We start from the raw sequence: 116954 nt of genomic DNA, 5'->3' as shown, positions 1-116954 counted from the left end.
ATTCCCTTTTTGCAACATTCTTTTTTTTAAATCTGGTTCTTACTGCACATTACACGTAATATTTTAATTTGGCCGTCTGCACCGTGAAGCTCCTGTCCATTGGTCATTGTGGTAACACGTGGCTAACATTGCCAACTCACGGACTCGCAGGTTTTGTTATTCCCCTGTGTTAGTTAACTTGAAATTCTATTTTGGAAGACAAATCACTGTAGATAATAATGGCGGGTCAGTGTGCGTTCTGGAGTGCGTCACCTGCATTAATTCATTCGATTCTCTCCAGCCTCATTCCCCTCTGTCCCGATCCAACCTGGTCTTCAGTCCCGTGTGTTGGGTAGATGGTTTAAACCTCAGTATGCAATATGTAATAAGTGCTGTAATTCAGAACATCGCCCCGAGCTTGATTTCACTCTTGGGTCATGCTCAGGACACTCGCGTCACTCTTGTCACTTCCTGAGATAACTTGACGCTCATTGCTACTGTCCCTGTTTCGTCACCGTCAACGTCCTTCAACCGTCTTCACCTCCTGATGTCTTAAGTGTCCTAGTAGACCGCATGGCTATTTACTAAGTAAATTCCAGGCAAAACTATCAGACGGAACGTTGAAGGGATTCAGTCTTTTAGAAGCAACGCTAATACCCTTGAAAGGAGTCGGTCTTCCTCCTTTTTAAAACCGTGCCCACGCCCACTCCTGGAGTCGAGGAGTCACAGCTCATTTCCACTTTGTACCGGGCAAACAACAGGTATTTTTTCAAATTGCACAACACACCTCTCCTTATCAGACTCTCACATGGCCCATGTGGTTTGCAGCCTCATTTTCTGCCCCTTTCCCCTTACGACATCCCACACTTTCTAAGTGTGGCAAGCTTTTTTGCTTCATGTGTTTGCCTGGGATGTTCTTTCCTTCACTCTTTACCTGGAAAATTCCTATCCATTTTTCAGGTCTTACCCTAGATGTCCCCTCCTGAGGGAGATGTTCTCTGACTTTCCCCACCTACATTGTCCCTCAGACTGTCTTCCCAGTGGCCTCTTTGTTCTTTTTCTTTATGACACTGTATAACACAATTTGTTTTTACAGATTAATGTCATACTCCATTGTCAACATTTCCACGAGAACAAGAACCATGTGTTTTTGGTTTTTTGGTTTTTTGGTTTTTTTTTAAGAATTTATTTATTTGAGAGAGACAGAGATAGTAGGAGAGCAAGGGCAGGCGCTTCGCCGACGGAGCCCCACAGGCGCCCGGAACCATGTGTTGTGTTTGCCAGCGTAGGACCGGCAGGTAGCACAGAGCCTGACGGAGAACAGGCCCTTCCTGAGCCTGCGACTCCCTGTGAGGAGGGGTGGGGTGTGAGAGGGCTTCCTTCTTTCTGAATTGCCGCTGTTGGTAATCAGAACTCAGATGCAGAATCACGGGCTGAGTACTGCAGCCCTTTAGCTATCAAAAGGTATTTTTAGAGAGGAAAGCTCAACCCAATTAAAAAGAGATTCATGTGCGGGGTGGGTTGTGGGGCTGTGTTCTGCATGATGAAGCGAGGCATTTCGACTCGGAAAGAGCCTTTTTAAAGGCACCAACACAGGGATTAGAATCCTGATAGTAATAGTGATACTGAGCGGACCTTTCCGGAGCTTCGTGTACTGGGCATCTACACGACTTAGCTGAGAGGCACTGCAGTTTAAGGAAGGGTTCAAATCACCGCCGAGTCACCTTGAGTGACCTTGGGCTAATCACTGAGCATCTCTGTGCTTCTATGTGCATCTGTTGGAACGCCGATGATATAACAGCATCTCAAGGATCGTGCCGAGGGTTTAATGAGTTACTACACTCCCGTTGCTTGGAACGCTTGACAAGTGTTCTTAAGTAGATATTGCTCTTGTTTTTGTTTTTTAAGATTTATTTATTGATCAAGAAAGTGCAAGCGCCTGAGTAGGGGGAGGGGCAGAGGGAGAGAGAGAGAACCCCAAGCAGACTCCCTGCGGAGCACAGAGCTGGACGCAGGGCTCGATCTCCAGACCCTGAGATCAGGACCTGAGCCTAATCCAAGAGTTGGTGGCTCAACAGACTGAGCCCCCCAGGCGCCCCACTGCTCTTGTTTTGTAAAGACACAAAACCGAGCTTAAGAGAGGCTAAGTGTATGGCCTGAGGTCTCCTAGCTGGTGAGTGAGAGGCAGGAGGAGAACCTGGGAGACCTTAGGAACCTTCAGTGGTCATTCTGCCAGCAGGACATCAGAGTAGCGATCAACAGAGTTTGTCAGGCCAAAATCCAGTTCAAGGTAGCTTCAGCATATGACATCATAACATATTGTAATACGGTGCAATACATCACCATACTCTACTGTACCGTTTTCCAAATAAATGTAGTGTTAGAAAGGAAACCACACGGGGCGGGATATCTAACCAACATGCAGTTTCAGCCCCCCAGGAACTAGTCTTAACCGGTCAGTCAGGAACTTCCCCTCCAGCACCACTGAGTCAGCCGCCTGGGCCCTCTCCACCCCCCAAAGGAAGATGAGGTCATCAGCATAAGACCCCCAGCTTCCCCCCACCGGAACAATCCTTTCCTTTTGCTAATGAATTTCTCACCCCGTCCTCCTTCCTGTAAAACCATCCATTTTGTACAGCCCCTCGGAGCTCCCCTCCGTGTTCTGGAAGGGATGCTGCCCAATTCATGACCCTTTAATGAAACCAATTACATCTTCAGATTTACTTGGTTGAATTTTGTTTCTTAACAGTAGACACTCTTATACAAAAGAACCATACATGGAAAAGCATTGTTAAATGTATTCATAAGGACTTTTTCAGTGATTTATCAGCCAGTGGATATTAAAAGTGTCAAACTATAGGGGCACCTCGGTGACTCAGTCACTTCAGCATCTGACTCGATTTCGGCTCAGTTCTGGATCTCAGGGTCCTGGGATCGAGCCCCGTGTCGGGCTCTGCACTCAGCGTGGAGCCTGCTGGACATTCTCTCTCTCTCCTCTCCCTCTGTCCCTCCTCCCATGCTCTCTTTCTCTAAAATAAATAAATCTTTAAAAACTGTCAAACTATAATGTGGTTATCCTCTAAATATTTTGAGAGGTCTTCATACTTGAAAATAGCGCGAATTCTGGTGGAAAACAGATTTGTGTGGTCTGATAGGGTATTCCCCAGCCACGCTCCCGAGCACTTGAGATGCACCTTCCTCTGAATTGAGATGTATGGTAACTATTAAATATAGAATAAATGTCAAAGACCTAATACAGAAGAATAGTACATCTCAATAACTTATACTGATTGCACGTTGAAATAATATTTCAGATACGTTGGCTTGTTATCAGTATTAAAAATAATTTCACTTGTTTCTTTTTACCCAATATGGTTGCTAGAAATTTAAAATTACTTATGTAGATGACATTGCATTTCTATTGGGCAGCCCTGGTCTACATAAATATAATTGCTCTTAATCGTACTGCTTTGAGACATTAGAGACCCATGAGCATGCACACAAAGATAATATGCACGATAAAATATTATTTCTTTAGGAAGCTGCCCTGTTGCCAACCACACCCCCTCCTGCGTTAAATTTTTTCTCCTGTTCCCTTACTGTCCCCGTGCTTGACTTTATGATGACTTCTCGCCTTGCATAGGGTTTGCTTACTGGTCTCTTCTGCTAGCCTGTGAGCTCCTGGGCAAGGACAGTTTTAGCATTTATGTCCAGGGGATGATGTTGTGAAATTTAGGTGAGGTTCTGTGGGGTGGAGTCCGGAGCCGACGACCAAGAAGCAATTCTTGAGGCGTCTCTGGTGCAAAATGGTGGTTTATGAAAGCACGGGAACGGGAGCCATGGGCAGAGAGAGCTGCTGCTCTGGGGTCTGGAGGAGTGGTGAGTATAGACTGGGAGTCAGGGAGGTGGACAAAGGGGGTGTCCAGAAGGACTGCCCTATGTGCTAAAGACTCTCAGGAGGCTGGAGGCCTGGTTACTGTCCAGCCAAGGCTGTTCGTCCCTCTAATGGGGCACGAACGTGAAGACCGTTGGGAGTTTCCCGGAGGAACGTTACATTCCTCCTGTCACAAGTCCTTGTCAATGGGCTGTAGGTTCAAAAGAAATTCAACTTTATTTACATTTTCTTCTGCCTCAGCCTCTCTCAATTTTGTGGAGGGGAGGGTGATGTTAGGGCTTCAGGAAACTGAGTCATGGGTCTCTGGAAGTTAGGCTATTGATAAGAAAGCTTTTTTCTTGTAAATAGCGAGGACAGTTGCAAACTGAGGGACACTCCAGTCCTGCAGGACTGTGATCTCTCACAGTGAACCATTTGTTTTCCCTCAGGGCAGGCAGGAGTGCCTGAGGAATGTCACACGTATCACATGGGGGGGCGGCGCTAGCTTCTGCTTTGTCCTCAGCTAGCCTTCTGCTCCCTCATCAACGATAGATACTCCATAAATATTTCTTAAATGAATGAGTTAAATGATTTGCTCCAGGCCATATGGGTGTAGTTTTGGAATGTTGGTGGAGTCCGGAGCCGACAGCCAAGAAAGAATTCGTGAGGCATCTTTGGTGCAAAAAGGTAGTTTTATTAAAGCACAGGGACGGGACCCGTGGGCAGAAAGGGATCCTGTCCCGGATTGTGACGGGCAACTGATTATATACTTTGGGGTTGGGGGAAGTAAAGGTAAGGGAAGTTTCCAAAAGGATTTTCAAATGCTAAAGAAACCCCTCAGGATCCTGGAGGCCAGGCTGTTGTCAAGCTAAGGTAGTTTTTCCTCTAGAAAAGCATTAACGTTAAGTTTGGGAGCTCCCGGAAGAAGGTCACACCCTGCCTGCCTCCAGCATTCGTCAATGGGCTGCAGGTCTTAAGGGCATTTCATTCTGTCTACATTTCCTTCTGCCTTTGTTTCCCACAGCCGTAGAACTCAAAAGCAGCAGAGATTAAGCCCAAATCTAATGCATTGTGACACGCGGCATAGATTGCAAAGATCAGAGTGATTTTAAGCTGTCTTTTAAAACGTCCATGGTTTCAGTATTTACGTAATCTCGTTTACCTTGGGCATGGGGAGCATTGAACTAAGTCAGCTAAAGTTTTGTTTATTTATTGCACATGTTCAAGGCTTTCCAATCATTCTACGGACTCAGCTGTCGGGATCCCTCACGTGTTTGCTGTCTGGGAACCACAGGAACAGCCTTTCCTGCACCTGCATCAGCTTTCGGGATCCTAGAAACCTTTTATGTCTCCTTGTCAGGAAATGCAGAGAGAGCAAGGTCCCCTTTGCCTCGCACTCACCTGCAGGTGACGGACGGTCTTTCTCCACTCGTAAGGCTTTTCCTTAGGACTGTGGTTCCTTCTGGGATGAGTTCCGGGAGGATGTGGGGGCTGATCACCTGTGGCAGCCTCACTCCACCCGAACGTTATTTTAGTGGTGTTTGTCACTTCCACGCAAGGGTAAGACCCTCCCAGCAGGAGACCTTGCAGAAGGAGCTGTGGGACCACCGCTGGAGGGGGCGGGGTCCAGGGAACTCCCAGGCGAGAGAGGCAGAGCGGAAGCTCACACGTCTAGGTGATGTCGCACTGCCCCTGGATGGGGCGTCTGAGCCAGGGAGTGAGGACGGGCAGCAGCCGCAGCTTGGGGGCCTTTATGGCCTAGGGTTCGTCTTTAGCTAGCAAATGCTGTGTATGCAAAGCAGACGGGCTCTAAGCGGCGCAAAATGTGGTTATTGGGGATGTATTTAAAGCAATTAGAAGTGTGAAATTTTGAGTCTGGCACAGGCAAGCTTTTGAGCCAATGGTCCCAGCCTCCTGTGAAGAAGTAAATGGTATGCGGCCAATATACAGGGGCCCCCTTTAACCCACAAATAGAGCACCTTTATCATCCTTTTAACGCATTGATTTTTGAAATGGGAGCTGCTGAGATTTTAATTCATGTGAAAGGATTAAAGTTTACTTATTAAGTTTTTAAATGTTTCTGAAATTTAGAAAATCTGATTTTGATACAGACAACCCAATTTTAAAGGTGTCATGAACATTCAGTTTCTCCACGAGATAGCTCTAGAAGTCTCTTCTGCAGTCATTGTGGTCAAGTCCTCCTGTGTAAAATAGGCTCATTAAATCAAGTGGGTTTTCAGATTCCTGTAGTTCCAAAACCGTAATGAAAAGCTTTTATATATTAAAGTCTTAAGACAGAAATATAAAGTGATTTCTAAAAAAATGGATGGAGAGATAATGCTCAGAATGCTTCTAAGTAACTGAAAGTGGGAGGAAGGAGGCGTGGTGGGGCCCACACGTCCCAGGTCTTATGTGCTGGGTTCTGTTTATTCTTTTTAATGAAGCACTTCAAGAATTCGGGAAGTATGCATTTCGTCCGCGTACTTAGCGGCACCAGAATGTCCCCCCTCAAAAACGTGTCTCTTTGGTATGTGGATTATTCGGAGCTGAAGGCCCTGGAGAACCATCACAGGCAGGAAGAGCTGTAAAAACAGGGCGCAGGCTTTTCTTTCCCGAGAGGAAATTTGTATTTACAGAGTGAATTTCTATCTGTAGAGATGTCTGCCTCTGAAGTATCGGGAAGAGGAGGACCCGGCGCCTAGCACTGCCTAAGGCACGGGCTTCAGTCTGCAATACAGAACTCCTGCTTACCCTCCTTCCCCGGCCATTTTCCTCTGCCTTTCCTCTCTCACCCAGCAGCCCCAAACCTCGTTTCCTTTGTTGGGATTTAAACCCCAGTTCTACGGGCCTCTGTGGCTCCGTCAGCACCGAGGGCTGTCTTCTGTACGTGTGTGACGCACGTTTTAATAAGCTTCCGTTTCTCTCGTTACGCTATCTTTGTCCCGGCTAACATACAAGACCCAACTGCAGAACCTTCCCTACATACGTACTGACGTAGGCAAAAAAAAGTAATCTTCCCTCTACCCTCCTGAGTTCTTGACGGAGACACTAACAAGAGCAAGAGACAGGTTCAGCCTGTGTCGTTGACGCATACACGGGAGAGGTGAGGGAGAAGCGAGTTGCCTCCTGACGGGGCCTGAGCCACAGCTGAAGACAAAAGAAAAAGGTGCGGTGAGGCCAGTTCTGGGAAGGTTAGCGGGAGCAGCTCAGCAAACTTGGGGGAGGTTCGTTATACAGATTGACATCAGCACGCTCTCCATCCCACCTAGGCCCCCAGGCCCCATCTTCTGCCTGCCGTCCCCGTCTTAGCAAGAGTCCTGCTAAGGATGCTTACTGAGAATGTCCCCACTCTGGATCTCTGACCACATTCTGCATCCCCCACCGTTGACGAGTGAGCCCCTGGCCTGCTTCAGCAAGATCCCCCCTGCCCTCGACGACTCTGCTAAGTCATTTCATGCCCCCCGGACCCCTCATTCTGCTGGTTGGCTGTTAGTGCTCAGAAGCCTTTGCTGTATCCAGAGGCCAGCCTGCTGTCTCCCTGTTGCAATGCATTATTGCAACTGTCCCAAGTCAAGTCTGCCTTCACGGTCGACATTTCAACAAGTGTCAGAATAGTTTCTTCTTTAGCAATACCACAGAATCAGTCCTAACCTTCTTGTATACTTAATTTTAAAAAATAAAATGTTACATATACAGCTGATACATATGAAAAGATGTTCAACCTCATTCATAATAGAGCAATAACAGTAGACTTACACTGAAATAGTTTATCTAACGAGTGGCAAACATCTGAAAGTCTGCCAGCATACTCCCCTGGTGAAGCTGTGTTGAAAAAAGGAACCACTACAGCCCGGGCTGCAAAACGCTAACAGCCCTACAGATGGCGAGGGGTATTTGGCCATAGCTGGCAAAATTACATGTGCTTTTGCCATTTGACCAATAGTCCGACTTCTGGGAATAGGTCTAAAAATAAGATGTATGTCCCTGATTATTCATTACAGTGCTATGTGTAATAGCAAAAGACTGGAAACCACCCAGACGTTCATCAGTGAGGAGTATTTGAATACGTTATGATACTAGCCGAGTGTCTTATGGCACCTTCACACAACCGAGTACTGGGCAGAAATGAGGTCTCTCTCTCTATATGCCGGTATTGAGTGATCTCCAGAATTTATTACTAAGTGAAAAAAGGAGGGAAAAAAGCATGCTACTATTTCTCTAAAAAAAGGGAGATATGGATTAATATATGATAAACTGCAATTTAAAAATGAAAAAAATGAACCATAAAAAAATGTTTAAATCATTACCAGTGCGGCAAGAAGGGAGTAGAATGAAGATTTTTCAGTGTGACGGGAGGGAGGGATATATGATCAATGAGATTAAATAAAACCTTGAATTCCTGAATTGGAATTCAAGGTGAGATTCATGGTGCATTTTATTCAAATAAAAAAAAAAAACCCAAACAAGACCATATTACCCAGCTCTCTTCAGGAAACAGGTTATAAAAACATTACAACTCAAGAAGAATCAGCACCACAAACATTCAGATGTATGGTTTTTAAATACCATTTCCCACTAAATGGTTCGGGGCACTTTGAGCAAATACCTCTTACAGGTATGAGGTAAGCCCTATACAAAAGCAGCCTGGCCAGCAAAGGCTGCTAGGGCCGTGTCAAAAGGATGCAGGAGCCAATGTGAATACACTCCATTTGCCTAAGATAACCCCTAAGCACTGAAGAGTAGAATTTTGCCCACCCTAAATGTGCCTCTTTGACATTATAATTATGTTGAGCTGGTTATTATTTTTTAAAGATTTTATTTATTTATTTGAGAAAGAGCGAGAGCACAAGCAGGGTGAGGGGCAGAGGGAGAAGCAGACTCCCCGCTGAGCAGGGAGCCTGATACAGGACTCGATCCTGGGACTCTGGGATCATGACCTGAGCCGAAGGCAGACGCTTCACTGACTGAGCCACCCAGGTGCCCTTGACTTGGTTATTTTTAAGTCACAGAATAAACTCTGGAAACTGAGTAGAAGTTGCCTTTTTCTAAGAGATGTTTCTATAATAAGGGAAACCCCCATTTGTAAGGGTGTCTTGGCTGTACCAGGAAGAAGGGGATGGCCAAATCTCTAGAAATTCTTATCAATGGAGAAGACAAGGACTTAAATCTGTATGGCAGTTTTACCCTTGTTTACTGTGCTTTTCTGGTAACTTCCCATAACTGACTCTCCACCCCCAATATCTTCTGTCTTTAGCTGAAGATGGAGTTCAGGGTGATGGCCCAGGCCATTCCAAGGAGCTGTGCAGTATTCTGGTCTCTCCCGTGGTACGCACAAGCCATACATGTGATTAAACTTGTGCTTGTGTTTCTCTGGTTAAGCTTTGGACTTCAGTGGTGTCTCAGCCAAGAACCCGGAAGGGCAGAGGAAAAGCTGTTTTGAACCCTGCAGCACCAATAATGACGAGAACTGCAGTGGATTACAAGTCACAAAATATGTTTAATCCCCAGATTCATAATGATGGCTGTTCACTTTCAGGGCTTTTACCCACGGAATTTCTTTAAGTGGTTTTTTAATAGGTCACAGTCTGATTTTATTTTCCTTTGGAGTCACTCTTTGTTGAGCACTACTTACTGACCAGTTAATCCTTTTCTCACTAATATGTAACACCAAGATTCCATCAAGTTCATATCCGTGATATGTACAGAGGTTTTTTCCTGGGCTCTCAACCCTGTGGCTTGGGTCGTCCATCTGTGCGCTAATACTCTTAGTTACCGTGGCTTCATCATGTAAGTTGGTATCTGGTGCACAAGTCCCTTCAATCCTATTCTTCCTCAAAATTGTCTCGGATCCTGTATTTTCTACATAAATGTGAAAGTATTAGAATGGCAACCTCCGCGGAAATATACGTCCTATGTTTAAAAATCACCAGCAACTCCACGCTGGAAATACGAAGAAGACAAACTGAATAATTAACACCAAACCACGAGGTTACACAAGACTGAACGTGAAACAGCGGTGTTTCTTGTACCTGAACGTTACCGCATACTTTTTGGGAGAAGTCCTTAAGGCGTCGCGTTTCTGCAGTGTGAAATCTTCCCTATGCGGAAGTCCACTCGTGATCTGACTTCTCCGGTCAGGACAAGAACTGAAAAGGAGAACCAGCCCTGCCTTCAGAACGAACAACTCTCGCAGCGTGTTTCCCCACGTCTACACGGAAGGCGCCGCGGCTTTCCGAGAACGGCCCGGAGAGCGCATGCGTGCAGGTTCGGAAGTGTTGAGTCACGGGAGCCGCGGCCCTGCCCCCAGCCGCCGCGGACGCCGAGCCTCGGTGTCGGAGGCCGAGCCGCGCGGCTGTGCGGAGGGGACGCGACGGGAAACGGCTCGGGCTCCCGGAATTCCCCTGGCTGCCGCCCCAAGCGGCCTGCCGTCGGGACGTGATGGGAATGTGCCCCCGGAGTCCCCGAGAGGACACCGCGGCGCCGACAGCGAACCCGCGGCCGGCTCTGCGGCTCAACCGCGCGGCGCACAGCCCGCTCCGCGTCCGCAGGACGGAAGCCGGCAGGCTAAACACAGAACACACACTGAGCGATCACTCCCAAGACATTACAAAGTCCAGACTGTAATTAAACTTTAATTAGCGTCCGGCCGCCACCGGGCCGGCGCCATCCTCACGCGCAGGCGCCACGGTGCAGACGCCGACGCCGCGCCGCAGGGATTCCGCCGGCTGCCCGACGGTCCGACCCCGCGGCTCGGCGCGGGCCACGGCGCCTCAAGAGGGTGTGAGGCGCGAACGGAGAAACACGGCCGCAGGGCCGGCTACTGGCGGGCTACCGCCCGCCGAAGAAGGCGCGTCCGGCCGCTCTCTGACGCAAACTCTTGGCGCCTTGGCGCGGCGGTGACGTCAGCGTGCGTCAGCGCGTGCTCCGCCTGGGCGGGGCTGGGGACGCCGGAGCCGAGCCGGCCGGCCGCATCTCCGGAGGCAGCCGCCGTTCGGATTCACGGAGGCCGCCGGCCGTCGCGCCGTTTCCTCGTGTGCTGCCCCGGCCCCGCGGTGAGTGCGGCCCCGGTGCGGGCGCGGGTTGGGGGCGCCATCCGGGCGGGGAGGGACGGAGGGAGGCCGCGGCCCCTCGGCCGGGCGCAGGGGCAGGGGCGCGGCGGGCGGCGGGCTCTCCCCGCTCGCGGACGCTTCTCTGTCCGCGGGGAGCCCTGGCCCTGGGACTCGCGGGCTGCGGCAGGTTTCAGGGCCGAGCGGTGGGGGGGCCGGAACGAGCTTTGGCGGCGTCCCCGCGGGGCGTGCAGCCGGGTCCCGGGCGCGGGGAGGGGGTCGGGGGAGCCCTGTCCGCCAGGCTGCGGTGTCTCCGAGCCCGGGGCCGCTCGTGCTGTTGGGTGTGCGCGCCGGCCTCTCCGCACAGTCTAGGGGTTTATGTTAGTGACTTCGTGATGCATTTCTCTCCTGGTCACTTCCCTGGCCCTGGACAGACTTGACATTAAGACGCAGCGTTCCTGCTTGATGGCCGCCGTGCGTGCTGGTTGGAGCGCAGGCTCTCCGTTCCACCGCTCACGGCGGCCCAGGGGTTTTCCTTTAGCTGCTAGACCTTGTCGCCGGGAGAGGGGAGGCCAGGAGCGAAGTAGCTGCCTGTGTGGACGTGTCCGTCTGTCTTCGGAGTTGGACGTTTTTAAAAAACACACCTAGTGCTACTGGGCGTATGTTGCATTTATTTTAATTAAGAATTTTTCCATTTAGAAAATTTTGGTGACAAATTTCTGGACTTACGGTGTGTTATCTAAAGTGTAAATCATTTTTAGACTGTACTGAATACATTGAAAAGTCTGAATTCTCTTACCATGAAAATACACTTTTCTGAAATAGCTTTTTTTTTTCTTCTTCTTCTTTTCAGATTAACAGCCCTGACGAGTCTACTTTTTTCTCCCCTCATTTCTTTCCCCGGCAGTAATAAATCCCATTATGGAGAACCAGAAACCTTATAAAGGGATATAGCTTGAATTTTGTGGAGTGTAATTTTGTGTATGATTATAGTTTTAAAATAGCAAGGGTTTTCAGAAAGAAGGCTAGTAGGGTTAATTATTGATATTTTGTGCATAAACAGTTTTGTTTATATCATGCATATGTGATAACACTAGGAAGTTGCTGTATCGTGATAAGTTGATTTATGTTTACAAAATGAGTGATTTAGATACATGATTTTTAAAGATAGGCTATTTAATTTTTAAATGCAGTGTTAAGTTCCTGTTGTGGAAATTTTATGGTTAAATAGTTTATGGAGAAAATACCTTCAGTTGATCAAGTATAATTGGTATGCAGAGTGAGGAAGAAAGACAAACCATGATGCTGCAGAAAATGGAAACAAATACAGACAATATTTAACAAAGGTGGAAGAGTTTAGCTTTAAGCAAGATCTGTTTGACATCATACACACTAGAACAGGTGTGGGTTCAGCAAAGCTTGTGGGTGTTGATATCCCCAAAAGTTGTTACTGAAGCTAGTACCACCCACTTAAGTAAATACTGTAGTGATCACCTGTGTGAAACTAGCCTTTAGATAATATGACCATATAAAGACTTTAATTCTTGTTTGCTAGAACGAAACAAGATTTTTAAAAATACCATATTAAAGGGCTTGAAAGAAACCTGCATATAGTTTTTTCCATTTGTAGCATAATCAGTAATTGGCTTGATAAACAGGCTTTGTAGCTTGTAACTAAAAGCATATTGAAGGGATAATTTAGGTACCCTATAATTTAGAATTTGGGGAATATCAACCTCCTCGAAAAATGAAGCAGTTTTAACATATTTCAGTAAGTCTGCCAATTTCAGGTCTTTATGTTAGTATTACACCAAATAATGAGCAGTTAGCCCTTGAGTTACTTAAGGGTTAATCTGAAACAGTACTAGGTGATATCTTGGTAATTTAGGGCAGATACGCATCCCACCTGAGTGTAAACTCAGGCTGAAATCCCATGAAGAAGGTGTAGTGAATTTTACATAAGTAGGAGCCTGTTGTTTGATTCTTTTACATGGTAAAAAACTAATTTCATGTGAAGATAGAAATTTCATATGCAGGTTTTTAGCTATTAAAAAGTAAAATCACTCATGCACAAAACTACTTCCCAAAGACTTATCCCAGGTTCTTCATGTCAGAGAATTAAGAGTACCATGGAAGATAGCACGATCTTATCAAATCAGACAATTGGCAACAAACAAAAAATAAAATATGACTTCTCTTGTGAACTCTATAGAATGTCTACATACTCAACGTTCCCCACTGGCGTTCCCGTCTCAGAGCGGAGTCTGGCCCGGGCTGGTTTTTACTACACGGGTGTGAATGACAAGGTCAAATGCTTCTGTTGTGGCCTGATGCTGGACAACTGGAAACCTGGAGACAATCCTGTTGAAAAACACAAACAGCTCTATCCTAGCTGTAGTTTTATTCACAGTCTGGTTACTCTTACTAGCCGGGATTCCACCTTTAAGAATACTTCTCCAATGAGAAACAGTTTTACACATTCATTATCTCCCAGTTTGGAACATGGTGGCTCATTCAGTGGTTCTCATTCCAACCTTGCACCAAACCCTGTTAATCCTAGAGCAGTTGAAGACTTCTCCCCATTGAGGACTAACCCCTACAGTTATGCAATGAGTACTGAAGAAGCCAGATTTCTTACTTACCACATGTGGCCGTTAACCTTTTTGTCACCATCAGACCTGGCAAGAGCCGGCTTTTATTATATAGGACCTGGAGACAAGGTAGCCTGCTTTGCCTGCGGTGGGACCCTGAGTAACTGGGAACCAAAGGATGATGCGATGTCAGAACACCGCAGACATTTTCCCAACTGCCCATTTCTGGAAAATTCTCTGGAGACGCTGAGGTTTAGCATTTCCAACTTGAGCATGCAGACACATGCAGCTCGGCTGAGAACATTTATGTACTGGCCGTCTAGTGTACCAGTTCGGCCCGAGCAGCTTGCAAGTGCTGGTTTCTATTACGTGGGTAAGAAACTAATATGTGGTTGTATGTTTTATCAAGCTCACTTTGTTTTACGTATTAGGACGTGTGTTTAAGGTCAGTCTGTTTTCTTCAGGTCGCAATGATGATGTCAAATGCTTTTGTTGTGATGGTGGCTTAAGGTGTTGGGAGTCTGGAGACGACCCGTGGGTGGAGCACGCCAAGTGGTTTCCAAGGTAATTATTTTGAAAGGTATTTCTACAGAAAACTGCTTGCAAGAAGTAGGTGTGTTTGCAGGATTTATGTTTACATTTCAATATAGCAAAGCTGCTTTTTTGCTGTTGGGGAATTGGTCTTCTCAAACACGAGATCTGGGGCCTGTGGCTGGCTCAGTGGGAGGAGCCTCTGACTCCTAGTCTGGGGACCATCAAATCACACGGTGGATGTAGAGATTACTTAATTAAAATATACTGAATTTTAATAGTCATTTTGATAAAAATGTTTTAGAATGTTCTCTTTTCTTTTGTAAGCTATGTATTCAGGATATAATTTAACTTGCTATTTTTTTTTTTAAAGATTTATTTATTTGAGAGAGAGGGAGAGAGCGCGCTAGCAGGGTAAGGGGCGTTGTGGGGGGAGTGGGGGAGACAAGCCGACTTGATTCCGGGCTTGATCTTGGGCTTGATCCCAGGACCCTGAGATCATGACCTGATTGGGAGTCAGATGCCTAACAGACTGAGCCACCCAGGTGCCCCTAATTTAACTTATTCTTGAGGACTCATCTACAATTATGGCCATGCGTTTTATCTGTAGGGTTCCCATTTTTGCTTTTAAGAAATCTTAAGGATTACAAAGATGTGTAAAATAGCATGAAAGAACATATGTTGGAGAAAAAGTAAGAGAAAAGGATAATAAAATGATCCTGAAGAAGGCAAATACAAAAATGAATATAATGAAAGCTGATTAAGTCTGTAATTGTAAATTATTTTTTTCTGTTTTATTTTGTGATAAGATCTTGTGATATCTTAGTCACTCTGTCTCTAGCAGTATGTCCTTTTTTCTACTGTAGCCTACAAAGAATTGAGAGGCAGTATTGTTTATGGAAATAGAATTAGAAATTCTTCATTTTTGAGGAGCTATGTGAACTTGGACAAGTTATGTGACCCATTTGAAACTCTGTCCTTATCAGTATAATGGCGTTGGACTAGATAATTTTTTAAAAATTGTAAAAAATACATAACAAAATTTACCATTTTAACCATTTTTAAGTGTGTAGCTCTGTGACATTAAGTACGTTCCCATTGTTCCTCCATCATTACCACCAGACTCTCTCATCTTCCCAAGCTCGTACTCATCACACGAACTCTCCATCCCCGTCCCCCCAGCCCCTGCAGCCACAGTTCTCCTTTCTGTCTCTCCGAATCTGACTGGGCACCTCCCATCAGTGGGGTCGTACATACAGGACAGTGTTTTGACCTGTGAGTGCCTTTCATAATGATGAGGAATCTCTTGACCCCCTTCAGGAAATTAAAACATCCTTTTGTCATTTTTTTTATATAAAGATAAACTTGAAGTATTTTATTATGGATCAGTACATTGTCAAAAGTTGGGTTTTAAAATTTTGTCTTCAGTATTCATAATACAGCAAGGTAAGATTTGGCTTTCTAACTTTCAAAAGTGACATATTTTGTTTATATTATTTAGGGAAAAATGTACTTTGTCAGAATTTTCAGTGACTTAATTATGCTTGGCTCTATGGGACTGTGTACGTAAAATTTGAAATTTAATAACAGTATTAAAAAGACAAAAATAGCTTTCCAGTTCTGGTGTTTGAATTACTTACTGCATTTTGTCCTTTATAAAACAAAACAGAACAAAACCTTGGTTTATTTCCTGAATTTGTGTTTTGTTTTAGATGGTTAAATAAGGGGAAAAGACTTAGGGTGCTCTGTGTAAACATTTCAGGAACAGCAAATTTCAATTGTGGGTAACCTCTGATCTTAGTAGATGGAAGACCAGAACGGGTAATTGTTATCTGTGTCTCTAACAGTTCACTTGTCACATATTTGAGTGCCGGCTGGAGGACGTAGCAGTGATGAGGACAGTCTCTGTCCTTAACTGAACTTAGAGGAGGGGGATCTATAGGCCAGGGCTCGTTGTACTTGCTGCTTTAATCATAATGAATGTAAGTTAATCGGTCCCAGAGTAAAGATAATTTAAAACTGCATGTTTACTGAGAGCATCGTGAGAACTAGCTGGTTTATCTCCGCAACAAACTGTAGTTGTGAGCGTGCTTCCGTGAGCTCTGCGGATTCTAGCCCGTCAGCAGAAGGGCGCCTGGGTTGTTCCAGCTTGGAGCGATAAGCAACAAAGGCACTGTAAACATAGTAAACATTTGTGGCAGGTGTTTTCCTTTGGCTTGGGCGACTAGCTAGACTAGCTAGGCGTGGGATTGGTGGGTTGTGTGGCAAGCTTTCACTTCCTAAGAACTGCCATGTTGTTTTCTTAAGGGGCTGTGCAGTTGTAGATCAGCCGTCAGTCTGTGAGGTCTCCCGGTGACCCCGTCCCTAGCTGTCGTTGGGATTGTCAGTTTAGTGTAGCCATCCCAGGAGGTGTGGCAGGATACTTCTCTGCGCTTTTAATTAGTTTCCTTAATGATGAATGATGGTGAACTGCTCATTTGCTTTCTACATAGCTTCTTTGGTAAAGTGTCGAAATCTTTTGCCCATTTTAAAGTTTTTTTTTTTTTTTTTTAATTACTGAGTTTTGAGAGTTCCTAATACGTTCTGGGTACAAGTTCTTTAATAGGTGTGTTTTGCCCACTTTCAGATTGTGGCTTGTCTTTTCATTGTTTCAGCAGTGGCTTTTGAGGATGTCATTTTATCAGTTTTACTTTGTATGGGTTATGCTTTTGGTCTCTTAGCTAAGAAATCTTAACTGACCTAAGGACAAAACCATTTTCTGCTGTCTTCTAGAAGTTGCATTGTCTTAGGGTTAACATCTGGTGACGTTCTTCGTGAGTTTTTGCGCACAGCATGGTGCAGGTGGGGGCTCGTTGCTTTTGCGGGTCGGTGCTGAGCTGTTCAGCTTATTGAGACACTGAAGGGATAAAATGGAAGTACCTCGTAGGTGAGCTTACTGGTGCCTTTGAGCAGCTCTAGGGGTTTGTGAACAAGTGTTTGGGAAACACTGTCATATTGCATATAGACGAAAATATTTCTCTATGTTTTGGAAGGAGGATTTGTGCTTCAATGGTAGTGGAAGAGGGGACCCCCCCAAGAAAGATAAGCAGTTGTTATGTTGTGAAAGATCACGTTTTAGGAATATTAATTACAGCTGCTGAAACTATGTGAGTCCCCAAACGTCAGTTGTCCAGAACAGCATTTTTCAAGTCTTAGGTTGTGCTCTTTTGAGGTCTAAACCCTTTTATTGTTATTCGTTAATGTGATTAAATAGAAAATGCCAGAATGCATCAACACGTAGTAAGAGTTAGTAGTGTTTTACGAGGATTTTTTTCCTGCTCCATATGTATGTGCACAAGGTTGTGCCGTAAAATGTTTATACTGAGGACACAATCAGAGTTTGAAAGCTACTTTTCTAGAAGATCAGGTTATATTTTTTTTTTTGGTACAAAACACTTTCTAAAAGTAATTTTCATCTGCTATTGTAGGTGTGAGTTCTTGATACGCATGAAAGGGCAGGACTTTGTTGATGAGATTCAAGCTCGATACCCTCACCTTCTTGAGCAGGTGAGTAAGTTTTTATATTTGGCAACGCTGAATTCTCCTAAATGACAATGACAAAGAATATCAGGAAGAATATTTACATCTGTTTTCTTACTAAGTATGGTTAATTGCTTTATGTCCAATTAATGACACCTTTAATTTTTATTTTTGTAACCACCTTGCTTGTTCAAGGCTTTTAAAAAATCTTTAGGGGCACCGGGAGGCTCAGTCGTTTGAGCATCCGACTTGTGGTTTCGGCTCCGGTCCTGATCTCAGGGTCCTGGGGTCAAACCCCGTGTTGGGCTCCACGTTCAGTGGGAGTGTGCTTGAGATTCTCTCTCTCCCTCCACCCCTCCCCCTGCTTGTGCTCACTTGCTCTCTCTAAATAAATACATCTTTAAAAAAAAAAAAAGATTTTCTTCCTTTTAGGCTTCTGAAAAATCACTCAGTCTCCCCCTGGCAAATCTGTGGTGGGATTGGAGGAGGATATGTAATGTCTCTTCCATCTTTTCCAGAAAAACAAATAAAAGCAACTTGTTAGGAGTTAGGAGCCTCTGAGAGTGATCCAGCTGAAATAGCTTTTAAATGGAAGGAGGAACCATTAATATTTTTTCTCCTTCCCTGAAACTAAAGAAATATTTGAGCTCTAATTTCGAAGTAGGTAAAGTTTAAGGGGATTTTTATGATGATTACGGTAGAACAGAGCAAAGTAAGTATATACATTACCTAGTTTTCAGGAGAGTATGTATGTTACTTAAGGTAAACTTATCTTAGTGTTGCTCTGTTTAAGATTGAGATTTTTACCTTTTAATTTTTCTCCTGTTTCATAGCTTTTGTCAACATCAGATACTCCTGGAGATGAAAATGCTGATCCACCAAGTATGTATGAAAATATTTCAAATGTAGAATGGGAATTTTTATAAGAATGTTAAGCACAAAAGTATATAAACAGAGGATTTGATTCCTGAGGACATAGGAAAAAGTGCTGGGAAGTTAACTAATAACTATTATGTATCTACTAAGACTCATGACATTTTTATAGCATTCTAGCAAGTATACTAATCTTTGTTCTTCAAGTGCTCACCTTCCAACTGAGGAAACAGGACATATGCAGAAGAGAAATAACTATCACAGAGAGCGCAGAGAGTGCCACATGAGAAGTATGAACAGTAAGCCCTCCGAAGAGGACAGTTTGCTGTATGCCAGTATGTTTGGAAAGGGCCAGTTGACGGATGATTTAACAATTGGGCTAGGTATTAGTTATTCGTTAGGTGTGTAGTATTTTAATGCAAGGATAGGAAATAGATCTGGTTAGAACTTAGTTTTGGCCACATCTGGCATTTAGTTAATGTATGTCATTTAGATACTGAAGATAATGAAGATAACAGTGTACCCTTTCCTGGCATATACCATGACTCAGATGACTCAGGAGGGTTGTTGAGGATTTGGATTTGGTATTTGACATGGTAACTACTTCCTGTGTATAGAGGTGGAAAAGATAACAGGGCTGACAGCTGTTGCTTTAAATTTATAACCATAGTTTTCTGTGGGCCGCGCTGCCACCCTGTGCAGCTCCCTGATACAGTGACTGTCACTTTCTCTCTTTGGAAGTTTCTACGCTCTTTTCTCTAACTTACTTGCGGCTCATAATCTTGCGTCACTGAGGAAATAAACACAATCAAAAGAGAACTGCTCCCATTTCCTCCCAGCAAAGCCACCAGTCTGAGATGTATCCATACCACTCGCGTTTCCTGTTCTTTTCATGAAGGAACTAATGCCAGCTTTTCTTGTCCTTTGTCATCTGAGTCTCCAGCCTGCTGCCAGGGTAAGAACTTCGCCTTGGCAGTGCTCTTCCCCTTCTGTCTCCTGGCGTCAGTTTTCAATCTCCAGAATATATATTTCAGCATACGAACCTAAGGTACCGTAACCGGTCCTAAGAAGACCCTTCCTTGAGCCCGTGTCATCTTCTAGCTGCTGTTGTCTAGCTTGTCCGCTTCCCTTTACGACCAAATGTGTAGAAAGATTTATCTGTGCTTACTCTCTTTTTTCCATTCTTTCTTGAACTTACTCTGCTGAAAACTGCTCTTGTCAGGGTCACCAAGAACCACCATCTTAGTTAATCCACTGCTTGACCTGTTACCAGCATTCGAAACAGTTGAGTGCTTCATCCCTTTCGCCCCTAGCTGTATTGGGATAGAATTCACGTGTGACACTGTCAATTGAAGGTAAGAGGTGGCATGACGGACACACGCACATTGCTACACGGTCACCGCTTTAAGATGGACACCCCGGTCACCTCACATAATTTTAGGTTTTTGTGTGGTAAGAGTATTTAAGATTTGCTCTTTTAGTAACTTCCAAGTGTGTAATGCAATATTGTCATCTGTAGCCAGTACACTGTATTAGATTCTCAGAACTTACTCATCTGATAAAGTCCATCGTGTTATTGCAACAGGCAGGGTTTCCTTCTTTTTTATGGGTAAATAATATTCTGACATATTACCATGTTTTCTTTATTCGGATCTGCTGATGAACACCGAGAGGTTGTTCTCATGTATTGGCTGCTGTGAATCATGCTACAGGGAACATGGGAGTGCCGATAAATCTTTCAGAAAGTGATTTCGTTTCCTTCTGATAAATACACAGAAGTGGGATTGCTGGATCATAGGGAAGTTCTATTTTTTTCCTTTTTAAAAAAATTTAAAATTTATTTTAGAGAGCGTGCGTTCTCAAGTGGCAGGAGGTACAGAGGGAGAGGCAGAGACTCTCCAGGAGACTCCTGAGCACAGCCTGACACAACTCCATCTCACGACTCTGAGATCATGACCCGAGCCGCAGCTGAGAGTCAGACACTCAACTGACTGAGCAGCTCAGGTGCCCTGGGAGGTTCTATTTTTTAATGTTTTGAGGAATCTCCGTACTATTTTCCACAGTGGCTGCGTTACTTCACGTGTCCACCAAGAGTGTACGAGTTCCCCTTTCTCTCCGTCCTGGCCAACACTTGTTTCTTGTGTTGTCGATTCCGGCCATCCTGACAGGCATGAGGTGGTGTCTCATTGTGGTTCTGATTTGTATTTCCTTGACGATGAGGGATGTTGAACATCTTTTGATGTATCTGTTGGCCATCTGGATGTCTTTGGGAAAATGTTATTCATGTCTTCTGCCCATTGTTTAGTTGGGTTATTGATTTTTTGAGAGTTGAGTTTGATAAGTTCTTCATAGATTCTGGATCCTAGCCCTTTCTCACATAAGTCATTTGTAAATATCTTCTCCCATTTTGAAGGTTGCCTTTTAGTTTTGTTGACTGTTTCCTTCACTGTGCAGAAGCTTTTTATCTTGATGAAGTCCCAAAAGTTCATTTTTGCTTCTGTTTTCCTTGCTTCTGGAGACATGTCTAGCAAGAAGTTGCTATGGCTCCTGTCAGTGAGGTTGCTGCCTGTGTTCTCCTCTTTCTCCTCTAGGATTTTGATGGAGTCCTGTCTCATATTTAGGTCTTTCATCCATTTTGAGTCTATTTTTGTGTATGGTGTAAGGGAATGGTCCAGTTTTGTTCTTCATGTGGCTGTCCAATTTTCTCAACACCATTTGTTGAAGAGACCATCTTTTTTCCATTGTATATTCTTTCCTGCTTTGTCGAAGATTAGTTGACCATAGAGCCAAGGGTCTATTTCTGGGTTCTCTGTTCTGTTCCATTGGTCTGTGTGTCTGTTTTTGTGCCAGCACCATGCTGTCTTGGTGATCCCAGCTTTGTAGTACAGCTCGAAATCCGGCATTGTGATGCCCCCAGCTTTGTTTTTCTTTTACAACAATTCCCCTGGTGATTCGGGGTCTTTTCTGGTTCCACACAAAATTTAGGATTGTTTGTTTCAGCTCTGAGAAAAATGCTGGTGGCATTTTGATAGGGATTGCATTGAATGTATGAATTGCTCTGGGCAGCATAGCCATTTTAACAATGTCTGTTCTTCCAGTCCATGAGCGTGGAGTGTCTTTCCATCTCTTTGTGTCTTCCTCCATTTCTTTTTTTTTTTCTTTTTTAAGATTATTTATTTATTTATTTATTTGACAGAGAGAGCGAGAGGGGAACACAAGCAAGGGGAGTGTGAGAGGGAGAAGCAGGCTTCCCGCCGAGCAGGGAGCCCGATGGCGGGGCTCGATCCCAGGACCCTGGGATCATGACCTGAGCCAAAGGCAGATGCTTAAGCGACTGAGCCATCCAGGCTCCCCTCTTCCTCAATTTCTTTCATAAGTGCCCTGTAGTTTCTAGAGTACAGATCCTTTACCTCTTTGGTTAGGTTTATTCCTAGGTATCTTACAATTTTTGGTACAGTTGTAAATGGGATCAGTTCCTTGATTTCTCTTTCTGCTTCATTATGATGTATGAAAATGCAACAGATTTCTGTATATTGATTTTTATATCTGTTCTCGCAGGTTTTTGGCGGAGTCTTTCAGGTTTTCTACATAGAGCATCATGTCATCTGCAAGTAGTTAAAGTCTGACTTCTTCCTTGCTGGTTTGGATGCCTTTTATTTCCTTCTGTTGTCTCCTGCTGAGGCTAAGACTTCCAGTTCTGTGTTAAATAGTAGTGGTGAGAGTGGACATCCCTGTCTTGTTCTTGACCTTGGGGGAAAAGCTCTCAGTTTTTCCTCAATGAGGATGACACTAGCTGTGGGTTTTTCATACATGGCCTTTACGGTGTTGAGGTATGTCCCTCTAACCCTTTGCTGAGGGTTTTTATCATGAATGATGTACGTTGTCAGGTGCTTTTCTGCATCTGTTAGAGTGATCACATGGATCTTATCCTTTCTCTTCAGTATCACACTGATTGATTTGCGAATATTGAGCCACTCTTGCAGCCCAGGAGTAAACCCCACTTGATGGTGGTGAGTGAGTCAATGTACTGTTGGATTTGATGTGCTAGTATCTTGTTGAGAATGTTTGCATCCATGTTCATCAGGGATATTGGCCTGTAGTTTTCTTTTTTGGTGGGGTCTTTGTTTTTGGTATCAGGGTAATATTGGCCTCATAGAATGAATTTGGAAATTTTCCTTCCTTTTCTAGTTTTTTGGAGTAGTTGAGAAAAATAGGTACTCACTTTTCTTTAAATGTTTGGGAGAATTCCCCTGGGAAGCCATCCGGCCCTGGACTCTTGTTTGTTTAGGGGATTTTTGATTGCTGATTCAATTTCTTTGCTGGTTATGGGTCTGGTCAAATTTCTTATTTCTTCCTGTTTTAGTTTTGGTAATTTATGTGTTTCTAGGATATACCCATTTCTTCCAGGTTGTCCAGTTTGTTGGCATATAGTTTTTCGTGATATTTTCTTAGAATTGCTTGTATTTCTGTGGTGGTGTGATTTCTTTCATTGGTGATTTTATTTATTTGGGTCCTTCTCTTTTAAGTCTGGCTAGGGGTTTACCAATTTTATTAAATCTTTCAAAGAATCTGCTCTCGGTTTTATTGATCTGTTCTATTGTGTGTTTTTTGTTTTTTGTTTTTTTTGTTTTGTTTTTTTCCTTTATCCTCTATTTCTGCTCTAATCTTTATTTCCCTCCTGTTGGCTTTAGACTTCTTATTATTCTAGCCGCAGCTCCTTTAGGTGTAAGGTTAGGTTGTGTATTTGAGTCCTTTCTTGCTTCATGAGGTAGGCCTGTATTGTTACAGACTTCCCTCTTAGGACCGCCTTTGCTGCAGCCCAAAGGTTTTGGACCATTGTGTATTCATTTTCATTTGTTTCCATGTAGTCTTTTATTTCTTTGATTTCCTGGTTGACCCATTCATTCCTTAGTAGCATGTTGTCTAACGTCCATGTATTTGTGGTCTTTCCAAATTTTTTCTTGTGGTTGACTTCAAGTTTCATAGTGTTGTGGTATGATAATATGCATGGTATGATCTCAGTCTTTTTGTACTTTTTTTTTTTTTTTTTAAAGATTTTATTTATTTATTTGGCAGAGATAGAGACAGCCAGCGAGAGAGGGAACACAAGCAGGAGGAGTGGGAGAGGAAGAAGCAGGCTCATAGCGGAGGAGCCTGATGTGGGGCTCGATCCCAGAACGCCGGGATCACGCCCTGAGCCGAAGGCAGATGCTTAACCGCTATGCCACCCAGGCACCCCGTCTTTTTGTACTTGTTGAGGCCTGATTTGTGACCCTGTATGTGACCTGTTTTGGAGAATGTCCCATGTGTACTTGAGAAGAATGTGTATTCTGCTTTAGGATGAAATGCTCTGAGTATCTGTGAGTCCATCTGGTTCAGTGTATCATTCAAAGCCATTGTTTCCTTGTTGATTTTCTGCTTGATCTGTCCATTGATGTGAGTGGGATGTTAAAGCTCCTATTTTTACTATATTATTATCAGTGAGTTTTTTGGTTTTTAATTGTTTTATGTATTTGGGTGTTCCCAAGTTGGGGGTATAAATATTTACGATTGTTAGATCCTCTTGTTGGAGAGACCCCTTAATGATGATATAGTAGTGACCTTCTTCATCTCTCGTTACAGTCTTTGGTTTAGAATCTGGTTTGTCTGATACAAGTATTGCTTCTCCAGCTTTCTTCTGACGTCCATTTGTGTGGTCGATGGTTCTCCATCTCCGCATTTTCAGTTTGGTGGTGTCTAGGTCTAAAATGTGTCTTTGGTAGGCAACACATAGATGGGTCTTGTTTTTTTTTTTAATCCATCCCGACACCATATGTCTTTTGATCGGAGCATTTAGTCTGTTTACATGCAGAGTAATTATTGATAGATTTGAATTTGGTGCATTTTATTACTTGTTTTGTAATTGTTTCTGGAGATTTTCTCTGTTCTTTTCTTGTCTTTGTCATTTTAATCTTTCCTTTCCACTCATAGTCGCCTTTAGTAGTATTTCTTGCAGGGCTGGTTTATGATCATGACCTCCTTTAGTATTGTTTGGGAAACTCTTCTTCTCTCCTTCCGTTCTGAAAGACAGCCTTGCTGGGTGGGGTATTCTTGGCTGCACTTTCCCATTCAGTGTGTTGAATACATCATGCCCCTCCCTGCTGGCCTGCCAGGTGGCTGTGGGGAGAGCTGCAGCTGGTCTTACCGCTTCTTCCCTTGTAAGTTAAGGACTTCTTTTGTCTTGTTGATTTTAAGACTGTCTTTGTCAGTGTGGTCTGCAGCATTTCCTGCAGTGTATCTTGGTGTGGGCCTGCTTTTGATGGGAATTTTCTGTGCCTCCTGGATCTGGATGTCCGTTTCCTTCCGCAGATTAGGTACATTTTCTGCTATTATTTCCTCACATAAACCTTCTGCCCCCCTTTCTCTTCTTCTTGTGGGACTCCTGTCATACCCACATTATGATGTTCAGCAGAGTCACTGATGTCCCCACATGTGTTCTGGTGTTCCGTAATTCTTTCTTCCTCTTTTGTTCAGCATCATTATCTTCCATTACTCTGTCTTCTGGGTCACTAATTCATTCCTGACGTTGCAGCCTGCTGTTCTTTGCGTCAGGCCTGTTTCCATGATCAGTTATTGCATTTTTCATCTCTCACTGATTCTGTGTTATTCTCTTATCTCTGCAGTAAGGGCCTCCCTGAAGTCTTCCATTCACTTCTCAAACCCAGCCAGTAGTATCCTTACGATTGTTGCTTTAAATTCTCCATCAGGCATGTTACTTCTTTCTGTTTCACTTAGATCTCTGGCCATGGCTTGTCTTGTTCTCTGATTTGGGAGAAATTCCTTCATTTTGGCATTTTGTCTAAGTCTCTGCCTTCTTTTGTGTGTTACAAAAGCCTGTTATGTCTCCTGCTCCTGAAAATAATGGCCTTATGAAGAAGAGGTTCTGGAGTGCCCAGGATCTGGAGCTTCAGGGAGTGTCTCAGGTGTGTGTGGCATGCCCCCTGCTGCTGTGGTTTGGCTGCTCTGCCCTTTGGGCAGGTGGTCTGCAGAGGCTCTCCTTGCCTGCTGTGGACAGTGTTTGGTACCTGGCCTGAAAGTGGCGAGTTTTAACAAGGTGTGCTCTGCTCTGTTTGTGAAATGAGACCTGACACCAACTCCACCAGAACTGAGGCCTTGCAGGACTCCCTGATTGGGAGACATGTGGGCAGGGGTTTCTGTTTGTCTTCTGGGGAAGGGGCTTGCCTCTCTGGGACTGAGGCAAGCCTGCCTGAGAAGGGCCTTCCCGGCAGAGCACAGGGGTGTGGAACCTGGTGTAAGCAGGTTTGGCAGCCGGTGTGGGCACTGCTCTGTTTACTGCAGGTGGCTCCGTGTTTATGCTGAGGGGCGGGGAGGGAAATGGGGCCAGCGGGCTCCTTTGTACCCAGAGAGGCGTCTGTCTGAACGCTACCTCTCCAAGAAGAGCGAATACTCTACCCCCTGTGTGCCCCAGGTATATTTCAGGTTTTTCAGATCACTGTTTCCACGCTGGAGACGCTGTCCGTCTCCGGGTTATTTGCCTGTCTTCTCTCCAGCGGTAGGGCAGCGCCCTCCAGGCTGTAGCCCTGCCCAGCCCGCTGACCCTGAAAACTCCAGGCTTTAATCCTGGCTGGTTGCAAGAACTCAAGAAATTCAGCCCCTGTCGTTTTCCCAGACAGTGGCTTTGGGGAAACATTCTTGTGCGTTTTCTTGTGTGCTCCCCTCTCTCCCCCTTCTTTGTAACCAGGGCTCCCTCCCCTCCGCAGCCCCTGCGATCCATTTCTCCCCCAGACCACGTCTCCACACTTCCTACCTTCTTCAGTGTGGCTTCTTCTCTCTCTTTAGTTGTGGTGTATGTTCTCTCAGTCATCAGAGTGATTTCTGGGATATTTAGGATGATTTGATACGTATCTAGCTGAGTTCAAGGGACGAGGTGAGCCTGAGGTCCCCTGCTCCAGCACCGTTTTAGCTGTCCCTGCCCCCAATTTCATGTCTGTGTTCATCAAGGATATATATTGGCCTGAAGTTTGTTTCCAGGTAATGTCCTTGTCTGTCTTTAGTATCAGGGTGATGCTGGCTGCATGAAATGATTTTGGGATTGTTTCCTTCTCTGCAGTATTTGGAAAGAGTTTAAGAAGGGTTGGTGTTAATTCTTTTTAAAATCTTCGGTAGAATTCATCAGTGAAATCATTGGATTTTCTTGTGAGATTTTTGATTACTGCTTTTGTTATCATATATGTTATTGCTGTGTTCAGATATTTTATTTTTACCTGATTCAGTCTTGGTTAAGTTGTAGGTTTCTAGGAATTTATCTGTTTCATGTATATCGTCTAGTTTCTTTGTGTGTAATTGTTCAAGTAGTCTCTTAGGATCTTCTGCATATTTGGTGCATCATTTGTAATGTCTAATTTTTTTTTTAAGATTTTATTTATTTTTGACAGAGAGGGAGACAGCCAGTGAGAGAGGGAACACAAGCAGGGGGAGCGGGAGAGGAAGAAGCAGGCTCCCAGCGGAGCAGGGAGCCCGATGTGGGACTCGATCCCAGGACCTCGGGATCACGCCCTGAGCCGAAGGCAGATGCTTAACGGCTGAGCCACCCAGGCGCCCCTGATGTCTGTAATTTTGTAGGAGTCCTCTCTTCTAGGTTGGTCTAGCTAGGGGGTTGTCCGTTTTGTTTATCTTTTAAAAAAAACCAACTGTTAGTGCCATTGATTTTTCCTTTTGTTTTTACAATTTCTGTGGCATTTATTTCTGCTCTGATCTTTAATATTTTCTTGCTTCTGCTTACCATCGGCTTAGTTTGTTTTTTATTTTTAAACTAGTGAGTTTTCTTAAAAATCTAGGGTAGTTAATATATACTGTGTTATATTAATTTCAGGTATATGATATAATGATTCCATATATTACTCAGTTCTCATCGAGATAAGTGTACTCTTAATCCCCTTCACGTGTTTCCCCCATCTCCCCTCACCTTATTTTTTTGTATTGTGGACGTATAAAGTTAAGCTTTTTTGTTTGTTTTTTGTTTTTTTGTTTTTGAGAGCTGTCATTTCTTTCTTTTTCTCTTTTTTAAAGATTTACTTATTTTAGAGAGCGTGTGCGTGAGCTCATGGGGCGGGGGAGAGGGAGAGAGAATCTCAAGCAGTGTCTCTGCTGAGCAAGGAGCCTGATTGGGGCTTGATCCCAGGACCCTGAGGTCATGACCTGAGCCAAATCCAAGAGTTGGATGCTTACCCAGCTGTGCCACCCAGGCACCCCAGAGGGCATTCATTGTTCTTAATTTAGCTATTTATTGCTGAAAACTTCCCTCGCAGAACTGCTTTTGCTGCACCCCCTTAGCTTGGATATGTTGTGTTTTTGTCTGTCTCAAGTATTTGCTGGTTTCTTACTAATGTCCTTTCTGCTCCTTGGCTGTTCAGGAGTGTGTTGTTTAATTCCCCTGTGTTTGTGAGTTTGTTAGTTTCCTTCCTGTTACTGATCCCCAGTTTTATGCCACTGAGGTGGAAAAGGTACTAGGTGTGACTTCAGTGTTTCCGGTTTGTTAGGAAGCTGGGCTCTGTCCCGAGGACTGTCCCATGAGAGCTTGAGAAGCATGTGTGTTCTGTGCGGTTGCATGAGGCCCGCTTGGTGCCGTGGTTTTCAGCTCTGTGCTTGCCCTGTGAACCTTGTGTCTGGTGCTCTGGCTGGCGTTGAAAGTGGGCTGTTGAAGCCCTTGCTTGTATGTATTCGTCTCTTTTTCTTGCTTTAGTTTTGTTAATATTTGCTTTAAATATATATTTATTTAAAATTTTATTTATTTAAGAGAGAGAGAGAATCTCAAGCAGATTCTGTGCTGAGCGCAGAGCCTGACGTGGGGCTCGATCTCATGACCCTGAGACCACGACCTGAGCTGAAACCAAGAGTTGGCTTCACTGACGGGGTCCCCCAAGCGCCCCTTAAATATTCAGGTGCTGCAGTGTTGGGAGCACACATTATGCATCTGTTGTGTCCTCGCGATGAGCTGACCCTTCTGTCCCCACATACTGACCTTCTCTGTCTCTTCGCACTGATTTTTGACAAGTCTGACTTGTTAGGTAGCCACTCGTCATCTCCTTCGGCTGCCATCTGCGTGGAGTATCTTCTTCCGTCCCTTCACTTTTCAGCCTGCCAGAGAGTCTCTTGTAGGCATATTGTTTGGTTTCGTTTCTTTAAGTATATTTAGCCATTCTGTGTCTTTTGATTAGAGGACATAGTCTGTTTACGTTTTAAAGTAATTACTGGTCCTCTGAAGACTTACTACCATTTTTTTTTTTCCAGTTCCTTTGTTCATTTCCTCCTCTTACGCTGTAACCCTCTCTGACTGACTTTCTGAAGCAGCGCGCTTTAAGTCCTTTCCGTTACATCCGGTGCATCTCCTCGAGGTTTTGTCTTTGTGCTCACCGTGACGTTCACCTTAAACATCTGAAGTGATGGAGTCATGTGCTTCACGCTGGCGACAGCTTACCTCACCGCACACGTGGCACTGTTGATGTCCTGCCTCTGATATGGATCCATCGACAAGTTACTTCAGCTCTAGTTGTTCTCGTTACTGTGTTTTAGCTGGGACGCTAGAGGTGCAGGCATAGTAGAGGGTGTTCTGGATTCGACTCCGTATTTACCTTTACCAGGAAATTGTATGCTTGCGTGTGTTTCCGTGTTGCTGCAGGTGTCCATTTCCGCTTGCAGGTAACCTGTGAGCACTGCTTGTAGGGCTGCTTTAATGTTGAGTAACTCCTTCAGCTTCGGTTTTCTGGAATGTCTTTTTTTTTTTTTTTTTTTTTTTCCATTTCTGAAAGACGGCTTTGCCTTCATTGTCAGTGTGGTTTTGTTTTCTGTCAGCCGGCCTGCACGGTCTCTGCGGAGCAGTGTGTGGACAGCCAGAGGGTGTCCCTTGTACCGGAGCAGACGTTATTTCCTTGCTGTTTTCAAAGTTCTCTCTTTATCTCCGTCTTTTCACATTTTGACTGTTACACATTTGAGAATAATGTTAGGATTGGTCATGCTTGTGGTTCTTTGATTTTACTGTTGCTGGAGAATACAGTAACAGAACCGGAAAATCTTTCCCATGATTTGGGAAGTTTTCAGCTGTTATGTCTTTTTTTGGTTGTTTTTTTTAAAGATTTTATTTATTTGACAGAGAGAGACACACAGCCAGTGAGAGAGGGAACACAAGCAGGGGGAGTAGGAGAGGAAGAAGCAGGCTTCCAGAACTCCGGGATCACGCCCTGAGCTGAAGGCAGACGCTTAACGACTGAGCCACCCAGGCACCCCACAGCTGTTACATCTTTAAATAAGCTTTCTGCCCCTTTTCTCCTCTGGGACTCCTACGATGTGGCTGTTCATTTGTTTGGCGGTGTTTCATAACTCACATAGGCTTTCTTTACTCTTCCATTCTTTTTTCTGTTCCTATAACTGGCTGATTTCAGATAATCTCCCTTCGAGTTTTCTGATTCTTTGTTCTGCATGGTCAGGTCAGTTCTTGAAGCTCGCGACTCAGTTTTCCAGTTCTGTTACTGTATTCTTCGGCTCCAGGATTTCTTTTTGGTTCTTTTTTGTGGTTTCTGTTACTTTATTAAACTTCTGAAATGTATTACTATTTTTACTCTTCTACCTTTGTTCTCTTGAATTTTGTTGAGTATAAGATGCTGATATTTAGTGTGTTAGGCAGATTGTAGAGCTCCCATTTCTTTGGGGTAAATTACTGGGCCTTTCTTGGTTTCCTTTGGTGTTGTCCTAGTGCCTGTTTTGCGTGATATAAGTAGCCTTTCGTTGGTGTTTGTGCCTTTGAAAGAAACATCTCTCCTAGTCTTTACAGACTGGTTTTGGCAGATACCCTTTCCCTGTCAGCACCCTTGGCTGATACCTGGCTGGGCCCAGTTTTGAGGCTGTTGCTTGGTCTGTGGTGGGAGGCTTGTTACCAGCAGCTGAGGCTGGTGTGGACTTTGGTCCCTTGCTGGATGGTACTGTCTCCAGTACAGTGTTCTACAGGATGTTGGGGTATGAGTCTGCTGCAGGGTCCAGAGTTGGGGCCTCAAGACGGCAGGACTGTCACCAGATATGCAGATGGGTGTGGCTCCGTCTAGGTCCATGGAAGGGCTCCTTTCTGGTCATTGATGGGTCCCTTGGTTAGCAGCGTAGGCCGTGGGCCATGGCTGAGAGGGGCCAGCACTGAGCCCAAGGGCTGTGGTTGGTTCTACAGCCAAGACTGAGGCCTGCAGACCTGGCTCTGGAGGCGCACGTGGGCATGTCTCCTGCCAGGTGCTTTGGTGGGCAGGACTGCTTCCTGATGGTGTGTGGAGAGGCTTCGGCTGTTGCAGGAGGTGCAGACAGGAGTGTCCCTCCCTGGGTCCTGGTGCTGGTTGTGTTGCTGTGGCCTGAGGCTAAGTGCTTTCAGGAGCTCCAGATGTGCACTGAGCAGTGTCTCCTGCTGGGCCCCTGTGCTAGCAGGACTGTTTGTAGATTGAGGCTGGGATAGGTGGGTCCCTCCGATTCTACATTCTGATCGAGTGTGGTGGATTCACCTCCAGTGGCTCCTGGACTATGGCGGGATCCAGTTCACAGGCAATTTCTGTGTCTGCAGCTGGAACTGAGGTCTGTACGTCTGTGTGCCAAAGCACGAGTAGGCCTGGGTTGTCCTCGTTCTTTTGTGTAGGGTGCTGGTGACAGGATCAAGCTAAACGGGCCTGTAGCCAGGTCCTGAGGGTATGGAGCTGTTCATGGGTTTGTGCCAGGCCTGGGGTTTACGAGTCAGCCTCTGGGTGCAGGCCTGTCTTGTCACAACAGTTCTCCTTGGTATCGGACTTCACTCGGGTTTCATAATCTTCTGCCTGGATCTCAAAGCTTTCACAACAGCACCGTTGTTTGCAGGTGGATTCCAAATTACTGTTGAGTCACAGTGCAAGAGGGGGACGTCTTTTTTGGTAGTCTTGCTGACATGACTCTCCTGCATCCATCTTAAGACACCTTCACTTGGCTTCCTGGACACCACATTCTTGGTTTTCCTCTGTTTCTCTGGTTAATCATGAACAGTCTCCTTTGGTGGCTCCTTTTTGAAACCATAAATGATGGACTACTTCTCAACACTTGGACCAAATTTATTTCTTCATTTCCTGAGCTCCAGGCTGGCACGTGCAACTACATGTTTAAATCTCTACTTGATTATAATGGGTGTTTCAGAGGTGACACGCTCAGAGCAGGCCTTTTCTCCTGTCTTTGATCCCTTAGATTTACTTGCCTGGTCTTCCCCATCTCAGTTAATGGCACCTACCTGCTGAGGCCAGAAAGTTGACTCAAGTCAGGCGTCATCCCAGCTCCTGTCTTTACTTGGCGTATTTCATCCGTCGGATGTCCTTTTATCCCCGCCTTCCTGACATGCCCCGCATCTTTGTGCGTGTCTCTGTTTCCACAGGACACTGTCCGCCCAGTCCTCACTGCCATCACCATCTTCGTGATGACCTGGCCGGTCCCTTCGTTCCATCTCATGAACGTTTATCACAGAGCTGCCTGAATCATCTTCTGAAAACACAAACCAGGTTTTATCATTCTTCACTTCAAATGCCTGCAGAACATTCTAGCACCCCTAGAGTGAAAGATAAACTGGCGAGGCTCTGCACGATCTGGGGGTCACCCTCCTTTCTGCTGCTCACCACTTTCTAGTTGTTTTTTTTTTTTTTTTTAAGGCTTTTAAAAATATTTATTTGACAGAGCACGAGCAGGGGGAGCAGGAGAGGGAGAAACAGACTCCTCGCTGAGCAGGGAGCGCGATGTGGGACTCGGTCCCAGGACCCCTGAGATCATGACCTGAGCCAAAGGCAGACGCTTAACCCACTGAGCCCCCCAGGTGTCCCTGCTTTCTAGTTCTTGAACGTCAAGATTTTGTCTCGATTAGGGCTTTTATGCTTGCTGTTCTTCTTTCCTAGAAGATTTCTTTCAGGTATTCCCGTAACTCCTTAGCATTGACGGGTTTGGGGTAGTGTTGCCTCTCCCCACAGGCCTGCGTGTGTGTTTGAGCCGTGAGCAGAGTGCCAGTGGCTGTGCTGAAGTCATGTTTATTAGAACACTTCTCCAGCAGAGGGCAGTCCAGCGTCTTGAAGGATGACGTCTTTGTAATTTCCACCGAGAATTTCGGTATTGGTCAGCATGACCCTGTTCCCGGAAAACGTTTCCCTGATGACCCTGTGTCCGTGGTCCTCGTCCTGCCTCGTTCATTTAATCACCTCACACTGCTTTCTTTTCTTCAGAGCATCTGTTGTGATTGCGAATCACGTGACTACTTCTTCAGCCACGCTGTTTTACTGCATCGTTAGGTGTATTTTGTGTGAACTGATCGTCCGCTTCACTCTCCTTCCCGTCTGTGTTACTCCCTCTGACTCATCCATCTGCCTGTAGATCCTTCAAGTGCAAACTCTGATCCCAGCTTTCGTGAAGTCCTGGTTGATTTCCCCTGCTTTCCTGGGGCAAACCTACAGTCCTAGAGCGTATTGGTTCCCCAAAATGACTGTACATCAGAATCATTTCAGGAATTTAAACAAGACATGGGTTCCTAAGCCCTGTCCTTAAAGAGTCTCTCATTAAGTAGGTTCCAAGGTGTAGCGTGGAAAGTGATACTTAAAACAGTATCGCATGTTGTTGCACTGTCTTGATTCTCCGTGTTCACACTTTTGTTGGAATTGCAGGTAATTGGTGTGTAAAGCTCATGTGACTACCAGGGTGTGAGCAGCATGAGAGTAAAGTTGTGCCGTGGTCATGATTTTTCTCTGTGTTTTGACATTTGTGGAATTTAGCTTTGGTACATGTCTTTTCAAATAGTTGTCCATTTTGGACCTGGAGAAAGTTCTTCGGAAGACGCCGTCATGATGAACACCCCCGTGGTGACGGCCGCCCTGGAGATGGGCTTCAGTAGAAGCCTGGTGAGGCAGACGGTGCAGAGTAAGATCCTGACCACCGGGGAGAACTACAGAACCGTCAACGATATCGTGTTAGCGCTCCTTAATGCTGAAGATGAGACCCGAGAAGAAGAGAAGGAACGACAAGCTGAAGAGATGGCATCAGGTACTTGGGAATGTTGGTCGCCCGCCCTTCTCTGTGAGGCTCGGAGGACTGGGTGACCCGTCACAGAGCGCTGGTGTCTGTCTGCTACCTGCCGGCAGCAGCCACCGGTCGTCTCCGGTGGTGCCCCCTTCCGCGCGGTGGGCCGTGCTGAGAACAGTGTCCTTAGAAGAGCTTTCTGTTTCAGTAAGATCTGTGAGTGCTGCCAGTCAGAGGATTTTAGCATAAGATCTTGAAGTAGATGGCTTTCCTTCCTCATAAATAACAAATTTAAATTGTTTGAGGAAGGAAGCTTTTAAAGTTGAATGCAGGTCTTATTTCAATTTTTTGAAAAAATTTCCTTGAAATCCTATTCTTACCATGGTATTGGACTCCCCGATCCTTGCTCAGTGGTCCTTCTGCAAAATACACACCTGATGGGGAGGTGCTGGGGCTCCAGAAGCCCCTGTCCGGCCCAGAGACAGTGGGGAGCTGATCAGGGAGCTGACTGTGCTGCTCACGCAGGGGACGCTCTGCGTGTTGAGTAGTCACGCCTTTGACAAACACGCATGGAGCACGCATGCCCGTGTCGGATCCGTGCCCGTCACCCCCGTGGCGCTTGCTCCTGGGGCTCATGGGCGAGCTGCGGCGTCCCCACACAGAGCGGCCGCACAGGTGAAGGCTGCCCAGTGCTGAGTGGGGGTGTGGGTCGAAGACACTTTCTGGTGACGCTGCTGAGTGATGCTAGGAGTGGTTTAAGAGAGCCTCTTGCGTTCATGGAGAGGAGCGGGGAAGTCTGATTGCTAAGTTGAGACAGTTGCACTGAAACCCTGGCTCTGTCAGAAAGCAGGTTGTGATTCTGCGAAACAGACCATAGTAGGAATTGCATGGAGTTCTCTGGGAATTAAATGGGAAGTTGACACCAAGACACTTAGCGTAGTGCCAAGCACACGGAGACGTTGTTTGTGAAGTAGATGGGCGTGGGAGTGACAGGGCCCAGGGCACATAAGGAGTGGCGGGGCTGGCCTGGGGACCTGGGCGTGTCCTTGTGGGACAGGTGACACTTGAGCGCGCTGCGGCCGTGCTTCTGCAGCCCGGGGTGAGAGGAACATCCTCCAGGAGACTGGCTCTGACGTGGGGGAGGTCGCTTGCTCTTGGAGGTTTTTTCCTCCGTGGTTGCACATGAGAAGTAGTCGTACCTGCCGTCTTTAACTGACAGGATCTCCGGTATCAAATAGGGAGTTCGTACGAAAGTGATAGGATGCAAATAGAAATCAGTATTATTAATTCCATGGGAACAGCAGGGTTCGAAGACCTGTAAATACCTCCACTTGAAGAAATGACAAAGACAGGCCCTGTGCGTTGTGTGGACTGTACGATATGCCTTAGCTAAATCTTCCCGAAGTTCAAGCTCTGATTTATTTAGGGCCTAAATTGCTTGCCGGATAGGTTGTGAGGGACTATGTGTGTATACGCGGAGCCCTTTAAAATCTAATGGATTTTTTCTTTTTTCTTTTGTAAATGAAGATGATTTGTCTTTAATTCGGAGGAATAGAATGGCTCTCTTTCAACAGTTGACTTGTGTGCTTCCTATCCTGGATAACCTTTTAAAGGCCAATGTAATTAATAAACAGGAACACGATATCATTAAACAAAAAACACAGATACCTTTGCAAGCAAGAGAGCTGATCGATACCGTTTTAGTTAAAGGAAATGCTGCTGCCAACATCTTCAAAAGTTGTTTGAAAGAAATCGACTCTACATTATACAAAAACTTATTTGGTGAGTTTTTGGTAAAATTATTTCAGGAATCTGTGGGATTGTGTTCATGCATATGTTTGACAAACAAGATCGACCCAGTTAGCCAGCGCCGGTCTGTGCATTGAGCCGGTTCTAGACGGGTGCATCTCCTCAGTGCCCGCGTGGTGTGACTGCGTAGCCCTGATCTGTAGCTAGTCCGTGGTGTTCAAGAACACGAGTAGTGGGGGAAGCAGTCTTATGTTTGGTAGAGTAACGCCTCCTGTGGTTTTTCTTTCTTCAGTGGACAAGAACATGAAGTATATTCCAACAGAAGATGTTTCAGGTAAAACAAAATGAAGACTTAAGACCAACAGGACGTATTACCCCCTTTTTTTTTTAACGGGAGTTAAAGTAGAAACAATTTCACTGAAGTTTGTTGTTCTTCCCAGGCCTGTCGCTGGAGGAGCAGCTGCGAAGGCTGCAGGAGGAGAGGACGTGTAAAGTGTGCATGGACAGAGAAGTCTCCATCGTCTTCATTCCTTGTGGGCACCTGGTCGTGTGCCAGGAATGTGCCCCGTCTCTGAGAAAATGCCCCATCTGCAGGGGGATAATTAAGGGTACCGTTCGTACCTTTCTCTCATAAAAGTCTTTAGAATATTCTTGACATTTGAAGCCATCTGAAGTGGAAATGAATTACTGGTTCTTGAGGACATTTGTGTTGTATTCTGCTTTGCTACTAGTGATCTTGCTTCAGAACATTAGTATCCTGTGTCCTATTTAATCTTTGTTTAGATGAGGGGGGTTGTGTTGGACGAGCTGTGTTAGTGTGCACGTGCGAGTACGGGAGAGGTTACGGGGCAGCCTCGGGGCCCAAGGTGTCACGTCAGAAGTGCCTGGGATTGGTGTTCTTTCTGGAAGCTTTGAGTACAACCTGAGAGTGTGCAGTTGACAAGAGCTGGAACCGGGAATGCCGGAGTTTGCCACAGTTACCGCGCCAGATTCTCTTTGGTGTTTTTCCACTTGTGTTTTAAAATAAGGACTTTTTTCTTACTGGTAAATAAGCTTTTCCCTAATTTGTGAGAAACCTCTTAATAAAATTCTTTAAAAAGGCTGCATCAGACATTTTTTTCTCTGACTTAAAAAGTATTTACTCCATGGCTTAATAGGTTATCAGGGTTAAATGAGTTAACGTGCGGTAGTATCTGTCCCATTGTAAGCACTCAGATGTTAGCTGTTAAATAAAAGTGGAATTCATAAAACAAATTACTAGTGTTCTTTGGGGCGGGGTGCCTGGGGGGCTCAGTTGATGAAGCGTCTGCCTTCGGCTCAGGTTGTGATCTTGGGGTTCTGGGATGGAGCTCCGTGTCAGACTCTGCTCGGCGGTGAGTCTGCTTCTCCCTCTCCCTTTGATTCACCCCTCATTCTCTCTTAAGTAAACAAAATCTTAAAAAAAAAAAGTTCTTAATGTGATTTATGAAATTCTTTTAAGATGAGAATATCTGTCTAGTTGCTTTGTGCATTATAATTAAAATCCATGTTAAAAATTAAGTCAGGTAAATCTGCATTGACATTAAAAACAGTGTAATGGCTTTGTTGCATGGATGTTGGTGGGAAGAAGAGGTGGACACAGGCAGGGGTCCGTGTCTCCCCCTTGGGCCCAAGCATCCCCATCCTTTCTGAGATCTGGGTCCACGGCAGATTTCTGAGGCCCAGGGAAAGAGCAGATAGTAAACACTCCATGTGTCTTCTTATCCTATAACTTCTTTAGGTGCCTTTACATAGAGGATGCCCGGGGAGGAGGGAAAATCCTCCATCCTCCAGGCCCTCATCTCGCTGTTGTTTGCAGCGTGAGGTGGTGATGCACTGGTGGGTCCACGGCCTTGCGTCGGTGGGAGGGCTCTCCTTGCTGTTCGAGAAGGAGTTTAGAGAGGGTATGAAATCATTTTAGAAATGTTTCTTTTCCTTTTTGCTCGGTAGCTACTCTGTATTGAGAGTCCATTGTGGTTATGGGCTGAATTGTGCCCCTAAATCCGTATGTTGAAGTCCTGATCTCCCTGGTATGTCTGAGTGTGACTGCCTTTCTAGATAGGGCCTTTAGAGAGGTAAGTAAGGCAACATGAGGTCTTCTGAGCCCAAATGTAAAAGGACTAGTGTCTTCATAAGAGCTCAGATCACAGACACGCCTGGAGGAAGGAGCCTGTGAAGATGCCAGAGGAGGACGGCCATGAGGCCACCAGCAAGCCGCGGTGAGAAGCCTCTGAAGAAACCGTGTCTTCCAGCATCTGGATCTCTGCACGTGCGGCCACCAGAAACGGTGAGAAAAGAACTTTCCGTTGCTTGAGTCGGTCTGGTGTTTAGTTAGGCGGCCCTCACAAGCAGTGCCAGGGGCCGGCGGCTTCGAGCGCGGTAGCCTGCAGCCTTTCCGCAGGTACAGAGTACAATTTGAACATAGGTCGACCTGACTGCTTGGCTTGTGCTTTTTGGACCAACTGTTCTAGTAAGCTGTATTCATATTTTTAAAAATGGCACGGGCTGTCATCCAGCATATGATTTGACGTTTGTTTATTTGAAAGTTTACCTGATGTGGCTTTGTTCAGCTAGTCGGTTTTCATAATGTGTAAGAACTTCTGTGTTTTTTTGCATTCGGTGAAAGTACTGCGTGAAGTAGAAGTAAACGGTGACGCAATATTTTATCCCCGTGCTGACTCCTCTCTGCCTGGAGCAGAGAGGGGGGTTTTAGTCTCTCCGAGGCTCCTGACGATGAGAATCCGTCATTACACGTACTCGTGGTGTTGAGCCAGTGGGCGACTGTCAGACGCTCCGTTCGGTGTATTTATTGTATCGTTTAACCCTTAGAACCCTGGGGTGCGTGTTAGCTGTGTGTTGGGAATGTGCGGCCATAGGCTCAGGGGCCTGAGCTGGATTACTGGAGCGGTAGGTGCGGTCTGTGAATCGTGTGGTGGGACCTCGAACGGCACAGGTGTGAACTGTGTGGGGCCACGGTAAGCAGATTGTTCAAGCAAATATACTGGGCAATTTTTTTTGAGATTTGCAACAATTTGAAAAAACTCGCAAACTGTAGTCTAGAAATTCCAAAAAAATATGAAGAAAAAGGTGGTGTCGGGGCGCATGGGTGGCACAGCGGTTAAGCGTCTGCCTTCGGCTCAGGGCGTGATCCTGGCATTGTGGGATCGAACCCCACATCAGGCTCTTCCACTATGAGCCTGCTTCTTCCTCTCCCACTCCCCCTGCTTGTGTTCCCTCTCTCGCTGGCTGTCTCTATCTCTGTCGAATAAATAAATAAAATCTTTAAAAAAAAAAAAAGAAAAAGGTGGTGTTATACCGTGTATAATACGTAAGGTCCCGTGTTAACTGTCGCTGGTAAGGCTTCTGGTCAGTAGGAGGTTATTAGAGTTTTTTGGCGGGGGGGGTGCGAAGTTACACAGCGACTTGCGGCTGCACGAAGGGGAGTCCGCGATGGGTCAGCTGTGTGTGGTCCACATGGAAGGGAGTCCAAAATATTGACCTTAAAATCTTCATCTCTTGTTCAACTACACGTTTGGGTTTTTTAACTTATCTTTGAAAATAATTTATGGCTCTATTTCTTTATCTTCTTAATATAAACGGAATTGTGTAGTCATTTGTCAGACCTCTTGCTTCTGCTCTGGGATTTCCCCCCGCTCTCTCTCGAGAGCCAAGTACCGGAGCTGAGCAGAGCGCTCTCCTGTCCACACCTGGGCCAGCCGCCCAGGCCCTTTTACTTGCTGACCGCCGTCCTGTAAGTCAAAGGACGTCTGGCCGTCAGCTTTGAAGACAGATTGACGTTGTTTTCTAGAAGTGTTCTGTTATGTGAAATAAACCTACTGATGCATGGTAGCAGCTCTTAAACATCTTGGTCTCAGAATCCCTGTACAGCCCTAAATACGCCTGAGGACCCCAAAGAGCTCGTATGCACATGGGTTGTATCTACGGATACTTACCAAGTTAGAAATTACAGCAGATTTTTAAAACACTTAATAATTCTTTTAAAAACGAAATAAGTATTCCTTTTAAAAAATGCACAGTACGTGTTAATGTAGCACTTCTCAAGAAAAATAATCATGTAAAAAATTTAGAAGAATGGCATTAATTTGTTAGATTTTAGCAAAGATCTGATGTTTGGCTTAATAGCTGAATTCTTGTATCTGCTTCTGCATCTAATCTGTAATTAGATTGTAATGTGTTGGCTTGGATTTCAGTATATGAAGAAAAATCAGCTTCTCAGAATATGTATTTAGAAAAGGAAGGAGGATTTTTCAGATAATTGTGGATATTGTTTTTGATGTTACACCGAAACTTTTGAAAGGTATTTGAAGTATGGAGTCTAAAATCGTGTCAATGGACTTAAAAAATTTTAGTTTAAGTTTTTAGAATTTATTAATTTATACATTTTTTTAAAGTTCTATTTTAGGTTCATCGCAAAATTGAGCAGAAAGTACAGAGTTCCTGGGGCACCTGGGTGGCTAAGTGTCCAGCTCTTGATTTCGGCTCAGGTCATGGCCTCAGGGTTGTGAGACTGTAACATACAGGAGAGTTGCACTGCCCTAAAGCTCTGTCCGCCTGTTCATTCCTTCCACCCCCCAGCCCCCAGCAACATTGATCCTTTAACTGTTCAGTGATCTTTTTGTTTCTCTTACACAGTTGACTCTGTACAACACGAGGGTTAGGGGCACAAATCCCCCAACACAGGCGAAAATCTGTGTATAATTACTGACTGCCCCAAACTTAAGTACTAATAGTCTCCTGTCGACTGGAGCCTTAGTCCTGACAGTTGATCAGTACGTATTTTTATGTTATGTGTATCATGTGCTGCATTCTTAAAGCATACTAGAGCAAAGTAAGTGTTAAACCATCAGGAAAATACATTTACAGCACTGTATTGATACTGCACATTTATATAATCACTGAAAACATCCACATTCTAAGTAGACCAACGGTGATCACGGCCGTGTTAAGGGTCAAGTGCATTAAGTTTCCTTGGTGAATCTTGCACTTCGCATGGGTCTTTAACCCGCGTGTAGTCACGAACCATGATGCCTTTAGTCCTTTGGAAAATACTCACTCGCTGAATTGTGCGGCTTTCTCAGTGCTGACACACGTCATGGCTCGTTATCAACGGACCCCTCGGTGAGTCTCCCCATCAGGATCGTCAGGGCGAGTCTAGGGTTCGGGAAGCCTTCCAGCTCACAGGATACAAGTCCTGTAAGGTTTTCATGTTAGCTTAAAAATGCGGTCTTTATCCTCAGCGACACGCTCTGAGAGCACGACGGCCGGTTCCGTCCGCCAGGACTCCTGTGCCCTTCTCAGCACACGCGCTGCGCCGTTCAGCCGGCTGTCGGGTCACACAGGTGCCGCTCCGCAGTCGTTCGGTCTGGAGCGGAAGTACTTAGATGTGCTTCCCATTTCGTCCCATAGTATTAAAGCGACGAACGCTCGAGGTCAGGTTTGATGCAAGTTTGACCGTGTCTCTGTCTTCTGCGCAGGGGCAGTGTCTGTGTTACGGAGCGCGGGCAGGGACGGCTGTGGCCGCTGGCGCACGGGAGCCCCAGACGCGGACCCCGCCGGCCGTCGGCGGTGATGGCGCTGCTGCGTTCGCACGTCAGCGAGAGTGGCAGTCCCATGGCGAGTTGTCAGAGCCCCAGAGTGTCTCAGACCCTCGGAGTTCACGGATCCCATGAATGGTCCCGGTCAGTCCTGCTCTTTACACGTGAACCCAGGAGGAATTGGACTGGGGAGGACGTGCATTCTTGGTGTTTCTTCCATCACCGAAGTTCTCTTGGTCGGCTGTCCGCCGCAGTCTCCATGCTTTTGGAGGGAGACTTGGGTCGTTGAGCCGCGTCCTTCCCCTTCGGGCTCTGTGGGAGGCAGGGTGCCTGTGGTCTGCTCTGCTCCCCTGCGACGCTGGCCTCCTGGGCTCTCAGTGCTCTCAGTCCCTGGTGGTAAAGGCTTCCTCTGGGATTTGGTGTTGGAAGCTTCACCTGTTGTGTCCCAGAGTCTGTATCAGTAATGGAGTTGACATTTTCATCGCCGTGTGATGACTGCTTTCATCCCTTACTGGTCCTGAACTTGGGTAAAACAGGTGTTATTTATGGGGCCCCACAGACCCACAGTGGACTCTGCTGTCTAGTTGGTGTGTCGGGGTACGTGTGATTAGCTTAGCAGAAATGGGAAAACCGTGACAGTATATGCTAGACCCTGTGGTCTTTCTGGTGAGAATGGGGTCCAGACACGTCTCAGGCTGCGAGTCCTTGCAGCTGTTAACCCTCCGCAGTTCTGGCCACAGCTTATAAGCCACAGGTGCTTATATGTGCTGCTTACATGTGTAAGGTGAGAAGAGCCTGGATTTCCTGAGTAATAATGCTTTCGGCAAGCCCTTTATCCCTCTGTTCCTCGGCTTTTCTCTGAGCGTCAGTTTCTGCCCTTCCTGTGGGTCAGAAGGTTAAGTGGGATCACACGTGGGTGCCACATGGGAACTGTTCTCTCAGTGGGCTCTGCTCACGGCAGGGGCTGTGGTCCCGTCCCCAAGTAGCATAAACGGAGTCATAACTTGCATTCCTCACAGTGTTGTTGTCGCTGTTGTGTTTTAAAGGCCGGGTAGAATTTGAATAGACACCTGGGAAAGACTCCCTCAGGATGAGTATATAAAGCAAAATGTTAAATCCTCTGTGACTCCCCACCAGGACTTGGAATGTCCCCGGGGCAATCCCCGTGCATTCACCATGCATCGTGCGTGTGCACACGAATGTTCCAGCTACTTCGTCACTGGACAGCAGGCCTCGAAGGTCTGTACTTCCAAGTCCGTAGGCAAATACCCAATGAGTTTTCTATAAAGACAAATCATGATAGCAGTTTCAAAGTTACAAGGAAAAAGGAAACTAAAGATTTTTCTGTCCTCATCAGGTAAATTATCTCTACAGCACTCCCCATGATGACGGGCACAGTTGTGTTCCCAGCAGAATTCACTATCTCTTGAGGAAGCTTTTCCATTTTGAGGCGATTGTGATTGCTGGAGTAATTCATACTCTAGCATGATTTGGAGTCATTGGGGTACATTTTACAGACACTGACGTTGAAAAAGCATGAGGGCAGGTATGGAGATTAGTGATGGGTTTGGAGCCGAGCGGAACGGCGGTGCCAGAGAACAAGCGTTGTGAGAACAGGGAGGGGTCTTGTAGTTTGAAGCACGTCGCTGCAGTGGCGTGGATACGGGATACCGAGGCTCCGTCCGCGAGGTGCATTGCTGTCCACACGTAAGAGGAGTTCAGGTTAAGTGCTCTGGGGATTTCTTCAGATAATGTTAGTGAAAGTAGTAATCAGTTATTTTGTTTGTAATTCGTCAGTTAACATACAGTGTAGTATTAATCTCGGGTGTACAGTGTAGTGATTCAGCACGTCCGTACGTCACCCGTGCTCATCACGACAGGTGCACTAGCCCGTCCCCCTGTCCCCCCGCCGCCCGTCTCCCCTCTGGTCACCTTCAGTGTGTTCTCTGTAGTTCAGTCTGTTTCTTGGTTTGTCTCTTGGTTTCTTTTCTTTTCTTCCCTTTGCTCATTTGTTTTGTTTCCTAAATTCCACATATGAGTGCAGTCGTATGGTATCTGTCTTGTCTGACCGACTGCTTAGAATAGTACTCCCCAGCTCCATCCATGTCGTCGCCACTGACAAGATTTCATTCTTTTTTATGGCTGATATTCCACTGTATTTGCACACCACATCTTCACTTGTCTGTCGATGGACATTTGGCCTCTCTCCATAATGTAGCTGTTGGTGGTGATGCTGTAAGCATCAGGGAGCATGTGTCCCTTAGAATCAGTATTTTTGTGTCCTTTGGGTAAAAACCTACTAGTGCAATTGCTGGGTCGTAGGGTAGCTCTATTTTTAACTTTTTGAGAACCCTCATGCTGTTTTCCACAGTGGCTGCACCAGCTTGCGTTCCCACCAACAGGGTAAGACGGTTCCCCTTTCCCCGCATCTTCTCCAATATCTGTTGTTTCCTGAGTTGTTAACTTTAGCCATTCTGACAGGTGGGAGGTGGTATTTCCCTGGTGATGAGCAATGTGGAGCATTTTTTCATGTGTCTGTTGGCATCTGTGTGCCTTCTTTGGAGAAATGTCCATTCTGGTCCTCTACCCATTTTTAAATTGGATTATTCATTTTTTTGGGTGTTGAGTTTTGTAAGATCTTTATAGACGTCAGATACCAGCCCTTTATCTGTAATGTCATTTGCAAATATCTTCTCCCATTCTGTAGGTTGTCTGTTAGTTTTGTCAACTGTTTCCTTTCCTGTGCAAAAGCTTTTTGTCTTACTTTTCCAATGAAGACATACAAATGGCTAACAGACACATTCAAAATCATTAGCCATCAGGAAATTCAAATCCAAACCACACTAAGATACCACTTTACGCCAGTTAGAATGGCAAAAATTGACAAGGCAAGAAACAACAATTGTTGGAGAGGATGTGGAGAAAGGGGATCCCTCTTCCATTGTTGGTGGGAATGCAAGTTGGTACAGCCACTCTGGAAAACAGTGTGGAGGTCCCTTAAAAAGTTAAAAATTGAGCTACCCTATGACCCAGCCATTACACTACTGGGTATTTACCCCAAAGATACAGACGTAGTGAAGAGAAGGGCCATATGCACCCCAATGTTCATAGCAGCATTGTCCACAATAGCTATCATTTGTGGAACATAAGGAATAGCAGGAAGATGGGTAGGAGAAGGAAGGGAAGAAGGAAGGGGGTGGGTAAACAGAAGGGGGAATGAACCACGAGAGACTACGGACTCTGAGAAACAAACTGAGGGCTTCAGAGGGGAGGGGGGTGGGGGAATGGGATAGGCCAGTGATGGGTATTAAGGAGGGCACGTATTGCATGGTGCACTGGGTGTTATACACAATGAATCATGGAACTTTACATCAAAAACTAGGGATGTACTGTATGGTGACTAACATAATAAAAAATTATTATTAAAAAGAAAAGCTTTTTGTCTTGATGAAGTTCCAATAGTTCACTTTTGTCTTTGTTTCCCTTTAGAGACGTGTCTAGCAAGAAGTTGCTGCCTGTGTCCTCAAGGAGTTTGATGGATTCCTGTCTCACACTGAGGTCTTTCATCCATTTAGAGTCTATCTTTGTGTATGGTGTAAGGAAATGGTCCAGTTTCATTCTTCTACATGTGGCTGTCCAGTTTTCCCAGCACCATTTATTGAAGAGACTGTCTTTTTTCCTTTGGATATTTTTTCCTGCTTTGTCGAAGATTAGTTGACCATAGAGCTGAGGGTCTATTCTGGGCTCCCTACTCTATTGCGTTGATCTGTGTGTCTGCAATTGGCTATTGAGGATTAAATAGGATTAGAGTATGCTAAGTTGGACAACAGAGGTATTGGGTAGTATTTTCCAGGCAGAGGGAGAAATACAAAGAAAGACAAATGCATCAGGCATTTTTGGACAACGAAGGTGAATAATGGGAAACAAGGTTGGAAAGGTAGGATGGGCATCAGATTTCAGAGGACTACAAATTATGGGCTTCATTAGTATAAACTGTACCATTCCATGAACACGGGATGCTTTTTCTGTTATTTATATTTTCAGTGTCTTTCGCCAATATCTGGTTTTCAGGGTAGAGCTCTTTCAGTTCTTTGATTAAATTTAATCCTATTTTGTTTTTGACGCTGTTGTAAATGGGATGGTCCTTATTTTTCAGATACTTTGTCGTCAGTATATAGAAATGCCGCTGTTGTTGGAATGTGGATTTTGTATCCCGCAGCTTTACGGAGTATATCCATTAGCTCCAGCAGGTTTTGGTGGAGTCTTTAGGACTTTATGAAAACGTGTGCAAATGAGGACTGTTGTGGCTAGGACTCCTTGTGCTGTGTGCAGTAGTGGGCACCCCGCCTCCCTCCTGACCCTGGACCGCTGGAGGCCTGCGTGGACGTCACTACGTGGAAGGACGTTCCTTCGGTATCTACGGTTTTGTCATGAGCAGATGTTGAATGTTGTCGGTGCTTCTGTGTCTGCAAGCACCCAGACGGCGCAGTCTGTCAGCGCTGTGTGCTGCACGGGTTTACCTGCGTCCCAGGGATGAGTCCCAGATGGGCGTGGTGAGCGAGCCTGCCAGTGGGGTGGGTTCTGATAGTAGAAGAAATGCCTGCGTTTATACTCATGAGGGATTTACCTTCACGTTTTCTGGTTTGTCCTTCTCTGGCTTTGGTATTAGGGTGATGCTGGCTTTTTAAAATGTGTTTCGGGCGGGCGGGGCCCAGGCTGGCTCAGGTGGGGCCTGTGACTCGTGAGCTCAGGAGTCCACACCCCACGTTGGGCAGAGACAGCACTTTTAGAAAAGAATTTGGGCGTGTTCCCTCCTGTTTTGGGAAGGATTAGCATAAATTCTTTGGTAAACTTTACCAGTGAGGCCACCTGGTCCTGAGCTTTTCTTTAGAAGAATTTTGATGAGTGATTCGGTCTGCTTACCCCTAACTGGTCCGTTGAGGGTTTCTACTACTTGTGGATTCAGTCTGGCTAGAGCTCTTTTCAGCTGTGGCGGCCGGCCTGGGGCTCAGCCCCTTGCCTGGGCAGGGGCAGACCGGGCTCCAGGGCTGCTGGGGTTCTTCTGAGGACCGGGACGAGGCAGAGCTGCAGTGGGTCCCGTGGACACAGCACCCTGCCCCCCGCATCTGTGTCAGGTCCCAGGGGTTGAGGGCACACTGGGGGCTTGGGGGACACCCTCTGCATCTTGCTGTGCGGTCTGTACAGCTGATGCGTATTTAACATGACTATACCTGTTTTCTACCCAACAGAACAAAGAAGTGGCATGAACTGAGCAGCACCTGTCCAACGTTGCTGTTCTGGAAACTCTCCGGGTAGGACTGTTGGAACATGGATTCAGGAGGTCTGGGGTGGTCCTGACGACTTCCTGCTTCTACCAGGTTTGCAGGTGAGACTGCTGGTCCAGCCAACCACACTTAAATAGTGTCACTTTACCCTTAAAATATGCCTCTTTACTTGGGGCTTTTCATTTCTCTGGAGTTTGAGGAAATGAAGCAAAACCACACACACGAAACTCTTAGATGGAGAACAAAATTTTATTCTAAAAATAGATCTCAGTAACAGTGAAAATACCAAAAGCTGGTCATTATAATAAAAAGAGAAAAGGAATTTGCTTTAAGTTTTTCTCCTGAAAAATACAAAATTCTAATATGTTGCTAACTCTCATTTATCTGTATGGGAAATACTCAGGTTTTGGGTTATCTAAAGTCGTAGATTGGATTCTAATAGATCTTCAAGTAAATACATTCTCAATGCAAGCAGAATTAGGACATGTGCGCCCCGGGGAAGCCATGGTTCGTGCCCCCACTTCCCCCTTTGTGTGCGGGGACAGAAAATAATAACAGCTTCCAGATAGATAAGACAGTGTTTAGACCCAAAGCACAGGCAGCTGGCAAAGTATCTAGTGACCCTTCTTCCAAGTGCTGCAGAAACAATTTAAAAGGCTCGCGTTGTACTTAAGACAGAAGCATCTACTTGCAGCTTACGTCTGTTTTGCAAAGAAATGAAAGCAGCTGGACCCCAGGCAGGTGCCTGGTATGTTACTAACTAGCCCACCTCTCTCTGCAGACTGGGGCGGACCGGGCTTCCCGCCACAATGCGCGCCTTGCAGACCTGCCCTGTCACCCGATCCTTGCCTCAGCCCAGTGCACAGTGAGTAGAAATGATGCTTTTATAAAAATTCTTGGCATCCTCTGAAAACCAAAAACTGATCACAAGTTACATTTAAATCTTATTCAATATAGACGCAAGGTCACAAGGACAGCTCTTAGCTTATTTTTGGATTAGCAGAAACAGGCTGTACTTTAGTAAGATGGTATTTCTATCTTGGGTGGTCACGTAGTAGGACTAAATACTTTTTTTTTTTTTTTTTGCCAAACTTGACCCTGAGTTTTGGCTGCTGTAATATAAACTATAAAACCGAACCCTCAGAGAGACACTGAGGGACACCAGTGTTCCTCCAACACTGTGCTTTCTCTGTTACTGTAATACAGCCGAGTGTCCCTCCACGGGAGACGAGGCCTGGAGAGGACTAAAAATCCCAATACAAAGGTTTTTTTTTCAATATAAAAATGCAATTTCCCCAAATCTGAGTAAAATCAACAGTGCACAAAAATGCAGCACTGTCGTCCTGCAGGCGGAATGGGCTGAGGAACAGAGCCGTGGTTGGTGGTGCCCCCCAGACGGAGCCCTGCAGCTTGTTCGGGAGGCTTACATTGCGTTACATGGTCCTCGCTACGTGAAGTTCTGCATCTCTTACAAATATTCACCACACATAAAATTAGCTTGCATATGAAATAAAGCCATTGCCAGTAGTGACACTATTCTCACAGTAGCAAAAAACCTAACTCAACATCGCAATTTACTGAAATTACCCGGAGGCAACACTACTTAAGTGGTTGGAAGCAGCTGTCGTAGGAACACAGGCTCCAGCAGCGCCGAGCCCCACAGCTGGGTCTAGTTCTGAGTGGGGCAGGGGGCAGTGCGTGTTGCTTCTAGACCAAGTACTAAGCTGCAAAAGCTGGCTTATTCCTCGAGTTTCTGCCGTGTGGCATTTGTGTGAAAACCCTGCGGTCCGTACTTGTGGGCTCGGTGGCACTGTGCCCTTCAGTGAGGTGGTCGTCCAGTTACTGCCCAGTGGGACCAGTGCCACAGAAAGGGCAGACTTCTCTTACTATTTAACATGATAGGCTCCAAATACTCATTTAAAAAACCCAAACCAAACCCTTTTTACCTTTAGTAACAGTGAGGAATCTTTACATGTTTATATAGTATGTTGTACATTATATGCATGGCCTGTGTATTCTTTTCAAGAATGACTAAAATTAATCGAGAGGGCAGCTATCATCTTTCCATCGGCCCTCGGATTTCCTTAAATGATGGCATCGTGTTCGTCACTGTAATAGATCAGAAGTTAAAATTACTTTGTTTTCCATTTGCGTCAAAGTGGTCTGGTTCTCATTTTTAAATAACTTCAAGTTCTAGGATCAGCACAGTCATTTCTTTATGGCTACGGGTTCCAGCCGACTTACACCCACACCTCTGCTGTGCAACTTCTGACCCCCCCAAGCACCCACGACTCCTTGAACATGTGCCCCGTGTTAGGTGCGCTACGACAGACTCATGTCATTACCCTGTTTCACTCAGGACCGGAAGCTAAGGCAGTGTGGGACGGACCCCTGCCACGTCCCCGGTAGCGCCACACTGAGCACTAGGCCCCTGCGTGGGCGCTCACTCCTAGATATGCAAGGCCTCGGTTTCTTTCATGGGACCAGCATAAAATAATTTCGAAGCAACCACTGGCTTTGACATACACTAAGGGAAATGGCTGAATGAACCACAAGACTGTAGCGTGCACCCTAACTTCAGACGTACTCGCCGGCACCCTCCCGGGGCCCGAACAGGTGTTTTTTACGCTTACAGGCCCGACTGAAAAGAGACAACGTAAGTACAACATTTTCATAGGCACGTACATCCATCTGTGTTTGCAGGTAATGAACGATTTGCCGTGGGCACAGAGGATTAATGGAATGCGATTCCTAAACTTGGGGTTCTGTTCTAGCATTTTGTCGTGGTATTTAAGGAAATACAGAAATAAGTTCTGGTCAAAACTCACATGGTTCTATACCGAATGCCTCTTCTCGAATAATACGTTCTGCATCCAATGTAAAGAATCGACAGAACTCCCAGTGTTGACACAATACCGCCAAGAAAGCTGCCAATATCAAATTTTGATCCTGGATTTCCCTTAGAATTAATAGTGGGTGTGACTAGAAGAAAACGAAAAAAAGAGGCTTTAGTTGCTTTTACACAAACTTACTATAACGAGCTGCCACTCTGATTTTCTGAGAAAGCCTGCTTTGTGTTGGGTGACGGCTGGGCTCTGGGTCCCTGCAGCCGATCCAGCACTTCTCCCCCCGCACCTGCCGCCCCAGCATCTGAGGGTCTTTGTTCTGCTGGACCCCGACCTTCGACCACAGCCCCCGATGTGGGGAAATGTGTTTCCTTATTGGTCCTCGTAAGTGTTCACGCCTTAACCACAGGTCCGGGCATGCCAGTGGTGATCCTGCTGCTGGATCCTGTCCAAATGGTTCTAACTGAAATTTCTCCTTTGGAATAAATTGGGGGACTTAAACTGTTTTGGCTTTATCACATTGAAAGCCCTGGAGACATTATAGTTGATTTCGGAACATAAACTGTAGTAAGGCTGGAGTGGAAACCAGAAAGCCTTCTGCTTGTGCTCATCCATGTAGCCATGAGCTTCTACATGCAGCTGACCTCTGCACACGTGACAAGGTCAGTGCTGGCTGACAGCAGTGCTTGCCTGAGACCACGTGATGAGCTCAGTGGCAGAAATGAACCACCGTTAACCACGACTGGGGTTGAGAAACCCAGGGGCTGATGCTGCCTAGTTCTGCCCTGTAACGAGGGAGCCGGAGGTCCAGGCACTTTTTCAAACCACGGAAGGTACAGTTCCCTGCTAGGACACGGCCCTGCCGTCATCCTGTGGCTGATATATGCAACAGGACACCCCGTCCGCATTTCTGCTTTTGCAGAACGGCACGATGATGGCACGTGACCCCTACGTTCAGCACAGAAACAGGGTAGCTTTGATACCTACTTGTTACAGATGAAGAAACAGATGTGGCTGAACTGTTGTGGGCTGTGGTGGTGACTGTGGCTGGCGTCGTCTGGGTCGTGTTCTGTGAAACTGAGCTGGTGTTAGTACTGTCTCCAGAGCCTCTGGGTGCTGTGGTTGTAGCTGTTGTGGACATCAAGGCCGTGACGGGCTCTGTCTTGGAGACGGAAGACACTGGAGTCGTCGACTGCCTCACGGTGCTGGCGGGCTGGCTCGTGTGGTTGGAGGTCACAGCGGTGACATTCTCTGCAGGAGGATCGAGAAACGTTAGCACTGGGGCCGAGGCTCAGGTCATCGACCCGGTCGCGGTGGCCTCCACGGTCAGACACAACAGCACGAAGACGCTGAACCCGCCGATACCAGCGCTTTACAGCAACTCAGTATCTCAGATGGTGAACGACCCTGCGGGATCCCAGCCTGCGTTTCCACCAAGTTAGCAACTAGTGGAAGGTAGGAAATAACCCAGAGGACTGCATTCCTTCAGGACGAGGACCGTGTCTGAACCATCTCTGTCGGAACCTCTTACTGCCGCCCTGCCACAAGTATTGTGGATGGACGGGTGGACAGAGGAAGGAAGGGTCTGTCAAGAAGCGGTTTCTGTGTCACCTCCTTCCCAGGAGCATCAGGACCAGCGAGCACGAGCTGTTAACCCCCACGCGGGACAGGAACAGAGCGCGTCTCTGGGAAGGTCAAGGAGACTTCCCGAGTGCACTGGGACGTCACCTGCTGGCGCCCAGCGTGGCTGCTTGGAAATCATCTCCCTCAGCCTGTCTCTGGAGGCTTCATAACGGCCAGCACCTGGGCCAGCTCCTCGGGTCACACCTCACATGGAGGTTGTCATGAAAAGTCAGGTACTGATCCTGTCACTACTCCCCAAAACGCCTAAAGAGAAAATCCCTCGCTTCCCATTTGGAAAAAGACTTCCTCTTAGCTGCGTGTGTATCAGGTATGCCGTGACCAAAGCCTGCTTACTTGACACGGTACCGTCTTCGTAACGTCACCACCTCACCGCCTTTCCGGCCATGGGCGCCTTAGTCCCTGTAATTTAGTCCATGCTGTTGAGGGACTGAAAGGGCTCTTCTCTCTTTGCCCCTTTAATGTGAACGGACAGATTCCTGCATGGGTGTCGCGTCTCTGAGCATCCTGCAGGCTTACTGCTGCCTTCTGCCGCCTGTGTCGGCCTGTGTCGCTCTGGCCATCCGAGCACCAGCGGAGGGCGCCCGGGCTGCCGCCTCCGTCCCAGCAGCGCCGACCCGCGCCCACACAGATTGCTTCCTCCACCAACATCCCATCTTCCCCTTATTTGGATTTTTTCTTAAAAGACTTTAAATTTTTTGTTTCTCAGTTTAACTGTACAGGCTTATTTTAATAGTGCTGCTTATTTGCCTATAAGCTTTTACTATTCGATTCCTAGTACGTTTTCTCAACTCTGGGTCCCTACTGTGTGGTCTCACCCACAAAGTATTATTTAATTTTTTAAAAAGGCTAAAAGAATAATTTTGTACTACACAGACCAATAAATTAGTTATTCCAAGTAGAGGATACAAATAAGAACTTGAACTAATCCGAATGCTCCATATGGACATAACACACTCTAGAACCGAAATCTTCCTTTTTTTGAACTAGTGCATGAATGTGATTGTAGTGAAACAGCACAGAACCAGTGTTTGTATCACATCTTCACAACACAATGATCTTTGCAGAGTAAAACAATGAACACAGTGCTGCTTTTGGATACACCACACGTGCACACACACACACGTGCCCGCACCAGCCTGCTCCCCCCTCTGCCAGCAGAAACTCTTCAGAGCCACTGGACAGAGTCGGGTAAAAGTAGGGAGCTGCGATCATTTTATCCAAACCAGGAATACTTGGTCTGACAAAGTTGTCATTTGGAAATGAAGAGTTTTCCAGAAAAGCAAAAGCTCAAGTAGCTTATCACCACCGGACCGGCCTTACAAGAAACGTTAAAGGTGCTGATGAGTAACAGGAAAACATGAAGATAAGGTACAATGCAGACGAATCTAACGTAAAGGTGGTGGATTCCTGACTTACTAGCCATGTGAAGGTTAAAAGACAAAAGCTGTAAAAGTAGAACCATAGTAATTAGTTAAGGGATATACCGTATGAAAGATGTAATGTGACGAAGTCATAAAACACTGGGGGGAGGGAGCCGAGAAACGTAGAGCTTCAGAATGGACTCAAACGTCATCAGCTTGAGACAGACTGTCCTAAATGTAAGTTGTCAAATCCTCTCCCAGTCGCGTGGTAACCGCAGAGCAGTGACCTACAGGAGACGCACATGGGAAAGGACCCCAAGCTCACCACTGAAGACACCCCTTAGACCACAGAAGGAACACAGCAGTGGAAAAAAAACATACCTATCAATAATTACTTTAAATGCAAGTGGACTACATTCTACAAAAGAAAGCATGGCTGAGTGGCTGAAATAGACGGACCCAGCTATATGCTGCCTACAAGAGACTCCAGACCCAAAGGCACAGACTGAAAGTGAAAGGACGAAGGGTTACTCCATGCAAATGGAGAACAGGAGGAGGCTGGGACAGCTACACTTCTGTCAGACAAAGGGGTTTGATGTATTTTTTTTTTAAGTAGGCTCTATATCCAATGTGGGGCTTGAACTTATGACCCTGAGATTACGAGTCACATTCTCTACCAACTGAGCCAGCCAGGCACCCCCAAAATAGACTTTAAAACAGACAGTGAAATAAGACAAAAGAGGGCATTAAATAAAGAGATCAATCCCAGAAGAGCATAAAACATTTGTATATATTTATGCATCCAACATAAAGAACCAAAATGTATAAAGCAAATCTTAATAGATCAAAAGGGAGAAATAGAAACAATAATAGCAAGGGACTTTAAAACCCTATTTTCATTAAGTTAGGTCGCTGGATGGGCGCCTGGGGTTCAGTCGGTTGTGCATCAGACTCTTGGTTTCAGCTCAGGTGGATGATCTTGGGGTTATGGGACTGAGCCCCGCATCGGGCTCTGCATTCAATGGGGAAGTCTGCTTGAGAGTCCCCCCCCCCCTCCCAGCGAGAGACGGAACACAGGCAGGGGGAGTGGGAGAGGAAGAAGCAGGCTCATAGTGGAGGAGCCTGATGGGGGGCTCGATCCCATAACGCCGGGATCACACCCCGAAAAGGCAGACGCTTAATGACTGCGCCACCCAGGCGCCCCTCTCTCTAAAATAATCTTAAAAAAAAATTAGAAAAGTAAAAAACAATATTGGCCTTAAACAATACTTTAGACCAAATGGACTTCACAGACATACATAGAACATTCCATCCTAAAGCAACAGAATACACATTCTTCCCAAGTACACATGGGACATTCTCCAGAACAGATACGATTTTAGACCACAAAACTAGTCTTAATAAAATAGAAAAAATAATCATACTGAGCGTATTTTCCAACAATGGTATAAAACTAGAAATTAAGAGAAGAAAACTAGAAATTCACAAATACATGAAGTTTGAACAGTACACTACTTAACAACCAATGGTTCAAAGAAAGCAAAAAGGAAATCAAAGTATACCTTGAGACAGATGGAAGTAGAACATACCAAAACTTACGGGTTGCAGCAAAAGCAGCTCTACGAGAAAAGTTTATAGAGATAAATGTCTACCACAAGAGACAAGAAAGATCTCAAACAATCTAATTTTATACCTCGAGCAACTAGAGAACAAAGCCCAAAGTTGGTAGAAGAAAGGAAACAATAAAGACCACAGTATCAATAAAAACGGAAGACTAAAAAGATCAATGAAACAAAGAACTGGAACTGGTTCTTTGAAGGGATGATCAAAATTGACAAACCTTCAGCTAGAATCCCCAAGAGAAAAAGGACAAATAAAATCAGAAATCAAAGAGATGTTACAATGGATACTACAGAATTACAAAGAACCACAAGAGACCACTAGGAATAATTATATGCCAGCAAACTGGACAACCTGCAAGAAATGGGTACATTCCTAAAAACACAACTTTCTAAGACTGAATCATGAGGAAAAAGAACAATTTGAACACACAAGATCTATTACTACTAAGGAGATTGGATCAGTAAACAAAAACCTCCCAACAAACCGAAGTCCAGGACCAGATGGCCTCACTGGTGAGTTCTGCTCCACATTGAAAGAAACAACAACCTTTCTCAAACTCTTTCAGAAATAGAAGGGAACACTTCTAAACACATTTTACCAGGCCAGCGTTACCCTGATAAACAAAACCAGATCGGGATGTCACAAGCAAAGAAATGTAATGCCCGATATCCTTGATGAATAGAGATGCAAAAATTCCCAGCAAAGTATTAACAAACCATATTCATCAATCTATTAAAAGGGTCCTACATCATGATCAAGTGTTATTTATTCCAGGGATGCAAAGATGGTTGAGCAGAACTCACCAGTGAGGCCGCCTGGTCGTGGACTTTGGTTTGTTGGGAGGTTTTTGTTTATGATCCGATCTCCTTAGTGGTAATAGGTCTGGTCTGTTCATGTCTGTGCAATTCAGTGTTACCCATCACATGAACAAAATGAAGGCTAGAAATCTTATGATCATCTCAATAAATGCAGAAAACGCACATGATAAAATTTAACATGTTTACAATAAAAACTCAATAAAGTAGTTAATAGAGGGAATGTACCCCAACATAATAAAGGCCATATATGACAAATCCAGAGCAAACATCATATTCAATGTTGAAAAACTGAAAACTTTTCCTATAAGCTCAGGAACAAGACAAGGACACCCCCTCTTGTCACTTTTCTTCAACATATATTAGAAGCCCTAGCCAGAGCAATTAGTCAAGAAAAATAAAAGGCAAATTGGAAAGGAAAAAGTAGAACTGTCACTATGTGCAGATGACATGGTATTATATACAGAAAACCCTGAAGACACCACCAAAATAACTGTTAGAACTAATACATGAATTCAGTTAAGTTGCAGGATACAGACATCAGTATACAAAAATGTGTTTTATTTCTAAACACTCATAAGGAACCTGCAGGAAGCACAGTTAAGAAAACAATTGTGTTAAAACTGCATCAAAAAGAAGAAAATACCTAGGAATAAACTTAACCACGAAGGTGAATGACCTACATACTGAAAACTATAAAACACTGATGAAAGAAATTGAAGATGACACAATGGAAAATTATTCCGTGTTCGGGGACTGGAAAAATTAATATTGCTAAAAATCCATTCTAGCCAAAGCTTTCTGTAATTCAGTGCAATCCCAATCAAAATTCCAATGGCATGTCTCACAAAAATGGGAAATCCTGAAATGTGTATGGACCACAAAACACTCTAAATAGCCAAAGTAATCCGGACAAAAGAACAAAGGTGGAGACATTATGCTTCCTAATTTCAAGCTATATTAACAAATCTGCACCAATCCAGACGGTATGGCACTGGCATAGAAACAGACACACGGATCAACAGAACAGACCACCCAGAAGTAAACCCATGGACATACTGTCAATTAATTTATGCTCAAGGATTCAAGAGTATACTATGGGGAAAACAGTGTAAACCACGGTCCGACACCGTATATAAAAGTTAACCTCAGATGGACTAAGGACTTAAATGTTAAGACTTAAATCATAAAACTCCTACCACAAAACATAGGCAGTAAGCTCCCTGACGTTAGTCACAGCTATTGTTTTTTTGATTTGACCCCAAAAGCCAAGGCAACAAAAAAAAACCCAAAATAAGCAAATGGTACTGCATCAAACTAGAAAGCTTCTGCACAGCCAAGGAAGCCGCCAACAAATGAAAAGGCAGCCTGCAAATCATCTCATAAGGGGTTAATACCCAGAATACATAAAGAGGTCATTCAACTCAACAGCAAAAGAAAAACTATCCAACTAAAAACAACAGGTGGAGGATCTGAAGAGACATTTTTCCATAGACACACAGAGGGCCAACAGACACGTGAAAAAATGCTCCATGTCCCCAATCATCAGGGAAATGCCAATCAAAACCACAGTGGCTATCATCTCACACCTGTCAGAATGGCTAAAATCAGCAACCCAGGAAATAACAGGTGTTGGCGAGGATGTGGAGAAAGGGGGACCTTGTGCACTGCTGGCGGTAATGCAAGCTGGTGCAGCCACTCTGGAGAACAGTGTGGAGGCTCCTCAGAAAGTTAAAAGTAGAGCTGCGATGTGATCTAGAAGTTCCATTTCCAGTTATTTGTATCCTAAGGTAACAAAAACACTAACTTGAGAGCGCGTCCGCACTGCCACGTTCACGGCAGCATTACTGACAGTAGCTGGTTACGGAGACGATCCAGGTGTCCGCTGACGGACGCACGGATGAAGATGTGGTAAACGTACAGTGGAGTGTTACTCAGCCATCAGAAAGAACCTTGCCGTCTGTGACAATGTGGATGGGTCTCGAGGGAATTATGCTGAGAGAAGTCAGAGAAAGAAATACTGCATGATTTCACTTACATGTGAAATTAAAAAAATTAAGCTCACAGACATGATACACTGGTGGCTGCAAGGGGCAGGGGTGGGGCCGGGGGGCAGAATGAATGAAGGGGGTCAGAAGGCACAAACGTCCAGTTATAAAGTAAGCAGGTCAAGGGTGTGACACGCAGCACGGTGACTGTACTGTGTCTCTGAAAGGTGGTGGGAGAGTCCATCGCAACATTTTTTGTGATGAGGATTTTTACCTACGAATGCTGGCAAGTGGTGACGAGTCACTGTGACCATTTCACTGAGCAGAGATCAAATCCGCACCTGTACACCTGCAACATGTTTACCAGTCATGCTTCTAACCATGCTTATGAACTGTAATCACACGCAGTAGTCTTGAAGATCAAAGTCGTAATTGGAAATGTTGTAAGAAAGGACATTTCGTAAAAGGGTCAGGCGAGCGGGAAGCTCCATTTTATATATAACAGGAGAAACATACAAAGAAAAATGAAAGACCCAATAGGGAGAAACAATCTATGGAGCTGGAATTTTGGCAACTTGAGGGGAAAGAATGAGATTAAAAAAAAATCAAGAAGATTTTATAATATTAACAAATTTGACTTCATCAACAATATACATTTCTATCTAAAACTCAGTACTTTCCAAGAGCATATGGCACATTCAGCAAACAGGAGTCTCAACGTCATCACAAAACAAGAGCCAGTGAGTTTCAAGGATTGAAAGAACATGAATTTTGGCCATTGTGAATTTAAGCCAAAATCAACATTGAAAAGATAACTGCCCAGTTCCTAAAACATTAGAATATACTTCTCAGTTACCCATAGATTAAATTTTAAAAATCACAAGATCAATTTTAAAACCTTCTGACAGGGAACCTACGGCATACCACAGCTCGGGGGCCACACTCAAGCCGTGCTTCGGGCGGCACTCACCACTTGCACGCACGCACCAGAAGGGAACCTCGGTCCGCACACACTTCTGAGGTCAGACCAGCTAGGAAACACACACTCCTCGGGAGGAAACGGGCGAGCTGAAGGTTGCAGAGCTGAAGTGTACCTCCAGAGGCTTCCTGCGAGGTGCCGGCTCACCCGTAGCAGGAGAAGGAGCCTGCGGGACACCCCGCTTTGTCGCGGCTCTGCTGAGAAAAGCAGCTCAAGATGGTGCTTCCAGACACACGTTTAGTTATAAGTTTGTGCATTCAAAGCTACGGCTTTTCAGCTTTCCTGTTCATCGTCCTTAAAAATATAGATCATACTTTAACACTTTGATGACTCGTGCGTTCCCACACAGTTTCAATCACCACGTGATTCCACGAACATCAGTACCATGCTACGTGTCGGGCACTGAGGTACGGTAATTAGTACAGCTCCCAGACCGATCGGGTGGAAAGCTGGACCAGTGGCGACAAATCAGCCTTTCACGGTGAGCCCTGCAAATGAGGGAACAAAGTGCTGTCCCGTTAAAGCTGAATTCAGTTAAATTCAGCACTTGAGTCTACACATTTTGCCTGATGATACAGCAGACGTGTTTACTGGTTGCCTATGTATAAGACATGCTAAGTATTACGAGTGCTATGAAGAAAACCCAATCTAAGGGCATCTCTGCCTGGTACGGACTCAGGCGTGTACTTGTTACTCACAACAGCACGCATGACGGTGTGTGCCACAGAGAGCAGCCGCGGCGAGAGCAGAAACAGCACTGGCGCGAACGGAGGAAGAGCGCGGAGGAGCGGCTTCCACGCAGGTCTGGGTTGGGAAGGGCAGGAGGTGGCTGTCCTGCGGGAGGGAGCCGTGCACGAGGACACACGTGCACAGGGGTACAGCGGGAAGCGTGGGGCACGCACCGATTCGCTGAGCCTTTACTGAAAGGTAACACGTGCCAGGTGTGTACCAGACGCGGCAGAGAACACGATACCCTAACGTCCCCAGCTCTCACGGGTTCTGCTTGGAGCGGGAGTGAGGTGCCGAGACCATGAGCGGGACACCCGTGGATGGGAAAGGGGGACAGGACAGGCGGCTGGGGGCCAGACCTGCTCCCCTTGATGGAGGGTGGTTGTGCTAAGAGCGGCATTTAGGCTGAGCTGGGGCAGGCGGGGGCCCAGGGGCGCAATGGGGCCCATGTCACCATGTCAGGCGCTGGGGCAGTGGCCCAGAGGTGCTGACTCTTTGTGGGGGCCTGGCGCCCCCGCCACCCCATGAGTGCTCTTGTGATCTGCTACCCGCTGGGCAGAGACCACACACACGAGGATCTACAAACTCTGGCTTGCAGGCCAGTCGGCCACCACCTGTTCCAGAAGAGAAGTGTTCCTGGAACGCGGCCCCTGACCTGTTCACGACCCGTGTGAGGCTGCCGTCACGCGGGGACACAGCGGAGTGTAGCGCAGACCACGCGGCCTTGGACGCCCACAGTGGCTACTCCGGCCCCTCACGCCTTCACGAGAGAAGGGGTCTAGCTCCTCATACAGGTTGTCGGTCAGTTAAGTGTTAAACAGCGTGTAAGACTCACAGAGGAATTCATGGTTTCGCACCGTAAAGCATTACTGCGGTGATTTAGTTAGAAAACACTGGTCTTGGCCGTCGTGCTTGTTCTCAGGCAAGTACCAGCAGCGCGTGGCTTCAGGGCAGCACAGTATCCCTCCCCCCGGACGCTGCGTGCCAAGTGTACTGGTGGGGCTCCGGCGTGGGGACACCCTGCGTGGCCGTGGTCGTCTCCCTGATGTCTGTGGGTAAGCGCTCTGGGGGGAGCCGCGGCCGGCGCCGACAGCACACGGCACGGGACTGCTGCGACCAAGCCGCTCCCAAAGCAGGACGCACCGACCACACGGGGTCACTGGGCTTAAGACCGCTGACCTGTCGCCGTGCACTGGGGTGGGACCACAGTCAGACCATGTCCGACCCTGTCCAGCCCGCCCTCTGCCCTGACGGGACCCTCCGGAGCTGCGCTAGGCTCGCGTGCTCTGCGGCTTCTGGTTTGGTCAGAGGGAAAGAAAACCCTATTTGCTGATGCTCTGCAGTCTTCCTTTACTGTGTGGGGCCGGACCCGACTGGAAGGAGCCCTAGAGCTGTCTGCCCTGCTCGTACGTGTGGGGTCAACGCTCAGCCCGTATTGATTCTGAGCCGGACGCTGTTCTCAATATTCCACAAACACTAGCAACTGTCCTCATTCCCCTAGCAGGCAGACGCCCGGTCATCCTGTTTTACAGATGTAAACCAAGGCACGCGGGCTCAGAAATGTCAGCACGAAGCAGTACGAGGAGCCAGGACTGGAACTTGGCCAGTGTGACTTCAGCGTCTGCTGTCCCTGCGTTTGGCTGACAGCTGTGCAAGGAGAGTCGCCAAGTCGAAAAGCTTTGGTTGGGGCCAGTGACTGTCGCGGCCTCGCGGTGGCCTTCAGCAGTCGCTAAGAGAATGCTTACCCAGAACAGAGAGCGCTCTCAGAATCCCTCTGAGTTTCAGCAGACCTCAGGGGGGCACGTAGCAAACACTCCCGATGTTCTGTGCTCTACAAACCGACAGCGAGGACACCCCACCCGTGTCTCCATGGAAACACCAAGCAGAGCTGCTCACACCCCCACGGATCGGTTCCTTGTTGTGGCACGGCTAACACGTTTGGAAAGCGGCTCTGAAATGACGTCATTGGAGCAATTATTTGCAGCCCCAGAAGGCTGTGCCGTGGAGCTTCTGCTCAATTATAGGAGATTTATGCTCTAACCACAGAGCACGAGCTCGTGTGACCTGCAGCTGCCACGAGAAAGTGTGGTCACGAACGAGCTCAAAGTGCTGCCACAGAGACACGCAGCACAAAAGCCATCTGCTCGGGTCGGCACAAGGGAATCTGCAGAGACAGCCGTGCAGTCCGCGAGCCGTCAGGAAGTCATCTCCGTTCGCTGGATAAAGGGATCAGGAAATACTCAATACAAACACACTTTCTTGCGAGACTAAAGAGAAACGTCCACTTTGCAGTTACTAAAAACATGTAGCTCAAATGGCAGAAACGGCATTGGGACCCACAAAGTAGTTGGCGGCGGGAGCAGGGAGCAGGTGCTGAGGTTTGCTGCGTGCTGGTCACGGTACGCAGGTGCTTGCACGGTTTTAGTTTTTAGAAAATGTCACGGGGTCTGTATAAGAGCACCGAAAAGGGGGTTTGTTCCCTGCAGTTCACAGAGGAGAACGCGGACTCCAAGGTTTGGGGTCTGCCCCACGCGGCAGCAGGAGGTGCTGAGCAAACCGCCACGGGGCTGTGGACCTTTCTGCTGGGGAGGCTCTCCTGCATTCCCTTCAGCTGTCCCGCCACCGACCGCCGTCACCGCGCTAAAATTACTACCTGCAAACACACGTTTGTACCGAAGACCACAGGGACGGTAAAGTAAGCGCATTGCAGATTTCTAAAAACTTATATAATGAAAGCCTCTCTTTTTAAGCAAAAAAAAAAAAAAAAAAAATTGAAAAACTAAGTAACTAAAACTGAAGACCCACAAGAAGGTACAGAGAATCACATGACCATCCGTGTTCTCACTGTCCCGATTCGTAAAAACCTGATGAAGGACCTCCTGAAAGGAGCGCCATCCACGGTGCGGTCCGTGGAGAAACCACCATCCTGAGTTTATCCTGGGCTTGTGTTGTTCCTTCACACGATTTCTAAGCCACGTAATACAGTTTGCCACGTGCTGAAGTTTTATACAAGTGGCTTCACGCCAGAGGTACTGTGTTCTCACTTCTGCTGCTCCACGCTGTGTTGACTGCATTCACGTTGAGTCCACTCCACTGCTCGCGTGTTTAACTTCGGCTGCAGTTCGGTCTCACGATGCTGCTTGTGTGCGAGCTCCAGTCCGCACAGAGCAAGGCTCAAGGGCAAAGTGTGTTTGCACATGTGCCGGCTCTTGTGTGCTGAGGTCCATCCCGTGGGCCTTCCCATGCAACCAACCCCACGACGGACCCAACATCCCGCGTCCGCGAGTCTGGCCACCTGGCGCAAGCTGGTAAAGCTGTGTGTGTGTGTGTTCACTGCAGACTAGTTACAAGAAGATACGCGCCAATGGGGGTGGGGCTGAGAAGGTCGTGGGACGTCCATTCCACCGAACCTAACGAAGGTGGCTGTGAAGGACACGGGGCTGCACACACGGCAACGGGTTCACGTGCCCCCCAGCTCCTTTGATGGGCCTCCCCGCACGGTGATGCCTGACTGCGCTTCCCTTGTGTGGACACCTGACTTAGAGACCTCCTTCAAGCGCACATAGGGCAGCGCAGGTGACGCTATGCAACTGCCAGACTGGATGTCAAGGAGGAGAGCTTCTGCCTGGCTCTCCAGGATTTAGGGATCGCTGGGACCGCTCAGTTTGGGGGAAGCATGCCCCCAGGTCGTGAAGACGCTCAAGCAACACCAGGACGAACGGAACGGAGTCCTGCCAGCCGCTGGCCTGACGCACTGGAGTGAGTCACCTGAGAAGGGAGTCCCTGAGCCCCGCTCACGCCCTCCTGATTGCTGCCTCCAGTCCCGCCCCAGAGACGCACCGGGCCAAGCTCCTGCCCGGTGCCCAAACCAGGGGAACCTGGAGAGGACCCGGAGTTCCAGGCTCTGTCCGCACCCAACAACCAGGACTGCACAAAATAGCATTCTGCACTCGAGTCCCGAAAGCAAGTGCAGGACACCGTGCATACACCCTTCTGGGTTATTCGCACCGGCAATATTCCTGGGGCATTACCGGGAAGGGAGGGGAGGGACGAGATCCGTCTTTAGTTGTATGTGCTTCCAGGCTGCCCAAGACATAACGTGCACCCGTTACTAACTTGTACAGTTTTTTCAAAGCTTATAATGACAAAAGAAAAATTAAAAAGAATCAATTGAGATTTAAAAAGCCTCTCAGCCCCTATTAAGGAAGAAAATTGCTTTAATTTTAGAGACACTGCTAACAAGTTCTGTTATGTGCTTTTCTCGCTGACTGCTGATTCCGAGCAGGAAATGGGGAGAGGCGGGGCCCAGAGAGGGCGGCCGATGCCAACGCAAGACCCACAGTGGAGGCCGGCAGAACAAAGCTGAGGCGCCACGCGAGCGTCTGGATAAAGACGGCTGGCGCTCACAGCCCCTGAGGACGGAACCGTCTCCCAGGACTGGGGAGATGAATGCACTGCATATAAGCCAGTTAAGGTTTACTGAGTACTCCATACTGTGTCATTTTACCCCACAATAAGCCTTGGGGCCTATGCAGGGGTTTTTACTACAGATTTGGAAACAAACCCAGGGCACAGAAGACTCCTGTGCTCAGAGTTCAGACTCGGTCATGGGATCGCACCCTCCATGAGCGTGCTCGCGAGCTCGCGTCTCAGACACACAGGTCTCTGGGAAATGCCGGAGGAGGGAGAAACCGTGTTTGCTAACGTGCACAGTGGAATGAAGGCAGGCGTGTCTGCATCGGTTTGTCTTCTAGGAGGGAGCCTGTGTCTCGCGGGGTACGTGGTTGTCCCCGGAGCGTGTGGGGGCAGCTGGGGCAGGACAGGAACACAGGGTTCCCAGGGTGGCACAGCTCGGCCTCCTCCTCTCACATGGCTGCTGTGTGGCGTTCTGGAAAGGGGCGGGGGGCAGTGCCAGTCCCAGGCCCGGCCTAAGCACCTGCTCACCCATGGTCGCCGTGAGGGGGGCCCGTATGGCCCCTCCCCGCCATCTCACCAGGGGCCACGCACCCCCTCCCCAGCACAGTCCCCAAGGATGTGTGTGTCCTCCCTCACCCCGTCTGTGAGCACCGTGTCCAAGGGCGGCTTCCTTCGCGGTTCTCCCGCTCTGCGCGCCCCCACGGCCTCTGCACGCGGCACATTCATCGTCCATCAGAGCTGCCTTCTCAGTGGGATTCGGCATCCTACGAGCATCGTCTGGGCCCCATGATGCCCGCAGCTCCCACCGTGCGTGGCACCGAGCCCAGCACATATCGGGGTCCACATGGACGTGTGCAGAGAGGACAGAGTGAGGGGACAGCAGGTGCGGGGGCCGAACCACCGGGTGCTGTGTCGGAGCCCAGGTGGGTTCCTGCACGCTGGCGAGAGCTCGCACCCTCCGCTCCTGACCGCGGTGCCTGCGCCACCAGGGCCAACACTCACATGGCGCCTCCGACGTGCACACTCTCACGTCACCCGCACAACATCCCTGTCAGGTAGGTGCTCCAACGGGGAGACTGAGGCACGGAGAGGTGTCGGCTCACCTCGCATCCCTTTCCTTTGAAAGGCAGGGGACGGAACCACACACCCGCGACAGGAGCCAGCGGTTTCAAAATGCTGCCGGGGCCCAAGCGGACTTCCCGAGCAGCCTAAGACTCTACCTTCAGCCTCTAAAAATCTTCACAAAAGCCCTGCGGGTTAAGCTCAGCACAAGTTCTACTCCCCCCCACCCCCAGTATTCATGTTTTAAAGGCTATTAATACTTAGGTGCCCCCCGCCCGGCCCCCAGGGGAAAGCGGTTTCTACTGTGGACCATCTGCAAGGTACCCACTGAGCTCATCTAACGCTGGGTGACCTGCAGGACCGGGCTCGCATGGACTCCTGCCTCCCTCAGCCGCTGTGCACGTAACTAGTACGTTAACCAAGTGCATCTACTGAGGTTTTTCAAAAGCAAAACAAAACCTACCGGAGTCAAACCCCTTGATCTGGGTGCAAGATGACCCACGATCAGTTTCCTTACGGCAGCTTTTTCCCTAAAGAGGAAAACTTGAGAAGTTTTAGCTATCTCAAGGAAGTTCTAAAAACTGCCTTTAACTTCATAATAATGGAAGAAACCAGCCCGTTTACAGCCACTAAGGCATGCAAGGATTTTAGGATCGCCGGTCACGGCTGTTCCAGGGCAAAAGCAGATTTACTTACTAGAACACGGACATCAGGACTGAGTGGGCTCGCGGCCTCCTGCTGCCCGAGGCTTGCTGCTCGAGTCCTCGCCGCGCACGCGGTCACAGCTAGAGAACGTCTGCTGGACCGGCGACGCCCTGGCCACCGCAGAGCCTGAAGGAACTCCCGCACAGGCCCGGACGCGCACGTGCCCCGCTGGGCAGCCCGCTGTGGATGGAGGGCCGTGTGCCGGGCCCGAACATCGGTCACTCGATGGCGCAAGGAGTCAGGACGGCAGCAAATCACACCCGAGTCCCCCAGGGGGGACGCGCAGCCGTCTGCTGAGGGGCAGAGCGCCCAGTCCAGCCGCAGGGCTTTCCGTCGGGCTGTTTTACACATTCTCTGCTTACAACCCTTATCTGCGGTGGGAACGCACAAGTATCTTATCTCCCTCTGTATCTAGGTAACTCAGGGACAAACACTATTGTTCACAGCTGGCTTTTTACAATTTCCTAAAGAACATGCCTTTGCTTCCTCCCGTGGAGGCTTTATTCTGCAGGGAGAGGGAGGCTCGGTCCTTGTTGGGAGCTCCGTCCCCCGTGGCAGGCAGGACGCTGCTCGGCTCGGCCCTCTTCCTTCAGGCACGGATGTGCTCCACCCTTTCCTGGTGAACTCGAGGGGGCACTGGTCCCTGGAGACCCTGCCGGCTCTCGGGCATACTGACCTCCTCCCGGGGAGGCCCTCCAGCTCTGGGCTCAGCCCTGCGCACACTCGCTGAGCTGGGGGACGCGCCCTCCTTCTCTAGGTCACCCGCGGCTATGCAGTGGTCCAAGATGGCAGAGGTCTTCTGGTGTCAAAGGGAGCCATGCCATCCCCATACACGAAGGTCAGGTCCTGCTCCCTGGCCTTCGCTGATTTTGGGGGTTCATGGAAGGCGGCCCGGGTCCCTGTGCAGCAGCACCTGACCACAGGCGTGACCACAGGCATGACAGCTCTCAGGAAGTGCGAGGGAAATGCAGACCATGCCGGTGCGTTCAGGAATGCGAGGGCTGTGCTCTCCGCGCTGACATGTCAGCACACACACCTTCCGCGAGTCACCATTGTCTTCTAGCAACAACCTGCAGGTAAGAACTCACTGGGGGAAATGGGCTGCCGGTAAGCAAGGCCATTCTAAAGCACTTCCCCCTTGTGAGAAATTCCTGCTCGAGACGACACTTCACAAAACTAACTGAAAAAGACACTGTGGGGTTCACGGGACGTGACCCATCGGCAGCTCAAAGTGCCACAACATCTCCATCACGGCTCGCACACGAAGACAGGAACAGCAGCTCAGGCCGCAGACCCGCGTCAGGCCCCGCCATCCCTGCGTCCGCGGCGGGTGAGCACAACCCCGAGCATCCGGGGCTCTTCCCGCAGGGACGCCCCGCCTGCTCACCGCGGGCTTCGAAGGCACGGGGACGGCCGGCAAGGGCTGCAGACCAGGCCCGCGGGGCCCTCCCGCCAACGGTGTAAGTGAAAACAACGGTCGTACGGACAGCCGCCCCTTGGAGAGATTTTTGGTTCGTTCCTGGCCCTGAAGACGTCGTAACTCGGGGGATGTCCACTTTCTTGTTTTTTTTTTCCTGCTCTTCATCATCATGTCTGTGGTTTCTCTTCAGTTTTTAAAACAGTTTTCCTTCCGACAGAAGGCACGTTCACCCTGTGCCCGCAGGACAGATGTATGAAGTGATTTGAAAAAGACAAGTTCTGGAGCGTAAAGGGGAAGCTTCTAAAATTAGACCTCTCTCTTGGAAACGGTGTTCAACACTCGTCTGTGAACGTCTCACTCCAGCCTTGAGAAAACATTTCCTAAAACTAACCAACGTGAACACGTGAATGCCTGTGTCTGTCTGCGGCAACGTTACTACACGGAAGCCAACTGGACCACGTCTGGTTCCACGATGAACTGAAATCAAAGCCTTCTGCGAAGCAGAGGGTTCGCGTGTTACACGCAGCGCCTGTTTGGGGGGAACTAGCACAGACGCCCTGGAGTTATGGGGACGCAGCACCCGAAGCAGGTCGTCCACCAGGTGTCATGTGCAGCCGAGGGTGCGGGCAGCACGGCCGCCGTCCCACCGCGCACGGAGGAGCCGCGTGAACTACGTATGATGCCGCGTCTCAGCAACACGGTGTTCTGGCTGCAGTTACCGCAGACGGTTCGATCCCCAGGCTTCACCCGAAACAGACACTCTGGGAATAAAAAGGATGAGGTCACGACAAACTTGGATTACACAGCAACGCTTCCAGGAAAATGTAATACCTAGAACAGCAAGCCTCAACTGCAAAAAAGAAAAAGGCAACACCTTCTCCTTGTCCAGCCGGAGGGCTCACTGAAGAACCGTCCGTGTAACTCCGGAGCTCATAAAGCCACGGTCCCGTGCTTGAGCGTGGGGACCGTCCCCAACGCACACACGGAAGAGAAAGCCGAGTCTGCAGCGGAGGCCAAGCGAGGTTTCCCGCGGACGCCTTCTTCTTGATCTGTGGTCTCCGTACAGTAACGCCCTGAGGAGTCCCTTGGATTTTGCCGTTAGGACGTGATAAATACAATCTATTTATAAGCAGTCAGCGGTTAGACAGCACACTTTCTTGGGGGGGATTCAGGGGTTTTCGTTCTCCACCTCTGCCCGTGTCATCTGTGGAGGGGATGTTCCTGTCTGGCAGAGGTCGTGCCTTATTTTGGGGTCCCCCTGGTTCTGGAGAGCACGCGGCACGGGGGATTGGCCACTCCTGCCCGGGTCTCTCAAGGGCACGGGGCAGGGTTTTGAAAGGGTCAAGGGTTCCGTGGTCTGGCTGCTGGGCCGCGAGCCTCCGGTATTCCTCGGGCACCAGAGCCGCATATAATCTACTCAGTGTGAGAAAAGAGATTCTCCTCAACAAGAGGCAGGTCCGCAGGATCCACATTTTAAAGACTTTCGAAGTTCAGCCCTTTACTTATAAATACTTGTATTACTCCTTTCCCTACAGTTTCTGAAGGACGTGTCGATGCAGAGCGACTCTCACAGTACCTTCTGCGCGTCTGTGTGTCACAACATTGTGGACAGCGAGGGCGCCTGGGCGGCAGCTCCAGACGTTTCTGACTGTGCCCCCACCCCGACAACTATTCCACACCAGACACACTGACGGGGCCCCAGAGACCACGGCGGACCCCGTGCGACGGGGCAGAGAAGAGACCACAGGCCAAGTGCCTCCCCCCACCGGGGGCCAGCACAGGTTCCTGCAGGCGGGGAAGAACCCCGGCTGGAGATCCAGCTCCCCCATTTTGCAGGTGGCTTTTTGGGAGCCCCCACTCAGGTTCCGCCCAACAGGGATCTTGGCAAACTGATTTCCCACCCGCAGCGCCCAAGCAGCCGGGCCAGCCCGCTGCTCCACCCTTCTCCAGAACCAGGGAGGGTACCGACTCGTGAATGTGGGGGTGCGCAGCTCTGCCTTCCTCGGATGCTCAGACGAAGACCCTGGCTGGCCTGGCAGGGATGCAGACTCATACCCCAGGGAACTCTGGAGTGCTCCTGCCCGGAACACCTGCAGGCAGCCTGGGTCCCACCGAGGCAGGGAAGCTGAGTCAGCCTAGCCCCGCTGGACCAGAAAGGCTTGAGAACACCTGCAATCTGCATAGCAGCGGACGAGGGTGAGCATCTGCAAGACCGAGCCAGTGGCCCCATCAACCAGAGCGCTTGGGACGCACAGGCCACCTTGAATCAGAGCCTTATGGGCACTGAAGCTAGTTCTTGACGAGTCTGTCCACTACTTGTGGCCCCACCCAGGGCTGCTACAGCCCTCAGCCCACCCGACTGGCCGGGGACGCGGAGCAGAGCCCACCAGATGCTGCATAACCCTGCAATGGCCTTGCTTCCAGGGACGTGGCCCTCACCTGTCTGTAGAGAAGCACAGCAGCCTCTTGGGGTCAGGGGACCCCAAGCACAGGACCATCCTCCTGCCCCACCCAGGGCAGAGACACGAACTTCAAGCCCCACCCACTGCTGCTTCCAGCACCAATGCCGACGGTAAGTAGCTGGACCAGAATCCTGAGCATCCAGGCAGCCCCAGAGCCCATCCTGCGGCCTCGCGTGTGGTCCTGCCCATCTGTCCTCGGCCAGGGGCACACGCTTCTGCAGACCGCATGGCCTGGGCAGCGGCCGCACCTGCAGCAGACCCTGACAGCAAGCCCCACCTGCCCAAGCTCAGCAAGGTAGCAGCAGACGCAGCCACAAACCCGAACGGAGCCGAGTGGTCAAGAGCACTCTGTCCAGCCGTGAAGACCAGGAGAGGGGACTGCTCGCTTCAATGCACAGAACCAACGAAAAAAAATCTAGGCAGTGTGTCACCAAAGGAAACAGATAGCTTTCAGATGCTCCAAACCCGAGGAGACAAATGGATATCCAAGCTCATGAGGCCCCAGGGAGCCCAAAAAGGTCAAACTCTAATAGGGCTATGATGCCAAGACACACTTTAATCAAGTTGTGAAGAGTCTAAGATAAAGATTGCTTTAAAGCAATAGGGAAAAGGGAAATTAGAAGGGAACACCCACAGGGTTCCAGGCCAGGAGGGAAGGGGATGATATAGTCAGAATATTGGTTTAAGGGGCTCCTGGGTGGCACAGTCGTTAAGCGTCTGCCTTCGGCTCAGGGCGTGATCCCAGAGTCCTGGGATCGAGCCCCACGTCGGGCTCCTCCACGGGGAGCCTGCTTCTTCCTCTCCCACTCCCTCTGCTTGTGTTCCTTCTCTCATTGGCTGTCTCTCTGTCAAATAAATAAATAAAATCTTAAAAAAAAAAAAAAGGTTAAAAAAAAAAGCTGCCTCTGTCAAAATCTCTAATTAAAAAAAAAAAAAAAAAAGCTGTCAGGCAAGAATTGTACACTTGGCAGAGTGGTCCTTCAGAAATGAAGGAGAGATACAGATTTCCAGGGCAAACAAAAGCCCGGGGAGCTCATCACTACTAGACCTACCTTGTGAGGAACGCTAAAGGGAGTTCGAGTGGGATTTAAAAGATGCTAGTTACCACAAAAACATAAAAGGTGGCATTAAACCCGGTGACAATGGTATACGTTTATAGAATTTGACAATGTACATAGTCCATTGTGGACTATGATGGTCGATTTTGTATTGTGGTGACGGTGATGCACGTTTTAGAACTCTACTCCAAAAGTTCAGTAAAGATCTGTTATTTTCACTTTCATGTTACAGCATGAAAAAAACACGTAAACTAACATTAATAACCTCAAACGTAAGGGGGAGCAGAAGTAAAATTGTAAAGTTTAGGAATTCTATTGAAGTTGTTATCAGTTTAAAATAGGATTTCAGATTTAAAGATATTTTATGTAAACCTCATAATAACCACAAGATAAAGTCTATAATTACACAAAAGAATTTGATTAAGAAGTCAAAGCAAACTGACACCAAAAAGCAACACAACACAAAAGCAGGATATGAAAAAAGTAGCAAGGGCTTAACAGAACAGCCAGAAATCAACAATAAGGCAAAAATAAATTCTAACCTACCAATAATTAAACTTTTAATGTAAATGAATTAAATTCTCCAATCAGAAGACACAATGGCTGAGTGGATAAGAAAGCAAGATCTATGATGCGCTGCCTACAAGAGAGTCCCTTTACCATAAAGACACACACAGGCTGCAAGTGAGGGGATGGGAGAAGTTATTTCAAGCCGTATTTGAAGAATTAGCAGTAGCTACACTTCTGTGAGACAGAAACATACTTCAAACTGACAGCAGTAACATACACAAAGAAGGCCACTATGTAATGACAAAGGGATCAATCCATCAAAAAGATGTAACAATTGCAATTACTTACATACCAAACATCAGGGCACCTGAAAATATAAAGCAAAAACTAACAGGCAAAAGGAGAAACAGTACTACAGTAGCTGGGGACTCTAATTCCCCACCTCTCAACAAGGGGTAGATTAATAAGGGAGCAGCAGGTTTGAACATTATACACCAAGTGGACCCAACAGACGTAAACAGAACATTCTATGCAACAACAACACACACACTCTTCTCAAAAGCACGTGGAGCATTTTCTAGCACAGACCATGTGAGGCCACAGAACAAGTCACAGCACATTCAAGACAAATCCTACAGGCATCTACTCTTACCACAAAGCAATGAAACTACAAACAAGGAACAGGAGTAAAACCAGAAAATTCACAAATACATGAAATTAGACACTCTCCTGAACAACTAATAGATCAAAGAAGAAATCAAAGGGGAAGTTAATAAAGGATGAAACTACAATATACCAAAACTTACGGGATACAACAAAAGCAGTTCAAAGAGCAAGGTTTATAGCAATAAATGTCTACATTAAGAAACCAAGAAACAAAGATCTCAAATACGCAACCTAACTCTATGCCTTAACAAACGAGTAAAAGAACAAACCAAACCCAAAGTTGGCAGAATGAAGGAAATTAAGTTTAGAGCAAAAATAAATGAAATACAAAACATGAAGACAACGAGGTTAATAAAACTAAGAGCTGGTTCTTGGAAAAGACAGATTTGACAAACCTTTAGCTAGTCTAAACCAAGGAAATGAGCAGACCCGAGTCAGCATCACAAATGAATGAAAAAGACTGTAAAATGGCCTATACAGAAATGCAAAGGGTCCCCAGAGGCTACTGTGAACACTTACATGCTAACAAACGGGGAAACATACAAGACATGGAAAAATTCCAAGAACCATATGAACTTCCACCAAGACTGTCTCAGGAAGTAATAATAAATCTAGGCAGAACAATTCCTTCTAAGGAGACTCAATCAGAAATCGAAAATGTCCCAACGTTGAAAAGTCCATAACCAGATAGCTGCATTGGTGAATTTTACTGGTGAATTTTACATAACACTTAAAGAACTTAACACCGAATCCTTCTCAAACTACCCCCCCCCCTAAAAAAAAGCAAAGGGAACATTCCCAAACTCATTTTCTGAGGACAGCATTATGCTGATACCAAAGCCAGGAAGGACACGACCAGAAAGGAAAACTACAGCTCAATATCCCTGATGAATACAAATACAAAAATTCTCAGTATAATACTGGCAAACCAATTTCAGCAGCAATGATTAAAAAGATAATCCACCATGATCAAGTAGGAATTATTCCAATGATGCAAAGCGAGTTTAACACCCAACAAGTCGATGTGACATGCCACATGACCAAAATAAAAATATGATCTCAACAGCTGTAGAGAAATCATTTGACAAAAATGATAAACGGGCACCCATTTACAATACAAACTCAACAGAGGGCATATAAAGGGAACACATTCAATGTAAGACAAACACAGCTTACATCACATCCGACCATGAAAAGCTAGAAGCTCTTCCTCTAAGATCAGGAACGAGATGAGGGGCCCACTCTCCCCACTGCTACTCGACCTAATACTGAAAGTGCTTGTCAGAAATCAGGTAAGAAAAAGAAAAGGCATCAGATTTGGAAAAGAGTGAGTAAAACTATGTTTGCTGATGCCATAATTTTATACGTAGAAAATCTGAAGTGTTATGCACGAAATTTATAGATCTAATCAACACATTTGTAAAGTCGCAGAATAAAGTTAACGTTCAAAAAGCAGTAACATTTCTAGACACTGAGGAATTATCTAAAAAAGTAAAGAAAATTGTCCCATTTATAACAGCATCAAAAGTAATGTAATACATAGGAATAAATTTAATCAAAGAATTCAAGTATCTCTATGCTGATAACTCCAAGACACTGCAGAAATAAACGGAAGAAACAAATACTCAGAAGGTATCCTGTGTTTATGGATTGGGAGAGTATTTATAAGGTGTCAGCATGACCCAAGCCATCTACAGACTCAAATTCAGCCCTATCAAGAGTCCAGTGGCATTTTCTTAATGACACAGAAAAAACTATTGTGAAATTTATACGGAACCACAGAAGACTCCGATGAGCCAAAGCGATCCTGAGAAAGACTATGTGGGAGGCATCACGCTTCCTCATTTCGAGCCGTATTGTAAAGCTAGAGTATAAAACAGTAGGAACTGGCACAAAAATAGACACACACACCAACGGAACAGAACTGAGAGCCGGAAATAAATCGACGCACGTACCGTCTGCTACTATCTGACAAGGGAGCCAGGAACACTCGATAGAGACAAGACGGCCCTTCGATAAACGGCCCTGGGAAAACTGCACAGGCACACGTTAAAGACTGAAATTAGACCCCAACCTGGACACACTCACAAAATTAGTGTGGACTAAAGACTTAAACGGAAGACCAGAAACCTTAAGGCTCCTAGAAGGAAACGGGGAAAGCTCCTTGACGTGGGTCTGGGAAAGGATTCTTAGGACACTCCATGTGTGAACAAAGAAATAAAAACCAGAACTCATCAAACTACAAACCTGCACAACAAAGTGAACCATCAACAAAATGAAAAAACAACCTACGTAATGGGGAAAAATCTGCAAACCAAATATGTGGATAAGGGCTTCATATTAAAAAATAAATAATACGTAGGGATCAGAATCAAGATGGCGGAGCAGTGGGCTCCTGAGCTCGCCTCCTCCCACAGACAGACCACGCTGCAGCTAGATACGGAGTGACTCTCTGAGAACAACCCGAAGAGAAGCAGAACAGTTCTCCCACAGCCAAAGACAGAAAATAAAACTTCACAGGGTCAATGGGGCAGAGACACAGTCTGGCTGGACTCCACAAGCCTTGTGCGGCGACCGCCCAACAGCAGGGACGTCACAGACACAGGCGTTCTTTATGGGGAGCACTGGGCATCCCCAGCGCTGGGGTCCTGCACCAGGGACGGTGGCCCTGTCACGTCTGGCTCTGCAGGACAGGGGGCTAACCTGGGAGAGCAGAAGGGGTCTGCTCTGCAGGGGTCTGCACACAGTCGCACTGGCTTGGAGACCCAGCACAGAAGCAACAGCTTGAAAAGCGCCTGGGCCGTAAGTGAAGGAGGGCTGCTGACTAACTTGAGCGTGTGTAATGAAAGCGCAGGCCTCTTTATGGAAGTTTCTCTGGGAACGAAAGGGCTAACAGATGACACTTTCTTGCCCTCCTCCTGCCTGGCTGACCACACACTGGTGGGTGCCAGTTCTGACCCTCTCCGTCCACCCTGTGAGCACTGCTTCTGCAACCCTACTGCTCCCCCGTGGGACCACCTCACCCCAACTGTGCACCTGGCAGGAACCCCTGCACGTTGGCACCCACGCCACCACACCTGATGGACAACTGTGGCTGGGACTGGTGGCCCCTCCAAAGCAGCCCCAGCCCCGTCCTACCCAGTGAACAGCCTCAGACAGGACCAGCACCCCATCCGAGTGCCCCCCACCTGCCACACACAGCACGGCACCTCAGGACAAGCACCCCTCGAAAGCAGCTCCTGCCTGGGGTGGGGAGGAACCCGCCCACCAGTTCACCTGCAGCAGTCACTGCCCAGCCACAACGGGCAGCATGTGAAGCCCACACAGGGGGCGTCCCTGGAATGCCTGGTTCTGACAGCCTGGGACACTGTGCTTCTGGGCCCCAAAGGATGCCTTCTACATAAGGCTGCTCCCTCAAGTTAGGAGACGTACCTCATTACGCAAGACAAGCAATGAACACTGAGTCAGGCAAAATTAGGACACACGGGAGTATGAACAAGACAAAACCCCAGGAAAAATAACTAAATGAAACAGATAGGCAATCTACCTGAGAGAGTTCAAAGCGTCAAAAGATAATCACCAAAATTAGAAGAGTGGATGAACACATGGAGAACTTCAAAGAAATAGAAAATTTAAGAACCAAACAGAGTTAAAAACTGTAATAACTGAGATGAAAAATACACTAGAGAGGATCACCAGCAAAGCAGAAGATGCAGAAGAATGGATCAGAGGTCTGCAGGTTGGGGTGGAAATCACTCCAGCTCAACAGCAGAAAGGAATTTTAAAAATGAGGACAGTTTAAGTGACTTCTAGTGACTTCTGGGACATCAAGCACACTAACATTTACATTATAGGGGTCCCAGAAGGAGAAGAGGGAAAGGGCAGAAAACGTATCTGAAGAAATAATAAAGTTTTCTATCCTGGGGAAGGAAACAGACATCCAGGCCCAGGAAGCACAGAAAGTCCCAAACGAGATAAACACAAAGAGGTCCCCACCAAGGCACAAAATTAAAATGTCAAAAAATAAAGATAGAGAAATCTTTAAAGTAGCAAGAGTAAAGCAACTAGTCACATAAAAGGCAATACTCCAAAGACCATCTGCTGATTTTTCAGCACAAACTTTTCAGGTCAAAGGGAGAGGAATATATTCAAAGTGATTTAAGGAAAAAACCCCTACAACCAAGAATACACCACCCAGCAAGATCATCATTCGGAACTGAAGGAGAGATGCTGAGCTTCCCACGTGAAGAAAACCTTTTTTAAAAGAGATCACCCTCACTAAACCAACCTTACAAGAAATGCTAAAGGGACTTCTTGCAGAGGAAATGGAAAGACCATAACTAGGGAAAAATTAAGAACAAGAATCTCACTGGGAAAAGGACACATATAATAAAGGTAGGGAATCAACTGCTTATGAAGTTAGCATGAATGTTAATAGAGAAAAGTAGTAAAAAAAAAACTCTAATGGTTAGAAAGTATACAAAACAAAACATGTAATATGATGTCAAATACATAAAATGTGGAGGGGGAGTAAAAATGCAGTGCTTTTGAAATGTGTTCCAACTTCAGGGACCATCAACTCAAAGCCGACTGGTATCGTATGTGAACTTCCCAAACTGATAATGCAGGCAAACCTCCTTTTATCGTGCGTCACGTCATCGTGCTTTACAAGTACTGTTTTAAAATTTTTTTTAACAAATTGAAGGTTTAGGGCAATCCTGCATTGAACAAGTCTCTTAGTGCCATTGTTCCAACAGCATTTGCTCGCTTTGTGTGAAATTTGGTAACTCTAGCATGATGTCACACTTTCATATGATGATATTTGTTACAGTGAGGAGTTATCTCTGATGTTACTATTTTAATTCTTTCGGGGCACCACCCACCGCACCTATGTGTGTGTTCTGACTGCGGTACTGGCCAGCCTTGTCTCTCCCTCTCCTCAAGCCTCCCTCTTCCGAGACACAAGAGTATTGGAATTAGGCCAGTTCATAACCCCATATGGCCTTAGGGCCCCAGGGCCGGCCGCCCCAAGATGGGCCACTTTGGCATGAAGACTATTTTGAATTAAAAGCCATCAAGCCCCACATATCAAAAAAAGCTCTTGCCCCCCCCCCCGCAACTGCCTAGAAAAATCCACATGGAGGGCCCACTCTGGGAAGACAGCGGTCACCACAGCTGCGTGTTGGTATGAACAGGGGATGGTGGACAGAGAGGAACCCAGCAAGGCCTGTTCGTTCCAAATCCTCTCTGCGTCCCCTCGTTTGTGTGGCCCAGCCAACTCTTCCCTCTTCTGGAGGGTTGCACTCCTTCCCTCCGAAGACTCAGACCCCATCCCTTTCTCCTTAGTTCAGGATGGCAGATAGGCCTCACTGTGCCCGTCTTCGCAATGTCCCTGTCCGTGTGGAATCCTCACATATACGTTATTAAATGTGATTTCCTGTTCACCTGTCTCCTGTCCATCTGACTCTTAGTGCAGCTGGAACGACCGTGAGGCGACAGGATATTCTTGCTTCCCAACAGCTTTGAAGCGTCCAAGTTCAAGAAGGGTCTCCGCTTCCCCCTTTAAATCCAAAGCTAGAAGTGACTAGGCCTCGTGAGGAACCATGCTGAAAGCAAGAGTGGCCTGAGATGACTTTCAGCCTAACAGCGACGCTGTGCACGCAAAGGAGGAGTCCTACAGAGAGGACTGCTCCCCGACTGAGCGCGTGAGTGACAAGGTCAGCCGAGCCGCCTCAGGGAAGATTCTGGGGGTCTGACGGGAGGACCACACCAGCCACAAGGTTCCCTTAAGCCACAGTTTCATCTGGAGTCTGAGCTGAGGAAGCCGCAGAAACTGGGGGGCTCACGAGGTTTCGGGAAAGCAGCCATCTCCACAGCGTCCACGTGTGGGCAAAGCAGCGAGCGCCCGTGTCGAAGCTGCACAGGTTACTCGGGAAATCCACCCAAGAGAACTCACGGAGACGGCTACACTGTCCTCCATGGGGACAAAAGGGCCTTTACTGAGGACTCCATCCAGGACTTTCACAGCGGGAGAGGGGTCGGCAGATGCTGCCGTCAGGGGCTAAGGCAGCTGGAGACGCCGCACTACGCCAGGGCTCACGGAGGGCTCGGAAATCCCGGCCCTTGACAGTCATGCTCTGTCTACTCTGCCTGTGCCCCCGAAACTGAACGACAAAGCCTGGATGGCAGCACAACTATTTACATCCTTTTAAGTTTTTTATTTTTTAAGATTTTACTTGAGAGAGACAGCGCGAGCGAGGGGGAGCAGCAAAGGGAGAAGCAGAGTCCCCACTGAGCAGGGAGCCCGATGCGGGACTCGATCCCAGGGCCTGAGATCATAACCTGAGCCGAAGGCAGACGCTCAACCAACTGAGCCACCCAGGCGCCCCGTTAATTTTTGAGTTTTGAAACTTTTGAATACTCCACAAGTTTTTTTTTTAAACACCGATTTTGCCATGACTTAGGGAACGGGTTCCAGCAGCCCAGGCTCCTCTCCACTGGTTCCTGCAAAGTGTGCTTATCGGGGAGGAGCAGGCTGGTGCCTCTGTTAAACCCAAACACCTTGTTCTTTGGCCTCCTTTTTCCTGATCGTTTCCCTTCACACGCATCAGGAAGCTGTCTCGGCTTACTATGTACATTAGCGCTCTTGGCAGGAATCTTGCCCTTAACTCGCCTGTTCGCCACAGTATCAACAGCATGCTGGCTATCCCTGGAGACTCCTCCAGTTCCGCCGTGGTGACACTTGTGGGACGCTCCGTTTTGACCAGTGCCCATTCCTTCCCCGTCCACGGTATCCCGCTTCCTGAAGATTCACATGTACGCGGCTAAAGGAGTGACACCATGTTTTCTCAGAGGCCTCTCCTCTTTCCCTTTGTGTTGGTCATCTTGGTGAATTCCTAGAAGATGGGGGTACAGGCCAAAAGGCCATGTTGTATTATTTTAAGCCCACCGTTGAGACCTTGTGCTCAGAAACATCGTTCCCTTTAAAAATACCAGTGCGGGGACACCTGGCTGTCTCTGTCAGCAGAACATAAGACTCTTAAACTTGGGGTTGTAAGCTTGAGCCCCATGTTGGGTGTAAAGATTACTTACAAATAAAATCTTTAAAAAAACTCAGTGTTCATTGATAACATACCTGGTCACCCAAGAGCTCTGAGGCAGATGTCCAGTGAGATTAATGTTCTCATGCCTGCTAACACGACGTCTACCTTGCACCCCATGGATCAAGAACGAATTTCTACTTTCAAGCCTTGTTATTTAAGGAATACATTTCACTAGGCTATGGCTGCCATAGATGGTGATTCTCTGATGGATCCGGGCAAAGTAAACTGAAAACCTTCTGGAAAGGATTGCCCACTCTAGATGCCAATAAGAATATTGTGATTCACGGGAGGAGGTCAAAATACCAACACGAAAAAGGGTTTCACAGCAGTGGATTCCCACCCTCAGGGACGACTGTGAGGGGTTCGGGACCTTAGTGGGGGAAGTCGCTGCAGACAGGGTGGAAACAGCAGGAGAGCCGGGTCAGAGGTGGAGCATGAAGATGGGGCTGATCTGCTGCGATCTCGTGATCGAACCTGAACCGATGAGGATGTGCCTCTCACGGATGAGCACAGACAGTGGTTTCTTGGGATGGAATCTACTGGTGAAGGTGCTGCGAAGGTTGAAATGACAACAAAGGACTTGGAATATTACGTCAGCTTGTTGATAAAGCAGCAGAGGGTTTGAGAGGACGGACTCCAGTTTTGAAAGAAGTTCTGCTGTGGGTAAAATGCTGTCAAACAGCCTCTTGTGCTACAGAGAAATCGTTGCTGACGGGGAGAGTGGATCAGGGCAGCAAACTGCATTGTTGTCTGGTCTTGAGACCTTGCCACGGCCGCCCCAGCCTCCAGCAGCCGCTACCCTGACTGTCGGCAGCCCTCGGCACCCAGGCAGGACCCTCATCTAGCAAAGGGATGAGGACTCACTGCAAGCTCAGATGATGGCATTTTTTAACCAGTAAGTCTTTTAAAATTAAGATACATCATTTTTTAGACATAATGGCTGTTGTACACTTAACAGACTATAGGGTAAACATAACTTTGAAATGCACTGGGAAAGCATAAAATTAATTTGACTTGCTCTCTTGTGGTGGTCTGGAACTGAAACTGCTCTACCTTCACAAAAACTATAGAAAGAGAAATCCAAACACTGAAGAATTCGTGAAATCACCAGGCAAGAGCAAGAGAAGAAAGGAACAAAACACTACAAAAACCAGGAACCAATCAACCAAATGGCAATACGTGCGTACAGATCAATAAACCCCTTACATGTAAATGGACTACATGCTCTGGTCCAAAGACAGGGTGACCGAAGGGATGAGAAGAGACCCATCCACAGGCTGCCTGTCAGAGACTCACTTCAGACTTAACGACACACACGCACTGCAGGTGTGGGGATGGAAGAAGACGGTCCCTGCAAATGGGAGTAAAAAGCAGGCTGGGGAAGCAATACTCACATCACACAAAACAGACTCTGAAAGAAAAACACAACAAAAGAAAGGTGTTACATAATGATAGAGGCATCAATCCCACAAGGGGCTCTAACCGTTTTAATTTCTACGCACCTGAGATAGGAGCACCCAAATAAAGGAGAAATTGGCGACAACAGCAGGGACTTTCAAACCCCACTGACATCAATCATCCAGACAGACCACGAGTAGGGAAACAGGAGCTGTAGGCGACTCAGCGGACCTGATGCGCGGAACAGATGCGTACAGAACCTGCCAGCCCAGCACGAGAGAGAGCACGCAGACACTGTGCAGAGCAGAGCACCTGTGGGGCCACAAAACAAGTCTCAACAAGCCCTCTTCCAAACGCAGGACTATGAAACCAGGAGTCAACCACAAGAAAAACACAGGAAACAACACGGGTGGAGACTCGACAACACGTTACTACAACTAGTGGGTCGAGGAAGAAATCCAAGATGCCACCAAAAAACACCTCACGACAAATGGAAAGGAAAACATCCCCAAACCTGGGGCACAGCCAAGGCCGTTCTAAGAGGGAAGCTTACAGTGAGACTGGCCTAGCTCAAGACGCAAGAGACACTTCAAATCAACACGGATACCCAAGAAAGCTGAAAAACGAAATAGACCAATTAAAAAAAATCATTGAAACCAAGAGTGATTCTTTGAAAACCTAAATAAAATTGATAAGGCTTTAGCCAGATTCATCAAGGAAAAGGGAGAAGTCAAAATCAAAGTCCGGACAAGTTACAACTGACAGCACGAAAACACAAGGGGTAAGAAGAGACTCCTATGAATAATTCTGCCAACAAACTGGACAACCTAGAAGAAATGGATGAATTCCTAGAAACATACGATCTTCCAAGAGTGAACCAGGAAAAAATGGAAAATCTGAACACACCCATTACTAGAAGAGAAGCTGAACTGGCCACAAAAAACTCCCAACAAACAAAAGTCCAGGACCAGAGGGATTCACAAGGGAAATCTACCAAACATTTGAAGGGGAATTAATACCTACCCTACTCAAACTATTCCCAAAAACTGAAAAGGAAGGAATGTTTGTAAATTCATTCAACGAGGTCAGCATTACCCCGATACCAAAACCAGACAAAGACAGTGATAAAAAAGAGAACTACAGGCCAGTATCTCTGATGAACATGGATGCAAAAATCCTCCACAAAGAGTTAGCAAATAGCATTCAACAATACAATGAAAGGGTCCTTCACCACGACAAAGTGGGATTTACTCCAGGGACGCAAGGATGTTTCCCTGTCTACAAATCAGCATGATACACGACAGTAACAAAATGGTGGACAAAAGTGTAATCTCCATAGACGCAGAAAAAGCACTGAACAAAAATCAACATCCATTCATGATAAAAACTCTCAACAAAGTGGTAATGGCGGAGCCTACCTCAGCATAACACTGGCCATATATGACCAGTGCACAGCTAACAGCACACGGAATAGTCAAAAGCTGAAAGCTTTGTAAGATCTGGAACAAGCTAAAGACGTCCATTCTCAGCACTTTCATTCAACAGAGTACGGAAGTCCTAGCCATAGCAATCAGGCACGAAATAAAAAGCATCCAAACTGGTAAGGAAGAAGTAAAACTTTCACTATTTGCAGATAACATGATGCTATGTATCGAAAATCCTAAAGAATCTACCCAAGAACTATTAAAATAAATGAATTCAATAAAGTTGCAGGATACAAAATTTATATTCCTGAATTGGTTGCATTTCTACATAGTAGTTATAATCAAATCAAAGAATCCTATTTATATAAAAGAATAAACTATCACTTTAGCCAAATCACTGTATTCTGAAAACCGCAAGACAATGACGAGAGAAAGTCAAGATGGCACAACAAATACGCCACGCTCACGGGACGGAAGAGTGTGTACAGGCTGACCCGTCTTACCGCACTTCACTTTACTGGGTTTCACAGACAGAGCTCTTTCCACGAAGTGAAGGTGGTGACAATACTGCCTCACCAAGCAATTCCACAGACAGCGTTTTTCCAACTGCATCTGCTCACTTTGTGTCTGTCACATTTTGGTTATTCTCAAGATAGTTACAACACTCTCATTTTATTTGATATGGTGATCTGTGATCAGTGATAAAAACTCCTGGAAAGCTCATAATGGCTAGCATTTCTTTTTGTAATAAAGTATTTTTTTAAATTAAGATATGTATATTTTTAAAGACCTAACCCTAGTGCACACTTAATAGACCGTAGTACTGTGTAAACATAACTTTACATGCTCTTGGAAACCGTCAGATTCATGACTCCGCTTACTGCAGTGGTCTGGAACTAAACCTGCAATTTTCTGATGTATACCTGCATTGTTAAGATACTCACACTGCCTGAAGCAAACTACAGATTCAGTGCAATACTTAACAAATACCAATGACATTTTCCACAGAACTAGAATAATCCTAAAATCTGTAGGGAACCACAAATTACCCTGAAAAGCCAAAGCAATCCTAAGAAGGGCAGAGCTGGAGGCATCACACTCAGATTTCAATCTATACTACAAAGCTATAGCAATCAAGACAGTATGGCACTGTATAAAGACAGATGTACAGATCAGTGAAACCCAACACAGAACCCAGAAAAAAACCCCATGCTTCAATGGTCAATTAATCTAAGATAAAGTAGGCAAAAATATATAATGGGGAAAAGATATTTCTTCAATAAATGGTATTGGGAGAACTGGACAGCTACATGCAGAAAAATGAACTGGACCACTTTCTTACAGACAAAAATAAACTCAAATTGGATTAAAGACCTAAATATAAGGCCTGAGATCATAAATCTCCCCCAAGAAAACAGAGGCATAAACTTGTGGACAGCAATCTTAGTAGTATTTTCTGTACTTGTCTCCTCAGGCAAGGATAAAAAAGGCAAATACAATCGTGACTGCATCAAGCTAAAAAGCTTTGCGCAGCAAAGGAAACCATCGAGAAAAGACGAAACCTACTGAATGAGAGAAGACATTTGCACATGATATATCTGATAAGGGGTTAACATCCAACATAAAGAGCTCCCACAACTCAACACAAAACACAATCTGAATAAAAAACGGGCGGAAGACCTGAACAGACGTTTTCCCCAAGAAGACACACGAATGGCCAACGCACACGTGAAAAGATGCGGCACGTCACTCGGCGTCAGGGATGCAGATCAGAACCACGCTGAGCTACCACCTCACACCTGCCAGGATGGCTACAACAAAAAGAAATAAAAAGTGCTGGTGGGATGGGGAGAAAAGCACACCTCTTACACTGTCAGTAGGAATGGAAGTGGTGCAGCCACCACGGAAGACAGGAGGGAGGTTCCTCAAAACGTTAAAAGTAAAACTACCACATGGTCAGCAGTTCCACTTACAGGTTATTTATCTGAAGAAAATGCCACTGTAATTCGAAAAGGTACCGCACCCCCATGTTTACTGCAACGTTATTTCCAACAGCCAAGATATGGATGCAACCTGTGTGTCCACTGATAGACCAAAGGATGAAGAACATAGAAAGAGCACGGACTGTACAATGGAACACTGCACCACAAAGAATGAAATCTTGCATCGGCAACCACGTGGATGGACTGAGTGGTATTGTGCTAAATGAAGTAAGTCATAGAAAGAGAAATGAAATACCTTATGATCGCACTCATACTTGGAATCTCGAAAACAAACAAAAGAGACTCAAATACAAGAACAAACTCATGGTTGTGAGTAGGGGGATGGGAAGATGGGTAAAACAGGTGAAGGGGATTAAGAGGTACAAACCCCAGCTCTAAAATAAAGAAGTCACAGGGATTTAAAGTACAGCACAGAGAGTACGGTCAGTAAGCTAATAACCGATGACAGCTGGTAACCAGACTTACTGTGCTGAGCCCATCTGTAACATACGTAAATGTCAACCGCTACGTAATTCAGCCACCTGAAGCTAAGTTTGTATGTCGTCTATAGTTATAAAAAGACAAAGAACTGTCCAACTCCACAGCAACATGCCGTTAATCCAATTAACGTGCGCCAAGGACCTAAACAGACATTTTTCCAAATCAGAAATACAAATGGTCGACAAGTACAATAACAATGCTCACCATCTCTCAGTAAAAGTAAAATGCGTATCAAAACTCGCGTGCTCGTTAGAACAGCTAAGATCAGAAAGACAAGACATAAAGGCTGGCAGCCATGTGGGTAAAAAGGAATCCTGAGCGCAGCTGGTGGACCTGTAAAGTGGCACAGCCGCTGCAGACCACAGTGCAGAGACACCTCGAAACTACCAAGACGAGAAATACCATGAGATCCCACAGCTCCACTTCTGGGAACTCACCCAGAGGAAGCGCGATCTCGGTGTCCGAGAGATACCTGCACCCCGTGTTAGCATCACCTACAACGGCCAGACAGACATGCAAGCGACCCGCCCATACGCCCACCAGTGGACGAGGGGGTTAGGAAGCTTTGATATGTACACAACCGAGTGTAATTCAACCACCAAAAGGGACGACATCCCACCATTTTCAACAACGTCATGGCCCGTGAGGGCATCATGTTAAGCAAACTAAGTCAGACACAGACAAACACCCCGTGAACTCACATGTGGAATTTAAAACAAAGAAATCAGCTGTGGTCACTGGGGCAGGCGTGGGGGAGGGGGAAGTGAACGGAGCTTCGCGCAAGGAACAAGCTGCCAGTCGTGCGTACCTGTGGTTAACACCGCCGCGTGATACGTAGGAAAATTCCGAGGAAATCCTCTAAGTTCTCATCCCAAGAACAAAAAAAAGCATTGTTTCTTTTTGGTCTGTTTTGATTTCTGGCTTATTTTTCTTCTATCTCTGAGACGATGGCATTAACTAAACTCACTGTGGCCGTCACTTCACAGCCTAAGTCAGATGGTTACGCTCACACCTTAAACTTACACAATGCCGTGTGTCAGTTATTCCTCAGGAAAACCGTAAAAAAACGTTAACTTCTAAGTGTGATGTTGGCGTTACGATTGTTTAAAAAAAAAAAAAAGGGTCCTCATGTCTGTATGTGAAACACGCAATCTCAGTACACACAGCTTTACGGTAAAAACCAGCAGAGGGGTCCTTCAGACAGAGTTTTAAGCCTGTTTTCTCGGAGAAAGTCATAAATGATTCACATTAATGATTCCATTATCTGTCAAGTCACTGCTGTTTGTTTTTTAAATCACACTAGGAGGTAAACAGAGTTAACAGGGATTAACTTGGCTGACAGTGTGCTTTAACAGGAAATTTCCACAATGCACACAAGAAAACAAAGTACACGTGGGTTAAGGTTGATGTAAAGAGAACAAGCCCAATGAATGGGCTTCAACTGTTCTGTACAGCTTTTCCTGTAAATCATTCTTCTGGTTATACAACTTAAGGAATTTGTCCATTTTTGGAAAGTTAGTCCCTAGCCTTTCTTGGTAACTACAGGGCTCTTATCAAATCTAAACAATTTAATAAAAATAACGAAATCCTCTGACTACTAGCGTCGCTGCTAGTCCACTCCCACGTGCCGCCCACCTCCAACCTCCTGGGAGGAGCAGCCCAACGTGAGGGTCACTGGATTGCCTGCCAAGCCCCCCAAGCAAGATTTTATACTTCTTTTCCAAAGAAGCTAGAAATGTGTTGTTGTTGTTGTGTTTGCTAGAAATGTTTCTAACAGCTAACGACAGGCGCCGAAGCAGCCACACATCCCACTGACTCCACACGGGCTGCTTGGAAACACCTGCGCCTCCTGCCTCCTGCCTCCGGCCCACCCTGAGGTCAGCGGCTCCCAGCCTCAGCTCCACGTGGAAGCCTGGGCACGGTCTAGGCTCCCTCCTCCCCACTCAGATTTCAGGTGATACCCAGACCGGTATTGTTTTTTTTTAAAGATTTTTTTTAAATTTATGTGACAGAGAGACAGCCAGCGAGAGAGGGAACACAAGCAGGGGGAGTGGGAGAGGAAGAAGCAGGCTCCCAGCAGAGGAGCCTGATGTGGGGCTCGATCCCGGAATGCCGGGATCACGCCCTGAGCCGAAGGCAGACGCCCAACGACTGCGCCACCCAGGCGCCCCCAGACCGGTATTTTTAATGTTCCAGGCAATTCTAATATGCTAAGAAACTTGAAAAACATGGCTGTAAGACTTCTTCCAGTTTTAAGGCTTCATAATTTAAAAAATAAAAATGGAATAGTGTAACATATCCATGACCACGTCTAAGATTTATCCTCCAAGAAACCTCTTCAATAACCAGGTCACCGACGGAGTTCAACGGCTTCCACACGGTCACCCCCCATGTCTCTCCCACACGAGGAAGCACAGTACCGGGCGTCCCCTTCGCTCCTGATCTCACCTCATTGCCATGCTGGGTCCTCATTCCCTCCCGTCTTTCCTCACGAGGCTCCCCCTCCCGGACTCTGCCCCCTCTGCTCTCCAGCCTGCAGTCGTCACTCAGCTGTTCCCGGCTTCACTTCCCCACCCGTAATCATCCCCCGGCCCGTGGGGGCCAAGAAGCCACGTGAGCTCAAACTCCAACCTCCAGCTGCCAGCCATCCCCTCCCCCGCCTGCTGCTGGGTCTCCGCCCCCGCTGGCCTGTTACCCATTTGGGCAGCTTTAAGATCCTGCAGCGGCTTCCCACCACACTGCTAGCAAATCCAAACTCCCTGAGGGGCTTCAGCAACCTTGTCCCCTCCCCCTCAAGCCCCCGTTCCCCACATCACCTTCACCATGCTCCCTCACGTCCGGCAGAGCTCGGATGCTCCTGCCTTGCCACAAGGTCCCCGGCCTGACCCCTGTACCTCCAACTCACCGGAAGACTGACTACAGCAGGGCCCCGCTGTCCTCTGGTCTACCTGGTCTACCCCTTCCCCGCACATCCCGTCAGGGCCTGCTCAGAGACTTGATCAGCACATAAGCAAAGAAAACAGCGCTGTGCTGGGACCTGGTAACACAACCGCGGCAACTCTCCCATTAACACTGAAGCCCCGTTCTTCCTAACTGTAAAGGGAAAGGACCGTGCTGGGCGGAGTGCAGGGCGTGGGTTATCTCGACAAAGGAGCTCCCAGCTAATCCCACAAGAGAGGCTGCAGTAGCAAGCCTAAAATGGGTTTCTTCCTCCCAGAGCATGTTTCTCCTTGTTTCCACAAAAATGTATGTCCGGTCTTGTGCTCAGCACTGGGGACGAGGTGCTGAGTGAAGTCAGCACTGCCCCTGAAAGAGCTGACTTGTGGGCTGGGGAGGCCCACTTACACCCTCAGACAGATGGGGGTCCTCTGAGGGCCTGCAGCTGGAGGTTGGAGACTATTCCCTGGTGAGGAAGGGAGGCCTGCACAAGATCGGAAAGCTGCATGGCTGTTACCCAGGTAAAGGCAGCAGGGAAGAGCTCTTCCGGGAGCCATAACAGTCTATGCAAAGGCACCGTGGCAGCGAAGGCGGACATAGGAGCGAGTAAAGAAAACGTCACCATGACCAGAGAGCAAGGAGGAACACATTCAGTAGAACACAGCAGGTGCTTTACATGTTGCCTCATTTATCCCACGAGACACTTGTATTTATCAGCTTTTGTTAATATAGGAGGAACCGAGGCAGCAAGAGGTTAAGTAATTCCAAGGTCACTTAAAGCCAAAGCAATAATTTTTCTATCTTTCCCGAAATGAAACACGGTGGGGGAGGGGGGACATGAAAACCTAGCGAATCAAATTCACTGTGGAGTGAAAGCAGTCAGGCCAGTTCGTAACCCCCACGGGACTGACTGAAACTAGACTGTCCTCACCCCCCAGGCTGTAACCACAGCGAAGCGTTTGGCAGGAGAGCGTTAGTTCCCTTTGTAAGAAATGGTGCCCATGTAGTTGAGTTTAAAAACACAAAAAATACTTGGAGTAATTTGAATACCGATTAAAAAAAACACTCTTCCAAAATGTCCACAGAACCTGTACACTATTGTCCCAGTCATAAACATTAAGAACAGAGAAGCTACTAAAACGTGAGCCTAACTGAACGCCGGGAAAGCCGTTGAGCGGACCCCGCTCCGAGACGTGCGGAGGGTCAGTAACATGGCGGAAGGGCCTCACCTGCCCTAGTCGACCAAGAAGAGCAAGTAGAAAGCAGAGTGAGATTCAGCTTCATACTCAACTGGGGTTCCCAAACCCAACTTCCACAGAGGGGGCTCCCCCCACCGCACCTCGCAACTCCTGGGACGCCAGCAGGTGGGCCGTTCGGACTCACCACCTGGAGACAGCGTGGGATCCCACCGCGGACAGCTGTCCCCAAGAGCACCCCCGGGCCGCTCACAAGCCGTAGGCTGCGCTTCACCCACTACAGTGGGGAGGTTCCAACGGCCTCGTCCTTAGGTTCTTTTCCTTTGCTAGAGCGGCTCACAGAACTCAGGAAGCCTCGGACACAGGCAGAGACACGGGACCAGGTCTGGGGAAGGGGCGGAGCTTCCAGGCCCTCCCCAGGTGCTGCTCTCCCTGCCTCGCTACCTGTTCCTCCACCTGGAAGCTCTCCCAGCCCACTCTTTGTGGGTTTTCATGGAGGCCTCATCACAGTCATGCCTAAGTCATTAGCCGTCGGCCCCCTGCACCTCCAGCCCCCTCCCCTCCCACGGTTTGCAGGGGTGGGGGGAGATGCCGACCATCTAGCCACGTGGTCAATCCAGCCCACCTTTAGGCGGGGTCCTAAAATCACCTCGTTAGTGTAACAAAAGACACCTTGATCACTCTTCCCGCTTCGGAAACTCCGTGGGTTTTAGAAGCTATACGCCAGGAAGCACGGATGAAGACCAAATACATATGGGGAATACATTTCGGTCATGGGAACAACCCAGCATATATTTCCTACAAATCTCAGTATTGCACATACTCACCAGGACAGCCACATCTGCGGATAAAACCACACCAACTAGAGACGCTGGAAAGACAGGACCAAGGCTGGGCTCCCAAGCCAGAGGGAATTCTGTATGCGTGCGACATTCAAGGAGACAGGCAGCTTGAAACTGGCTTGGTACAAATTTGCCCAAGAAGAGAGCTTCAACCTGGACAGTGGTCCCCTGACCTCTCAGATTCCTCTTTTCTGGGAACATCAGTGATAAATGGTCAAGGAGAAGGCATGCCCTGGGTGACACTGAGCTACCGTCTGGCCACCGATGAGGAACGCTGTCCATTCTGAACCACGTCACCTTCCCTTACAGCTTCGCCTAAACCCATTATGAGAAGCAATCTGGGCATGGGACCTCCTTACACCATAAAGAATAAATTCATCCACAGACTGTAGAATAGAAACCCTCTGACTAAATGGGGAAAACTATTTTCTCTATAAGCTGAAAATGTGCAAATGATCTAACACGTCTTTTAAAAAACCCTCCCGTAACTACCCAACAAGAATCATTATTACATTTTAGGTAATCATGTAGTCTTTCTGTCCACCCCCCCCAAATGAAAAGTTCTCTGTAGAATTACTAAAACTCAGTAAGACCCTGCAGAAAAGAATGTCAAAGGCATGGCTATCCTCAGAGAATGACTTGGGCATATACGGAAATACAACCCTTACATATAAGGGAGAGTGACCTCAACCCCTGCTTCTCTGACCTTGAGTATCCATCCCACTCTTTGAACAATGATGACGACAAAACAGCTCTAATACAGGATACACGGGAGCACGGACCAGTCATGTCTGCAAAGCCCTACAGCGGCTCTTTGGTAAGGTCTGGCAGGAGCTATAAAATACACATTTAGTTCCACAGCTCAGTTCAACCAACGTGTGTGCGTTATGTCCTGTGTACCAGGCACAGTGTTGGGGTGAATACATCGGAAGCCACTCCCAAGGAACTTAGATGGAGACTAAAAACCAAACAGAGAAAGGAGATGTGCCGATTCCGCGGTGGCGAGCCGTAGGACAGTGACGGGCACCCGTGCTGCAGGCCACACGGCTGGCCGTTCCCACGTGCCCCAGGAGCACATGCCTGCAGTTTGCCAAAGAAAAATGTTATTTTCCTTTTGGAATCGATGCCAAATGAACCGTGTTACACCAACAGCACTGGATAGATTGGTAACGTCCAAAACCAGCGTTTCCACAATTAGAAGGGTCTGTGCTACCACAAAGACACAACAGTAAGCATCACATCCTACAAAAATACACACATTCAACATGTGATAGGCTTCTCAAGAGCAGAGACGATATGAGAAGACGATTCTAAGGCTCCGAGAAGTGTTACACGTCCAGCAACAGAAAGTCTGTGTAACAGCTGTATTATCTGATGTCTTTAGAAAGACGCTGTGGGGCAATGTTTTCTTTTTTTCTCCTTGAATTTCCCGGTGCTAGAAGGGGCGCGTGCAGTCGTACCACAGACCCCGGAGGTGTCCTCAACGACTCGCGTGGATCTTTAACAATTGTGAGCAGTGGTATTTCTTCACTGAGAAGCATTTTCAAAGGTAAGACCACACCACAGGTTCAGGAGAAGTGGGGAAGGGGCACAGGTTTAGAATCCGAGGAAGGGAGTTTCAAATCCTGCATGCGCTGTGTGACCTTGGGCAGGGTGCTTAACGCGTCTGAGTTCCGGCTCCTCCTGTGAGACACAGAACCATCCCCAGCTCCACACTGTGCGGTGAGCAAATGTACAAGAAGTTCCTTACATGCTGTAGGCTCTCAGGAAAACACACTTAATAATCTAATAAGATATTAAAAAAAAAAACAACCCCTCCTACACATGCCCGGCAATAATCATGTTATATTTCGCAGGAAACTGACTAGTCTTTCTTCCCCAAATGAACACTTTCCTGTGGAATGACTGAAGCTGAAATGGAAGAAAGTTCTCTGTTCAGCCAGAAGCCAGGAGGAAGGGCAGAGACGTGAGAAGCAGGGAGAACGTGAGGCGGGCAGAGCACGGACACGGCCACAGCAGGGCTCAGCTGCGCTTACACACGGTTACCAGCCTGCGTGCCGCGTTATGGGTATTTTCCCACGGAAATAAAGCTACAAATCCCAGCACAGCCATGCAAGGCAGGGCCTGGACGATTTTGTACCGTCAGTGCCTACAGCATCTCGGCTGCCACGGCCACCCCGTGAGTACCGCTGATGGAAACAGACGCGCGGGTCTGGTGACCATCCAGGTGCCTTCGCGAGCGTGCACCTTGGTCTGCTCTGAGGACTCAGGACCAGGAGAAGGAAACGAGCCTGAACCGCACTGAGCAGACACGGGCCGCGGCGGTGCACCGCTGACCCTGGGAGCCCAGCGTGGCTCCTGCATCCTTCCACGCCGGGGACCTCAGAGATCCAGGGGACAAACCCGTGTGTCCCGGACTGAAAGCACCGGGAAACGGCTCACCACCGTTCCGGCAGCAGAGCCAGACGCGGGGCGTCCGCGGTCTGCTCAGCATCGGCCGAGGCCCCTGAAGGCGGCCACCACTGACCACAGACTGACCTGTCCCACCAGCCAGCCGGGCAGACGCAAGGATTCATCCTTCTAATCTACATGCAGAGCGCAAAGCCTTCACGCCTGAAAGTGGGCTTCGCAGCTCAGTGTGAACCTGCAGGAGACTCAGACTGAACATCTTAGCGCGTCTTCACCCTCCGCCAGGCCGGGAAGATGTTCATGCAGGGGGCTACTGCTTCCCGAGGCCAGCAAGGCCAGCCCTTGACAGAAGCCACCGGGATTTGGGAACCAGGGCTCGTGGTTCACACCGGCCGGAATACCGTCTTCGTGTCCCTGCCCGGCCGATACTCCCTTCTGTGTTCTAGACGGCTGAAAATCCGCTGCTTGGACCTCTTTCAACTCACCTGTTGGGTTAGTACTGTGGTTTCCTGAAGGCACCAAATTCTTTGTGCTTACAGATCCTGTAAAAATAAAAATAAAAAATCCTGTGATGAAAAAGCATGTAAGATTTATGTAAGAACACCAGCGACAGGCTGTGGGGGTGAGCAGGAGGCAGACATTCCACGGGAAGCTGTCCTTTGCCTCTGCGGCTGTGAAAGACACCCGAAAGTACCAGGAAGTATGGGACTGTCTTACGGGGGATTTCAACACAGCACAAATGCTGACATCCTACTCACTGTCTGCCAGGCCCTGCATGTTCATTCACTTACACGAGGACACAGTGACTGCTGAGAGCGAAGCCACTTTCTGCTCCTCCCAGTGGAGGGGGTCACCTGGAAGGGGCCCTTTCAACGCAAGGCCACCCACCCTTGGGTCTCGCACCACCAAGACCCCTAACTTCATACCATGGAGAGAAGATGAAGTGGGTAGGATTTCCTCTTTTTTTCCTACCCCCACCCCCGGGCAACCACCAGTTTGTTCTCTGTATTTTAGAGTTTGTCTTTTTTCTTTGTTCATTTGTGTCTTGAATTCCACATACAGTGAAATCATACAGTATTTGCACAATACACTGTAGGTCCGTCTATGTTGCTGTGAACGGCAGGATCTCACTCTTTATGGCTAGTGATATTCCATGACCCACGCCCATCTTTACCCACTCATCTGCAGAGGGACACTTGTGCTGCTTCCACATCTGAGCTGTTGTAAATAATGTTGCAATAAACACAGGACTGCATCTATCTTTTCAAACAATGGTCTTCACTTTCTCCAAATAGACATCCAAAGGTAGAATTGCTGGGTCATACGGTAGCTCCAGTTTTACCTTTCTGAGGAACCTCCACACTGTTTTCCAGAGTGGCTGCATTCGCGTTCCTACCAACAGTGCAAGAGGGATCCCCTTTCTCTGCGTCCTCGCCAACATCTGTTGTTCTTGTCTGTATTCTCACCATTCTAACAAGCATGAGGTGATATTTCCTTGTGGTTTTGAATCACATTTCCCTGATGATGAGTGATGTTGAGCATCTTGCATGTGTCTACTGGCCATTTGTATGCCTTCTTTGGAAAAATGTCTATTCAGGGCCTCTGCCCATTCTTTAACTGTGTTTTTCTTTTTTTGCTGTTGAGTTTGTATAAATTCTTTATATATTTTGGATATTAGCCCCTTAGGATTTTCATTTTTAATTGCAAGCCTTTTCATAGAAATAGGATTCTTTTAAATTTTAACTAATATCTTAAGATTTGGAAAAACTTTAGAAGAATTCTATGCCCCAGTTAAGCAACTTATCAGAATGTTTATTCAACCTGGGTGTTTGTATACCGGGATATTAAATATATATACCACATGGGAAGACAGCAAGTGTATCATTCACAAACGCAGCACTCCCCAACCAAAAAACCCTCAAAGCACAAAGTAAGCAGTAACGACTTTGAAGGCTCTATCTTTACCATGTGTGCAAATGACTTCCTCTTAATGCAACTATTCCGTTTATCACAGTAGGATGTGGTGTGAAGATTAAACCTGAAAAAGATCAAGGTCGGTAGACTGGACTCTGCTAGAATGAGAAAGACCGGTCATCGAGCAGACGAAGGTAGGCTTCAGGCACTCACGAAGCCAAGACGCTGGGTTAAAACAAGTCAGCGTACCGGCGTCATTACTGTCCCGGCTGTATTTTCCTGCTGTGTCTAGCAGCTGGTATCAAATACTTGCCAACAGAAGGAAGAGCATCCTCCCTGCATCCTCCTGGGGAGCATGTCACTTCACTAGCTCACCCAGCCCTGCCAACAATTCTGAGAGACGAATACCATTTTGCACTGACAAGAAGTGAGGCCCACAGAAGGCCACCCAGCTAGGAAGTGGCAGAGCCTGGATTTGGACCAGGGTGTTTGACTGCAAAGTTTGTTCGCAGGAGTGCCAAAAGGAAGTGCTGATTCTCTACTACAAACCTGCCTCCCCCCAGGCTTCTCCCTTGTTGGGTTACCAGTTGTTTAACCCCCACACCAAGAGGTCATCCTCGGTTCCTCCCTCTTCCCCACTCCCTCCTCCACTCCATTAGCAGGTATTTCCGTTTCACCCCCAGACAGAGAAGGGCTCCATGCACTTATGACACTACCAACAAGGCAGGAGCCCCACCTTCTGTCTCCCTGCTCTTGTCACTCCTATGACACACCATGTCCTGGCAACCTTTTCGGCTTGAAAAAGGAGACAAAAGCAGATGATCTTTGTAGCTCTAGGACCTTTCTCCTTTCTCGAATCAATGCTTATGACACACTTACTGTGGGCAGGCACTGGTTTTGTCTCCTAGGAGACAAAGAACACCACAGACATCTAACTGCAAAGAGGCTGATGCTTTCTTCACGGAGACCAAGTATTAACATAGAACAATGCGCTGAGTCGAAGGAAAGAAAGTTACATTCGCGAAGCGGCAGGGACTCCGTAAGGATTAATTTACTCTCCTAACTGGCTGCCCATTATGGTGGTGTCTGGCGCCGGGAACTCACTTTAGAAAGTCCCTGTTATTTGGAGTCCCTCCCTGACCCCACCCTCATCCTCACCCCAGGCTGACAACACTTGAACTACTCCGAGAGTTGACAGGTGTAATCAAGAGAGCCGGGAGTGGCCTTCTCCTGGCAACCTATTTGAACTCTAGAATGCTGTGTTTCTGAAGCCACTCTGGACTTCTGTGCTGAAGACTCAGTAAAGTCCCTGCTTTCCATTAAGGCTGGTCAAGGAGGGTTTGTCACTTGCCACTGAGAGTCCTGATGAACAGCCTCCCCCTGGCTAAAGTGACTTAGTGGCAAAATGGTGAATTAAGAGTTGGGATTTTAATCTCTGAAGCCAAACATGTATTAACTGTTTTACTTTGAATAAGTTAGGCAATTTCTAAGCCTCAGTTTTTTCCCATTTATAAAATGGGAATAAAACACCGTGAGGATCCAATGGGATGATGTATGGACCTCAATTAACGACATGGGGGTACACAGGAAAAGTGCCTGGTGAACAATACTGTATACGCTCTAGGATGATGGTTAAAAGTCACTGGATTTCATAACGACACTTACTTGTTTTGAGAAATTCTCTACATAATCTTCCCTTACTCTAATTTCAAAGTGACATTAGAGTCTGTAGAAATGGTTTCCAGCTCATGTTTGTTATACTCATTCATGAAATGAAGGCTCTCCTACAGTAGGGCATTCAATCCAAGATCTCCAAATAGCACTAACCTCTAGTGAGACTTTAAGTAATAAACAGAACAGTCAGTGATTATTAAAATACAGCAAAAAAAAAATCTGTTATTTGGGCAAAAAAAAAGTAAAGCAAAGATATTTAGTTTCTCTAATCAGTAATTCATCAGAGAAACAATAAAAAGGTTTACTTTCACAAAATAACAAAAAAAGGCAGACCTTCTCCTATAAATATTGGTATAAAATTAGCACCAAAACAGACTGATTCGGTCCAGATTGTTCACCTTACAGCGAAACAGCTCATAATATTGAAAATATGATGGATGTGATTTACTGATCATTGTTTCCTTAAATAATCTCAGAATCCGGTCTGCAAACTCGGCTTGTGACATGCACAATTCAGCAATGCAAACAAAAAAATCAGCAAAACAAAAATTGTTATTGTCTAACTCACCCAGATTATTCTAGCCAAAGCAGGTGTTGTGCCTGAACTGACGTCTTTCTCTCTTCCTGGATAAAACTAATCTCAGGCTACACAAACGGCCGACGGACAGAACTGAAAACTACGGAAAACTTGGGTCACTTAAAATAACTTACCCTAGTTTACCGGCCATTACCCAGGGACCCGACTGCTACAATAGTTGACAAAAGGAAAGGGAATTTACAGCAAACCCCGGCTTCCTAAAGGACTTTTAAAGTCCCCTCTCTCGCCCCCCAGAACCGCGGCATCACAGTGCTGAGCGCGCCGGCTGCGCAGTGGGCGCGCACACCTGGCAGCGGCGGCCCGAGGGCTGCGCCGCAGGTGCACGCCGCGGCAGGTGCCCACCGCGCGGGGCGGGGGCGCGCGCCCCCAGGGACGCCCGGGGCGCAGAGCGCGCTCCCCACAGTCCCCCCTGCTATCAGCGTCCGGGGGCCTCAGGGCTAGAGAGCGTTCGTCCGACACCACCCAGTCAGGCGCGGGTGCTCGGGGGTCCACCGGGCCACGACGTCAGGGGAGGGGGAACCACGAGCCTGCGCCCTCCGCCGGAGGCCCGCCCCCGGTCCCTCAACAGGTGACGCGCGCTCCGCCGGACCCGCGAGGGCCGCCGGCAGAAACCCGGAGGGGACGACCCCGGCGCTGGGCAGGGGCGGGGGCCGGCCCGAGCCTCAGTTTCCCCGGCCCTGCCCCACGCGCGCGGCCTGAGAGGCGCACAACTTTCCGCGCACCCAGCCCCCACCTGGGGGGCCCGCGCTGGCGCCCCGCCGCCACCTACCGTCCAGGCCCGCGCTGTCCACGGCGGCCTTCAGCAGCGCCAGCACGAGCAGCGCGCCCAGGATCAGCGCGGCCCAGGCGCCGCGCGCGCCGACTCCCATTGTTCCGAGGGCAGGACGCGGCGGCCTCGCGGCTCCCCCACCGAGCGTCCGCGGCGCCACAGAGCGGCCCCTCTGCGCACGGCCGCAGGCTCCGCGTCGCCTCCCGCCGCCGGCCCCCCAAATGCCCAAATAGGGCGCGGGAGCCCGGCTGGGGCTCGGGCCGGGGCGGGGCCGGCGTGCGGGGGCAGGCCGAGGGCGGGGCCGGCGGGCCCGGTCCCGGGCGGCGGCCGGCGCGCGGGGGGGCTTGGCCGGGCCGGCGGGGCGGGGCCGGCGCGCGGGGCGGAGCTTGGCCGGGACGGCGGGGCGGGGCTGGCGCGCGGGGCGGGGCTTGGCTGGGCCAGCGGCGGACTCCAGCCCCCACCCCGGCGGCTCGCGCGGTTTCCTTTCTTCTCGGAAGCGGCAGTAGTGCGGTCTTGGAGCAGGGTCTCGCGACCCCGGACGTGCTGGGCTTCGCTGGGCCCGGAAGGAAGTCTTTGATCTGCGCGGGTGGGGTCCGGGCTGGGAGGAGCGGAACTCGGGTGGGCGGACTCCCGCAGGGGTCGTGGACCGTGGGATCTTTCTTTTCGGGTGACCCTGCCTGACTTGGGGGTGCTGTACAAAGTCACTGTTCAGAGGCATGCACGAAGCGGCCGTGATCTCTACACGCGTGGGCCCCTCTTTTCCAGAGTCCGCCTTCCGCCACGTGGCTTTCAGGAAAGACCTGCGTTACTACCTGTTTTCCCGACAAATCCCAAGAGGGGTTTGCTTTTAGGGAAAAAAGCCATCATGGGGCTCATGTAGGTCTTTACTTAAAAGTGTGGGAAGGCGAACTGCGGGGAAGAGGGGAGACTCTTCCCTCGACCGCAGTTCAGCTTTATAGGAACGATCTCCTCTCGGGTGGGGGCACCTGTACCCCACATCGTCCCTCATCATCTTGCCCCGGTTCCCGGTACGTCGGGGTAGAATGCACTCTGTGCCTAAAGAGAGGCGTGCGGGGCGCAGGGGTGTAGGGGCCGCAAGCGTGCGTAGCACGTGTGGCAGTGAGGCCCACCCATACCTATCCAACCTCTTACCTCGCCTCCCGCTGTCTGCTGTCCCAATTCAGATGGAAAAACCTGTTGTGAAGGGTTTTTGGTCCAGCCCGTCCTAAGCCCTCAGAGCCAATTCTACTCACTTGTCTTGACTTGCAATGCTTCCTAAGTCTGCATGTTGTTCTTGCTAAGAACCCATAGCTGCTGCAGGAGAGGGACCAAGAGTCCTGCTTTGGGTGGAAGACAGAAGAATCCAGGGCACTTAAAATCGCTGTGAATCCCCAGCCTGCAACCCTTTGCATGTGGCAGATCTTTGACATCTAACCCAGATTTCTTGACATAAAGGCCACATCATTTTAGTTAAATCCCCAAAACTGTGTTAGAGCAGATAGGACTTTTTGATCTCAGGTTAAGTCCATCAATATGGACATGACTGCTCATAGAGATTAAATGGGGCAATCCGGCCTAAGTTCACAGATCTCCATCTGTTGATTCAAGCAAACCAGCAAACACTCCCCTGGCATCCACCCCTGGCAAAAATGCAAACACTGCACATTTAGCTTTTGGTTACGCAACTGGGGAATCTGGTTTAGGAATAAATTGTTCTGGTGACTGTCCAGCCCATCAACCAAGCATTTCACAGCCCGAGTTCAACCTGCCTTTCCAGCCTTCGGAAAGGTTCGGCCGCCCATGGGCAAGGGTGCTTTCTGGTTCCTGGGCATTTGTGTACATTGTTCTCTGCTTCTGAAATGCCCTTCTCTTGTTCTTTTGGCCAACTTACCTCAAATGCTTCCTTTAAGGCTCGATATACGTGTACCTGGGAGTTTGGGGTGAAGTATAAGATACCTCCAGAAGAGAAATGAGAAAGTAGGGAAGACATGAAGTCCACTTGACGTGTTCTCCTGGGATGCCCTTCGACTTTGTCTGTTGTCTAATTTCCACACCACCGGCTTTGCTTGCATAGTAACAGCACAGAACTGGGGGTCAGACCACAGTTTCCTCCAGTCTGAGGAGGGGGCAGTGGAAGGGGCAAGGGACTGTGTCGTTCCTGCACTCTTACAAAGTCTTAGGGGAGGTCTGGACTCCCTGGGGGAAGATCTAGCCCCAGTGTCACGTCAGGCTCTGCCCCCATCACTGGACCACCACCTGACTTTGGGGCCGTGAGAAGTTAAAAGAACGCCGCAGGAGCCCTTGGCAGTCTGCCTCTCCCCTCCTTTTCCCACCTGATGTCTGGATCCCTCTCTGTAACCTCACTGGACTCCTCCAAGTTCTGCAAACATTCCAGAGCCTTCCATGCTGCTGTGTTTGCTCCTGCTCTTCCCTTTGCCAGGATGCCTCCTGACCTTCTCTCCTGGGCAGTTCTCACTCATTTCTCAAGATTCCTTCCTATCTCACCCTCTCCCCAGACATCAGGAAGATTTAAGGGCCCTGATCCCCTGCTCATACTTTGATCATTTGGTCACAGCATCCAGCCAGCACGATCTTTCTAAAATAGAAGCCACATCATCCTATTCCCCTGCCACTTTCCAGGGTCCAGAATCACGGCCCTACACAACATTGTCTCTGGGGCTCTTCCAGCCCTGTTTTCTACCTTCTCCCCTTTACTTACTCAGCCGCAGCCTACTTCTACTTTTTTGGAAATGCCAAATCAGTTCCCACCCCGGAGCCTTTGTGCTGGCTGCCCCCTTGAGCCACTTAGGTGTCTGCTCATCTCAGAAAAGTTTTTCTTGGATATCCACCCCACAGTTTCATGTGTCTCTGCAGCATCTAGCACTATCCACCATTATGCTCCTTTGTATGCTTATTGTTAGTCTCTCCCTCGAGGATGCACGCTCCATAGAACCAGAGACTATCTCTGAAGGCACATTTCTGATTTCGCTCCTGTCACATATCACTGTAATACAGTGGACACTGGTCATATTTGTGGCCACTCATCACCTTTTGAATAGTTTGCCTTCCTTTAGATGTCAAATCCCCAGCCTCCTTTGCAGCTGGGCTCAAGAATGTGACCTAGGCCCTGCCAGCCTGGCTTGTCCGTGGGAAACTGACATGCAGGTTGGAGCAGCCCGAGGACACAGGCCCCGCCAGGAGCTGCCAGCGTTGCCAATGTGGATAGCAGCGGAGGGGCCTGGCTTTGCTGGCGGTGCTCACGGCAACAGCAGTTTCTCAGTGGAGGTGAGATTGGGTTTCTGATACAGACGTGGCATTGGCTGGGAGCTGCAGTGTAGAAAGTTTCTCAGTGGACTTGTTGTGCAGGGTTTGGGGCTTAGCCTCAGTCATGATTCTCTACAGCTTCTAACGATCCCGAGAGCTTCCCAGTATCTTCAGCATCCTCCTTCTCTGCTCCATCAGCAACACTCAACTTTTCTTCCCCCAGCTAAGGACCCTGACTCTATACAGTTGGATAGGTCTTCTCCCCCAAAGGCTATCATCTCCATCATCTGCTTTGTCAACTACTGAGAGCTTACGACGCGATGGACAGTGCCCTAGCGGAGTTTACAGCCTAGCGGCACGTGCACAGACGCCATCTGGTTGCTGACACAGAGTGGTGGACGCTACCATGTGATCATGGAAAAGCACACGTTGGGGCAAGGGTCTGTGTCTTCACATCTGTGCCTGAGAGTCCAGCGCACTTCCCATCATAGCGACGGCGTTCCGTGTATACGTGTAGAATCAAGGTTGGGTGGACGTAAACAGAGCGAAGCTCGGGTACCTTTCTCCCTCAGGGATCCTGTTCTTCGTCCATTCTGTACTTCCCATACGTCTGTGTCTTAGACCGAAGGTCACCTGAGCATGACGCAGAGACTGGAACCATCATTCATGCACTCAGTCGGTATCCAAAAATTTACTGAACACGTGTCGTACACCAGGCACGGTGCGAGGTGCTAGGAAATAGCAAATACACAGACCTACCTACTCATAAAATGATAGACCCAGTGAGTGGTTCAAAAGTGAGTTGGTTTTGAGAGAAGGGTGGAAGCTGCTTCTGTTATGACCGTGCAGAAGGTACAGAGGTTTCGTGTTATCGCTGAAACTTGCTTATATCCCACAGTAAGTTTTTATTCATCAAAAGAAAAAGGTGATGTGCACAGGTAAGGACCTCTAGCGACGTATAAACCAGTCTGTTGATAAATCAGTATTGCATGAGGAACGAATCAGAATTCGCCGGACTTTGAGACTCGGAGGGAGCCGCAAATATGACAAGGCAGTGGAAGGAGATAACACGAGTGTGAGAGGGCCCGCGGCCATTTCCCTGTTCCTGCCAACTTCCCGTCAGTTTCCATGTTAGCAGGTGGACAGCAGTTGTACACTGTGGTCAAGTCTTCACAGTGAAGTCGGATCCACTGGGCCCTCCCTGTTCTGTACCTCTGCTCCGTCTCTCTGTGTCCTGGACCCCCTGCTTCTCTCACGCCTTCTTCATCCCTCCGCTTCCAGTTTTTCCTTCTTGTTTCTCCCCTCAGAGTACCATTAACCCAGAAAGATCTCCTGGGTATCGATTTTGTATCCGTGCTCTGCAGGATTCTCGCATTAATGCAAGAGAAACAGCAGAAATACAACACGCCAGGGCGCCTGGGTGGCTCAGCCGGTGAGCATCTGCGTTCGGCTTAGGTCCTGATCCCAGGTCCCTGCTCGGCGGGAAGCCCGCTTCTCCCTCTCCCACTCCCCTTGCTTGTGTTCCCTCTCTTGCTGTCTCTCCCTGTGTCAAATAAATAAATAAAATCTTAAATAAAAAAAAATACAATACGCCAAACACAGGTAAAGGTGAAGATTCAACACCCGGAGAACAATGAACTCCTACATAATTGGATTGTCCTCTCCAAACATGGAGGTCAGACTAGAAAGAGTTCCAGGTGGACAACAGTTTTTAAGGAATGACTTCTCAAAAAGGGAGTGGGGAGCTGTGTCTGAGTCCAGAGGATTTGGCTGGGGGAGAGGTGGCAGTGGTGAGTTTCCCGTGTGTGATCGGAGCAGGATTACATGGTACCTGGAGGACGGGAAGAAGATGGGATCCGGGCTCAGAGGCTTCAGGCGGTGGGCGCAGGGGAGGCTCGTGGGCTCTTCCAGTGTCAATCCCAGGTTGCTCATGAGCTCCTGCTGGGACTCTCGGCTCCTCTCTGGACGAGGCTCCAGGGATTCAGCTCACCTTCAGTCAAAGTCCCTGACTGCTACCTACCCCATTCTCCACTGTTCTCGCTTCCTCGCCCTTCACATGGACGCGGCTCCAGTCCCCGCCATTCTTCTAGCTGCCCCGGAGCACAAGCACTTCCTGTAGCACGACTTCCATTGCTGATCATGATGAAGAAATTGACAAAAGATAAAATAGCTCTTACGAGGAAGTTAAAAGAATATCTGAAGTAAAGTTCTCACAGTCTTGATCTTGCTCAGTATTTCCTGCCTCCCATCTGGGAAATGGAGGACTGGGGCTTACCATCCATTCACTCAACCAAAGTTGGAGCCTTTGAAAACACACACAGCCCCGCGGGGACGCGCCAGAAATCTGTGCTCTGCCGAGGAACACCAGCAGGGCGATGCAGAACGGCTGGGTGGGTATTCAGAATAAGTAGTCAGGGAAGTCTTCTCTAAGGAGGTAACGGTGACACTTAAAGACACGGAGCCATGTGAAAAAACCAGGGGAAGTACAGCTCAACCAAGCCTGGTGTGTTGGGGGACCAGAAAGGAAGCCGCTGTGGCGGAAGCTTAGTGAGTAAGGGCAGAGAGGGACAGGATGAGGTTTGGGGGTTTTCAGGTGAGGAGTTTGGATTTTAATTTAAGTACGATGGAAAGCCATTTGAGACCTGGCAAAGGGACATGTTATGATTTGTATATTTAGAGAGGGTCACACCAGCGACTCTAGAGGAACAAGGGTAGAAACGGGGTTCTGGTTAGGAGGCTACTGTTGTGGTGTCTTGAACTGGGGTGGATGCGGTGACCACAGAAGCGGCGAATGGGTTTGGGGTGTGGATTGGGTGTGGAGTCAATGAATGTGGTGTTGAGGGAAAGAAATAAGGCTGACCCCCGGGTTTGTGGCGTGAGCAACTGGGCGGGGGGTAGCTCCACACCCCCTAGCCTGGAATACACACACACACTGTCTGAAGTCTGTCCCTCCGTCCCTCTGTCCCTCTGTCATTTCTGGGTCCCTCACAGCAGCCTCCCTCCAGAGCGCTTGCAGAGAGCGCCACAGGAGAACCAAATGTCTTGATGATATTCCGTCGGTGTCTACATGGGTCAAGGGGGGTCCCTGAGCGACACTGGGGGTTACCTACATCCCTCTCGCCCCGGAGTAGCGTGCTTGGGGTATCACCTGGACTGAGAGAAGAAACAAGAAATATTATTGAAGAGACGAAACTGTGTTTTGGAGGGTCATTGGAGTGTTGGGGAAATAAAACGGATTCCAACAAAAGACCCCTTGGTGTGAGTGTAGAAGAGAAAGAGAACATGATCTCAATATTGGGGAAGCGTTACCAGCGATAACATAGATATAAGCTAAAAATGACTACAAAGTCTGGAGAGACTTTCACACAAATTTATACAGAACATAGAAGAGAGAAAAATGAAACTTATGTCTGTGGGAGACAAGGGGTGTGCCTTGTGATGGTCTCATTATACCGTGCGAGACAGACCTCTGAGCGGACTGCAGAGTAGGTGTTTACAGTTTCAAGGGTCAGGAGACCAGGGCTTTGCTTGGTGAGATCAAAAGGTCAGACTGTTTCTATCAGGTCTGCTGTGTTCTCAAGGTGGACACCCCGAGAAGGGGGCAGCAGGTAGGCAGTGACCTCCTTCCTCAAAGAAAATTCATCATCTTACCTTTACAACTAGCCACATAATTTTTCCAAAGACCTTTCACATAGCACACCCTACATAAATGTTTGATAATTCTATCATGTAATGAGAAGAAAAGTAAGGATAATACATTATAGGCATTTGTGACTTCTCCCTGTCCCTCCCCCACTGCCCCCCCTCGGTCCTCACTCCTGTGTCTCCTTCTGAGAGACGGGCTGAGTCAGCCACCTCCATTCCCGGGCTCTCATAATGCAGAATGAATGGCCCAGGAGAGCAGGACTGAGCCGAAGAAGCAAGAATGCGTGCCAAGAGGACGCAAAGGGCTGTCATTATTGCCGAGAAGGAAGAAGCAATGGAAAGTGAAGGAAGGGGAAAGAAAAGCAAGACCAAGAACCACAAAGGACCAAGTTCAGAGAGAATTTTTGGTGATAATTTTGCGACTGGGGCTTTGAGCCCCCTGTGAACTTGAGACTTGAAGAGAGGGAGATGGGGTCTGAGGGGAGAAGTGTTATTCGGAGCAATGTGTTGAATCCCATTCATTATTCTTCAAGTTAGGCAAAGATTTACATGTTGCTTAAAAATTAATTTATTTTAGAAAGAGAGAGAGAGTGTGTGCATGAGTAGGGGGAGGGGAAGAGGGACAGGGAGAGAGAGAACCTCAAGGACACTCCCCACAGGTGGGGGCTCAATCTCACGACCCTGAGATCACAACCTGAGCCAACATCAAAAGTCGGACGCCCAACTGACGGAGCCGTCCAGTTGTCCCTCAGATGACATTTAAGTGGCCTTTGTTTGCTGAACTAATTTCTTAATGTGGAATGGGCCTGGGTTGGGTTAGCCCTTATTAGAGACTCAGAGGAGTGTTAACTTTGAAGGTGAAATGAACTCAGTAAAAATCATCCAAAAGTTCTTTGCTGAGCTCCTCCTGTAATTGCAGCGTGGAGGAAGGAACAAAACAGTGTAAGATGTAGCCAGCTAAGTAATAACATACCACAAAAGGGATGTGTGAGACAATGAGGGTTGCTGAGATGGGAGGAGGAAACACCAGTGGTATGGTGGGCCCTTTTCTAGAACTGAATACCTATTTTTCCTTATTCTATTTTTCAAGCTTGCTTCCCCAAAATTGTAATAATTCTCTTAAACTTTAAGAGTCTGCAATTCCAACCATATATATCAAACAAAAACACCATTCTTAGGAAAAAAAAAAAAGCTTGGGGGAAAAAGTACTCAGGCTTTAATAGTTATTTTTCTAGGTGACTCTTCTTTTTTTTTTCCTTTCCACCTTTGTGAATTTGCAAATTTTTCTAAAATGAATATTTATTGCATTTAAAGTAATATTTTTAAGCCCTATTTTAGAACTGTAAGTGTAATAATGATAAAAAGTGTGTCTACGACTACTCTACAATTAGGTAGTATGCAAAGACAAGCATGATTTAATCTCTCGGAGCTCACACCTGAGGAAGAAAAGAATAAAACAAAATTCTCTCTATGATGAATGAGCAGAATCCAGAACTCGTTCAGCCTCTTTCCCCAGGTACATCAGGAAGTCTCTTCACAGTGGTCCGGTCTCTGTGCAGACGTGGCTGCCATTTTTCTGATCATCTGACCTCTCTCTCCATGGGGTTAACTTTGGATAGAGGGCTGTCTGGGGACTCAAGATACTTGCTTGTGGTGTCAGCTCTGCAGCTGACTTTCTGTGTATATGCAAGTTATCTAACCAGTTTTACCCTTGATTTCTTCACCTTAAAAATGAGGGATTTACATGTGTTCCTGGTGGGAATGTAAAATGGTGCCAGTGGTGTGGGAAACAGATTGGTGGTTCCTCAAAGAGTCAAATATAGAATTATCCTATTACCCAACAATTTTACTCCTAGGTATAGACTCAAGGAATACAAAATGGACTCAGATATTTCTAAGCCAATACTCATAGCATTTTCCACAGTATTGAAAAGTGGAAACAACCCATCTATAGAGAAACACATAAATGTGTTAGACGCAGAGAAACCGTTCGACACCAACAAGCACGCTCAGTCACCAGCTGGGTGTCCCACAACTTAATTCACTTCTGACACCATCTATCCGGAGAGGGGTTCAGTCCTCCACCCCCACCGCCAACAATCACACACTTCAGAGGTCACCTGCCGGTCACCCAGTTAGCTGTGCTTCTGACCGACTGGCTATAAATCAGAGGTTCCCGTGCACTGTCCTTGGGTTTGATTAATCAGCTAGAGCGGCTCACAGAACTCAGAGAAACATTTTACTCGTGGGCTTCCTGGCGTATTGTGAAAGGATATAACTCGGAATCAGGAGGAGTGGGGTAAGGGCACGGAGCTCCGCGCTCTCCAGGGCACCACTGTCCCCCAGGTCTGCACAGGTCACGCTGCGTGCTCGCTGAACCACGTCCTCTTCGGTTATTTACAGGCGCTTCATTACAGAGGCATGGCTGACTTAATCAGGGGCTTCCGGCGAGCTTTCTTACCCACAGCCCCTCTCTCCTCCCTGGAGGTCAGGGGGTGGGACTGCAAGGTCCAGCCCAAAATCACCTGGTTGGGTCCCCTGGCAACCAGTTCTCGCCCTCAGGTGATGAGGGGCTTTCCAAAAACCACCTCATTAACGTAACAAAAGACACCGTGACCTTTCTCAGAGCCTGGGAAATTCTGAGGGTTTAGAAGCTCTCATGCTGGAAAGGGAAATGAGGACCAAATATACGTTTCTTATTATAAACCGTACTGCCCGGGGCACCTGGCAGGCTCAGTCGCTGGAGTGTGTGACTCTTGATCTTGGGGTCATGAGTTCAAGCCCCACGTTGGGCATGGAGCCTCCTTAAAAAAATATCAGAGCACACAGCATACAGTGGAATATTCTTCTGCCTGGGAAGGGCCTGAAGTTCTGATGACGCTACGGTGTGGACGGACTGTGGAAACATCACGCTGAACAAAATAAGCTTAGACAGAAAAGGCGAACAGCAGGTGATTCCCTCCGTCAGGGTGCCTAGCGCAGGCAGAAGCAGAGAGACGGAACCGGCTGGAGGTTTCCAGGGGCTGGTGGTTGGCCGAGGGCGCGTTATTGTTTAAGGAGTGCAGAGTTTCTGTTGGGCAATAAAAATGTTGGTAATAGCTCGTAGTGCTGGTCTGTACAACACTGAGTGTAATTAATGCCTGTGCACATGTAACATTATTATTGTTTTGTTTCTTCAAGATTTTATTTGTTTATTCGAGGGAGAGATTGAGAGAGGGCGGTGGAAGGGTAGAAGGACAAGCAGACTCCCCGTGGAGCACGGAGCCCGACGCAGAGCTCAGATCACGATTGAAGGCAGACGCCTAACTGACCAGGCCACCCAGGCGCCCCTAGTGAGATATTTCTAAACTGTCTTCGAACTCCAATGTTCTGGAATACCATGGCCAAAGGGCTGATGCAAGAAGCGTGAACTGACGTGGGTCATGAAGGAGGTGTTGGAATTAGTCCCCTAGAACTCCGCAAAGACAGTAAATCCCAAATATGGCAAGTGGACATCCAGCTGGCCAAATCCTGCTGGGAGATGGGTCTCCTTTGGCATTTGCAATTTACCAACATAGCACGTAAGGTTTTAAATACTTAGTTGTTAAAATGTAAACCTGGGGGTATTGCAATGAAACATTCTGATGTCTGATTTCTCCTGAAATACTGAAAGATCCAGCAGTACTGGATCCATCCCTCAAACTAAGTGGAGATATGGAAGAGCGGCTCGCTGTGGGCAGGACGCACCTGCAAACAGCCCCCACGCTTACTGTCTGTGCCCAGCTGGCCTCGTTCATCTCTCTGACTCGGTTTCTTGCCTGTCCCGTGGCATCTGAATCCGTGGCCCCTCGCATAAATCGATGATCGGGTGAATTTCTGAGAGCCCTATGCCTGGGTTGTCAATTTTTTAAAAGCAAAGTGTCAGAGAAATTTCTTTTTCCTTTAGTTCCTTTCTTGCCTCATCTACAACACGGACGGGGCTGCGCTGGGCGACCGCACAGGATGTCAGGTTTCCGTAACTGACACAGATGTCTGTGAATAATTTTGTGAGCACAGAGTTCTAAAGACTCCTTGAAATAAAGAGATTAACTGTGCATGCAGTCTGCAGTTGGACCGCTGCTCCCAGGAATGCTCAAGCATTTTACAACTTTGAAAAGCCTCTACTTTGGACTGGGTTTATTTTCTATTTCAAAAAGACTCATAAGTATGACATGAAGGTTGAAAGAAAATTTAAACAATACACAGAAGTACGTAAAAAGTCCTTCCTGTTTTACCTCCCTGGGGGGTAACCGCAGGTGTGGGGTGATTTTCTTTTCAGATCTCTGGTTTTGTTTGCATGTTTGTTTTTGTCTTTGCACGTGTAGTTATATGAACATGAAAACATGGAACATATAGCTTTTTTTACACAAAAAAAGGAACTATACTCTAGTTACTGTTTTGCAACTTGCTTCTTAAATTCGACGATCTACAGTGATCATTTGTCCATATCAACACAGAGAGATGGGCCTCACCGTGATGAGTATGAAGCATCGGAACACGGATGACATTTACTTAAACGCAATTATTTTGACAGGTGTGTAGGTCGTCTCTGATTTCTACTAATGTAAATTCACGGCATTGAGAGCGCCCTTCAGCCAATGTCCTGGCAACACAGCAAAAGTAATTTTGAGGAGTATATTCTTAGAAATGTGATTGTTTAGTCAGGGTATATGTGTTTTAAAAATTCTGATCAGTATTGTAAAGTGCACTTGAAACTTTACATTCCGTCTTTGTCTTTGGCCAGAGTGACAGGCCGATGACGGAGGCCCACTTTGTTCAATGTCATTTCCCTTCCGATTAACTGAGCTGGCACACCTGTGCTTATTTTATTGGGCATTTGCATTTCCTCTTCTGGGAACTATTTGTCCATGTGTTTGGTTGCTTAGCTCTCATGCGAGCTGTATACGTGAAAATACGTCTCTATGCCGAGAGTTGTTTCAAAGCCCAGCTCGGGCTCGGAGAGGCCGCACGCTCTCGCTCCGGGCCAGCCTGTCGCCCTCCTCTCGTTGGGGCTTGTACGTGTCTGAGTCAGCCGTGAGATACGTAACTTCTCTCCTTTTCCCAGAGCAACTAGGTCAGTGTAGTGTGTAATTTAAAAGGAAAGAAACGAAATGACAAAGTTCTCTCACTGGGCTTTAGAAGATCGTAAGTGAATGCTGTGAAATGTACGTGGAAGCAAGCACAACAAAAATAATGAAAACCACTCACCCCTGATCAGTGCTTTGCAGTTTACATTCTTTTGCTAACTAAGACATGTAAATAAATAGTGAAAATATTGGGTAAAAAATGGAAGTACCGTAACATCGTAATAGGGGCTTGGGGGAAATAGAAATAAGTTGGAGGTGTGGGACCTGGTATTGTGGAACAGGGGAGAATTCCAAGGAGGGCAATGGAGAGTTGGAGGATGGGATGGGAAGGATTTTTGCGGGAAGGAGAAAACTGTATAAACAGAACACAAGGGTGAGGGTCTATCTGGGAAAGAACCCTTCCCTCGGAATCGAGCGTAGCATTTGGAATGTTTGGGAAGTGGTCGCAGCAGTGAGGAGTCCCCGTATCAACTTTCTTTCTTTTGAGCACCATACTTGTGTTAACTCAGCCTCAAGGTTATATCATAATTTCTGTTACCAGCCGCATCTCATTCCTGGTTTACGTTGGGCATAAGATGAACTGGAATCTTCCGGTGTTTCCAGTGGACTGTGTCTAGATGGCAGGAGGAAGGTGCCACATCCCGCCATCTGGTCCCCGACCTTCAGTGGCAGTGACGGCCATGAACTCACTCATTCCTTCGTTTCTCTGCCACAGCGTTCCAGAGACAGGTGTTTGGAACCCGCCAGGCATGAGGGCCATGCTGGTGCTGGGCAGACAGACAGGAGCGTGTCAAGTTCCCTTCCTTGTGGGACGTGGAGTCCACCACGGCTGGGGAAGGGAAGCACTTCAACGCTCAGCTACATCCCCCGAGGACCCCAGGCTCAGAGACAGAGCGTCCGAAACTGCTCTTCACTCTTGCTCATGGGGGCTGCCAAGGAGCCTGCTGGGGGCCTGGAGCTGAGGGGTGGTCATCACCTTCTCATTCGGGGCAGCCTCCGTCCTAATTCACTGCATTTGCTCTATCTGCTCACAGCAGGTGAGTAGCCTTCAGTGGAAGAAGGACGTTTTACTGGAGTTTAAAATACTGATTTCTTGTTAATCCGATGGGCACGTGACCGTCTAGCATATGGGGAAAGGTGGCTCTGTAATCTGATTTGTTAAACACCTGTTACTTCTTTGAAGGTACTTTTGTTCAAATTGCTCACTTTTGTATTATCTTGTTCTAATGCTTGCTGTAAATCATAAATGTACCAATAATCAGCTAATAAAATTTTCAACTCGCCAGATTTCTATATCAACAAAACAATTTGCATTTTCCTGGTATCATGTAAATCAGGCACTTTATTTACAAGACACCATGGAAAACAGTCTGAGTTCCGGATTAGGGAAGGCAGGCCCGTGGCGCTGTGGGGACGCCTCGGGAGGGACGCCCTCTGGCCTCATTTCTGGCACTTGTTACCGTGGCGCCCAGGCGCGAGCTGTCCGTCCTGCTTTCCTCTCAGGTGACGCGAGGAGGACTGGTTTCACAAGCCGTCTCTCTTGCCCCGTCCAGCTGCCAGGAACAGCAGCAGCGCACGCACAGCCACACCCGCGAGCTCAGGGGACACGCGCATGGGCTGCCCCAGAGCCGCGTGGCCGCCCCCTGCCCAGGAAGCATACCCGCCGCACCCGGCAGCCTGAGCTCCCCTGTGTCCTTCCTTCAGCTGCAGCCACAGGCAGTCGCTCAGCCTCTGGAGCTTCCATTTCTTCAAGTGGGAGAGGACGATGACCCGAGCACGCACGTCATGGAGATGGTAGGAAGGAGCGATGACAGGCTCCGCGGAGAAGCCCCAGAGCCTGCGGGGCCCAGCAGGTGCTCAGCAATCATGCTCGCCTTCTCTGAGACGCGTAGTAGGTCCCTGTCAGCCAGGCGTTCTTGGGGTTTCTCCAGCCTCGGAAGCACAAGCCTCCGGGATTGCACAGAACCGTTACTGGTTAGGGGCGCCTGGGAGGGGGGGTCTGTCGGTGAAGCAGCTGCCTTCAGCTCAGGTCTCGATGCCGGGGTCCTGGGATCAAGCCCCGCAGGGGGCGCCCTGCTCAGGGGGAGCCTGCTTCTCCCTCTGCCCCTCCCCCTGCTTGTGTGCTCTGTCAAATAAATACATGATACCTTTTTTTAAAAGTTGCTAATTTAGAAGTGCTGTCCCTGACAGGCTCCAATTTCAATGATGTAATCATAATTATGATTTTAATGAACGAAGCACAAGCCAGCCTCTAGGTGGCCGGCTGCATTCTGAGAACGCTGGGCGTATTAAAGAGCTCAGCTCCTAACAAGGAGGGTACAGCGTTGTCACCCCCCGGGTTACCCAGAAGCACGTCTGTCCACGGCTCGGGACACCCAGCTGAGGGGCCGTGAGTGTGTGAAGCCACGAGGTCTGCCCCAGAACTCCTGCTCTGAACCACTCGCTTGATTATTTTATAAGAACTGCCGAGTCCGCCCCTCGTTGCTTATGACCTCCTACCGTCGGCCATCGGCGGCTCCACGGGGCCTGCGGGTGGCCTTCTGTCGGCGACCCAGGCTGCAGCCCCTCCCCAGCCACCCTGAGTCCGGGCACCATGGTCAGGGGAACGCTGGTCGGGACAAGTGACGGACAGACCCTGGGTGAAGACAGACCCGTGTCTGTCCTGCCGTGGAAGAGGAAGAGGAAGGGGAGCACCTCCCACGCTGCCCGCCGTGCTGGGGGCGCTGGCCTTCCTGAAGCTCTCGATTCACAGGGCTTGTCTTATTCACTACGTAGTAATTACGGGCCTAACTTAGGACCGAGGACGTAGCAGGAAGGTGAGACGTCCTCGCTGCCCGTCCAAAGCCGGGGTGCGACACTAAGGAGCAGGCTGTTCTTAACCCCAGGTCGCAACGAGGCAAGGGAAGCCTGGAGGGGCTGAGGAGCCGGGGTCCGGCATCCGAGCTGGGAGCTGGGGCCCTGGTCTCCGTCGTTAGCCCTGGTCCTTGACCCAACCAGCCACCCGCTGAAGTCTGTTCCTGAAGGCTTTTGGTCGCAAGTGACAGAAAAGGAAATGCAACAGCCTTAAACTCAACCAGGAATTCTGGAATTTGCCCTGAGACCAAGGCCTCGGCAGGGCAGAGAAGGTGCTGGTGTGAGGGAAGCCTTGGCCCCGGGAGTCCCACGGAGTGGACAGTGTCTCCCTCACGCTCTTGTTCCTGTGTCTCTGCATTTTGGATGGATTTCTTCCTGCGTCAGCCGGGTTTTCTCCACGTCCCGGGGTGCAGTTTCTGGCCTAGTGGCTCACGACAAAGCGCAGAAGGCGGTGCCCTGCTCCCCGTAGTTAGAACCGTCCTGGGGAATCGGATTGACAGCACGGATGACAAGCGTGCCTCTGCCCCCATCACTGAGGCCAGACGGGTGAGGGGCTCTGATGTCTCTGCCTGCACCACTTACTGCTTCTGTAGCCAGCGCTGACGGCTGACGATCAAACTGGCTGTGGCACAAATGTGGCCTCTGAAGGGCATGAGCAGTGCCAACGCTGAGTAAGCACCCAGCAACATCAGTGCCAACGCTGAGTAAGCACCCGGCAATGACAGTGCCAACGCTGAGTAAGTACCCAGCAACGTCAGTGCCAACGCTGAGTAAGTACCCGGCAACGTCAGTGCCAACGCTGAGTAAGTACCCGGCAACGCGAGAGCCAATGCTGAGTAAGTACCTGGCAACGTCAGTGCCAACGCTGAGTAAGCACCCGGCAACGACAGTGCCAACGCTGAGTAAGTACCCGGCAATATCAGTGCCAATGCTGAGTAAGTACCTGGCAACGCTAGAGCCAACGCTGAGTAAGTACCCGGCAACGCTAGAGCCAACGCTGAGTAAGTACCCAGCAACGCTAGAGCCAACGCTGAGTAAGTACCCAGCAATGTGCCAACGCTGAGTAAGTACCCGGCAACGTCAGTGCCAACGCTGAGTAAGTACCGGGCAACGCTAGAGCCAATGCTAAGTACCTGGCAATGTTAGTGTCAACGCTAGTAAGTACTTGGCAATGTTAGTGCCAATGCTTAGTAAGTACCTGGCAACGTCAGTGCCAATGCTGAGTAAGTACCGGGCAACGCTAGAGCCAATGCTAAGTACCTGGCAATGTTAGTGTCAACGCTAGTAAGTACTTGGCAATGTTAGTGCCAATGCTTAGTAAGTACCTGGCAACGTCAGTGCCAATGCTGAGTAAGTACCGGGCAACGCTAGAGCCAATGCTAAGTACCTGGCAATGTTAGTGTCAACGCTAGTAAGTACTTGGCAATGTTAGTGCCAATGCTTAGTAAGTACCTGGCAACGTCAGTGCCAATGCTGAGTAAGTACCGGGCAACGCTAGAGCCAATGCTAAGTACCTGGCAATGTTAGTGTCAACGCTAGTAAGTACTTGGCAATGTTAGTGCCAATGCTTAGTAAGTACCTGGCAATGCTAGAGCCAACACTGATTAAGTACCCAGCAACGTTCGTGCCAATGCTGAGTAAGTGCCTGGCAACGCTAGAGCCAATGCTGAGTAAGTACCCGGCAACGTTAGTGCCAATGCTTAGTAAGTACCCAGCAATGTTAGCTGAAGCACAGATTCTAGTGAGGGTCTAGTACAGTACCTTTGCCCCAGGACTAATGATACTACACTCTCATATTCAAATGCTATGCTGATCGAGTTTGTTCTACTATCATGGCCTCTAAAAAAGTTAATTAGGAAGCCTATCCTGTTTTATTCTTCTCTAAATAACATTTGATATGTGTGTTCCTTGATGTTTAAAAAACATTCACCCATAAAAGCACTGGGGAGTAGGTTTGGGAAGAGGATGTCAATATTTACTTAAAATTCTTTCTTGGTGGGGTGCCTGGCTGGCTGAGTTGGTAGGACATGCAACTCTTAATCTCGGGCCCCACTTTGCACACAGAGATTACTTAAAAATAAATGAAAATTTAAAAATAAAATAAAATTCTTGGAGCCCCTTGGTTAAGCATCTGACTCTTGACTTCAGCTCAGGTCAGGATCTCAGGGTTGTGAGACTGAACCTGTGTTAGTCTCCATGCTCAGGGAGGAGTCTGCTTGAGAGTCCCTCTCCCTCTGCCCCTACCCCTGCTCATGCACTCTCTCTCTTTCTCTCTAAAATAAAATTAAAAAATAATTTTGAAAAATAAAAATAAAATTATTTCCTGGATATTGGGTGTATTTAAATTTGCACAATTACTAGTATATGGTAGGTGCTCAAAATAGGTTAGTTTCCTCTCCGACAGGAACACAAAGGAGACCGTACTGTTGAAGATAATTGAGAAAGGATAAAACTTTAAGAAGATTTAAGAATTTTAAGAAGATTAATGTGAGAACAGTGTTGAGAAAGACAAGTATTGGAGAACCCTTTGGGACTGTGCTTCTCAAAACCTGGTGATGAAGAACCAACGTGTTTTTTTCTTTTTCTTTCTCTTTTTAAAAAGATTTTATTTATATATTTATTTGAGAGAGAGAGAGGGCGAGTGTGCGAGCAGGGAGGGGGGCAGAGGGAGAGGGAGGGGGTCAAGCAGAGTCCATGCCAGGACCCCAAGGGACCTGAGCCAAAATCACCAGTCAGATGCTCAGCCAACTGAGCCACCCAGGAGCCCCGTTTTTTTCTTTTAAAAATTTAATGTTGATCATTTGTAAGACACAATTATGAATGGCTAGCAAATTAAACGTCAACAACTGGTATACAAAATACATGCCCGATGACCTATTTTTTCATAAAATCACTTTCTCAAGTTATTGTAAACGTTTCTAAAGAATTGCTGTCAATTTCTGTACTTACCTTGGGTTGGCCTGGGGATAAGCTCTTCATGGGAGGGTGCTGGTCCCTGCTGGCCGGGTGGGGGTGGGGGTGGCAAGAACCCCCATGTCCATACTGTCCAGTCAAAGACCACTGGGAATGCATCTGTTCCTGGGCCATCAGGGCTCTTCCTCAGCGTAGCCCTGCAACATTCTGGTCAGAACTAATGAGGACGGACTTTCTGGGGGCGGATTTCGGCTTGTGTTGGGTCCTACTGAGGCATGGGGTCTTGCCTGTGGTTGGACGCCGTCAGCAAGCAGGGCAGCTCTATGACTAAGTATTTTGAGAGGTGCAGGGATAGATAGAATCTAAAGCTTTAATTGGCCAAGAGACAATGGCCACTCATTTTTAGCTAGGATGGAAAAACATTTGGGTTATTTTTGTGGTTTGGACATGTTCCTGTTTTTGTCTGTGTTCAGATAAGATCACGGAGCAGCCTGGTCTGATGATGTTCCGAGAAATCGCTTCTGTTCCACAGCAAGGCCTTGTGGGGAGTGCCTGGCCGGCCCCCAGGCCTGCTTTCTCTCTCTCACCTCAGTGAGGTGACCTGGACTGCAAAAGGTTAAAAGCATTTGAAAAGTAAAGACCGGATGTGGTGAATGGCTGTCACGTTCTGTGAGCAGGCAGGCGCTTTCCGACACGGCGTCCGGGCTGCACTGACTGTGTGCTCAGGCCGTCGGGGGCGGGCCTCAGGAATGTGCCTTTCTAACCAGTCCCAGGAGCTGCCGAGGCTGCCAGGCCACGCGTGGAAAACCACCGCAGTCGGGGGGAGTTTCAAAGGGGGGGATGTTTACAGGGAGGGAAAGACCTGTTGTAGTTAGCGGCATTGCCACGCACGCACAGTCTAGTGCCTTCTGGAAACACTCTGGTCCGTTCTGACACTGGGCTCCACTGTGTGTTTTCCTGGTTCAAGTGACCACTCTCCCACGGGAAGCTCACCAACGAAGATTCCCTACAACATAATTTGTGCAGATTGTTGACAAATAAGTTTGTAATTAACATGAAAGTAAAATTTATGTGTTTAGGGGCACCTGGGTGGCTCAGTGGGTTAAGCGTCTGCCTTCAGCTCAGGTCATGATCCTGGGGTCCTGGGATCAAGTCCCGCATCGGGCTCCCCGCTCAGTGGGGAATCTGCTTCTCCCTCTGCCTTTGCCCTGCTTGTGTTCTTGTTTTCTCTCTCGAATAAATATAAATAATCTTAAAAAATATGTGTGTATATTGTCCATCTTCCAGGAAGTTCCCAATTATAAACAAGCAGATCCGTTTCAGGAGAATGGGTTAGAAAACCAGCAATTCAACCCCATTATCTGCAAATGGATTTAGTCACAAATGGATATTGTACTAAATGCAAAGTAACTCTTCCAATCCCCCTTTTAAACTATTCTCCTCTGTCACTGTTAAGACAGAGTTCGGTAAAAGATGTAATTGCTTATGCTTTTGAAATATATAAATGTCTGTACTAAACAATTTGACATTTTTTTCTGAGACATTTGGTGAAAAGAGGAAGTGGTAAATAGGGTGGAACTGGGTGGTCTCTAATTATTCCGAAACAAATTGCTGCCGTTTACTCCCTTCTACATCTGGCCGCACAGGGGATAAAGGAAAAGAAGAGACACGTACGCTTGCAGCTCAGGTGGGTGGCCTCCATCTTATGATTTATGTGGATTCGGTTGATTCTTTTTGTTGTTGTTGTTGTTTTAAATATTTTATTTTTTAAAGTCATCTCAGCACCCAACATGGGGCTTGAACTCACAACCCCGGCATCAAGAGTCACACGCTCTACGGACGGAACCAGCCACGCAAGTGCCCCTGATTCTGTTAATTCTTGACCTAAAAAAATTAATTCTCCTGCAGGGAGTCAGTGTAAGAACTTGCGGATATGATTTTCTACAGCTCTCTCACGAGTCACACACAGTTTGTGAACTCTCTTGTCGCCAGGTCCCAAGAATCTGGTGATTCAGGAAGAGCAGCTCAGGCGCCTGGCAAGTGTTGCTCCACACGTGGGAGACGTGCTTTCTTTCTGCAAGAAGCTCATCATCTCTAGAGAGAGTGGGTCTTGGTAGGGAGCTAGATCTGCCGATCCAAGAGGAGAGTTTCGGTGCAGCTCGGAAGGAAATCAAGTGGAACAAGGAGGTTAGCCTTGGGGCTGAGGAGGGTCTCGCGCTGATGAGCTCTGGACCAGGAGCAGGTCCCGCTCTGAGGAAGAGCCTCGCTCCAGTGTGTTTCCCCGTGTGAGCTCTTCTGCACCCTCCCGCACCCGGCCCCGGGCCGTGCGTCTCGATTCCAGCATGCCCACCTGGTTCACGGCTCTTCTCAAGTGTGTTTCCGGTATGAGAAGCATGCTGACGACGGGGGCGTTCGTGGAGACGGCAAGGAGGTGGTGGCTCCGTGAGGACCAGCCTTCAGGCGCTCATCGTGCAAACGTGATACATGTTAAGGCAGCACCTGCTACGTGCCAGGCACGGATTGAGTTTCTGGGGCTCCCGCAGCCAACAGCTCGCACAGCTCTTGCCCCAGCGAGGTGAACCTTCTGGTGGGAGAGCCTCACGTGCTCCTGGAGGGATTAACGCAGAGATGCTTGGATCCCAGACAACACCGTGGCCAGGACTCCTGCTTCGGATGGGAAAACGTCCACAGTCTGTAAAGTCTTTGAGGTCTTTTGAATGGGTAAACATTTAGTCAATCAACAAACACGTATTAAGCAACTTCTTACTGCCAGGTCACTGGAAGTGCGAGCATGCAGAGACTCTGCCACCAAGGAGCAGAGTCCTGCTGGGGAGAAAGGCCCGAGCAGCACCGAAGCACGGGGTAGGAATAAGTAAGGGGACGGGAGCGCAGCAAGGAGGAAGAGAACACTCAGGCCGAAGAAGGGGTTCCGAAAGGCGGACATCAAGGTCAGTTTCAAGGGATGCAGAGCACTTCAGCAGGCGGAACGGACCTCACAAACAAGGTCACGGAGGCCATGAACAAAATGGTGTATGATCCTAGTCTTGATGCTAATTCCCAGGGAATAAAAATGGGGCGGAGGGCAGTGGCCTGGGATACGCAAGCATCCGCACCGTTGGAGGGCAGATCCCAGGATTTGGGAAGGAGACTGGTCTTATATTTATTCAAATTCGTGCATTCTTTTAAAAATCATTGAGTCCGTATTATGTGCGGGAAACTTTGTTACACTGACTGGGTTTCAGAAGAAAATGAGACCACGTTCTTGTTCTCAGGGAGGGTCCAGGCTGCTGGAGGGCCACAGACACAATGAACTAGGTAGAAGAGAGTGTCGTAGGTATTGTGTAGACATTTGGGTCAGGACAGCGAGACCACAGAGACTAAATGAGGAGGAAAGTGGGAGGTGAGGAAAGAGAGAGGAAGGAGAGTTGATAGAGGCGCTGACCTTGGAGATGACAGGCCGCCACCAGGAGGATGGGCCGTGAAGGGAGTCCCCAGGAGCCGGGAGGGCAGCTGAGTCAGCGCTTGTCCTGAGCGTGGGGCACACGTCACGAGGGGCCTCACTTCTCATGCCGGGACTTCTCAGTACCTGCCGCGCAGGCCTGCGCTAACGCTCGCAGGGCCCAGGGCAGGAGCACAGGTACGGTTGCCCGGCCGGTGCCCGTCTCCGCCTGCCCCCTCCTGCGCTCCGCAGTCCGCACACACATGCGTGAACCGCACCGTCTGCAAGTCCAGGCTCGGTCCCAGCTCCCTTCAGTGACTTGCCAGGACATCTGGAAAATAACACTGAAGAGAAGACGCTGCTTCCGTCCTGCCCGTGTCTCTCTCCTGAGACAAGCCGCATCTGGTCAACGTGGAGGGAAGATGCTGACGGGACACCCGGCCCCGCTTCTGGGGCTGACGGCAGCCGGCGAGGCTGGCGAGCACTGTGGCGTCGGAGTCGGGGGCATGGATGAAGCATGCAGAAGCAGGTGTGGAGGGACAATCTTGGGACGGTGCACAGAGAGACCGCCCCTCACGGACGAGATTTACAGCGGGTCAGTGGTCTGCTGTACCGTCACGGGCTGGATCAAAGACCGGGAGCCTG

The 116954-nt window shown here is 48.0% G+C and overlaps 2 protein-coding genes and 1 long non-coding RNA gene across 4 annotated transcripts; 1 reads left to right on the top strand and 2 right to left on the bottom strand.

Annotated features, from left to right (window-relative positions):
• Nucleotides 1–10769: 10769 nt before the first annotated feature.
• BIRC2 (baculoviral IAP repeat containing 2) lies at nt 10770–36303 on the top strand. The gene is made up of 9 exons (XM_040631289.1): nt 10770–10905; nt 11753–13863; nt 13955–14054; nt 17489–17567; nt 18374–18422; nt 33234–33476; nt 34980–35234; nt 35494–35535; nt 35642–36303. The coding sequence occupies exons 2-9, from the start codon at nt 12966–12968 to the stop codon at nt 35833–35835; spliced, it is 1860 nt and encodes a 619-aa protein (XP_040487223.1). The 5' UTR covers nt 10770–10905; nt 11753–12965; the 3' UTR covers nt 35836–36303.
• Nucleotides 36304–46289: 9986 nt separating this feature from the next.
• TMEM123 (transmembrane protein 123) lies at nt 46290–95330 on the bottom strand. Its single transcript, XM_040631288.1, has 5 exons — nt 95091–95330; nt 90621–90677; nt 49893–50156; nt 48888–49041; nt 46290–48168 (listed from the first exon to the last, which is right to left on the bottom strand). The coding sequence occupies exons 1-5, from the start codon at nt 95188–95190 to the stop codon at nt 48144–48146; spliced, it is 600 nt and encodes a 199-aa protein (XP_040487222.1). The 5' UTR covers nt 95191–95330; the 3' UTR covers nt 46290–48143.
• Nucleotides 95331–97800: 2470 nt separating this feature from the next.
• On the bottom strand, nt 97801–113973 carry LOC121102935. Of its 2 annotated transcripts, none has more exons than XR_005835103.1 (2): nt 112907–113973; nt 97801–100487 (listed from the first exon to the last, which is right to left on the bottom strand). It is a non-coding gene; the product is annotated as an uncharacterized LOC121102935 (long non-coding RNA). The 2 variants fall into 2 exon arrangements; XR_005835104.1 differs by lacking the exon at nt 97801–100487 and adding an exon at nt 101711–105069.
• Nucleotides 113974–116954: the final 2981 nt, after the last annotated feature.

Source organism: Ursus maritimus, unplaced genomic scaffold, assembly GCF_017311325.1.
Source record: "Ursus maritimus isolate PB19 unplaced genomic scaffold, ASM1731132v1 scaffold_16, whole genome shotgun sequence".
NCBI classification, from domain to species: domain Eukaryota; kingdom Metazoa; phylum Chordata; class Mammalia; order Carnivora; family Ursidae; genus Ursus; species Ursus maritimus.
Note: the sequence above shows the minus strand (reverse complement) of the source record. Positions and strands in the feature narration are given on the sequence as shown.

Excerpts from the sequence above, each read along its gene's own strand:
- BIRC2 (XM_040631289.1), top strand. The coding sequence starts at position 12,966 with ATGCACAAAACTACTTCCCAAAGACTTATCCCAGGTTCTTCATGTCAG. Across the intron at positions 33,477-34,979 it reads AGCTGAAGAGATGGCATCAG|ATGATTTGTCTTTAATTCGG; the intron begins GTACTTGGGAAT and ends TTGTAAATGAAG. Across the intron at positions 35,536-35,641 it reads TCCAACAGAAGATGTTTCAG|GCCTGTCGCTGGAGGAGCAG; the intron begins GTAAAACAAAAT and ends TGTTCTTCCCAG.
- TMEM123 (XM_040631288.1), bottom strand. The coding sequence starts at position 95,190 with ATGGGAGTCGGCGCGCGCGGCGCCTGGGCCGCGCTGATCCTGGGCGCG. Across the intron at positions 90,678-95,090 it reads GGACAGCGCGGGCCTGGACG|GATCTGTAAGCACAAAGAAT; the intron begins GTAGGTGGCGGC and ends TTATTTTTACAG. Across the intron at positions 49,042-49,892 it reads TGTTTCTTCATCTGTAACAA|TCACACCCACTATTAATTCT; the intron begins GTAGGTATCAAA and ends GTTTTCTTCTAG.